This window comes from Brassica napus, chromosome A6, assembly GCF_020379485.1.
Source record: "Brassica napus cultivar Da-Ae chromosome A6, Da-Ae, whole genome shotgun sequence".
NCBI classification, from domain to species: Eukaryota; Viridiplantae; Streptophyta; class Magnoliopsida; order Brassicales; family Brassicaceae; genus Brassica; species Brassica napus.
The window spans coordinates 5,421,024-5,542,040 of NC_063439.1; the positions used below are offsets into that span (position 1 = coordinate 5,421,024).

The following is a 121,017-nucleotide window of genomic DNA, read 5'->3' on the forward strand; positions in this document are numbered from 1 at the left end:
TAATTAACATGATCCCTAAATACTATCTAGTGGTTTATAACTAGAATACACACGATTAATCTACATGTAAATTTGAACAGTTCTTATAACAAAAACTGGTGCAGTTTACGTGGATACCAAATATATCACACAAGTTAATATATATGAAATTCAAGAAGCAGATTCCAACCAAATACTTGAACGTGTGTAGACCTTAGCAAACATTGCCAACTGGAAACGCCATAGTCTATAGTATTATTTAAATTTTAATATACCTATAAATCTAGGGGTGGATGTACAATGAATATTTGTTTGGTATTCAATTTCATTTTCAGATACCAAATACCTGGATGTATATCAATTGAAAAAACAAAAGTCTCTTACATGATCACTAATTAATCACACAAAAATACCTAACTGCTTTCGTCCACAAGTCATGTATCTAGTAGCTACGTATTTAGATATTTATGTCACGAATATAATGTATCACCACCATGATTGGTAACATAGCATACTATATTTTATTAAATGGTTGTTCAAATCTTTTTTGACACTGATTAAACATGAAAGAGACATGTCCTTCGGGTGCAAGAGTACCTAATTAGACAAAGCAAGAAGTCATAATATCTTATGATTATAAATGTGGAGCTATAAAAAAGTTCATTGTATATTATTTCCTTACATAGTTTATGTAGGACAACATCATATTAATTAAGATTTAATCACTTTTGGGTTATAAAATTCTTAAAAAAAAGGTATTGTCTCCCACTATCCGGAGGCGCAAAGGCAACCACCTCAACAACATCAAAGAAATAGAACCATTCAACTGTTCTGCGGCATATATATAAAAACTATACTAGTGTTACATTTCTAATATGATTTTACGAAATGGACAAAAGTGGTTAATACAGAAAAACAAAGCAATTTATATAGTTAAGTCCAAAAAGAGCCGTGCATTTAGGTTGAATAATCAAGACCCACCCACATGAATAAAATCGACATTTAACAATTAGCCTGCTATAGGCCCACTTAAATTATAGCCCATTTACATCGGGTCATGGGTCAAATAAATAATCCGTGGCCATAGAGGGGTGTTTGCGTAAAATCACATGTTTTACTTTACTTATTTTCTTCTCTCTTTCCTCGGCCTCTGCTCCCCCGAGATTGTGTTTCTTCCGATCGTGCTTTCCTCAATAACATTTCTGTTTCTCGGCGTCAGAGCCCCGGCGATAGATCTCTGGATCGCTGCAGAAATAGTAAGTAAAATCTACAGATCTCGCTTCTTCTTCGACTCCTATTGTTTGTATCGTTCCCTCGTCGTGCATTGATAGTCCGTGTTGCTCACTAGAATCTAGAATTGAACTCAGGAGATTCCCCTCTTTGATTTGAACTAGATTTCATCTAAGTATCGAACGTAATCTTCGTGTTTTCGATTCGCATTGATGGGGGTTTTTGCTTACACTCCGAGATTTAGCGATAGACTTGCGTTCGAGTTCTCTGGTGTTTGATGAGATTTTGAAAATCTGAAGAACTGATAATATAGTTTTCAGAATCTTGTTTGGATTCATGATACTGTCACTGGTCAGCTGAATTAATTTTAAGTTAATTTCTGGAATTGTATATTGTCATCTGTTTATAACAACATTTTTAGTATAAGTCTTCCCTTTTTTTTCCAGTAATGATTTGAGTTTTCCCTCTTTTTGTGAAGGGTATTTGCGAGGGAGATAGTGAGGAACGAAGTGCATTGGGCTCTGCCAGAAGATTAGATGGGCCGCCTTAAGTTGCATTCTGGAATCAATGCCATTGAGGAAGAGCCTGAGGACTTCGAGAGTAGTGAGTCAAGCAACACAACCACTTTAGCATGCATGATCGATACTGAAGTCGCTGCTGTTTTGGCGGTTATGAGAAGAAATGTAAGATGGGGAGGTCGGTACATGTCTGGTGAGGATCAACTAGAGCACTCCTTGATTCAGTCACTTAAAGCTCTTAGGAAACAGTTGTTCTCATGGAACCAGCCTTGGCATACGATCAGTCCCATGCTCTATCTTCAGCCCTTTCTAGATGTGATACGGTCGGATGAAACTGGAGCACCGATAACCAGCATTGCTTTGTCATCAGTTTACAAGATCCTAAGTCTGAATGTGATTGATCAGAATACTACAAACATTGAAGACGCTATGCACTTGATAGTTGATTCTGTGACAAGCTGCCGTTTTGAGGTGACGGATCCTGCATCAGAAGAGGTTGTGCTAATGAAGATACTTCAGGTTCTTCTGGCATGTATGAAAAATAGAGCGTCAGTTATGCTGAGCAATCAGCATGTATGCACTGTCCTCAACACTTGTTTTCGTGTTGTCCACCAATCAGGAATGAAAGGTGAGTTATTGCAACGTGTAGCTCGCCACACGATGCATGAACTAGTGAGGTGTATCTTCTCCCATCTCCCAGAAGTTGACAGAACGGAAACCACACTTGCCAACAGATCTGAAATCATCAATCAAGAGGTATGATATTGGGTTCTTGTTATTTCCTTTTTGGTTGTTTTCAAGTCAATGTGGGATACACGTTACTTGTACGATGCTAAGAATGACATGACAATAGCTTGGTTTCTTCAGTACGAAATTACAGAGAATAATAGATATACGTCTGCAAGACTGCAACCTACTTTAGGACTTTAAACTGTTTAGAATCTCATCTTCTTTCCGCATAAATTTATATTTTTCCTAGCGCGAGTCAAAAATCACTACTAGGAAAAGAATTTCCCCAACGGATACTGAATTTTAGGCCTTTTTCTCTTGTTTCATATATATATATACGTTAGTGATGTTGTTTTGCATGGTCGCAGAAAGCTGGAGTGGACAATGATTATGCCATTGTGACTAAACCAGTGGAGGATGGAAATGCTAATTCCGAGTATGATACTGAAAATTCTGTGGCAACTTTTGTATCTGGTGCTCAAAGTTTGATGGATGATGGACCGGCTGGGCCTGGAAGCAGAAAGCCGGCTTCTCCATACGATTTGCATATAATGACAGAGCCATACGGAGTTCCTAGTATGGTGGAAATATTTCACTTTTTATGCTCTTTGTTAAATATGGTCGAACATGTTGGGATGGGCGCCCGAGCAAATACCATATCATTTGATGAAGATGTGCCTCTCTTTGCGTTGAACATGATCAACTCAGCCATTGAATTGGGTGGAGCGTCCATCCGCCATCACCCAAGATTGTTAAGCCTAATTCAAGATGAGTTATTTCGTAATCTGATGCAATTCGGCTTGTCAATGAGCCCCCTTATTCTTTCGATGGTTTGCAGCATTGTTCTCAATTTGTATCAACATCTACGTACTGAGCTCAAACTGCAGCTTGAGGCATTCTTTTCCTGTGTAATTCTGAGGCTTGCGCAAGGAAAATACGGGCCCTCGTATCAGCAGCAAGAGGTTGCTATGGAAGCTCTTGTGAACTTCTGTAGGCAGAAGAGTTTTATGGTGGAGATGTATGCCAATCTCGATTGTGATATAACTTGCAGCAACGTGTTTGAGGAGCTATCTAATCTAATATCGAAGAGCACATTTCCTGTGAACAGTCCTTTGTCCGCAATGCACATTCTTGCGCTGGATGGCTTAATTGCTGTTATTCAAGGAATGGCCGAGAGGATCAGTAATGGATTGACTGGTTTAGACTTAGGGCCTGTCCATCTTGATGAGTACACGCCTTTCTGGATGGTTAAGTGTGACAATTACAGTGATCCAAATCACTGGGTTTCATTTGTCCGCAGGAGAAAATATATCAAGAGAAGGTTAATGATTGGAGCAGATCATTTTAACCGGGATCCAAAGAAGGGGTTAGAGTTTCTCCAAGGGACACATCTCTTGCCTGACAAACTTGATCCCCAGAGTGTGGCTTGCTTTTTCAGATATACTGCCGGGCTTGATAAGAACCTTGTGGGTGATTTTCTTGGGAATCACGACGAATTTTGTGTTCAGGTTCTCAATGAGTTTGCTGGGACTTTCGATTTCCAGTACATGAATTTGGATACTGCACTCCGGCTCTTCTTGGAAACTTTCAGGTTGCCCGGAGAATCTCAGAAAATACAGAGGGTTCTTGAAGCGTTCTCTGAGAGATACTATATGCAGTCTCCTGAGATTCTTGCTAACAAGGATGCTGCTCTTGTGTTATCATACTCTATTATCATGCTCAACACTGATCAACACAACGTTCAAGTAAAGAAAAAGATGACAGAAGAGGATTTTATTCGCAACAATAGGCATATCAATGGAGGAAATGATCTCCCTCGAGAATTTTTGTCTGAACTTTACCACTCCATCTGCAACAACGAGATCCGGACTACTCCAGAACAAGGTTCAGGCTTTCCTGAGATGACTCCCAGCCGTTGGATTGATTTGATGCATAAATCCAAGAAAACTGCTCCATATATTTTGGCTGATTCAAGGGCTTATCTTGACCACGATATGTTTGCTATCATGTCTGGTCCAACCATTGCTGCCATATCAGTCGTTTTTGACCATGCAGAACATGAAGACGTTTACCAGACATGCATTGATGGATTCTTGGCTATTGCTAAAATCTCTGCTTGCCATCATCTGGAAGATGTGCTTGATGATCTGGTTGTGTCTCTCTGCAAATTCACAACACTGTTGAATCCATCATCTGCTGATGAACCGGTTCTAGCATTTGGTGATGACCCGAAGGCAAGGATGGCAACCATCACTATATTTACCATTGCAAACAAATATGGAGATTATATTCGTACGGGTTGGAGGAACATATTGGACTGCATCTTACGGCTGCATAAACTTGGACTTCTGCCAGCTCGTGTAGCCACTGATGCAGCTGATGAATCAGAACTTTCATCTGAGCAAGGACAAGGGAAGCCTCTTGCGAATTCCCTATCCTCAGCTCATCTACAAGCAATGGGAACTCCGAGGAGATCTTCCGGGCTGATGGGAAGGTTTAGTCAGCTTCTTTCACTTGATACAGAAGAGCCAAGATCACAGCCTACAGAGCAACAGCTTGCGGCTCATCAGCGAACACTTCAAACAATTCAGAAATGTCACATTGACAGCATATTTACCGAAAGCAAGTTTCTACAAGCTGAGTCTTTGCTGCAGCTTGCGCGTGCTCTCATTTGGGCTGCAGGTAGGCCTCAAAAAGGAAGTAGTTCTCCAGAGGATGAGGATACTGCAGTTTTCTGCCTGGAATTGCTAATTGCAATCACTCTTAACAACAGAGATAGGATCGTTCTCCTATGGCAAGGCGTCTATGAACACATAGCTACCATTGCTCAGTCAACGGTGATGCCCTGTAACTTAGTGCATAAAGCTATATTTGGTCTACTTCGGATCTGCCAGAGACTACTTCCTTATAAAGAAAGCCTAGCTGATGAGCTTTTGAGATCTCTTCAGCTTGTGCTGAAACTGGATGCACGTGTTGCCGATGCCTATTGTGAGGATATTGCTCTTGAAGTCAGCCGCCTTGTGAAAGCCAATGCTAATCACATTAGGTCTCAGGCGGGATGGAGAACAATAACATCGTTACTCTCCATTACAGCGAGGCACCCTGAAGCTTCTGAAGCAGGATTTAATGCCGTATCCTTTGTTATGTCTGAAGGAACTCACCTGTATCCAGCCAACTATGTTCTCTGTGTTGATGCTGCAAGACAGTTTGCTGAATCCCGTGTGGGACAATCCGAACGGTCTATCCGCGCCCTCGATCTCATGGGAGATTCACTAGAACATTTGGCTAAATGGGCTCGCACGGCTAAGGAGAACATGGGAGAAGAAGATTTTGCGAAGACTTTACAAGATTTCGGGGAAATGTGGCTAAGGCTTGTTCAAGGACTAAGAAAAGTGTGTTTAGACCAGAGAGAGGATGTCCGAAACCACGCGTTGCAGTCATTACAAAAGTGTTTGGGCGGAGTAGACGGGATCAATCTAGCTCATAGCATGTGGTCTCAGTGCTTTGACAAAGTAATCTTCACCGTTTTAGATGACTTGCTCGAGATCGCTTCTGGGTCACAGAAAGACTACCGGAACATGGAAGGAACGTTGCTGCTGGCAATCAAACTCCTCTCCAAAGTGTTTCTTCAGCTACTCCAAGAACTATCTCAGTTATCAACCTTCTGCAAGCTATGGCTGGGCGTCCTAACCCGGATGGAGAAATACATGAAAGTGAAAGTACGGAGCAAAAAAAGCGACAAGCTTCAAGAAACGGTACCAGAGCTTCTGAAGAACATATTGCTTGTGATGAAGACGAAAGGAGTGCTTTTGCAAAGAAGTGCACTTGGTGGAGATAGCTTATGGGAGTTAACATGGCTTCACGTTAACAACATTGCTCCGTCTATGCGGCTGGAGCTATTCCCTGATCAAGAATCTGCAGAGCCTTGTGATGATGAAAGCAATGGCTTAGCCTCTGCTGAAGCTGGGGCGACATAACTGGTTAGTGGACGACCTCTATAAATGACGATCATTAGGTGAGTTTCTAAAAGTCTTTTGTTTGGAACAACTGTGAAAGTTGAATTCTATTTTGTATAATGTCGCTTATGTTTTATTTGTAATATATACGTGTTTTCTAATTCAGAGATTTGTATCATTAATCGCCCATTATATTTTTGTTCCTTCTTCGTAAGAGCTACTTCAACAAAGACCCTCTGATTGAAAAAGAAGGTTTTGAACATTTGCTGGACCCCACCAAAGAAAAAAATATCAGCGGAAGCAGCAAAGTTGTTTTATTTTGCTTCCACGAGTTTTTTTTAGGTTCGTCTCTTCACGTTGAGTCGTTTACGTCTCCTCCCACTGATTTTCCCGAGAAAATTGAAGGAAAGAAAGAAAGTTCTGTTCATTCAAATCAATGGAGTCGATAGCATCTATTTCCACTTCCATAATACTACCTCCAACAACAACGATCTCCGTTTCAACTTCACGATCAGTATTGATTCCTCTTCCTCCCCACCGCTGTTCTCCCCTTTCCAGCGCAGGGAGACGGATCTCGATTCCGAGAAGAAGACACTTCTCTAGCTGTAAATCGTCTGCCAGCGGCGGAGGAGGAGGAGGAGGAGGATTAGATAAACAGGGTGGCGAAGAAGAGGAAAGGGAGGAAGTGGAGAAGGCGCTTCACTTGGACGGTACGATCCCTGGGACTTCCGATGAGTTTGTGAGGCAAGTCTCGTCGCGTGCTTACGACATGCGTCGGAAACTAGAGCAGACGTTTGATTCCACCAGCTATGACGGTATACATACTCTCTCTAATCCTTCTTTGAAGTTTGCTCTCTCTGTAGTAGTTTTGTATTAGGAGGAATTGAACATTGTCACTGTATTGATAGATGATTTAGTTAGAGAAGAAGGCTTTTAGCTCAACTATGATGAGCAAAAATTGTTGCTTTTTTTTACATTCTCATCATATGAATCATCTCCAAGATTGAAAGCAAATCATTACTTGTTCATCTGAACATCTAAAATTGATCTTGTTCCGCTCGACAATCTCAGTGTTGGAGTCTAACCCATGGAGAGGAGACTCAAAGCCGGTTTATGTACTAACACAGAGAGAAAACCAGATCTGCACCATGAAAACAAGAACAACCCACAGGTTCCAAATAATCACTCCACTCAAGCTGATTTTATAGTTTAGTTTTTTTTTTTCCTCACGCGTGCATGACATTTGGCAATTATTGAATGACAGTGAAGTAGAGAAAGAGCTTGGTTTGTTGTTCTCTAAAAGGATCAGCAACCAGAAAAAGCAGTCCAGATCCGAGACTAAGTTTGATATGCTCGTAGAAGACGTTCGAGATGGAGTATTGGTAAGCATTCTCAATGAAATCACTTCCAAGACCGTCTGCAAAAAGGTTGATTATGTTTTTTTCTATTTCTCTAAAGGTTTTCGAAGATGTGAATGAGGCTGTTCGATACTGTGATCTTCTACAAGGTGGAGGAAAAGGGTGTGAAGGCGTGGCTGAGATTGAGGCCTCATCTGTAAGCTTCAGACATCAAATAGACATTGTTTCCTTTAGATTTATACATTTGACAACGATCTGCGTTTGTTTTGTCGGAATAGGTTTTTGATCTTTGCCGGAAAACAAGGTCTCTGGCGGTTCTATTCCGCCGTGGAAGAACACCACCTACACCACAGACGCTGGAGCGTAATTTGGGATCCCGTAAGCGTTCTCTCGAGGACTTGAGGGACAATGAATAGCTTGTACATCATCTTAATAGTACTTACAATTATCCGAAAGAAACTTGTATAAACAAGTGTAATTAATCGTGTATATATAATAGATGTATGTTACTTGTGATGCTTTCTTATTCTTCTCTTTAAGTTGCTCAGTAAAGGCTTTTGAAGTTCATAGTAAGAATCCGGTTTATGACAGTTTGGTTTATGGGTTGATGGTTTCTGTACCGGTTTAAGAATATAGAGGGAGTTGGGCAACTATATTGTGTAACTATTTAATGCGGAGATTTGTTTCATGGCTAGTGGCCAACCAATTTCGAGTAATTTATAGTTGGCCAAACATGTAATGTATTGAATTTTTCAACATGTAAAGTAATGACCTTATTTGGTTGAATAAATGATAAAAGCAGATGTGAAAGGCATAAGCATGTGTATTTATAGCAGTCATGTGATAGATAGATGTGATGCCATGTTATCCGGATCGTTGACGTAGTACCCTTCACACACACAAAGACCATAACATCGTATTATATGAATTATTACATAGCTTTTCGATGAGATATAATAACTAAGGGTAAAATCAAAGGTGATTACTTCATCATTTCAGTTTTAAGAGACGGTGACAAAATGAAACAATACTTTTTTTTTGTCAACCACCTTTATTCAATACTAACTAAGTTCATAAGGTAAAGTTCTAATTTGTAGGAAATATTAGCAAAAAAAAAGAAAAAAAGAATCTGGATGCAAGTTAGAATTAATAATTGTTCTTAAGTCAAAACTTTTAAAAATCACAACATGATAATCCCTTGGAATTAGTGAGAGAGAGTAAAAAGTAAACTCACTAAAATAGACGGAGGAAAAAGTCACCAACTTGACGGCTAAGTTAACGGCAGGTGATCTACGTTCACACAAGAGACAGAACCACAAAAGCAGCAAGCTTCATCATCTCCCTCTCTCTGTCCGATCTAATCGATCCCTCAATCACTCAACGAAGTCTCATCTTTCGATCTAATCGACACCCCTTTTCAATAATCTCACCGAGATGAGCTCCGAAGCGTCGGCGGCTGGAGACGGCGGCGAAACGAGCGGCGGGCCAGCACCGGCATACGACAAACAGCAGGAGAAGGCGCGCGTGAGCAGGACGTCTCTGATCCTGTGGCACGCGCACCAGAACGACGCAGCCGCAGTCCGGAAGCTCCTGGAGGAAGATCCGTCTCTGGTTCACGCCAGAGACTACGACAAGCGAACGCCTCTCCACGTGGCGTCGCTTCATGGGTGGATCGACGTCGTCAAATGTCTGATCGAGTTTGGTGCTGATGTCAACGCTCAGGACAGGTGGAAGAACACGGTATGCTCTTTTTTTTTATTAATTTTTTAATTCGGTTCTTTTTATCTCTTCTTTATCATGTTTGATCTAAAACTTTTGTTGTGTGTGTGTGTGTTTTGAAAGCCTCTGGCTGATGCAGAAGGTGCTAGGAAGCAGAAAATGATCGAGCTATTGAAATCTCATGGCGGTTTATCTTATGTGAGTTTTTTTTTGAATATCAAAGTTATAAACTTTTATTCCTTTAAGGTAGAAAAATTGCTATGGAATATTAAAAAGATTATTGCAATAAATTTAGGAACTTTCTCTGTGTGGCTGATTGAATTTGTGTACGCAGGGTCAAAACGGAAGTCACTTTGAACCAAAGCCTGTGCCACCACCAATTCCAAAGAAGTGTGACTGGGAGATTGAACCTGCTGAGCTTGATTTCTCTAATGCCGCCATGATTGGGAAGGTTTGTGTTTTCTTTTTGAAGCCTAAGTTTTGATCTTAGGTGATCCATTGTCTTGAGTTTAGTTGGACTAATTTGGATTTTGGTGACATTCTGTTAGGGTTCATTTGGTGAGATTGTGAAAGCTTATTGGAGAGGAACACCAGTAGCTGTCAAACGTATTCTTCCTTCTCTTTCAGATGATAGACTTGTTATGTAAGTTCCTTATCTCTCTCTTTTGATATTAGCTGATGAGTTTTAGTTTTAGTCTGTCCTAAGATTCTTTTGTTACATAATTGCTGTGATGCAGTCAGGACTTCAGGCATGAGGTTGATTTGCTAGTTAAGCTTCGCCATCCGAATATAGTCCAATTCTTAGGAGCCGTAACCGAAAGAAAGCCACTTATGTTAATCACAGAGTACTTACGCGGGGTAAGTTTCTTTTTCACTATCTGCAATGTTAACTCAAAATGATTTCATCTACTTTTTTTTCACAGGGAGACCTTCACCAGTACCTCAAGGAGAAGGGTGGTCTTACTCCAGCAACTGCTGTTAACTTTGCCTTGGATATCGCTAGGTACTTTGAAAATCTTTAACATTTTGAGATATTTATGTGAAAACTTATACATGGCCTGACTGAGTGAATTTTTTAAAATTTTAATTGGTTGCTAACAGAGGAATGACATATCTTCACAATGAGCCTAATGTTATCATTCACCGAGATCTTAAACCGAGGTAATCAAACTTGCTTCATATATAGCTCGTTGGTTTTACTTTAAATCTGCTATTTGTTAAAACCGGTTGTTATGTGTTCCAGGAACGTTCTTCTGGTGAATTCGAGTGCAGACCACTTAAAAGTTGGAGACTTTGGGCTTAGTAAGCTCATTAAGGTTCAAAACTCTCATGATGTCTACAAAATGACTGGCGAAACCGGAAGCTGTAAGTGTTGTTCTATAGTCTCAAAACCGTGTGTCTTCTTCGTCTTTCTTTTTTTGTTTCTAACTTCTCCTCCCCCTATGTGCAACAAAACCAGACCGGTATATGGCTCCTGAAGTGTTCAAGCATAGAAAATACGACAAGAAAGTCGACGTCTTCTCCTTTGCAATGATACTTTACGAGGTACACTAACAATCTTTAACTAAACAGAACCACAGTTAAAGAAAATCTTAAAACCTTAATTTGATTAACCACATTGTATCCAGATGCTTGAAGGAGAGCCACCGTTTGCGAACTACGAGCCATATGAAGCAGCGAAACATGTATCAGATGGACATAGACCTACTTTCCGTTCCAAAGGATGCACACCTGATTTAAGAGAGTAAGCAAAAAACTCCCAAGTGTCCCCTATGCACTGGTTTTAGTCTACCGGTAATCTAATAATCAAGTTTCATTGTTTCACAGGTTAATAGTGAAATGCTGGGACGCAGACATGAACCAGAGACCATCGTTTCTGGACATCCTCAAGAGACTTGATAAGATCAAGGAAACTCTCCCATCAGATCACCATTGGGGCTTATTCACTTCATAAATACACAAAACAGCCTCCTGAAAACACATTATGTTTGCTTATTATTATTATTCTATGTTTAAAGATTGTTTATTCTCATTTGATTCAAAGTAAAGATTAAAAAAGGGTGTGACAAAAAAAGAAGAAGCTTTTGTTGTTCCATGGATTTGGATTGAGTTTTGCAAGTCACTGAGATGTTAAGATCATATCAGACAAGATACATGTCTGATTCTGAAAAATCGAGTAACAAGAAGATGCTTTGACAAAATGAATTCAGTTGTGTGTTAAACTAAAAGTCTCTGTCCTCAAGATATATATGGTAATGTGTCTCTAGATGAGTCTCTCTTCTTCTCGAAGAAAGTCTTCAACTGCAAATGCAAATTCTAGAGAATGTTTCAAGATTTCGTTTTACTTCTTTTTTACAATGATGTCTAAAACACACACATGTGTGCATGCATGTTAACCAAAGAAGAGTGTGGATTAAAAGAGATTAAATAAACACTTAATAGAATCGTGATTAGTGGAATAAATAGATGAAATTAAAGAAAGTACGGGTTGGTGAATCCATTGACGAGTGACAACTCTATCAAAAAGGCCAAAATGTGTCATCTTCCTTTCCTTATTAGCACATGTGAATATACTTGAAAGTTAGAAATCTTGTAATGAATATATATTTTTATTTCTGTTTTTTTTTTCTCTTCTTTTTATCCGGAAAATAATAAAGAGCTTGTCAGAAAAATTGTTATAATTCTATTGGTCGATTTTTTTGAATTTTATTTTTCATTTATTTTAATCAATCGCTTATGTAGACAAGCCCAAAACTATTGTCGATTTCGTTAAGCCCATATATAGCTAGGGGATAATAATTATCAATTTAGTTTAGCATTGGGCAAGATTTAGAACTAAGACAATTATTAAAAACTTTTCTTATTATTCAAACAGTAAACTTGCGCATGTTGATATCATATTAATTACATTTGGTTAGAAAATATTTTAATGTTTCTAATTAGTAGGGGTGGGCGTTCGGGTATCCATTCGGATTCTGATCGGGTATTTTGGATTTTCGAGTATTTCGGTATAGAGGTGTAGAACCCGTTCGGGTATTTCTGTACTTCGGGTCGGGTTCGGGTATTTTTAGTTCGGATTCGGTTATTTCAGATCGAGTTCAGATATTTAGATTTTGAAAAAAAAAATTAAAATTTTCATTTCTCAAGTTTCTTATATTTAAAAATATAACTTTCAGTTAACTAATTTTTTATTTTTAATAGATTGAATGGTTAATAGATTTGGACATAAAAATTTAAAACTAAAAAGGCATTAATTTAGTTATTTTTAAAAAAAAATTTGGATGTAACTTTTTGTTAATTTTTTAAATAAAAAACTTGACATGCATTTTCGGATCGGGTTCGGGTGCCCACCCCTACTAATTAGGTTGTTTGTTTTTAGTAACTTACCTTTCTAATATGGATTACTTGCGCAAGTTGAAATCATTAAATATGCAAATAACTTATTGAGAAAATTTGTTTTTAATAACTTACCTTTCTAATATGGATTACTTGCGCAAGTTGAAATCATTAAATATGAAAATCACTTATTCACAATATGGATTACTTGCGCAAGTTGAAATCATTAAATATTATCGATTTAGTTTACCCTTGGGCAAGATTTAGAATTAAGACAAATATTAAAAACTTTCCTTATTATTCTAACGGTAAACTTGCGCATGTTGATATCATATTTATTACATTGCTTACAAAATATTTTAATGTTTCTAATTAGGTTGTTTGTTTTTAATAACTTACCTTTCTAATATGGATTACTTGCGCAAGTTAAAATCATATCATATGCAAATCATTTTTTGACAATACATATTTAATATCTTTCTTTAAACGATTTCATTATTTATTGTGCAAAATATTGTGCGTCATTAATATGAGAAATAAATCGACTGTATATATATGTGAGACACCCAAGGTCTTAAAATACAAACATTCTCTTTTCATTCTTTAAAGTATTATTCACAAATCTCTTCTCTTATACTATTAAGGTATTACGACGATGCTGTTTGTGTGCTAAGAAAAATGTGTTTAGACGCAAAGGCTCTTCATCTTTCATCGACTCTGCCACCCACTTTGCCTTGGAAGTATTATATGCTACTTGATGAATCGACTCTGCCACCCATTTTCATCGACTCTGCCACCCACTTTACCTTGGAAGTATTATAGAAAGATTAATAATATTTTATTTATTACTTTTAGTATTTATAAACTATAAATTACAATGAACGAAATTTTATATAAGATAATTATAATAGTTTTATACTCTACTTGATGAATTATGTTCGAATATAATTATATAATAACTATTTTAAATATTACAAAATCCAAAAATGTTTATTAATATTATTTTAAAATTATCGTTGTTTAAAGAATAAATTTATCATAATTTTAAAATAATTTATAAAATGCTTACAAAATGCAAGGCAAAGTTTCACTTTCAAGAGTTAAGTCGAGATCTGGATTAAAAATCCTAATAACAGGTAAAGAAGGAAAGCCGCAGACAAAAATATTGAATGTTGTCTACAAACAAGTTTTTCAGAATATTTTGTAGTCACGGTACATAATTTTAATCTACTTTTTTTTTCAAATACAAATTTTAAAATGAATAAACTGTTGCAATTATTTATTTTTTGTATTTGCTAGATGGGTTGTGATGAGTTAGGAGACCGATGATGGTATGTCAATTTAATATTATTTCATGTTCAATAAAATTTAGAAATTTATAAATCTATCAAATAATGTTAACCCGTCAAATTGCTTACACAATTTATTTAATTTTTTGCAAGTTTCTAATTGAATTTATTTTTTTATCGAGAAATGTACTTCATAATTTATATTATTTGTAGATAATATTTTGATTTTTATTATATATTTTTAATATGTCTACATAAATGTTTGTTTATTGTTTATGGAAAAATAATATTATTCACCTAAAATAAAGAATTACGAAACATATACAATACAATTCTAATTAATGATAATATAAAATCTGTTACTTCTAAAACTATACACTATTTATTCCATTTTTTGAATGAAAGTATATTTGTAAACACACAAAATATTTTATGACGTTGCAATTATACATACACACAATATCTGCCTCTTCATACTAACGTTACTGTGTTCCCTCTCGTGAAATACGGACCGAGAGAGAACACAGAGTGCGGACCGATCATGTTTTTATGGTCCGCACAGGGTGCGGACCAGTCACCTAGTTTATTTATTAATCTCACCGTCACCACCTCCTCTGAGTCAGTTAATTAGAGAGTTATATTTGTTTCCTTCTTTAATTAGAGTGTTTTGTTTTAAAAATTGATTTTTTTTTTTTTTGTGTTTGCAGGAAATTATACAAGCAATGGTGTTCTATTTGTATCGTGTAACGGTGGACTGAATCAAATGCGATCCGCGGTTTGTTTACTTGCTCTTTTGCTCTCTCTTTAATTTTCGGATTTTGATGTTTTTTTTTTCTGAATGTTGTTTTAGATTTGTGACATGGTGGCTGTCGCTAGGCTATTGAACCTCACTCTCGTTGTTCCTGAGCTTGACAAGACATCTTTTTGGGCTGATCCTAGGTACTTTGAATAGGAGAGGATCTCTCATGTAGCTCTATAGTAATCTTAATCCATCCCTTTGTTTCGTTTGTAGCAGTGGTTTTGAGGATATTTTTGATGTGAGACACTTTATTGATTCATTAAGAGATGAAGTTCGGATCTTTAGGAGGCTTCCTAAACGGTTTAGCACCAAGTATGGTTACCAAATGTTCCAAATGTTCCAAATGCCTCCTGTTAGCTGGTCTGACGATAACTATTACTTCAAACAATGGTCTTACTCTCTCACTCCAGAGGCTCAGGTGTCGTGTGAACTTCCAGGGACTTAAGTTCACTCTACAGTGATGTTAGGAGTTTTCAAGGCTCCTAAGACAAATGTTGTAGTATAAAAGATTGTCGAACCAGTTCTGAGGGATATCAAAGCACTGAGAATGCAAGTACTCACTTAATCTAAGTGCAACCAATGATTTAGATGGGTTTTAAACTATGACTAAAACTAGAAAGCAATAACAGAATGATACTTTCTTGACTAAAGGAAAAGAGAACTCATGGGCATAGGGATTAGACCTTGGGTGATCAAGTATCGAACTAAGGATGGCAAATGATCAATCAAACTATCAACCTTAAGCCTAGACACAATTCTAAGCAAGCTCTATGTCTAGATGAATGCTCATTTGCTAACATATCTCAAACATCAAATGTCTTTGGTTGAATAATATGAAAGCAATCATTACTAACAAGTCTATTAGCTATCTTAGTACCTTTAACAACAAATGTCTTTGGCAAAGTATACTAAAAGCCTAGGAGAGTTGTCTCGGGCATTTCATCGAACACCTTTCGGGTGAGAAATGCCTAAGGATCAACAACTGAGTGGCCAACTCAGAAGATGCATTATGATTACTCTACTAGCAAGGAAATATGAATGATCTACACTAAAACATCCTAGCTCTAACCTAATCACCCTTAATCTCCCTAACCCATGAATTCAAAAGGTGATTACTCACTAATCTCCATGATTCCTCTTAAACCCATATTGGATTTCAGATTAATCATGTAGAGAAATAGATAAGAAATCAACAAGAACACAAGAACATAACAAATCAAAATCCAAGAGATGAACTTCTCAAGAGAGTTCTTGTGTATTTCTCAATAGATCCAAAAGATAAAAGATAAACTGCCACTGGTGGCTACAAAAGATGTTTAAAACATAGGTTTTTCCAAGTGCAAAACGTCCAAAATAAATTGCAAAAAGGTCCTTAAGAAATCGTGATTTTCGGCAGCAAAATAACGCGGAGCGACTTGCAGGTGTCGCTCCGGAAAGTCGCTCCAGAGCCGATTTTTGGTGTCTCCGGGCGAGAGGTCGCGAGCGACTTTGGTGTGTCGCTCCAACGGGTCGCTCTGGATCGGGAGCGACCTTGGTTGGTCGCTCTGAGAGGTCGCTCCAGGGTCATCTAAGACTGTTCGGAGTAATGAGAACGCGAGCGACTTCATGGCGTCGCTTTAGGAAGGTCGCTCTGAGAAGTGGGACACAGCGACTTCGTGATGTCGCTCCGGGAGGTCGCTCCCATGCTCGGTTCGTCCAATGGTCACCTTTTCACCTCTTTTGAGCTCCAAATAACCTCATGTGGTACTCCAGTACCTAATAGAGACTCATGTATGCAAAATGCAACCTAAACATGTCTAAATCCTAATCTATATGATGAAAATGCTCATGGATGAATGGATAAAACAGTGTAAATATGCAAGATATCAACTCCCCCAAACTTGTTCTTTTACTTGTCCACAAGTGAACTTTCTAGAACTCATAGGGAGAGAGGTTGAAGGAGGGAGCACATAGCCAAAAGAAACACAACTAGCACACTCTCTTATTACACTCTAGCTTCTCTAGGCCTATCTTAACTCTTTTTGTTCTTACACTCATCATCAAGCATCCACACATTCAAATCAACCAACTCTCACATTCATTAAGCACAAAACATCAGGTGAATTCTTGCAAATGGTCAGTTGGTCCAAGTCATTTGGTTGGGTAAGGGAAGACTTTTATTCAAGTGATTCAAGAGGTTCAAAACATATGATCTTTAAGGTGGTTTACTCTCAAAACAAGTAGCCTTGACATTGCACATAATATATCTAAGAAAGGGACCAACTCATGCATACAATGCTCAATCTCCATTGTTCTACCCTTTTCCCAAACATACAAATCACACAATCATTTCCCAATGTCAAATCCAACTCACATCACTCACCAAAAGATCCTAAGAACATCAACTCTTTCTCTATGAAATCTACAAGGGATTTTTCGCAACCTCAAAACATTTCTTAGCTCTTAACAACTTTGCTAGCCCCCTTTTTTTTTTTTTTTTTTTTTTTTCTTTTCTCTTTTTTTTCGTTTTTCTTTCTCCTTTTTTTTTTTTTTTTTTTTTTTAGGCTGGGGGCCAAGACTTTTCAAAACTTGGGCTAGAGGCTTCTCTACTTATCCCAATAAAACAATTCACTTAAGCACAAAGAGTCTATTCTTTTCTTTTTTCATTTCTCCCAAATCATAATCACAACTCACCCCCACCTATAACTAGACAATAGAGTGTCCAATCTAGCAAGAATGAAGATCAAGCATTGTCGTTCCCGATACTCTCAACATTATGCACATGTAAGACTTTCCGAAAAAGGCCTCACTCATCAAACAATGAAAGCTTAAAAGGAGGAAAAGGTTTTGGGAGTGGTCTACCGCTAGAGTTTGTCAAAAAAGATTGGTATAAAAGATGTGACAACTCAAGTGTGTATAGCCATGACTCAGTACACAAGGGACCATGAGCAAGAAGCATTAAGTTCGTTCAGTTCAAATAAGGTTGTAGTTGGCTTCAAAGACTGAGTTTCAGCAATCAACAAGTTTCAGGAAGAGTTTTCAAGGCTCGAAACATACAAGTCTTTTTGAGAGGTGCAAAAGCTAGTCAAGTGCAACGTAGTGTTCTTTACAAGGCATTCAAAATCATTGCTCCCAATGCAAGTGAATGCAACCTATATGCTCTAGACTCTCCTAAAAATGCAAATGATGCAAACTAAATGATTGATTTTTTTTTTTTATCTATGCAAATAGGTATGCCATGCATGACTCAATGAAACAACATCAAAGCAAACATGATCAAATACTTGGTACCTCCCCCAAACTTGAGTTACACAGTCTCTGTGTCGTCAAGTAAAGAGAGAGATACCGAAAAGAAGACTAATATGCAAAAATAAAATGGTATATACAGGGGAGTGTGGTGGGTTACCTTCTATAGGGAATGAGTAGAGGGAGATGCTCCCTCCTCGTCGTCCTCAGGTGGTAACTCTTCAAGGTGCTCATCAGCAGGAGTGTTCATCTCTTTAATGTAGAAGGCTTGCCCGAACACAGTTGGTTTCCTCATTTTCCTCTTGATGTCAAAGTGGAGGATGTTCTCTTTACCCAAATGGAGATCAATCGTGCCTTCCTTCACATTAACAATAGCTCCTGCTGTAGCTAAGAATGGTCTTCCTAGAATCAATGGGTCTTGAGCCTCCTCACCCATCTCAAGCACCACAAAATCTGTAGGTATCTCATACCTTCCAATCTTCACAGGGAGGTCCTCTAAGATGCCCACAGGGTACTTCACTGAACGATCAGCTAACACCAGAGAGAGTCTACACTTCTTGTACTGAGTGAATCCAAGCTTCTTTGCAACAGACAAAGGCATCAAGCTGACACTAGCTCCCAAATCGCAGAGACTTTTCTCAAATACCATAGGTCCAAGAGCACAAGGTAGTGTGAAGCTTCCTGGATCCTCTAATTTCTCTGGAACATCAAGCCTCTGGATGATGGCATTGCACTCATGGGTAAGAATCATCATGCCTTCCATCTCCTTCTTCTTTGCAGCTACAACATCTTTCAGGAAATTGTTGTATTGAGGAATCAACATGAAAGCATCGATGATGGGCATTGCAACCTGAGCTTCACTCATTTGCTTCTCAAACAGAGCTTTGTACTTCTCTAGCAGCTGCTTCTTGAATCTATCAGGGAATGGAAGTTTGGGTTCATAGGAAGGAGGAACAAAAGAACTTTCACTTGCTGGAGTAACAACTTCACCATCCTTTATTGTCTTCTTCTTCTCTCCAACCTTTCATTTACCTTTGGCTTCCACTATCTTCTCCAAGATCTCGTCATTGATCTTCTCATCAACAATCACCACTTCATCATCTATGTTGATGGCAACCCTCTCACCTAGTTTCTCAGCATCCTTGGTGAGGGTTCTAGGAGGTAACTGCTTACCACTCCTAAGGGTGATAGCTTTGGCCTCCTTGGGATTTTGGTCAGACTTTCCAGGTAGAGATCCTTGCTGGCGATTCTGGTGAGTGTTTATGGAAGCAAATTGATTCTCTAAATTCCTGACTGTAGAAGCAAGGTGTGAGAATTTGTTGTTGAGCTCATTGTAGCTCCCATCAATCTTGGAATGAAGGTTCTTCAACTCATAACCAACTTGCTTCTCACTTCTAGTCTGAGACTCCAAGATTTGCTTCAGTAAGGTATCAGTGCTGCTCTCTTGAGGAGCAGAGGAACCAGACGAGGGGTTTTGCTGAGGCTGATAGCTGCCTTGCTGGTTGTTTCTTGGCGGATAGCCACTCTGTTGGTTGTTTGGATAGGATTTCTGTTGGTAGTTGTTGTACTGAAAGTTGGGCTCCTTTTTGTACCAGCTACCATTGTTGTTGATGAAACACAACTCCTCTTGACCTTCCAAACCCTCAACCTCATTGACAGCAAGTGGATCTTCCTGCTTGGAGTTACCAACAAACTTCAGCTGCTCTTGGGTTGCTTTTTCAGCAATGAGTAGGTCGATCTTGTCTTCCAAAGCTTTGATCTCTTTCCTCGTCTGCTTATCATCTGTTCTACTGCCTCTGTCGTGGTCTCCACTGTAGACTGCATCACTATTTACCATGTTGTCAACCAGCTCTTCTGCATCCTCCTCAGTTCTCCCCAAGAAGAACCCATTGCTAGCTGTATCCAGTCTGGCTCTGTACTTAGGAAGAGCACCACGGTAGAATGTGCTCAGCAAGCTCTCCTTAGAAAAGTCATGGTGTGGGCATTGAGCTTGGTAGCCCTTGACTCTCTCCCAGGCTTCACTGAAGCTTTCCAAGTTCTTCTGTTGAAAGCTGGAAATCTCGTTTCTCAGCTTAGTAGTTCTTGAAGTAGAGAAGAACTTCTCCAAGAATGCTTTCTTGCAATCATCCCAAGTGGTGATGGAGTCACTGGGTAGAGACTTCTCCCACTGACGTGCCTTATCCCTCAAAGAGAAAGGGAATAGCTTGAGTTTTAAGGCATCTTCAGACACACCATTGGTTTTTGATAACCCACAGTAGCTGTCGAACCTGTCCAAGTGATCAAATGGATCCTCTAGAGCCAAGCCATGATACTTGTTGTTCTCGATCACATTGAGGAGTCCTGATTTGATCTCAAAGTTGTTGGCTGCTACAGCTGGTGCTCGGATTCCCAATCTATGACCATGAATGTTGGGGCGGTCGTAAGTGCCAATGGGTCGAGCTGCTCGCTGTTGGTTTGGTGGAACGTTGTTAGCTCCATTGGCGGCAGCATCATCCTGAGGTATGTCTCCCATATCAGTATCCAATCTCTGCAAGTGAGCCTGTTGCTCTTCTTCTCTTCTCTTTCTAGCACACTCTCTCTCTAAAGCTCTAATGTCTGCAGCTCTTGGAACTAGGTTTGATGGACCCCTGCTCCTCAAGTTCATACACCTGTAGAGTAAAGGGAGGTGAAGAAAGAGAATCAGTAACAAAAGAAAATACAAATGACTTATTCTCAAGCAAGTGACTAAATCTCAATGTTTAAATCTACTCAGAATTTGGCAACGGCGCCAATTTGATGTTAGGAGTTTTCAAGGCTCCTAAGACAAATGTTGTAGTATAAAAGATTGTCGAACCAGTTCTGAGGGATATCAAAGCACTGAGAATGCAAGTACTCACTTAATCTAAGTGCAACCAATGATTTAGATGGGTTTTAAACTATGACTAAAACTAGAAAGCCATAACAGAATGATACTTTCTTGACTAAAGGAAAAGAGAACTCATGGGCATAGGGATTAGACCTTGGGTGATCAAGTATCGAACTAAGGATGGCAAATGATCAATCAAACTATCAACCTTAAGCCTAGACACAATTCTAAGCAAGCTCTATGTCTAGATGAATGCTCATTTGCTAACATATCTCAAACATCAAATGTCTTTGGTTGAATAATATGAAAGCAATCATTACTAACAAGTCTATTAGCTATCTTAGTACCTTTAACAACAAATGTCTTTGGCAAAGTATACTAAAAGCCTAGGAGAGTTGTCTCGGGCATTTCATCGAACACCTTTCGGGTGAGAAATGCCTAAGGATCAACAACTGAGTGGCCAACTCAGAAGATGCATTATGATTACTCTACTAGCAAGGAAATATGAATGATCTACACTAAAACATCCTAGCTCTAACCTAATCACCCTTAATCTCCCTAACCCATGAATTCAAAAGGTGATTACTCACTAATCTCCATGATTCCTCTTAAACCCATATTGGATTTCAGATTAATCATGTAGAGAAATAGATAAGAAATCAACAAGAACACAAGAACATAACAAATCAAAATCCAAGAGATGAACTTCTCAAGAGAGTTCTTGTGTATTTCTCAATAGATCCAAAGATAAAAGATAAACTGCCACTGGTGGCTACAAAAGATGTTTAAAACATAGGTTTTTCCAAGTGCAAAACGTCCAAAATAAATTGCAAAAAGGTCCTTAAGAAATCGTGATTTTCGGCAGCAAAATAACGCGGAGCGACTTGCAGGTGTCGCTCCGGGAAGTCGCTCCAGGGCCGATTTTTGGTGTCTCCGGGCGAGAGGTCGCGAGCGACTTTGGTGTGTCGCTCCAACGGGTCGCTCTGGATCGGGAGCGACCTTGGTTGGTCGCTCTGAGAGGTCGCTCCAGGGTCATCTAAGACTGTTCGGAGTAATGAGAACGCGAGCGACTTCATGGCGTCGCTTTAGGAAGGTCGCTCTGAGAAGTGGGACACAGCGACTTCGTGATGTCGCTCCGGGAGGTCGCTCCCATGCTCGGTTCGTCCAATGGTCACCTTTTCACCTCTTTTGAGCTCCAAATAACCTCATGTGGTACTCCAGTACCTAATAGAGACTCATGTATGCAAAATGCAACCTAAACATGTCTAAATCCTAATCTATATGATGAAAATGCTCATGGATGAATGGATAAAACAGTGTAAATATGCAAGATATCACACAGCTTGAGGCCTTGGGGTCTAAGCTAGTCCGCATGCTACAGCAAAGAGGACCCTTTGTCGCTTTGCATCTGAGATATGAGATGGACATGTTAGCTTTCTCTGGCTGCACTCATGGTTGCGGTGAGGAAGAAGCGGAAGAGCTAAAAAAGATGAGGTTTGCTTTTGTGACCTGAACTGGTGTTTTGATTATGTCCTTTTTTTCCGTTTTGTTGTTAACGCATGTGTTCCGTTATGTGTTCTCTAGGTACACATATCCCTGGTGGAGAGAGAAGGAGATAGTCTCAGAGGAGAGGAGGTGGCGTTGGTTCTAAAAGCATTCGGATTCGATAAAAATACACAGATTGCAGCTGGTGAGATTTATGGAAGCGAGCATAGACTGTCCGTTCTAAGAGAAGCATTCCCGAGAATTGTGAGTCTATCCGTCCTGGTTTCCCTAACGAGTGGTCAATCGTTCTTAACAGTTATGCTCTCACATGTGGTTTATATTAAGGATAAATGTCCCACATTGGATATTGGAAGGGATCCTAATCAATATATAAGATAGATGGGTCACTCCACTTAGCACCAATTGGTTTTAGGTTGGAAGCCCATCTAGCTTAACATGGTATCAGAGCCCGATCCACACAGTCCAATCCGATCCATTATCGATCCAGCCCAAAGTCGGCCCATCGATCCTTGCCCGAGCATTTCGAGATTGACGCTCAAAGAACCATCATCTCGAGGGGGCGTATTAAGGATAAATGTCCCACATCGGATATAATTATGGAAATAAGAAGGGTAAAATGATTGAACCTTTTTAAGCTCAGCAAGCTCCTCTTCTGACCTGTACTGGAGACATTTCATGAAGAAGACATTTCATCAACTAAGTTTTGATAATTATAACGAAAGCTATATATTGATGATGGATGATGATCAGACAAGGACAAAACCCACCAGAAGATGGTAGAGTCAGTTGACTCAGGAAGAATATCGATATAAATTCTCCATGCAGAATCTTCATCATACTTCTTTTTGATCAAGAACAGAGCTAATGAACCCATGTTATACATTGTACTATATACTCTTATTTTGTAGACAAATGCTTTCCATTATTTTGATAATTGATTATGGCGTTCAGATAAAATTGAGTCAGTGAATTCACTGTAAATTATAAATTAGTTTTAAAAATATAAATTGGTTTCTGTCAAACTTTCCAGTCAAATGAGTTGCCAATACAGACCCGCAACAGAACACGATGAAGAACTTGTCGAATGATTGACACAAGAAGCCAAAATGTGATTGTGAAAAGCACTCAAATGTTTTACAATTGGTTGATTCATGTAATCTATATCCAACATGGATAACATTTTAATTACTAGACATTGACCCCGAGAGAGCTATAATCAACAGTTAGGACATTTTATTAAGAAGGGATCGTATGTCTCTCGTTCTTATTTTTATCTTTACTTAATGAGATAACTGTTTCCAAAACAAGCTCACACTTACAAACCTCTGACCATTTTCAGACTATTATTTTTTGTCATCTCACATCTGAAGTTTTATGTTTTCATCTTGTTTTCTTCTAAAAACATTCCCTATAAATTAAAGTATTCGACGGCGGTTCTTTCGGGTTGTTCAGCTTTACACCATTTTACTATTTTCTTTGATTTTCTGGCATCTAACACTGTTTGTGGGTTATCTTTGATTATTACTGATTTGAATGTCAAGGAAATATTGGATGAATACTTTTCTATGTTTTGAAACTTGTACTTGTCTATTCGCTTTGCAAGAAATTTTGTTTTTAAACTCCCAAAACAATACTCAGTACGTTTTATTTTATTTACCGTTTTAGTTTTATGCACATAAATTAAAAAAATAATTAATTTGCATATTTTCAAAACAAAATAAAACATTACCGGTACAACTAACCATTTCAACCAATAAAAAAAGATTATTATTCATAAATTTTGCATTAAAATTATAAAGCGACACTATTTTAAAACGGAAAGTTTACTCTACACTGACAATTAAACTGAAACTGGAATATATATTAACAACAACACAAATGAGACCAAATCTACTTTTTCTACGTTTAACATATGTCAAAGGTATAAAGGCAATGTGATTGTTACAGGCTTACAGCTATTGATTAGTTTCTAAGAAAGATATAATTGACTTAGAAATTTAGAAAAACAAGAACATAAATCTTAGCAACAAAAAGAAAAAGACAAGAACAAAAACTCGCAACACATGGTAACTCAGCAATGAGCCAATGAACTAATGCTCTCAAAACAATATCTTTTCCAGCCAACTTTATATAAATAATTGACTTAGACTAATTAAAAGTCAAGAACGAAAATCTAAAAAATATAGCTTGGTGTGCCCGACACTCGCGTGGTAAAAGCCGGGGTAAAAGTGACGACTGAATAATCCGCTCATCCAAATGAAGACTGAGGAGGAAAAAAAACACGAAAACCACAAATCCAGCCAATATTATGGGTGATGTGTGGTCGATCGGATCTAGGCAGCTCAGAGATTGGTCAACAGATAGTTGTTGATTAAATAAAGAAACTAATTGTTGATTAGTAAGAACAATTCTGGTATTATGTAACTGGATGCTGAAAAATCTTCATAGTGAAATTAACATAAGCGAAACCCCTTTGTTAAGTGTTTCGTGATGGTCAAAGTGGATGGCTAATAATATAAACTATACATGAAAGCGATTTTTTTTTAAATTATTTCCACATGAAAGCAGATTTGCGAGCATTAACTAAAGAAACTATTTTTTTTTTTTTGATGATTTTGGGATTTCAAAACTTTTTAGGTTCAAAGACAACTTCCATGAAGCTTTGCATACGGTTACCCAACTAATCTATCAATATAGCACGGTTAGATGGTTAAAGTGAATCGAACCCGTGGCAGAAGTTGTAGCTGGAGTGCATTTACCACTAGGCCAAATTAATTTGGTCAAAGAAGAAACTAATTATTGCCTCTAGCTAGTATTCTTCTTCATGTTTTTGTTTAGCTAGTATGATTAAACACAACTATGCTTGTTGTAGGGTCACTACTTACTACTCGTTTAATACTCTGCAAAATCATGAAAGGATTTAATGGTCAATGAAACTCGAATTTGTAACCTTCAAATTCTATGCTAATAGTCTTCATATCCTCGTTAGACCATTCATCTTAAAATGATACTGTTAAACATATCCCACTAATGCTTTTATTTGTAGATTACTTGTAGATTACTTGTCTATGCTTCTGATCATTCCAAATTTTTAATAACAAATAACTATCCGCCTCACTATTATTCAGCAAAACTAACATTGCAAATTTATGATAGTTATCCAAATATACATATAATGAAACCAAGGGTATATATATGTATCAATATAATTGAAACTGAATCATATAATATATAATTTACAGTCATGTATATCTCCAATAATGTGAAACATTGTGGATAAATTTCACAGCTGTCGATGGGACTTTAAAAACTTGTGGGGATACTGATACTATTAGTGTTGATTTTACAGATAACCATTTCTGTCACATTTATCATGACTCCGAATCAGTCTCAAATATCTCGCAGCATCTCTAATGTTTTACTTCATATTTTACTCTAGAATAATGCAATACTAAAATATAGTAAGTTTTATTCTAATATATTACTTTATTTTTTTACTCTAAAAATAAATATTCCAAAAAAATTCTATCTTTATTTAATTAATAATTGTTACTAACATCTTCTACTTACAAAAACTTACCAATCAATCCCAAATATCTTATGTTTATAAAAAATCTTTAAAATATAATTTACTTAAATTAAACATTTCTTATTAAAAGTACAATAAATCATAAAAATATATATAATATAAAATATTTTGGTTCAATAATGAGTACTATAATATATTTTTCTCACAGATGTTCAACTTATGCATCTCATAATGAATAATGAGTTTTTTGTTATCCATGATTTTTTTAAATTTGGCAAGAAAAATTTTAAAATCAAACATATTCATCGTTTGGGCAACACTTCACCGATCATGGTAATTTCATAAATGATTTACCGGATTATTAAATCACTTATTTTATGTTATATTTATTTTATATTTTTATGTTTAGTTTGGTATTTTTATTAGTTTATGCAAATTTATGTAAAATTATTAAATAATCTCTTATAAAATATTATAATTATTTTGTATTATTTTTAAATATCATTTAAGTACAAAATAAAAACATTCAAAATTTAAAGGATCATTCTATAAATAAAAAAAATGCAACTCTAAATAGAATAATCGTAACCATAATTCCATTTTAAAATTGAAAATAGAGTGGAATTGGAGCATATTTTACTCCAAAATGATGTTTATGGCAAGATTGAAGACATTCTTAGAGGTTCCTCATTGTACTATAAGTCTATAAATGATATTTCCTCCCGGGCCCCGGTTGTATCATATTTAGTTGGTTGAGAAATTAATAATCACACCTTTTCTTATAATTATTTCTGGCTGTTGTCAAGAAAAACAAGCTATTTGACGACCTGATAAGAAGTTTTTTTTATAAACCCTAACTTCTCAATCTTTTCTTTGGTGAGAAAATAGTTAAATTCAAGTTTATTAAAGACACATATCTAATCTTCAGATAGAAGATGTAGTCTACGATAGACTCTCTTTCAGATATTTATACGGACTTATCCATAGCCGTGATAAACAAAACAATGTTACTTAATTTCTAGAGCAAGAAAATCGATCCCAGAATATATTTCTATCCAAAACCGTCTACTACCACTGGACCACAAGGCTTGCTCAAACTTGTCAATCTTGTATTTCCTTTTTCTTAAGTTTTGTTTCATTTTAGTTTCAAAAAAGAAAGTTTTCTTTCATTTTTTTCGCGTACGTACGTGGTTTACGTTGTATAGATCCATGCAACGTTGATTACGATATATACAACAAAGGGATTATATATATATATATAGTTCTACGATTAATTATTTGCATGAAATCATTTTTTTGACTGAATCATGTAATCATTTCCATCAACTACTTACTCAATTTGGTTCTCTGAAATGACAATAATACCATCGACCTTGAGCCGCCATATAAAGGGGTGTTGATAAAAGAAACAATTACACCACAAGGCAGTTTTAAGTTTTTATTAACACAATAGGACAGTTTATGCTCCTCACACACTTTTTCTTTTCCCAATACACATTTTACACTTTCCAACTCACGAAACAATTAGAATCTAACACTTAACTAAATAAAAATATAATATTTATTTTTAATCTTTTAATATGACAGTTCATGCTTCTCTCTCTTTATCTCTCTCTCTTTCTTTTCCACCATCAAATTCAGATCTGTTATCATGTCTCTGAGAATAATAGAGTCATCGATTTATCTAACTCAAAAACAATTCTATAATTATTATCCTCAGTCTTGTTCTCGATGGACGATCTCAGTGAGATAAACGAATGAGTCGATTTAAAACGTATGTGAGAGCTTGCGATGAAGAAAGGTTTGAGGTTGTGAAGTATGTGAGTTAACGGTGGAGACGAACTGCAAGGAGAGAAATGGAAGATTCACCGAGCAGCTAACCACAAAGTAGGGAGAAGAGAAGTGTAGTAGATGTGGATAAACATGTTGACGATCTGAAGTTCAAGACCACCGAGTTGAGACTCGGTTTACCCGGATCCGAGTCACCCAAGTGAGCATCCAAATGATTATGATCCTTCTTGTTGATCTTGAATTGTTTTTGTTTCATCCTCTTCGTTTTTAAAAGATTCTTTTAAGTATGCAACTATGACACATCTCATTTGTAGCAACAAAAGTTTTGATTTTTAGGCTATACGGGTCCATTTATTACTTGTGGATTACTAAGTGACAACAAAAAGTTGATTTTTATGCTTGTGGCTTGATTTTTATGCTTGTGGCTTGTTGTACACATGTACACTTTTTTGTATATGTAAAGTGATGTACACATATATAGCATTAAAAACATTGTACATGTAGAAATTTAAAACAAAATGAGAATACACGATTCTACGATACATTGCCTTAGCAATATACAATGTACACATGTAAACATTGTACACACACATAGGTGGATTGGTGGTTGCTTAGTAAATACAATGTATATATCAAAAATGAACCAATATATGTGAAGAGGTTGTACATATGTGAAGAGGTTTGTACACATGTACACCCTTTTGTACATTTGGATATGTAAAGCGATGTACACATATATAGTATTAAAATATTGTACATGTGGAAATTTTAAATAAAATGAAAATACATGATTCTACGATACATTTCCTTAGTAATATACAATGTACACATATAGGTTATATACAACGTGGATTGGTGGTTGCTTAGTAATATACAATGTGTACATCGAAAATGAACCAATATATGTGAAGAGGTTGTACACATGTACACCGTTTTGTACATGTAAATATGTCAAACGATGTACACATATAACATTAAAACATTGTACATGTAAAAATTTTAAACAAAGTGAGAATACATGATTCTACAATACGTTGCCTTAGTAATATACAATGTACACATGTAAGCATTGTACACATAAAGGCTATTTTTGTGTACACTTTTTGACGAGTACACGTCTACATCGAAAATGAACCAATATATGTGAAGAGGTTCTACACATATGGGTGGATTGTTGGTTGCTTAGTAGTTTATAATGTACATATGTTGTCTTTGTACACATGTACATATATTACATGTTGTATATTTAATGAGTGGCATTTTAGTAAATATATCTTCGTGTTTCCCAGATTTTTTAGGGTTTCCTGTAACAAACATTGCGGCCGCCATTGATTTCTTTCATGTATTTTTCATTTTTTTTTGTTTATGTGTAGATTACACTTCAAGATTGTTTATTTATCACTTCTAAAGTGATTTCTAACTTTAGATTTTGAAATTTAGTGAAATTTGGTCATTGTTGTTCGAGCTTCATCGTGCAACTGAAGCGATGACCACTGCAGCCGATCCCGAGCATCACGACCACCACGAGCTACTGTCCGAGTGTAATGGAGATTAGAAAAAAAAAAAAAATCTGGTTTGGTCTAAAATCGGATCCAACAAAACTTTTGAATTTTTTTTTTTTTTTTGAAACAAAACTTTTGAAATTTAAAATTCAAAACCTTAACTAGAAAGTCTACCTAACTGTGAGAAAAGAAACCAGATTCAAAAAGAAAACGAACCAAGTCACATCCCACCAACCCCTAGTTAGCAGAAACTGTCTCAGTAGCAGAAACTGACTTATCTTGTAATAAAAACTTGTAAACTGCCCTGCAATGTAAAACACTCTTGATAAAATGCGACTAGGGTCGTGCACTCGAATATATAAAAACATATTAAAATCGAATATGTCAGACCTTTTGAGCTACTCTTCTACAACATATAGATCAACGTGGCTCTTATATACATTTAAGTTTTCGGAAAGATATACTAAACATTTTTGGTTTACTATATATCTTGCTACAACTTAGCCTACCGTGCAATTAATTAGGGTCGGCCACAACTTTTTTTTTTAAAAAGCGGGCCGTCCACTACGAATATAAAAAAACTCTCGCGCCAGGCGATAATGACTAATGGATTAGGTCAAATCGATGTAGAACATTTTCAGCTAATTTTGTAGCACTTACAGCTTTTTAGATCATTGTGGTTTCTAAACCAAAGTACAATGATATAAATTTGTGGTAAGAATTGAACTAGTAAAACAAGATGTTCGATTTGGCTTCATGAAAACTTAAATGTATAAATCATAGTCATGGTAAAAAAATAAAATAAGAACACTATATTTGTTAAATGTTATCCTATATATATTGACTGATTACATATTATTAAAATGGGTTCGAAATTCTATATATGAACATATGAGTCCACACCACGCGGTCTAGTTGCCCTCATTGAATAACCGTTTAAAAGAATTCAAAGATAATCGAAAAGCTATAAAGTTGAACCATTCTTATTAGAATAAACCTCCTAAATAGTAAACCTTATACAAATGTAAAAAAGAAAGTCATAACAAATATCTCTCTCTCTCCAGTGTTAGGTGTGTATATATACACGATTCCTCTGCTCCTCAATACTCAAGAAACATAAAATATAGATTCAATAAAAAAAACTAAGTTGGATTCAAAACAAAAATCGAAATGAAGTTCGGGAAGGAGTTTTCGTCTCAGATGGTACCGGAGTGGCAACAAGCTTACATGGACTACGATTATCTCAAAACCCTTCTCAAAGAAATCATCCGCTTCAAACTCAGAACCAACAATGCACCTACTCGTGGTGGCGCCAAGAATCATCAAGGCGGAGGATTAAACCGGAAGATGACTCTTTACCGAGCGTTTAGCGGTTTAGTCTCAACTCCGGGAAGACATAGACGCGGTAACCCTCACGACGTAGAGGAAGGGATACAGCTGACAGGGACGACGACGACGTCAGGGCCTATTCTTGTTAACAACACCGCGGACCGCGGCTACGAGACCACGTTCCTTATGGCGGCGGAGGAAGGAGGAGAGTACGAGCTGGTGTTTTTCCGGAGACTAGACGACGAGTTCAATAAAGTAAATAAGTTTTACAAAGAGAAAGTGGACGAAGTGTTGAAAGAAGCTGTGGTGCTTAACAAACAGATGGACGCTTTGATCGCGTTTCGTGTTAAAGTTGAGAATCCAGCAGGGTGGGGATGGGATGAACGAGCGGTGGAGATCACTCGCTTGGCTTCCGACATCGCTACTTCCGCGGCGGCTATCTCCGCTTCTACTCCCGCCGGAGCTAAATCCAGTAAGCAATCATTGACACTTATCTACCTTTCCACCTAACTCACTGACTTTCTGACAGCAATCAACAGGAGTTTAAAAGTTGGTCCCGTCTTTATGTCCGGTTTAAATCAACTCTGAAAGTTCCAAAACCGGACTTTTAGTTTCGTTCAATTTATTCCCGGCAAGATAACCGGATTATAATTAATTACACGACCCCGGTTTAAACAAGGATTTTTTTTATAAAATACTCCAACTAAATTTCATTAAACATTTTAATATTCAAATTTTTTCCGCTATCTAGTTTAATACCCCAACTAATTATTTTGTTCATTTTAATACACAAACTTTTAAAATTGTTCCTTCTTTAATACCCAAAATTTGTTTATTTTAACTGAAAATATTTATAAGTTTCAAATGAAATTTAAAAAAATTTCAAAATCTAAAAAAAATATTAAAATTTTCTAATTTGATTTTGAGATTTAGGAAATAAGATAAATAAATTAGGGATAAAATTTTAAAGTTTAATACTGAAGAAAAATAAATAAATTTGTTTTTTATTTCAGAAAACAAACTATATTCAATATTTAAAACTTAAAATTTTTCTTGCAAAGTTTAAGATTATACACAATTTAGTTACTTTTATTTCTGAAACACAAAATAAAATTAGAATTTTTTGAGATTTTCTTGTAAATTTTAGAGTTTGTTTTGTAAATTTAGAGATTTTTAAAATTTCGTTTGAAATTTATTAGTATTTTTTATTAAAATAAAAAAGTTTAGATATTAAAATGGGTATATAGTTTAAAATTTTTATTTATTAAAATGAGAAAAATAATTAGTTGGATATTAAACTTTGGTAACTAAAAAGTTTGGGTATTAAAAAGCTTAGTTAAATTTAGTTGGGCTATTTTTATGAAAATTTTCCATTAAACAATAAAAAAATTTGATTTTTTTTTTGAACGTCTGAATTGATATTAATCAAGAGTGTAGTCTCAAAAATAGAGACGAAGCTTTATGAAACAAGCATAGGCATTAAAAAGAAAAGCAACAACACTCTAAATAAGAGTAAGAGTCAAAAAAAATTTTGATTTGGAGATTTTTTTTGATATTTTGAATTTTGTTAGTTTAATAATCTCTGTTACTTCTCAAGTCTTAATTACTTTCACCAATTTTCATAAATATTTTAAAAGTTTGGTTCGTGCCGGTCCACGTTGCAATCAAATCATTACGCACTGTACTACTGTACCAAACTGGAAAAAACTGGTTTGAATAAAAATTTCGGTTTTTGTGCCGCAACTTACCTACCAAACCGACATTTCAAATTTTATAGTGAAAGTTCGGAGTCAAGCTCACATGGAGGCAATACAGGAAGGAGGGTCGAGCAAAGCTGGGCAATTAGAAGATGATGAAGAGGAAGAAGCGCAAGCAGAAATTGTAGCTTCCGTGTCTACCGGAGCTAGTGACGTGAGCACGACCAGGATGAGAGCAGTGAGACCAGCTCCGTTGGATATTCTTGATCGAGTGACGATCAATAACACCAAAGAGACGCCTCGTTCCACCATCAAAAGAGTTCTACAGGTATCCAAGAACACTGATTTAAAGTTCAGCAGAGAAAATCTGATGAAGGTCGAGGAGAAACTCAGGCACGCTTTCATCGTGTTTTATCAGAAGCTTAGGCTTCTCAAGAGCTACAGGTGCGTATGAGTTTAATATGATAAAGGAGTTTTTCGATTATTATCATTTATTTCTTTTTATCGATGGGTCTTGAATCATGTATATGCAGCTTTTTGAATGTACTGGCGTTCTCTAAGCTATTGAAGAAGTATGACAAGGTAAGATTTTTTTATTTGGAGGTTTTTTTTTGTTAAGGAGTTATATATGTTTTTTTTTATCAAAAAGAGTTTATGTTATGACTGAAATGTGTGTGTTATAGATTACTTCGAGGGATGCAACCAAGCCTTACATGAAAGTGGTTGATAGTTCATACCTCGGAAGCTCTGATGAAGTAAGAGTTTAATGAGATTTAGAACCAATTTGTAAAGTATCTTTCGCAAATTCTCTGTTTTGACTTTTATCTTTTCTGGATCCTTGGTTATGACAGGTTGTGCGACTCATGGAGCGTGTTGAAGCTACGTTCATAAAGCATTTTGCAAATGCTAACCGAACCAAAGGAATGAACATTTTACGGCCTCAGGCAAAACGAGAGAGACATAGACTTACTTTCTCCACAGGTAGAATCAGAAACTTGCATCAATTTTTTTTCTTTTTTGAAGTTGAAACTTTGTGGTTCTTATGAGAATATTGGTTACAGGTTTCACGGCTGGATGCGTTTTCTCTCTTATAGTGGCTCTTGCCGCTATCATCCGCACGCGAAATCTCTTGCAGGAGGAAGGCCAGAAGCAATACATGAATACTATGTTTCCTCTTTATAGGTAAGAAGCTTAGTAAACTTGGCCAAGTATTTGTATTCAAGTTTTGGAATGATGTTGCTTATATGTTGTTTTCTCTGCTGTTTCTTGCAGCTTCTTCGGTTTTATCGTGCTGCACATAATAATGTATGCTGCTAATATATACTACTGGAGGCGATACAAAGTAAACTATTCCTTCATATTTGGGTTCAAGCAAGGAACTGAACTTGGTTATAGACAAGTCCTGCTTGTGGGTTTCAGCATTGGAGTCTTTGCGTTGCTTTGTGTTCTTGCTAATCTTGACATGGAGGCAAATCCCAAAACCAAAGACTATAAAACATTCACCGAACTTCTTCCTCTTTTCCTACTTCTTGTAAGTTAATAAAAATCAGCCATTAAAACAATTGTATCATAATAACTCTATTGTGATGGTTTTTTCCCCACTTTTTGCAGGCCATGTTTGTGGTTCTAATCTTGCCATTCAACTTCTTCTACCGGTCGAGTCGCTTTTTCTTCCTCACTTGTCTGTTTCATTGCCTCGCAGCTCCTCTTTACAAGGTAACACTGCCTGATTTCTTCTTGGGAGATCAATTAACTAGCCAGGTTCAAGCTCTTCGAAGCATCGAGTTCTACATCTGTTACTATGGTTGGGGAGACTTCAGACACAGACAGAACACTTGTAACAAATCTAGTGTGTACAACACTTTCTTATTCATTGTTGCTGTCATCCCTTACGCCTCTCGCCTCCTTCAGGTACATTAGCTTCTATTCTCCAAAAGCAAAAAAACCCAAAATCTCTACCATTCATTTAATATCTAAACATGTACTCAAATGCAGTGCCTGAGACGTTTGTTCGAAGAGAAAAACCCGGAGCAAGGGTGGAATGGACTCAAGTACTTCTTGACTATAGTGGCGGTTTGCTTGAGAACTGCTTATAGTATCCAGAAAGGTCAAATCGCTTGGAGGGTTTTAGCAGCTATCTCCTCAGCTGCAGCTGCAGTATTCAGTACTTACTGGGACTTTATCCATGATTGGGGTCTTCTAAACCGGACATCAAAAAACCGCTGGCTTCGTGATAAACTCCTCATTCCCCAAAAGAAAGTATACTTCATCGCCATGGTGAGTCTCAAAACCAACAAATATTTTTTATAACAGAACATGTTTCACAGCAACTGATGTTTGGCACATGTATCTCAACAGATTTTGAATGTCCTGCTGAGATTTGCATGGATCCAAACGATTCTGGATTTCAACTTCTCCTTCATGCACAGACAGACAATGGTTACTGTTGTTGCTAGTCTTGAGATCATTCGTCGTGGTATATGGAATTTCTTCAGGTGAAAAACTCCTTCAAAACTCATATCAATGATTCCAAAATATGTTTTGTTCCTTTAATATTCAGTTAGTAACTCTCTGTATTTTTTTTTTGTTCTTGGTTTGGTTTACAGGTTAGAGAACGAGCATTTGAACAATGTCGGAAAATACCGAGCTTTCAAGTCGGTTCCACTACCGTTCAACTACGATGAAGATGAAGATAAAGATGATTAGTAGTTTCAGAAGTTGGTGAATATACTCTTTAGCTACCAAACTGTTTACGCCGTCTTATCTTTTTTGTTCTTCATTTTTATGTATCAAATGCATATAAACATAAGGCTCGATCTCTAGTGGTATATCATGTAAAGAAAATAAAGTATTCTTGGTACCTAATTTGAATCGACAATATCTTTTACCGAGCCTTCAAGTCGGTTCCACTACCCAAATATTAGTCAACCAACCCTCAGCCAGGCCGGCCTGAAATTTTGGAGGTTTGTAGCTGTGTCTATGTAAATTCTCTTTTATAAAAATTTGAGGGTCTAAATTTTTTTTGAAAGCCTATTTGTATGTAATTTTTTTCAAAAACTTTAGGAACCTGTTGCGAATGTTTCACCTAGCATGAGCCAGGGCCGGCCCTAGTCTCAGCTACTTCCTCTTCTTTAGAGATCATCATCTTCTCGGCTTCCTCAGAGCAATCCATATAAGCCATGGATAATTCTTTGCAACCACTTCTTTTTATGAACTCCCCCATACCGCACATTGAATTAATTCGTATTCCCCTTCCTTCGACTTCAAAGTTTAATTAATTTAAACAAATCTCTTAACGGTATCCCCTATATATTAAAAGAGAAGCATTACAACATATTTTTGTAGCCACATGTCATCACCACAATCATTCTTAGAATCCTTAGAAAAATATGTTAGTCCATATAAATATATAATAAGCTTTTTATTAAACTAACCATAAATTAATCATAAATGTTCTTCATTGTTTCCTTAAATAAAAATCACGGAATTACCTAATGTGGCTAAAGTATATATGACAATTAATGATTTTGAATAAGAAAGATTTGATAAAAATTAGTCTATTCTCTATCATTTTTTAAAATTTTAACTTATTAAAATAAATTAAACAACCACATTAACTATATAATAAAAATTTAGATTTTTTCCTATATGTTATATTTTAAATTTTTAAAAACGAATATAAAATTTGACTAAAGTTGTTAAGAATCTCACATTGAAATTTTTTTTGATCCATGGTTTAAAATTTATGTTATAACAAGATACAAATAATTACGAAATTACATAAGTAGAAAATCTCATTTAATAAATATTATATATTAAAATTGAAATTTGACTTAGAAATTTAGAAAGTCAAGAGCATAAATTTTAGCGATAAAAGATATGAGCAATTTTCTTTATAAAACATGATAACTCAGTGATGCACTCATTCTTTCAAAATAAAATGCAAATAGAACTCTTACATATTTTGCAGCTCACTTTTAACAAACAGTTGGCTTATATTAGTCGTAAGTCAAGAACAAAAATCCTAAAAACATCTTTCGTGCTCAACAGTGATATGATAATTACACGATAACTTAAGGAATCCGCCCATCCAATGAAAAACTGAGAAAAAAAAAATCATAAGTCCACCCAAAAAAAAAAATCATAAAATCTAGCCAATACTATGGATGACGTCATGGGCACACGTAAGTGCATGTGCATCACCAATTCGTAAAACCATTTTCATATAAAAATTACACTACTAAATTTTTTTATTTTTCCAACTACAACACCAAAATTATATTTCATATTTATATTATTAAACTACATTTTTATTATTCAATATATATAATAACTAATTTTTTATATAATTATATTGCACAAAAATTTATCACACTAAAATATTTGTTTTGAAAATACATATTTACTATTTTATTAATAATAATGATAAAATAATTAATTTAAAAAACATTTTTATATATGTAATATATTAATTATATATATTTAGTTCTATTTTATATGTATTTATTTTGTTACTGAAGTTTATTTAACTAATATTTTGTTAATAAAATTTGTGAATAGAGTTTAGTGTTGTGAGTAATACTCAAATTTAAGCTTAAATTGCATGAAGGAAACATGGGGCAGTAATTTATTAAACTAAATTGTGTTCGAATATAATTATATAATAACTATTTTAAATATTACAAAATCCAAAAATATTTATTAATATTATTTTCAAATTATTTATCATTGTTTAAAGAATAAATTTATCATAATTTTAAAATAATTTATAAAATGCTTACAAATGCAAGGTAAAGTTGCACTTTCAAGAGTTAAGTCGAGATCTGGATTAAAAATTCTAATAACTGATAAAGATGGGAAGCCGCAGATAAAAACATTGAATGTTGTCTACATACAAGTTTTTCAGAATATTCTGTAGTCACGGTACGTAATTTTAATCTACTTTTTTTTTCAAATACAAATTTTAAAATATATAAACTGTTACAATTGTTTATTTTTTGTATTTGTTAGATGGGTTGTGATGAGTTAGGAGACCGATGACGGTATGTCAATTTAATACTATTTCATGTTCAATAAAATTTAGAAATTTATAAATCTATCAAATAATGTTAACCCGTCAAATTGCTTACAAAATTTATTTAATTTTTTGCAAGTTTCTAATTGAATTTGCTTTCTTTATCGAGAAATGTACATCATAATTTATATTATTTATAGATAATATTTTGATTTTTATTATATTTTCTTTTAATATGTCTACATAAATATTTGTTTATTATTTATGAAAAAATAATATTATTCACCTAAAATAAAGAATTACGACACATATACAATACAATTCTAATTAATGATAATATAAAATCTGTTACTTCTAAAACTATACACTCTTTATTCCATTTTTTGAATGAAAGTATTTTCGTAAACACACAAAATATTTTGTGACGTTGCAATTATACATACACACAATATCTGCCTCTTCATACTGACGTTACTGTGTTCCCTCTCGTGAGGTGCAGACCGAGAGGGAACACAGGGTGCATGCCGGTCATGTTCTTATGCCTGCACAGAGTACGGACCGATCACCTAGTGATAATTACACAATAACTTAAGGAATCCGCTCATCCAATGAAAGACTGAGAAAAAAAAATCATAAAATCTAGCCAATACTATGGATGACGTCATGGGCACACGTAAGTGCATGTGCATCACCAATTCGTAAAACCATTTTCATATAAAAATTACACTACTAAATTTTTTTATTTTTCCATCTACAACACCAAAATTATATTTCATATTTATATTATTAAACTACATTTTTATTATTCAATATATATAATAACTAATTTTTTATATAATTATATTGCACAAAAATTATCACACTAAAATATTTGTTTTGAAAATAAATATTTACTATTTTATTAATAATAATGATAAAATAACTAATTTAAAAAATATTTTTATATATGTAATATATTAATTATATATATTTAGTTCTATTTTATATGTATTTATTTTGTTACTGAAGTTTATTTAACTAATATTTTGTTAATAAAATTTGTGAATAGAGTTTAGTGTTGTGAGTAATACTCAAATTTAAGCTTAAATTGCATGAAGGAAACATGGGGCAGTAATTTATTAAACTAAATTGTGTTCGAATATAATTATATAATAACTATTTTAAATATTACAAAATCCAAAAATATTTATTAATATTATTTTCAAATTATTTATCATTGTTTAAAGAATAAATTTATCATAATTTTAAAATAATTTATAAAATGCTTACAAAATGCAAGGCAAAGTTGCACTTTCAAGAGTTAAGTCGAGATCTGGATTAAAAATCTTAATAACTGGTAAAGAGAGGAAGCCGCAGACAAAAACATTGAATGTTGTCTACATACAAGTTTTTCAGAATATTCTGTAGTCACGGTACGTAATTTTAATCTACTTTTTTTTTCAAATACAAATTTTAAAATATATAAACTGTTACAATTGTTTATTTTTTGTATTTGTTAGATGGGTTGTGATGAGTTAGGAGACCGATGACGGTATGTCAATTTAATACTATTTCATGTTCAATAAAATTTAGAAATTTATAAATCTATCAAATAATGTTAACCCGTCAAATTGCTTACAAAATTTATTTAATTTTTTGCAAGTTTCTAATTGAATTTGCTTTCTTTACCGAGAAATGTACATCATAATTTATATTATTTATAGGTAATATTTTGATTTTTATTATATTTTTTAAATATGTCTACATAAATGTTTGTTTATTATTTATGGAAAAAAATATTATTCACCTAAAATAAAGAATTACGACACATGTACAATACAATTCTAATTAATGATAATTTAAAATCTGTTACTTCTAAAACTATACACTCTTTATTCCATATTTGAATGAAAGTATTTTCGTAAACACACAAAATATTTTGTGACGTTGCAATTATACATACACACAATATCTGCCTCTTCATACTGACGTTACTGTGTTCCCTCTCGTGAGATGCAAGCCGAGAGGGAACACGTGGTGCAGGCCGGTCATGTACTTATACCTGCACAGAATGCGGACGTGTCACCTAGTGATAATTACACGATAACTTAAGGAATCCGCTCATCCAATGAAAAACTGAGAAAAAAAAAATCATAAAATCTAGCCAATACTATGGATGACGTCATGGGCACACGTAAGTGCATGTGCATCACCAATTCGTAAAACCATTTTCATATAAAAATTACACTACTAAATTTTTTTATTTTTCCAACTACAACACCAAAATTATATTTCATATTTATATTATTAAACTACATTTTTATTATTCAATATATATAATAACTATTTTTTTATATAATTATATTGCACAAAACTTATCACACTAAAATATTTGTTTTTAAAATAAATATTTACTATTTTATTAATAATAATGATAAAATAATTAATTTAAAAAATATTTTTATATATGTAATATATTAATTATATATATTTAGTTCTATTTTATATGTATTTATTTTGTTATTGAAGTTTATTTAACTAATATTTTGTTAATAAAATTTGTGAATAGAGTTTAGTGTTGTGAGTAATACTCAAATTTAAGCTTAAATTGCATGAAGGAAACATGGGGCAGTAATTTATTAAACTAAATTGTGTTCGAGTATAATTATATAATAACTATTTTAAATATTACAAAATCCAAAAATATTTATTAATATTATTTTCAAATTATTTATCATTGTTTAAAGAATAAATTTATCATAATTTTAAATTAATTTATAAAATTCTTACAAAATGCAAGGCAAAGTTGCACTTTCAAGAGTTAAGTTGAGATCTGGATTAAAAATCCTAATAACTAGTAAAGATGGGAAGCCGCAGACAAAAACATTGAATGTTGTCTACATACAAGTTTTTCAGAATATTTCGTAGTCACGGTACGTAATTTTAATCTACTTTTTTTCAAATACAAATTTTAAAATATATAAACTGTTACAATTGTTTATTTTTTGTATTTGTTAGATGGGTTGTGATGAGTTAGGAGACCGATGACGGTATGTCAATTTAATATTATTTCATGTTCAATAAAATTTAGAAATTTATAAATCTATCAAATAATGTTAACCCGTCAAATTGCTTACAAAATTTATTTAATTTTTTGCAGGGTTCTAATTGAATTTGCTTTCTTTATCGAGAAATGTACATCATAATTTATATTATTTATGGATAATATTTTGATTTTTATTATATTTTCTTTTAATATGTCTACATAAATGTTTGTTTATTATTTATGGAAAAATAATATTATTCACCTAAAATAAAGAATTACGACACATATACAATACAATTCTAATTAATGATAATATAAAATCTGTTACTTCTAAAACTATACACTCTTTATTCCATTTTTTGAATGAAAGTATTTTCGTAAACACACAAAATATTTTGTGACGTTGCAATTATACATACACACAATATCTGCCTCTTTATACTGACGTTACTGTGTTCCCTCTCGTGAGGTGCAGACCGAGAGGGAACACATGGTGCGGGCCGGTCATGTTCTTATGCCTGCACAGAGTGCGGATCGGTTACCTAGTGATAATTACACGATAACTTAAGGAATCCGCTCATCCAATGAAAGACTGAGAAAAAAATCATAAAATCTAGCCAATACTATGGATGACGTCATGGGCACACGTAAGTGCATGTGCATCACCAATTCGTAAAACCATTTTCATATAAAAATTACACTACTACATTTTTTTTATTTTTCCAAGTACAACACCAAAATTATATTTCATATTTATATTATTAAACTACATTTTTATTATTCAATATATATAATAACTATTTTTTTATATAATTATATTGCACAAAACTTATCACACTAAAATATTTGTTTTTAAAATAAATATTTACTATTTTATTAATAATAATGATAAAATAATTAATTAAAAAATATTTTTATATATGTAATATATTAATTATATATATATTTAGTTCTATTTTATATGTATTTATTTTGTTACTGAAGTTTATTTAACTAATATTTTGTTAATAAAATTTGTGAATATAGTTTAGTGTTGTGAGTAATACTCAAATTTAAGCTTAATGCGTGTAATTTTATACTAAAATCGTGTAGGTTTTAGAGTTAGGTTGTTGAAGATATCTTAGTGCAAAAGTTACACTAAAACAAGTTATGAAAAAAAAGTTACACTAAAATGATGTTTTACTGTTGGAAATAACCTAAAACACCTATTTGTTATTGTGTTTTTTTTTATTAAAATAAGAAGAAGAAAAAACAAATTGTCCCCAATCAAATTTGTTTTTATTATTTTTAATATTATAGCTCTAGCTGAAATTTTGTTTGGACCCCCCTTTGGACGACGTGGTGGTCGGATCTACAGAGCTGAAGGATTGGTCAACAAAATGTTGAATATTCACTTGCTTGTTTTCTTGCTTTTCTTCTTGTCAATATTCTCAGGGGGCCATTGGTTTCAGTATATATATATATGGATAATAATAATTATAATTGTGACATTGTGAATATAGTAGGTCCTACAACAAAATTTTGAATATTTAAGGTATATATATAGAGAGATATATTTAATGATGTGGGACATTGTGAATATACTTTAAACTTCACAGCTGTCGATGAATATAACTCGAGGTCCTACTATCAGTGTTGATTTTAGACAACCATTTTGTGGCATTTGTTTTTTTTTTTTTTTTTTTTTTGACATCAAAAGGTTATTTTATTACTCAAGTTAGAGGTGCTCTGAGAATCTAGACCGGAATTGAACAACCAACAAGAACTAAATTTCTATGAAAACCTCGAGCGGTCTTTGCTAATGCGTCTGCTGTCTTGTTCCGCGTCCTTGGTACATGAAATATCTTGAAGTTTGGAAATCGTCCTTGATTAGCTGCTACCTCTGATAACTCCGTGGAGAAACTTGGTCATGCTCTTGGGTCCTTGATCATCGAGATTATGTCCTTACAGTCTGTTCCGAAGTTCTGGCATGATGTATGTTGGCTCATATTCTCCATTGTCCATATTAGTGCATTTTGTGGCATTTGTTATTCGCTTCACTACTATGAATGATATTTGTTCGCCTGGCTGTATCATTAATTGCTTAGTTAACTTTTTTGTATGAACACACCCATGCTTAGATAACTAATATTTAATAGGAAATTTTATCGTATGACTACCAAAAAAATTATAATTCATCTTCTAATCAATTACTTTAAATTTCATCGATATATGATGTATTATATGTATAATGTAGTTTTACCCTTCCACTCGACCGATGCAACCTGCAAAAGAGAATAAATATAAGTTAGTTAGTATTTACTGAACAAAGTAAATGTGGCTCTTCTTTTGCCACAAACAATTAATCCAAGTAAATTTGTGTATGATAAAATTAAGAAAACTTAATAGTTTCTTTCTCACTTTTGAGTTTTGTGCGACATTGAAAACACATCGACGATTAGAGGAGCAGACTGGTTGTGACGTCTCTGTCAGAAAAAGATTCACCAATTCAAAAATCGACAATCGCAACGACGGCATAGTGGCTCAGTGAATAAATCTTCCTGATTCCATATTTTCCAGTGAGTGAAGACGGTATGTGAAATCATGTAAGTCTCGATTTGGAATTCAGTAGTTTTACTACCCCATCGAAATCGAATCAGAAATAACAAATCTCACATGTAACGGAAAATAACTTCACTTTAAGATATCTTAAATCTTTTAGTCTGGGTTATTCGAAACACAAACAACTTGAAAATATAAGAGACTGCTTTAGATTAAATCTGCACCATATGTCATTGCAAAAGTAAACTAACCACAAGTTTGTGGCTTTTTGTTTGTATGAAAGGTTTGTTTCTATTCCAGTGTTTAAGGCAGTCTATATGAATGAGCATCAACATGTAATAGATTTGTAAATGTGCATCAACGTAATTGTAAATGTGCATCAACGTAAATGTGTGTGGATATATTTGTAAATGGAATATACTATATATATAGTAACATAAATAGTACAGATTTATGTCTGCATAGTATAGACACTGTTTTTTTTATTTTTTTTATTTCATGGAATATGTCGTGTGTTGTATAGATTCATCTTTCAAATGGTATTTCTTCCACCGATCAGCCTTTGTAAGCGAATTCAAGTTAATGTTCGTCGGTGACAGAAAGGGGAAATTTCTGGAATTCCGGATAGTATTTGATCATATGTAAAATAGACTTAACTCATGTAAACATAACAGATTTTTGGAGTCTTGTATAGGAAAGATCACACATGTGATGGTGCAATGTGTATATTCTCATACAAGTGTAAACTTTATTAGCATTTAGTTAACTCAATTTTTGTATTTAGTTAACCACATTCATACAAATGTAAATTTCACACAAATTTATATTATTATTACCACATTCTGAATATACGTCCTAGCCTCACCAATTCTCCTGATTCCACTGTATGGACACAAACAAAAAATGGCATCTACTCAGCAAGGTCTGGATATCATACTACACAGCTCTCTAAGATTCAATCGACCAATACACTCTTGGATAGAGAGTCATGGAATTGGCAGAAGAACATTTGGTCCCCGCCGCTACTTCCAAAACTTAAGATATTTCTTTGGAAATGTGCAAGAAATTGCTTACCAACAGGTGACAATCTTCTTCGCAGGAACATCAATAGAAATACAGGCTGCTCGCGGTGTGGAGATCTAGAAACCCTTGTCCACTTGCTATTCCTCTGTCCATTTGCAGTCAGTGTTTGGAACTGTACGCCTTGGATGTCAAACTTCGATTCCTCGCAGAGTGTCTCTTTCAGAGATGAGCTTCAATCCTCCTCACGCCGAATCAATCTACCACCAGTAGGTATCACTTCTAACATATTTCCCTGGATTTGCTGGGGTCTCTGGCTGAGTAGAAACCAACTGGTCTTCGAATCCAAAAACCTGACACAACAGCAAGTAATCAACAGAGCGATAGTGTCATGTAAGGAGTGGGAAAGTGCTCAATTGACCTTACCTAAGCCAATAATCACGAAACCACCACCCCGCATGCCTCCAGCTCTGACATCTGATACGGTCATGTGTCACACGGATGCAGCTTGGAATAAAGATCACGAAGTCGCGGGACTCGCCTGGATTTGCTCCTCCTCTGATTCAATCGAGATGTCCCGAGGCTCCTCCATTCAACGCGCGGTCTCTTCTCCTATCGTGGCGGAGGCGCTGGCGATAAGAGAAGCACTCCTACATGCATCAGCTCTCTCCTACAAACGAATCTGGCTCTGATCAGACTCACAAGGGCTTATCACAGCCATCAATTCGCATCTTCGACCGATAGGGCTCTACGGTATTCTATCGGAAGTCGATTCGATCGTTTCTTCCAATTTCACTTATGTTTCCTTTTCCTTTGTTTCAAGAACCCTCAATGGGCCTGCAGACTCTCTGGCCAAGGCCTGTCTTTGTATGAACCCCTCCGGATTGGGCCTTTAAACCCATTCCGGGCTTTTAAGTGAATCGAATTTATGTTGCTCAAAAAAAAAAATTACAATGAATGCTCTATATTGTATAGTTTAATATTACATAATATAGTTTAATATTACATAATATTATGTACTATTTTCAAATATTGATATTTGAGTTTAAGGTTTATATTTGGATTTAGGATCTAGTGATTAGAGTTTAAGGTTTAGCATTTGGAAGGTGGGAGTTGACGTTGAGTCAGCATTAACTTCTTTCATGCAATTATAGATATTTCATAATTTCACTAATATGTACTATGCTACTTGTTTTGTTCAATTATATTTGGGTTTATGTTTTATATTTGGATTTAGGGTTTCTGTTTGGATTTAGGGTTTATTGATTACAGTTTAGGGTTTTGTAATTAGGGTGTAGTATTTAAGGGTTGAGGGTGGGGGTTAGGATATGGTTTATTATTTAGATGTTGGGAATGTGCTGGCGTCCTATTCTATTTTTGTAATATGGAATAGAATACTTCGTAATGGGTGGGATTAGTATCCTATACTACTTCTCCGATATGAAATACTATCTTTATTAAAAATCTGTTTTGATTCACTCATTTTACATTATTTAATTATTTTTTGCATTCACTGTTTTTACTAGATGATTGTTATGGAAATGGACTTACATTGTGTAATAAATGAAATACTCCATTTATTAAAACAATGTTATATTTTCATCTACTTGTTTTACAACACATACATATGTGGTAACTAAATGTGTGACGTAGATGAGTTTACGTGCTTTCATTGTCACTAATGCTCGTTAACTCTTGTCTATTTCTCTCTTCACTGATGTCAAAATTTTTCTTCTCATTCATCGGGTATCTGCAAATGAAGAGGGTATAACCGATTCAATAGTGGGATAAATGTTAGTTTGATAATTATGTCAAAATTAATGATATTTTCTTAATTTTCATTCACAATATGGTTATTCAGAAAATTAAACCTATTTAATAATGTGCTTTTTTGTGTAATATCCATATATATGAAGTATAAATTAGGTAAGTAGCATTAATTTTGACATAATATAATGTCAGGGATTTACGTCATTTCCCAGCCGGTTTTACCGTTTTTTTAATAAGTTTTCAGTCAACGTGTATAATAGGAAAGAAGGAAGAGTCATCCACATCACATGTTTATTGACCACATACATACGCACTGAGTGTTATATTCCATAAATAAAAAACCTTAAATCTCGATCACTAGACCCAAACTCAAATATAAACTATTTATATATATATAATATTTTTACAACAAAAAAAAATCTGAAAATAGGATATAATATTTTTTAATATTATACTATACTATATAAATAGATAGGAAAGAAGGAGAAGCCATACACGTCACACGTTTTATTGACCACACACCTATGTATTAAGTGATTTATTTCATATGGCCAAATTAGCATAAGATTATAATCCACCCACAATCCCTAATACTACTGAACCCTAAATCCCAATCACTAAACTCAGACCCAAATATAAACAATAATATATATATTTATAATATTTACACAACTGGAAAAAAATATTAAAAGAGATAAATGAATGATGAGAATAAAACAAAATAATAAACTTACGTAAATATTAATTGCATAGATAAGAATAAAGAAGAAAGGATAAGAGGTTAACCGATTGTGTTCAAGAATAGTTTGATATATATTTTATAAAATAAGTTGAATATCTTAGTAAAACTTTTTTTAGTTAGTTACCTAATGATAAATTTTTTTTGGTGGTCATACAGCCAATTTCCCTTTAATAATCACACCTTTTGTTTTGCTGTTGTTTTAGAAACCAGGCTATTTGACCTACTTGACCAAATGATACTATCGTTTTAAAATAACAAAATTCTCTTCGTAGTAAATAATTTCTACTCTTGTATTTCTTGTTCTTAACTTGAAAAAAAAAATTCACGTACTTTACGCTTAACAAACCCATGCAAGCGTAATTACGATATACTATAAAATAATGAAATATAATTCCACAATTAATTATTTGCATGTAACCATTTTCATCAACTACTTATCGAAATGAATAATACACCCGTATGCTCGAATTAGTCTGGATATTTTCACAAACCAGGAATACCCAAAAAAAATATACATCAACCAAATCAATTTGGCCTAGTGGTAAAGAAATTTCATCTTGAGCTTCTGTCATGGGTTTGAATATATTCACTACCTACCCGTGTCCTTAACAATGGAGTTTTGTATGTCCGGATGCAATGCCTATTGAGATTGATCTATAAGACCTTAGGGATCTTACGGTTATAAATATAATAATAATATTAATACATCCAACATGTCAACTCGAGTATAATAACATACGACACTGATTAACGGATTTATTAAATCGAACATGTCAAAATATTTTCAGCTACTCTTTTACAACATATAGATCAACGTGGTTTGTATACATTTCATTTTTCAGAAGAGGAGATACCGAACATTTTGTTTTACTATACTCTCCCGCGAGATGATAATGAGCAATGGATTAGTTAAAAATAAAAATGTCTTGACTTTTAGTTATTTTTTCCAATTACGACATTTTGATCAATGTGGCTTATAACCAAACTACGATGATAGAATCTATTGTAAGAACTACTAAAACAAAATGTTCGTTTGGCTTCCTATAAACTTAATTGTATTAAATCATAGTGAGTAGTGAAAATAAATGTCGCAAACTGTGGCATCTTGAAAAATATATACTTTGACCGTTATCGTTTATGCTTGAGTGTGATGAAGTGTAAATGAGAGAAAAAAATTTCTCATCAATAGTTGGATAAATAGTGAAGTAATATACTAAAAGTATAGTCGATACTTTGATTTCTAATTAGTTTTAAGTCAACTGCAAGTCCATGATTAACATAAATTTAGAAAAATTTAGGTGTATATATACATCCTTACTCTTCTCATCAGTTCTCATCAGAGAAACATAGAATAACAAAAAAAAAATCTAAGAGAGAATCGAAAAAAGAGTCGAAATGAAGTTCGGGAAGGAGTTTTCGTCTCAGATGGTGTCAGAGTGGCAACAAGCTTACATGGACTACGATTATCTGAAAAAATGTCTTAAACACAAGGATCACCACGGCGGAGGATTAAACCGGAAAAAGACTCTGGACAGCCTATTTAGCTGTTTACAACTCTTTACTCCGCGAAGACAAAGACTCGGTAATTCTCAAGACGTCGAGGGAGGGGTGCAATTGAAGACGAAAACTACGACGACGACTGGGCCGATTCAGGTGGAGACCACCGCGGATGGCCAGGTCCAGACGAAGTTTCTGATGGAGGAGGAAGTAGGAGAGTACGAGAGAGAGTTTTTCGGACGACTAGATAAGGAATTCAATAAAGTCATAAAGTTTTACGAAGAGAAAGTTGAGAAAGTGTTGAAAGAAGAAGAAGGGCTTAAAGGAGAGCTGGAAGCTTTGATCACGGCCGGTTCTAAGCATAACGATATAAAATATTCGCGTTGGAAAAGAGTAGCTAATATGTATGATCTCTATAATGATTATATAAACTATATATTGATAATTTATTAGTAATTGTTTTAAACTCTATATATTTCAGAGCTTCTCGTGCTAAAGTTGAGAATCCAGAAAGGTGCGGACGGGAAGAAAGGGATGAAGAGATCAGTCCACTGGTGGCGGCTATCTCTCCTTCTAGTCCCGTCGGAGCTAAATCCGGTAAGCAACAATAGACATGGTGCACAAAAAAAAAAGCAACAATAGACACATAGCTACTTTTCCACCACTCACTGACTTTCGACAAGTAAACAACAAGAATTTAAAATTGTTCCCCCATTTTTATGTTCCGTTTTGACATTTCCAAATTCGGATGTTTAGTTTCGTGGTTTCCGGCTACGAAACCAGTTTAAAAAACTGGTTCAAAATCCCCCCCCCCCACGGGTTAAAAAAACTCTCCTATAAAAATTAGTTCAATTGTCTCTGTGATTTTCATAAATATAACCTATTCTGTAAGTTTGTATTAATGAATTTGTTTTTGTTCGGGATGTTATATTTATGTACTAGATCTGTCTTCAACGTTTGCGAATGGTAGCAATTTTTAGCTTTTTACAACAATTATAAAAACACCAAAAATAGCATTATACCGCTCCAAACTTTCAAAACTCAGTTTCAGTTTTGCGGTTGCAACGGAATGTTAAAAATATATATATTTTTAAAAAAACTATATAAATATAAAAATTAAAGTTTTTAACTAAACTTTTAAATTGAGATAAAAATTTATATTATAAGAATATTTACTACAAATCGTATTGTGACGTAACTAAACAAAATCAACATTCAAATTTGTAGTGATAGAGGAAGGAGAGTCGAGCAGAGTTGGTCAATCAGAAGATGGAGCCATAGAATCGGCCGATGCAATGGATACGAGCATGATGAGCATCAACACCAGAGGAAATATTAAGGAATCGAAGAAGAGCGAGTTAAGTTTAAACAAAACAAAACTGAGGGAAAAGGAGAAGAAACTGGAACACGCTTACGTCACGTTATATCGGAAGCTTCTGGATATCCAAAACTACAGGTGCGCATAAGTTTCGTAGTAGGATTGCGACTTTTTGAATCTTATTATTTGTCTGTGATTGATGTTTCTTAAATTATGCATATACAGCTTTTCGAATGCAAAGGCGTTCTCGAAGATATTGAAGAAGTATGAGAAGGTAAGGTTTGATACTTTGAGTCGGAGTTATACACAGTCCTGGTTATATATTTATTATATGAGTCATATGATTGAAACTGTGTTCGACTAAATGTATGTTTTATAGATAACTTTGAGGGATGCAAGGAAGCCTTACATGGAAGTGGTTGATAGTTCATACCTCGGAAGCTCTGATGAAGTAAGAGTTTTTATGAGTTTTTGAACCAATTGGCAAAAGTATCATCGTCGAGTCCTCTGTTTTTTTTTTTTTCTTTTTTTGATCTTCTCTGGATCCTCTGTTATGACGACAGGTCGTGCGACTCACAAAGCGTGTTGAAGAGGACTTCATAAAACATTTTGCAGAAGATAATCGAACCAAAGGAATGAACATTCTACGGCCTAAAATGACACGAGAGAGGCACAGACTTACATTCTCCACAGGTAAAAATCAGAAACTTGCATCAATTGGTTTTTGAAGTTCAAACTTATTATTGTGAGGAGGATATTGGTTTCAGGTTTCTCGGCTGGATGCGTTTTCTCTCTTATAGTGGCTCTTGTCTCGATCATCCGCACCCGAAATATATTGCAGAACGATGGCCAGGATGTATACATGAATACTATGTTCCCACTTTATAGGTAAGAAGCTTAGTGAACTTGTCATTTCTTCTTTAAATATTTATATATCGATTTTGCTTATAGTTGTTGATATCTTCTCTGCTGTTTTCTTGCAGCTGGTTCGGTTTTGTAATGCTGCATATCATCGTGTATGCTGCGAATATATACTACTGGAGGCGATACAGAATAAACTATTCCAAAATATTGGATTTCAAGCAAGGAACTGAACTTGGACACAGACAAGTCCTGCTTGTGGCTTTCAGCATTGGCGTCTTTGCATTGCTTTGTGTTCTTGCAAATCTTGACATGGAGGTAGATCCTGAAACGAAAGACTATCAAGCATTCACCGAACTTCTTCCTCTTTTCCTACTTATTGTGAGTTCCAAAATCCGGGAGTTGTTTTGTAATAAGAAAATCAGCCATTAAAACACTGGCAGCATAACAAACTCCGTTTTGTTTTGTTTTCCACTTTTGCAGGGTATATTTGGGGTTCTATTTCTGCCATTCAAATTCTTTTATCACTCGAAACGCCAATTCTACCTTACATGTTTGTTTCATTGCATCGCCGCTCCTTTTTATAAGGTAAACCAGAGATCGAATAAGCTTGTTGACCAGAGAGAATTAATCTTGTAAAATTATAGTAGGTCTTGAACCGTCCATTTTGTTTTTTTTGTTTTTAATTTCTCATGCAGGTATCATTTGCTGATAGCTTCTTGGGCGATCAATTCACTAGCCAGGTTCAAGCTCTTCGAAGCTTCGAGTTCTACATATGTTACTATGGTTGGGGTGACTTCAAACACAGAGAGAACAGTTGTACCAAGTCTCATGCGTACAACAGTTTCTTCTTCATAGTTGCTGTCATCCCTTTCGTCTCTCGCCTCCTTCAGGTACATAGCTTATTTTCTCCAAACGAAAAACTTTACTTCTCTAGCCTTCATTTAATAACTAAATTTGTATTCAATGCAGTGCCTGCGACGGTTGTTTGATGATAAAGACCCGGATCACAGGTGGAACGGACTCAAGTACTTCTTGACAATAGTGGCGGTTTGCTTCAGAACTGCTTACAGTATCCAGCCAGCTCAAATCGCTTGGAGAGTTTTAGCTATTATCTTCTCAGTCGTAGCTGCAATATTCGGTACTTACTGGGACTTTGTCCATGACTGGGGTCTTCTAAACCAGAAATCCGAAAACCGCTGGCTTCGGGATAACCTCCTCATTCCTCAAAAGGAAGTATACTTTATTGCTATGGTGAGTCTCAAAACAACAACAACAAAACAACAACTCCATAAAAACATGTTTTACAACAACTGATGTTTAGAGCATGTAACAGATTTTGAATGTCCTGCTGAGATTTGCATGGATCCAAACGGTTCTGGATTTCAATCTCCCCTTCAGGCATAGCACACAGACAATGGTTGCTGTTGTAGCTAGTCTTGAGATAATTCGTCGTGGTATATGGAATTTCTTCAGGTGAAAAAACACCTTCAAAACTCATATCAATGATTCCACAATCTGTTTTGTTCCGTTAATATTCAGTTAACAACTCTCTTTTTTTTTTCTGTTCTTGGTCTGGTTCGTGGAAAACAGATTAGAAAAGGAGCATTTGAAGAATGTCAAACAAGAATCGAGCCACGGTGGAGATAAAGGCACTTAGTAGTTTAAGAAGACTGTGAATGTATTCTTTGGATACCAAAGTTCAATCAAACAGTTTACACATTCTTATCTTTTCTATTCCCGTATGTTTTGAGAGCTATAATAAAATTTCATTTTAAACACTTATATTTGATCAATGTGGTTTATATACAAAGATACGATGGTAAATGGAATATTGTTTAAATTACTATTTGGAAAATGTTTTGATGCATTCGTTTTATCATGCTTGCAAGGGTAATCTTTCATTTATTACCGGAATCAATCCAATATTTCTCTATATAAATTGAATCAATTTGAAATCTTATTGAGATATTTGCATTGCATAGCAAAATATCAAGCTGTTAACAATGTGAATTACCTACGGTAGAATTATTTTAGGTAATGTATATGGAACTGTACATTAGGTTAACTTAAATAGTTATTCTTTGTGTGTAAATCACGTAAAAGACAAATTTTTGGGAACATATGCACATTAGGAAAATAGTGTAAACAATAATCAAGATTCATTTCAAATTTTTGTAATTGAAACATGGGTTACACACCAAAATTTCCTCTATACCAACCATAAGCCGCCCACAATTTCGCCTTCCCTAAAATAACTACTAATCATTACAGTTTTCTTTTTGGTGTAAAGTGTAAAATAATCATGAAAATTAATATTCTAAATTTTGTATTTGAAATGTGTGTGTTACAATTTAGTATTTTCCCACATAATTTCATATGATTATATTTGAAATCTTATCAATAAACTTTCAAAATATATTGCCATTTTTGAACAATGTTTAAGAACAACTTAAATGATGAAAAAGTAACATCATATAAATTAAGATTCATTTAGAATCGTGTATTGAGCTGTCTTTATGAATTGAAATTGTGATTTTAGCGTGTTAGTGTTCTTGCGCTAAGCAGAAAACAATCTTATGAATATGATTGTAAAACACATCGACATTCTTAGAACAACTAATGAAGAAAAAGTGATAGCATACAATTCAATTTATTCTAAAAGTGATAGCACAATTCAATTTATTGTAGAATTGTGTATTGAGAGTTTGAGATGTCCTTATGAATTGAATTAGTATAATTTGTTTGTGTTCTTAAGTGTCTATGCATACGAACTAACAACAATTTTCAGCAAGCACGACAAACCAATTTTTCTGTGCATAGGACTCATTCCCGGGGAAGGGGAACGATGTGGGACTTCGTACGAACACAATACAGTACAATTAATTACAACCAGATAATAATCCTCGTCCTGCGTGGACTGAATTTTTTTAAAAATATATTGCATTTAAATATTATAAACAATACACATTTTGTTATCAATAACTTTTTTATACATTTCATTAAGGATGAACATTCAGGTACCGTTTGGTTCGGTTTACTTTGGTTCGGATCTTTGTGAGTTTCGGTTCGGATATTTGCGGGTTCGTTTTGGGTTTGAATTCGAATAACGCAGTTATTAATAATAGTGATAATTTGAAAATACCTTATTCGTGATTTGAATTTTGAAAATTGCACCCTTATTTTTTATTTTTGAAAATTACACTTTCTTATATATGAAAAGGCAGTTTAATCCTAATTTAATATAAAATAAAAAACTAAATAAGTTTAATCAAAATTATTTATGTTTGAAATAATTATATATTTGAGAAAAATACATGTCAATGATTTAAGTGTTTTTAAATTACCAAATAAATAAATTTCTGAAATAACTTAAATAAAAACTTACACAATTATGTTGCAAGCAACAATTCTATTCATCATGCTACATACAAACTTTTTAGCATTATATATTTGGTCAATATTTTATAACTATATTTTTGCTATACCTATATTTAGTTTGTAAAACAAAAACTCACGACTAAGAAACTGATGTTTACGAAGTTAATAAAACAAAAAACTCACGATTCCAAAGAAGTTACTAAGATTTTTATATAACTATAATCATCTTTAATTACAATTTGTCACGATGTTCTTGTGGCATTCATGAAGACCGTCTGTGTTTTATTTCTTCTTCTGAAGTACAATACCAACTGTTAGTGGGTGTTATTTTTAATAGGTATTAGTTTATTGGATGTTTTCCAACATATTTACGTAGATCATACTGTAAACACATGAACAAATTGATATCATATTTGTATACTTGGATGTTGTGGTGTATGACAGATCATTCGTATGAAGAATGTTTGCGTACTTCCAAATATTGTAAGAACAATGTTATGCTCCATGTTCATGCCGTTTTTCAGTGGCAGTTTCTGATTTTTGATGATTATTCCTATTTTTTTGAGTTTGCGTTTTCTATGCTTGCATCTGCGATTACTTCAGGATATCACTCCTAAAATTAAAACTTCAGCTTTTACGGATGATTCAGAGGACAAATCGAGATTTAAACGCCGATCCAACGGTTACGACGAGGGGAACGATTACGGCGGCAGTGAGGACGAGATCACGGCAGAGGAAGGCGGTGGAGACGAAGAAGAAAACGAAATATAGTCAATAGGGATAGGATGCTCATTTGAATAAGTCAAATTGTGGGGTGATAAAAAAAAGTGTATAAACCTAAATATGATATAATGTTAATGTAGTGAGTGCAAATACTCTACAAAGAAAAAAATAGAAGATATGTTTTACATAAATGGAGACTACAAGAAATAGGAAGAATATACGAGGAAAAAGACGCTTATTTTGTTTATTTCAAAAAACACTAGATCTAGTAGTATTGTTTCAAAATAAAAATCACATTCTTGTGAAATTGTTAGTTTACATATTTAAATAAAATTATGAAAAAAATAATTATATTACAATACTTTTAAATATCCAGATTGGGCAATTTAGTCAATTTACACATATAAAAGTGTAGTTTCCAAAAATAAATAAATAATGGTGTAAATTTCAAATTAAAATCTCATACAAATGTATTTTTCCAAAATATCCCTTAATAATAATGCTCTAAAAAAATAAAATGCAAATAAGACTCTTATATATTTGCCGCTTATTTAAAATATACAGTAGACTTAGAGATTAGTCGTAAGTCAAGAACAAAATTCCTAAATATATCTGTCGTGCCCGACGGTCACGTAGGAACATGGTAATGACGACAGAGAAAAATGCTTTTCTCACGAAATCCTGTCAGTGTTATGGGTGACGACGTTAAGGGGAAGACATTAGAGTATCCTTTTCTTTTCCCTTAAATTATTGTAAGTTAATTTTATTAATTTTTTTTAAAAAAATTTGAATTTGTTTTAAATTTTCTTGATAAAAAAAATACGTGGTCCCAGTTTAAATAACCAAAAATTGGATTCCATGACGTGGTGGTAAGATGCCGTGCCACAGTGTGGAAAAAGGGAACCTTCGCCTATGGCAGCAAAATATTTTTAAAAATTGAGGGCATCGTCTATTAATATGAAAGGCATGATTTTATAAAAATTTGAGTTAACGATCAAAGTACTATAACAATTAGGACTTTGAAAACATGGTTATAAATATATGGGTTTCCTACGCATGTAGACAATTGTTAATTGTTAAATATTAAGAGTAATATGATATAGGATTAAAATTTTGAATGCCTTTTTTGAAATATTGGAAAATAAAGTTGATAACAGTTACAAAAAAAGTTGATGCATCTTTTTTATATTTATTCAATTATTCTATTATAGCATATCCTATCTTAAAAAATAGTTCTAAATTTTAATAATACATACTTTTTTAATATTTTTTTAAAAAAAAATTGAAACACTTTTTTGAAACACAAAAGAATATTGTTGTATAATTGATATTTTGTTTGTTAGTTTAGTTATCTATATTTTCTTCCCTATTATAATGTATATGTATTATTATTTTTATTCTAGATTTTTTACGATTCGCTTCTGGCAACCAAAAATGTTTGCACGGCTTTCGACTAGAAACTACACTGCTTGAGGATTTGAACAACCAAATTCTAAATTTTCAATTGGTTATTTTATTACTTTTCCTTAGCTAGCCTAGTTTAGTTGTATAAGATTCGAGTTCAAGTCAAAATATATATTTTTATCGGGAAAAACCCTTAGCTTTCCGTCATTCTGCCGGATATTTATTGATTAATAAATATTTTCTGTGTTTTAAAATAATACATATAAAAAGTTAAGGGATAATTTGAAAAATACTCTATTAATAGTATCAAATTTGAAAATTATACTTTATTTTTAATTTTTTGAAAACTACACTTTATTAAATGTGAAAAGACATTTTTAACCAGATTAGAATTTCAGTAATTACAATATAAATCTGAAATTAATAACGATAAATAATATTATAATTCTATATGTTTAAGATAATATGTGTGAGATTAATTCAATTAGACATATATATATATATATATATATATATATATATATATATATATATATATATATATATCAATATGTTTTATTTTTAATTTCTCGTGCAAAGTTTTAAAATCTAAAGAAAGCGTATGTGTTATTATGGACTAATATTTCAGAATAATTTGAAACCTGAAACATAAGTTATCATCCTTCACTTGTTCAAGAAAAGAGAGCACAACGCCTACCACATTAACTCGTAGTGAGTTATCATCACTGAAGTACGGAGGACTAAAAGTGGAAATCCAAGATATCTTTGGAACTGAATCTACGATTCTTTTTATATATTCACCGAGCACGAGCTAAAGCAACCAACCAAAAGACTACGATCAAGAACTTTTATCTCTTAATTGCTAGAATTATATTCCAAAACCATTGTTTCACGTTAACTCTTTGTCTCATTCCCGAATTAATGTTTGTCATGAAACATTAGGTGTATGCATCGATTGAATCTGATATTTGAATCAAGTTTTGACAGTGTCTCTAAGTGGATACACTAGGAGAATTTGGAAAGGCGAGCAGATCTTTCAGCATAAGAACATGGATAAACAAATTGTTAAAGAGACCAAAAGAAGTCAGGATCTCCTAAGAGAAGTTACTAGCCTAAAATAGGAAAGGGTTTCACCAAAGTCCTCTAAAAATTAAACAAAAACAATATCATTTATTAGGTCTCTAATGGAGAACGTAAACATATATGTTTCTTCAAAAAAAGAAGAATGTAAACATATGTTGGGTGAAATCACGAAGAAGAAAAACCAAATCACCTTTTACGAAATCGAATTACACTTAAAAGGATTGGTGAAAAATTAACAAACCTCTGAATGAGAAGGAGAATTAAGTTGAAACTAGAAAAAGAAAAATGTTTGTAACACAAAAAGAAAAGAGAAAAAATGTTTTTGAAAAATGGAGAACAAAGTATCAAAAAGAAGAAAAGGAGCTCGACGAGGTTCACTTGTTATTTTTTTCAAAATAAAATAAAATATTTAAATATAGCAAAATATATATTGTGTAAATATTGTAGATATTTTTTTTCTTAAAAAACTTATTCTTATTGAAACTGTTAATCTTAATATTAAATAAATTATAATGACATAATATTGATAATAATATTGAATATTCAGAATGGATAATTTAGTAAATTCATATATACGAAAGTGTATTTTTCAAAAAACTTATATGATGGTGTAATTTTCAAAATAAAATCTCGAATAATAGTATTTCTCCAAATTTTCCCAAAAGTTAAACTTATTAATAAAAAAATAGAGTTTGATTCAAGCATCTACGCGAAAATTTGTTTTACTTTTTATAAATAATTATTTATTCGTCTAAGTAATAATGTATATTTTAAAGAGAAATTCTCTATTACAAAAATTTACCGCATTAAATAAATGTCTAATATGACATTTATAAACAGAATAATTTTATAATTTATATTAATTAATCTTTTTTTTTCTTATAATCTGAATCACCCACATTTTTAGAATGTAATTCGTACATCCTCACAAATTTAATTTAATTTTTATTTTTATTTGTTGATCAAAATTTATGATAATGTTAAATAAAATTTAATTGTTATTTTTATTAATTATCTATTACTAATATAACATTAATATATCTAAATTAATTTTTGTCATGGTTTTAAGGTTGTTTCCGCAATCAATATATCATTATTTGTTTTTCATGTTTAGTAATTAGTTATTTTAAATTTATGCTCTAACATTAATTAATTTAATAATAAATTTAAGTATGTATGTTATGTGCTTGTTTATTTTGACAAAAATAAAATAAAAATACTAAAACTCATGATTAGGTAATTTCTCAGTGACATTAAACTGTATTTAAATAAGTTTTAGTTTAGGATCAATTTAAGAAATTAATTATTAAATAATGAAAGGATAAAAAAATATTTAAATGGTTAAATTATTGATATTTTATTTTTACTTTTATTTTAATATGATAGGTATTAAACTTATTTATAAATACTACGTTTTATCATTTTATATTTCTTATACTTCTAAAACAATAAGACTTCAAGAAATATAATTAAGGTTTTTGAAATTTATAATTTTTTATTATTAGTTGACAAAAAAATATATTAGAAATACAAAATATATATTTTTTAAATAAATTTTTTAGAACGTGTATCTTTTTAGAAAAAAGGAGTACATTAAATCATAACACTGTGTTCATGCTTATCGAAGGAGTAAACGATGTAACTACTTACCATTAAATTAATACTCTCACCAAAATCTTTGAACTTTTTTTTATTATTCAAAAACTTTTTTGATAAACGTATACATTTTAAATATTCAATGAAATTCTAATTTATAAGGTTCCAATCATATGCTAATAATCTACATTTTTTAAAACTAAAGTCATCTTTGCGCACGAATCATACTAATCTTCTCTTTTTTTTTTTGTAGTGTTCTAATTTTATCGAATGTCCTTGAAAAGCCGCTAGTCTACGGTTCTTCGTTAGATCATCTTCTTACCATTTCCAATGGTTTATTCCATTTTTTACTCTAAACTAGAATAACTCTATAATAGAGTTTGAGTTTATTCCAATAATACTCTATTTTAAAGTAGAAAATAGAGTGATGAACAAAAAAAAACAAGTTACTCTATTTTGTTTTTTTGACAACAAACATTCAGAGACTCATGTAGACTCTGTAAACCAAGGCGGCAACTCTGCATCTATGTGTATTACGAAAGACGGCTAAATCTGAGGACTGCGTACCAAGCGATCCGCCTTTATGTTTTCCGTCCTAGGTACATGAACGATATCTGAGATGGTGAAGCTTCTTCTCAAAAGCATAATGTCTTCCAGGTAGCTTTCAATGCTGCCCAATCCTCTGATTCTGAAACGATCTTCACCACTTGAGAATAATCTGTTGCAAACGTCACCCAAAACTGTCTTAAATTCTTCATACATTTCATTGCCCAAATTAATGCCTCTATCTCCGCATGATGAGGAGAGAAACATGCCCTTACATTCCTTGCCCCCTAACAACCCGTTGAACCCTGGTAGTGTATTGTACCATCCTTGTCCTGAAAATAAGTTCTTATCTTTCTAGGAACCATCTGTAAAACGCCATCTTCCTGTAGTTCCAGAAGTAGATCTGATCTGTATATTTTGTCCCAACCTCGGATTATTAATAATATGTGTCTCAGCCCAAAGTTTTGATTCCAATTCTGCTAAGTTGAGTGTTTCCTTCGGATCGATATCAAGATTACTGAACAACTTATTATTCCGGCCCTTCCAGATGTACCATAATATCCATGTAAACTGATGGTCTTCCATTTTTGGATTAACCCTCCAAAAAAGATGGTCCATGTTAGCAAAAAGAGAACCCATAGGGAAGAGATTTGGATTCGATGGGATCTTAGATAGTACCCACACTTGACGTGCCATGAGACATTCAAAGAACACATGATCAATTGATTCCTATGAATCTCCACACCTTGTACAACAAGAATCTCCTTGTATTCCTCTCGCCTTTAGATTTTTTGTTACCGCTATACAACCTGTCAAAAGTTGCCATAAGAAATGTTTTAACTTTGGAGGACATTTCACTTTCCAGCAAAATACCTTCGGTGTATCCACATTTGTTCCATAAAATTTTGGTAGTTTTTCCTTATCATGATATATCCTTTCTACCTGATACCCTGATTGTACCGTATATTTTCCATTATTAGTAAACTGTCATCCATTCCTATCTTCTATCTGATTCTTACTCAAAAGAATACTTTCAATCATTTTTGCATCTTGGGGTTCCACCAATGTCCTCATAGCCTGTAAATTCCATGTTCAGGATTCCTGATTAATGAGAGAATCTACTGTGAGATCCGAGTAATTATTATGAAAGTTTTTGTTAGCTGGTCTTGGGTGAGTGAATGGGATCCAAGGATCATTCCATACTGAAATAGATGACCATGTTCCAACCCTTTTGATTAGTCCTTTGCAAACTAGAGATTTAGCAGAGATAATACTCCTCCAGCCGTATGACAAGGAATATGAGCGAATCGGTTCCAGAGGTGAAGCATTCCTGAAGTACCGTCCTTTAAAAACTTTAGAAAAAAAGTATTGAACAAGTTACTCTATATTTAAAGTAACCATGTTTTTTACTCTTTTATAGAGTGAAAAATAAGGTATTATTAGAATATTTTTATTCTAAATTCTATTTTAGAGTGAAAAATAGAGTAGAGTAGAAGATGTCCTAAAAACCCTAGTTTTGAATATCACTTTCTTATTGGGGATGATTGGTTGGGGCTGTAGATGCTCTGGACAGCCAAAATTTAGTCTACAGCTATATATTTCAACCAATCGAGCTTTGCTTTCGTTAAAAAACTCACAGCAAAAAAATCTCTGCAAAATCAAAATATGGCTGTAGAGAGCTTTATTTCCAAAGCAAAAAATTAGTGCTTTAGAAATCTACATCAATGAAAGCTACAGCAAATAAATCTACAGATTAAATTCTACATCAAAAAATATAAAGCTACAGCACTTACCAATCATCCCCATTATCTAAGAATATCTACTTAAGATTTCTTTTCACTATCGCTTTATTATTATTATTATTATTGATATTAATATTAAGAAGTAGATATTGTTAGAAATTTTGGATCCTTTAACATCTCAGTTTTATCATATTATCCATATGTATATATATATACTGGAATCAGTGGTATATATTATCAGTATAAATGAATAAATTAAGATGATGTGAAAGGCTTTTTGATTCAGTCAATAGTCTAAAAGATTTGCATAATTTTTGAATTGCACTCACTGTTGTTTTATTATTTTTTGTGGAAAACAAAAAAATTTGGTAAAAACGGATCAGACTAAGCGGATAATATGGTACGGTATATTCAAGTGTGGTTTTATAGGATACACAAGTTGTTATTAAAGTTTGAATGATAACAAAGTGATATGCCCTGTGGAACAAATATTTGAATGATAAAAGTTATAAATAATATGGATTATAATAGAATTAATTAAAAATACAACAAAAGTATAATAATTATTTAGCTGTATAATTATAAATAGTTATTAAGATAAATTTGTTGTAAACATAGTTATATTCTCAAATAAAATTAATACTTCTATAGTTTCAAAATTTTCTAAATTAAACTTATATATATATATATATATATATATATATATATGTATATGAGTATATCATGTATATACTATACAAAATCAAAAATATCTTCTAACCACACCATTATTAAGGTATGTACGTTTAAGATATAAATAACAAACAGCTTATTTGTTTTATCTGTTTAGGTGTGGTTCTAATGATTTGACAGTCCCGCATATTTGTTTTATCTGTTTAAATGGATACATTTGTACTTTTTTCATTATGCACTTGAGGCGCTATAAACACTCATATCCTAAAACTTATGTATGAATGGAGATCAAAATGTATCCGCTGTATTGCGACATTGCGTATACATAGTCCACTTAAGACATCGATTATATTAAAACAGAACTCACAACTTCTCTTCATGTGTAATTTTTTTAAAATGGATCTTCTCTAGAAAATTATATTTCATTTAATTCTAATTAACATAATGACATCATTAAGATATCACATCTTAAATAATTGACATATATAACAACTCACCTATAAAATTGTCTTATTTTTTAATTATAAAAATATATTGAGAAAAAAATCTACAAAATCATATTAGATATTTTAAATATTATTATAAAATGAATCATTTATTAATTTCGTGATTAGTACTCTAATATTATTATAAATTAATGTTAGTTAAGATTTTATTATAATAAAAATTGTATAATATTTTCTTCAAATTTCTAATTATAGTCTATATTATCTATTAAAATAGAAGTAATGAATTCTTACATGTATTGTTTTATAATTTGGACCATCCTTTAATTTTTAATTAAATATATTTTATTAAAACTAATAATATATAGAATCTTTTAACTACCTTAATCACAATATCTTTTGATATTTTTTTATTTTAAATATAAATATATATTTTAAAAGTTCTAACAAGTCTATTTAAAAGATTTTAACAAGATCTTAATTTTTAAAAATTATATGTAAATATTTTCATTAATTTCGAAATTAGTTATGAAATAATATCATACATTTATATATGTTATAATAATAAAATATAGATTCTATCATTTTATCAATTATATAATCATAATCAATCATTTAAAGAGAAATTATTAATTATTATATTGTGCTAAATATGATTAAATTATATTAAATTATTAATTTTATATATTTTATTTTTTGTAAGTATTTATATTCGAAATGTAATATGTAGGTAACACATGTTAATATTAGAAAACTATATAATAGACGTATATAAATTAACATGTATTTCGACAAAGTTAATAATACAAATCATTTATGCATGATATCTTTTTATTTTAAATATAAATATAAATAAATATATACATATATATATATAATTGTTTTAACAAATCATTTGAAATATTATAACATTATGTTAATTTTCAAAAATTTTATGTGAATATTTCAACTAATTTCGTAATTAGCAATGAACTATTATTATGCATTTTTATATATATATACATATATATATATATATTTAGTTATCATTTATAAAATAAAAAATTACCTTTTTATCATTTTATAATAATAATAGTTCATATTAAATGAGATTATTATATTGAACTAAATATGATAACATTATATTAAATTGATAAATTTGTAAAAACTGTTTTATAAATATAAAATATTTATGCTAAAAATATAATACGATGGTATAACGACTTAACATACAAAAACTATATAATACATGTATAAAAATCGACATATCTTAGACTTTTGTATATATAATAATATATTATCTGAAAGAAATAAATGTAAAAATATTGCTAATAGAAAATTTAGTTTTGAAGGTCGGTGGGTCAAAACTGAATAAAAATTTAATACAAAAATAATATTTAATATTTTCTTAATGCATATATTAATTTGTTAAATAAATATATATACCATAAATGATGTAAAAAATATTTATGTATATAAAATAAAAATAAACACCGCACGGTTGTGCGGGTCGAAATCTAGTTCATAGGTTATAGTGTGAAACAGTTACATTTAACATAGTGTGATGCTATAACTACGAAATACCTTTTTGAATTAATTTAGTTAGTATTTTTTTTTAACGCTGATTTATTATGAAATTACAATTATGAGAAATATTACATAGACGATCCGACAACCGACATACTACTTGCCTTATAAAAATCTACGTCTAACTGCATCATCTGAGCCGTCCTACGAAAATCACGACTGACCAGGTTTACTTACACCATGTTGAAGATCTCTTGTAAGTATTTCCTCCGTAACCTGCATAATTATTTAATAAATCGTTTTCTCTGGGAATTGAAACCTGAACCTGCTGGTGTAGAAGCATTAATGAACCTTTCATCAAACCATTGGACTAACGGGGCTTCCACAAAAATAAATATATGTTAGTGTTTAAGTAGTTTAATTAAATATATTTGTTTTCACAAAAATAAAAACAAATTGTATTTTGTGTAATTATGTTATTAAATTTATTTATCTTAAAATTTTATATGTTTTCTAAATTTAGTTTTTTGAACAATTAAAACTGATTTAAAATACAACAAATTACGGAAATAAACACTAAAAACAGAAACAGAAACATTGATACAAAAAATATAATTTTGAAGGCATAAGATAAACTTAAACAAAAATCTAATAGCCTGAGAAATAATTTTTACCTCTGTCCAACTAATTATAATACGAAATTCAATCTTCTTGATCATTGGTGATATTTGATTTTTATCTTGAATTTGTTTACTTATAGATGATGTTCCTTCAGTTTGATCTATTTGGTATTAAGATGTTCGATATTGTGATCCATGATATTAATATTGGATACTTATTATGTGTTCTTAAAATTGGTTTGTTTGTACTCGTTTTCTCAAAATTTATATATTTTGTATACCAAAAAACAAATTTATATATTTTTTTCTTTTTACCTTCGATATATACTCACGAAACACTAGATGAGTTATAAAGTTTAGTTGTAGAATTTAAATCTGTGAATTACAATTAATGTATATGTTATAAGGATAATGAGTATTTATCGGAACATTAAATAACTAAAAGGATTTTTGATTTAATACTATAGTAAAAATTTATTGTGATAGTTGGTATTATAGTTCGAGAAGTTCTTTTAATACTAAACTTGTATTCAAATGTATATTTTTGATACTCACTCCACTTCAATATAGTTGATATTGTAGGTGATTATTGTTGTTTCATAATAGATTATGTTTTTACATATCTAGATAACTTTAACTTTATCAAAAACTGTGTAGCCAATTTTGTTTTTACTATGTTTATTTATAATTAAAAAAATTAGTTTAAAATTATTTTTTCAATATTTTTTAAATTATATTAAAAAAATATTTTTTTAATATGTATGTAAAAAATCAAAACTTCATCTATTATAAACGAAATCTATTAATAAAACGAAGGGAGTATTAAAATAGGGCTATGGTGGGAAATGATTTACAATACCATTTTCTAGCATTTATTATGACTTCCATAAAATCTTACTGGATACCTTAATGATGTCCCCCTCTATTTCTTTCTGCCCCGCTGTTTCACAACCTTTTGGCTGTTGTTTAAGAAACTATATGCTGACATAATTTTGTTTTTTTGCTAAATTGTAAATGTCATTAATTAAAATAAGCATTTTATCTCTACAAAGGAAAATACTTTTATATACATTCTTTCTTGGCAAAAATTAAATAAAAACAAGAAAGGATATAGTTGCTAGCTAGACTATTGGTGAGAATTAGAAATCTTATCCAAAAGGCCATGAGGTTGGTGAATGAGCGCTTGTTGCGCCTTGTAGTGATGGTGTTCCTCACATCTCTGTCCAGTAATCTGAAAGTTTCGGTTTGCGAGAGGTGATTGTTATGGAGAGCATTGTTCCTTTGACTCCAACTATTTGACGTACTTTTTTTTTTTGGTAGAAAACTATTTGACGTACTTGAACAACTACTGTGGTAGTAATCAATAATTTGTTAGTCTTGTGTTTTTTAGAGCATGTTTACTAGAAAGTTTTTAGGTTGTGATTCTTAGTGGAATATAAAAAGTCGTCTCTAAAATTTTAACTAAAAAAGTTAAGAACCGACTCTTAAATAAGATATTTAACTAATGAAATATTTAAAAACCGGTTCTTAATTTTTTTAGTTAAAAGTTAAGAGATAATTTCTTATATTCCGCTAATAACCCCACCTAGGAATCCCCAATAAACATACTCTTATTCTTCTTTTTTTTTCATTCATTCTTCACGTACGTACGTGGTTTACGTTGAATAAATCCATGCAACGTTAGTTACCATATATTACTTGCATAGTTCCCAGATGAAATGACAACAATACTATCGACCTCTGCCATATGATATGTGTCTTCACAAAATGCGACTAGGGTCGTCCACTCGAATATAATAAATAGACGACGCTGGGTAATGGAGTATAAACCAACGTGGTTAATAGACATTTTGTCAATAAATAATTTTTTTTCTAAATCATGAAAAGTGTTATATCATTTTATATGTATTAAAAGTATGTATGCTACTATAAATACGGAAACGTCTAAAAAGCCCTTTCTCAAAGAAAAAATACGGAAACGTCTAATTATTTGTTTCAGATTCTGAAATGATCACCATATATAGTGGTAGTAACTGTATAATCATAGTTGTTGTAAAATTAAGTATTGTAAATTGTTGTATCTTGAAAAACAAATATTTTGGACTGGTTAAAAGTTATAAAATATTGTTCATGTTTGAGTATAAGAGACTATAAATACATAAAAGTTTCACATCTAGTTGAATAAATATTGAAGTTATAATATACTAGATGTAAAAGTCAATTAGTTCATTACCATTTAGTTTTAAATTACAAAATATACGAGTGTTTCAAAAAACAAAAAAAAAATTACAAAATATAAGATAATCCTAAATTTGACACTCTCTGCCCACGAATAGGTGTATATATATAGACCATTACTCTGCTCCTCAGTCCTCATCAGAAAGAAAAAAATATAGACTTAAACAAAAAAAAACTAAGACAGAGTCAAAATGAAGTTTGGTAAGGAGTTTTCATCTCAGATGGTGCCAGAGTGGCAACAAGCTTACATGGATTACGGTTCTCTCAAAAAATCTCTCAAAGAAATCATCGGGTTCAAACTCGGACAACCGGCCGATGCATTGCCTACTCGTGGTGGCGCCAATAATCACCACGGCGGAGGATTACACCGAAGAATGACTTTGTACAAGACGTTTAGCGGTTTACTCTCGATTCAGGGAAGACAAAGACGCGGCCATTCTCACGACGTGGAGGAAGGGTTACAGATGATGGCGACCACTGGGCCGATTCTGGTGGAGACCAACGCTGACGGCAGCTATGAAACTACGTTCCTGATGGTGAATGAGAAAGGAGGAGAGTACGAGTTGGTGTTTTTCCGGAGACTGGATGAGGAGTTCAATAAAGTGAGTAAGTTTTACAAAGAGGAAGTTGATAAAGTGTCGAAAGAGGAGAAGGAGCTTAACAAACAGATGGAAGCTTTGATAGCATTTCGTGCTAAAGTTGAGAATCAAGAAGGCAGTGGATGGCGATTGCAGGAACGTGGGGTTGAGTTCACTCGATTGACTTCCAACATCGCTACTTCCGCAGCGGCTATCTATGCTTCTTCTCCCGCGGGTGCTAAGTCCAGTAAGCTTTAATACACACACCTGTCTACTTTGGCATCACTTTTTCTGACAGCAAACAACGAGAGGTCCCATTTTTCTGTACGGTTTAATTAACTTTGCCCCCCCCGGTTTAAATGATAAACAAAGTAGTTTGTGATATTTGAAAGTTGTTAGTTAGGTCATGATCTCTGTAGAACTCAACTGCCATTTTCAACAGAATTAAAATTCCACCGTTTGTCAATTTAAATCAACACCTTAAATCAAACTTTTAATATTCCTGTAAGTTTTGAAATGGATTTGTTTCTTCACGATTTTATATTTATGAACTAGATCTGCTTTGTTATACTCATATAATTTTTTTAATAAATTAATGATATCATGATTTTTAATTAATTTATATAATTAGAAATTTTATTATTTTTAATAAAAAAAATATTTTAAAATAAAAAGAATGATTGTCTTAACGTTTTATCAGGCACCACAGTTTTATTTTTTTATTATTTGATATTTTGTGTATCCAGAATATATGGTATATAATACTTTTAGTTGTTATACTTAGACCATCTGTACTTTTAGTTGTGTATTATTTTTTTATTATTTGATATTTTGTATATCCAGAATATACTTTTTGACATGAGTCTGTAAATTTTTTGCTGTCAAAAAAAAAAAAAAAACTTAGACCATCTTAAACCCATACTTATTTAAGATATCTTTGTTATAAAGAAAATTTGTAGACAAAATTTATACTCTGATGTTTTCATCTATAATAAAAAAATGTTATATTTATTTCTTTTATGAGGAACAAATTAGAGTAAAAACCCTATTTCTATTTATACAATATTACCTCCACCATAGAAATCTTTAAAATAAAAATGGACCGAAGATGTCCTTAGAAACCCTAAAAGTTATAGAGAAAAATAGCACTATTCTATATATATATATATTGGAATAGAAACCATATTTCTATTTTTAACTTTATAATAAAGATATACAAAACATAGGTGGCTGAAGATGCTCTTAATGACCTTAAAAGAACTTATATATTCTTTAGGAGGTTTAAGGCAAATACCTCTTTGATTACACTATAAGTATGGCTCTGATCGCAAACAATGTTTTGAGCAAAAAACTTGTTTAACACTTCTAGAGATTTGATTAGTTATATGTTATCGCAAACAATGTGTTTGCTTGTGGTAGTGTGTGGTAGTGATTGATAGCGTACAGTAACAATCACGATAAATGATTTTTACTGTTACATACCATTTTAAAATCAAAAGTTAATTCCTTCAGTTTTTGCGATTATAGATGTAAAATGAAAAGAAATAAATAATATTTTTTTAAACAACAAAAGTTATATAAATGATTAAAAATCATAATCACAAAAAAATATAAATAATGTATGTAGTATTAGAGTTCAATTGGTGACCACATTTTAGAGAAAAAAAATGATGATAAATTTGTTGTTTCTCAAAACTGATAGTCTGATACCAATTAAATTGATTTTTTGTCAAATTAAGAACATATAGACTTCACCACATTCCTCTACGTTCCTAATATATCTAATATATTAATTTAGGATCCTAAAAAAATAGTTAATATAACATATTTGATTATTTACATTAATAATAAACATCCAGTAAATTTAAAAATTTTAATTATAAAAAATCTGTTGAAAAATAATCTAACAAAATCTTACCTAAAAATTTAAATATTTTTTACAAAATAACATATTAATTAATTTAATAATTATTAATATAATATTGTTATAAATCTATATTAACTAAAATTTTATTATAAAACAAGAAAATAAAAATTATATATTATTTTTTTATAAATTCTATAACTATATTCTGTATTATATAAAAACAGAAGTACTATATGAATTAAATATGAGAAAATTAAATTTAATTAATTAATTAACAAATTTTATTTTTTTTAAAAAATTTCATTTAAATAAATTATCACTTATCACTAAAATGTGTTAAAATTCATAAACTATATAATATGTTTATACAAAAATAAATTTATTAACATGAGCTAAACTTTTATATCTACAACTATATATTATCCTTTTATTTATTTTGAAACTCTGAATAATAAATTTTTTAAAATGTTTATATATAAAAATATAACAGATACAATAACCTTTCGTTCATATACTATTTAAAAAATATGTTATTAAAAAACTATGAAATTTTAATAATTCATTTAAAATATTAATAACAAATCAAATTTTAATTATATTTTTTAATTATAACAAAATCTGTTAAAATAATTTTAGAAAATATTGCAAAAAAAAAATAAAATATTTTTTATAAATTAAAACAATCTAATATTTAGAAATCTTAATTAATAATAAAAAGAAAACTTAATATCATAACATCCAAAAATATCATATATCAATAAAACTTACTAAAATAGTATGATAAATGCTACTATATATAAAATTTACTATAATATAGGGCTATATTATTTAAACAAAACAGTGATTTTACTTAAATCCCGTAAAATACTAAAATAATACATATTAAAGATATTTTTAAACACAACATGTAAATATAAATTATCTTAAACATATTTATTTTCTATAATATAAATAAATAAATTTTAAAAATGTCTTATAGTGAAATGTACAAATTAAAAAAAAAACATGTTTTGAAAGAGGTTATCTATTTGATTATTTCATATTGTTATTTTATTGTACCTAACTCAAAAATATATTAGTAAGTAATAAAAATTAATAACAAAGTAAAATGTATTAAATAAGCCACGATATATTAATAATGCCGAATAAGAAATATAAACACTAGTATTATAGGGTTACACAATATATAATATTAAAATAAAAATTATATATTTAAAATATTTTTAATAATATCAAATACATTTTATAAAATGAAAAAATATCCGCACGAACGTGCAGGTTAAAATCTAGTTGATGAATTAATGAAGAGTATTTTTCTCTTACAAAGTTGATAAGGAACGTTTGTTCCTCCATATTTAATTTTTTTTTTTCAATTCAGTTCCTTAAATCAAATTTTGTTAGATTTTTTTTATATTCATTTCATTCATTTTTATGGTTACCAAACCAAAATTTAAATTTGTAGAGGAAGTTGGAAGTCAAGCTCATATGGAGACAATAGAGGAAGGAGAGTCGAGCAGAGCTGGGAAACTAAAAGATGATGAAGAAGCAGAAGATAATGGAGCTAGAGAAGAGCCCGATGAAGTGAATAAGAGCAGGACGAGAGCAGCGAGACCAGCTGTAACGGCCCGATCCCCCGGAGTCCAACCGGGGTTATCGAAGGGGCGTTATGGACACGTGTCTACTCATCTAGACAACCCTACGTGTCCCGTTACTGGTCCCGAGAGACGAGCGCATAACCTTCTTTGAAATACCGTCATACCCACATCCATATACTTCTACTTACAGTCCTGCGCACAGGAAAAATGGAAATGGAGGGGTGAGCAACAAGTTACTCAGTGAAGTGGTTCTAGACCAGCCTGCCCGCATGACACTCTATACTACTCCATGCGGGAACTAGGACTGACTAGCCACTACAATCAGTTAATGCATTTTCATCATTTCCTAATGTTATCTACAATTTCCACAATCACTTCCATTCATTTCTAACAACCTAGCGATCAATCAATACAATGATCTCACTCATTGCCACACACGTCAAACCCTAGACTTAACCGACTCCTCTTGTCCGTCCGACCCGACCCTATGACACCTTTAACTCCCCGTTACCCGACCATGAGCTAAAACCCTACAATGCACATCCTTTTCAACTTTTCATCTTTTCCTCTTTTCCTCTTTTCCTCTTTTCCTCAGTGGGTAGCCCCCCACTAGGCTTCTACCCCATATTCATGTGGATTCGCCACATCTCCTATGGGTGCTTCCATATTCATGTGGATTCGCCACATCTCCTATGGATACCTAGCGTGGACTACTTACCCCACCTACAAACCTTAGACTCTCTATATGCTTTCCCACCCATGCTTAACCTTAACATCCTTCTTTCATACTTTTACTTATCATTTCACTTCCTTATCGTTTTCACTTAATCCTCCCCATTCCCAATTACTTTCCCTTTTCATTCATACTTGAACTTGGACTAAATCACTAGACGCCACCCGTTATCGGTGTCACACACAATACACATCGCATTCAAGTTCTACTTCAATAACGTTTATAATCATTGCTCATCTATCATCCTAGCATTTGTTCCTCTCTAGCATCCTAACTTCAATCACAACAACACATGGGACAACACAACCAAACATACAAGTATCAACTACCAATCAATCATTACCACGACAATTCAATTCAGTTCATCAAGTCCCATTTATCAGTATGAGGGTTCTTATGCATCATGATTCATTCATCTATCATCCTAGCAATACCATGTCCTATCAACCTAACTCCCAATCAGGGTCTAATCAAGCCTAACTCCAACATAAAGGAGTATACAGAACCATGAAAGAAGGTTGGGTTCGAAACACTCCACCTTAGTCTTAGATCTGGATCTGGATCTGGAAACGAGGATTTGAGAAGGTTGAGATCTGGTCAGCACCACCACTTCACGGCGCCGGCGAGAGGGAGAGAGAGAGAGCGTGCGACGGCGAGGAGAGAGAGAGAGAGCGACGCGCGGGAGAGAGAGAGAGCGACGCGCGGGAGAGAGAGAGGAGAGAGAGAGAGACGGCGCAGGAGAGAAGGAGAGAGAGCTCGACGGCTAGGGTTTTCGACCTCCGGGAATTCTCTGCAGAGCTTCGCTTCAGATTTGTGATGAGGCAAAAAGGGAGACTGCATCTCTTTTTATAGTAAAGGGAAGGGGAAGCCCTAGGGTTTTGCTAAATGGGCCGTAGAGAAGCCCATATTCTTTGGGAAATTTTTATGGGCCAGGAACCGGGCCGTTACAATCCTCCCCCGTTAATCGGAATTCGTCCCCGAATTCCAAAGCCCACATCTTTCAGACCAATCGTTCGTTACCAAAATGGATTCACACATTCACACAACAATCAAGGGAGGCATACATGACACGATAACTCTACTGGGATCTTTAAAACCAACGAAGGAATGTCATAAATAATAAAAGGAGTAGGACTACAATAGTTTGTAAAAGAAAACCCAGCACATCTGCACAATACAGAATGCCGTAAATAAGGGAAGGAACACCAACTCCAATAACCAATAAATGAAATAAAACCAATAGCGAAACACGTGTCCTACTCCTACGAATCGTCTCTAGGATCTCGTCTAGCCACATTGACATGGCGAGGGGCAGCGGGACTCGGATCCCAGGTCTTCATCGCCCTCTGCGACGCGGTCCTCCTCGGCCTCCGCCTCCTTTCCCGCCAACCACTCCTCCGCATGCAGTGCTTGGTTAGCCATCCTTCTCACCAGTGCAAATTCCAGAGGCTCCAGGACTCCCACGAGTTCTTCACGAATATCCCCACGTAGCCCGGCCCTAAACAGATGACACCACTCCTCAGCTGGCTTCGGTTGACACATCTTGGCCGTATCCAAGAACTCCTCCAGGTAATCTCTCACCTTGCGTGGCTTCTGAACCATCTGGACCAGTACGTCACAATCACATGTTACTGCAGGTGGTTTTCGCGGACGCCCCCGCTTTCCCTTAGCGGGTGTCCCTACCGGCACCTCATGGCCATCGACGTCCCCACCCGGGTTTCCTCCTTCCATGCTCGAGAGAGCGGCCTCATCGGCTGCAATCTTCTCTTCTGCCTCCATGGCGAAACCTGCCATCCGCCTCACTAACGCGAACTCCAAGGGCTCCAAAACACCCCTCAGCTGCGCCTGGAGCTCCTGGCGTAGCCCGTTCTTATACCATATGCACCACGTCTCTGCATTCTTCGGTTTGCACAGCTTGGCTTGGTTGATGAAGTCCTCCGTGTATCCAGCGACTGATCGGTCCTCCTGAGCATTCTTGCTCAGCACTCCACACTGGCACTTCCCGGTGAACGCCCTTGGGGTTCCCCCTGCTGCACTTGGCGTCTTGCAGGGACGGCCACGCTTCCTCGGGGGTCCCTCTTCGGTTGCAAGCTGGAACCTCGCATTGCCCTGCAGTAGGCGTGTCTCCATAGCCATCCTCTGGAAATGAGGCATCAACACCTTATGCCTCACAGTCTGCTCGTGCGGGTACCTGAATGGGAACTCCCTGTACTGTTCTTCAGGATCCGGAAACATGGGTAGCACCAAGTTACCCTCCCTGTCATAGTGACGCCTTTGGGCATACTCCCTGGTGTTCCTCCGTCCGTAGTGCATACGCGGCATCCTCCACTCGTAATGGTCAAGCGAAAACATCCTGCAATAAAATTTCAATCAGAACCATAATAGAAGTATGGATATAGTGGGATTTTCAATTAATCTTTCACAATCCGAAAATACTTAGTAATATTGCAATTTTTTTTTTTTTTTTTTGAAAACGAAATATATTGAAATATATATATATTAATTTTTTTTTTTTTTTTTTTTTTTTTAAAACGTCGGAAATGCCGATCCCTTAGGACAGAACTAAGGGATCTTAACCCGCTCTGATACCAATTGTAACGGCCCGATCCCCCGGAGTCCAACCGGGGTTATCGAAGGGGCGTTATGGACACGTGTCTACTCATCTAGACAACCCTACGTGTCCCGTTACTGGTCCCGAGAGACGAGCGCATAACCTTCTTTGAAATACCGTCATACCCACATCCATATACTTCTACTTACAGTCCTGCGCACAGGAAAAATGGAAATGGAGGGGTGAGCAACAAGTTACTCAGTGAAGTGGTTCTAGACCAGCCTGCCCGCATGACACTCTATACTACTCCATGCGGGAACTAGGACTGACTAGCCACTACAATCAGTTAATGCATTTTCATCATTTCCTAATGTTATCTACAATTTCCACAATCACTTCCATTCATTTCTAACAACCTAGCGATCAATCAATACAATGATCTCACTCATTGCCACACACGTCAAACCCTAGACTTAACCGACTCCTCTTGTCCGTCCGACCCGACCCTATGACACCTTTAACTCCCCGTTACCCGACCATGAGCTAAAACCCTACAATGCACATCCTTTTCAACTTTTCATCTTTTCCTCTTTTCCTCTTTTCCTCTTTTCCTCAGTGGGTAGCCCCCCACTAGGCTTCTACCCCATATTCATGTGGATTCGCCACATCTCCTATGGGTGCTTCCATATTCATGTGGATTCGCCACATCTCCTATGGATACCTAGCGTGGACTACTTACCCCACCTACAAACCTTAGACTCTCTATATGCTTTCCCACCCATGCTTAACCTTAACATCCTTCTTTCATACTTTTACTTATCATTTCACTTCCTTATCGTTTTCACTTAATCCTCCCCATTCCCAATTACTTTCCCTTTTCATTCATACTTGAACTTGGACTAAATCACTAGACGCCACCCGTTATCGGTGTCACACACAATACACATCGCATTCAAGTTCTACTTCAATAACGTTTATAATCATTGCTCATCTATCATCCTAGCATTTGTTCCTCTCTAGCATCCTAACTTCAATCACAACAACACATGGGACAACACAACCAAACATACAAGTATCAACTACCAATCAATCATTACCACGACAATTCAATTCAGTTCATCAAGTCCCATTTATCAGTATGAGGGTTCTTATGCATCATGATTCATTCATCTATCATCCTAGCAATACCATGTCCTATCAACCTAACTCCCAATCAGGGTCTAATCAAGCCTAACTCCAACATAAAGGAGTATACAGAACCATGAAAGAAGGTTGGGTTCGAAACACTCCACCTTAGTCTTAGATCTGGATCTGGATCTGGAAACGAGGATTTGAGAAGGTTGAGATCTGGTCAGCACCACCACTTCACGGCGCCGGCGAGAGGGAGAGAGAGAGAGCGTGCGACGGCGAGGAGAGAGAGAGAGAGCGACGCGCGGGAGAGAGAGAGAGCGACGCGCGGGAGAGAGAGAGGAGAGAGAGAGAGACGGCGCAGGAGAGAAGGAGAGAGAGCTCGACGGCTAGGGTTTTCGACCTCCGGGAATTCTCTGCAGAGCTTCGCTTCAGATTTGTGATGAGGCAAAAAGGGAGACTGCATCTCTTTTTATAGTAAAGGGAAGGGGAAGCCCTAGGGTTTTGCTAAATGGGCCGTAGAGAAGCCCATATTCTTTGGGAAATTTTTATGGGCCAGGAACCGGGCCGTTACACCAGCGCCGTTAGATATTCTGGATGGAGTGAGGATCAACAACACCATAGAGACACCTCGTTCCACGTTTAGAGGAATTCTCAAAGTACCAAAGCCGACCGAGTTAATATATAGCAGAGAAAATCTGAAGAAAGCCGAGCAGATGCTCATAGAAGCTTTCAGCGTGTTTTATCAAAAGCTTCGGCTTCTCAAAAGCTACAGGTGCGTACGGGACTGGTGACTTCTATAATCTGTTTGTTAAACTATAATCTAATCTCTCCTTGATACATTTACATAAGTTAGTTATTTATGTTATTACACAAAGAGTTGTAACTCTTCAAGTTGTGTCCTTTAGTATAAAGAGTTGTGTCTCTTATACTTGTATTGATTCGATCTCTATATAAAGATCAATCATCTGTTGTAAACACATAACCGAATCTCAATAATACAAAAGTATTTTCAGAAAAGTTTATAAGCCTGAAACGTCTATCTTATTCTTTCTCTCGAACTCGTGTGTAACACACTGTGATCGTTGTGTAACACAAGCGGTTGGTAAAAGATTAACATGGTATCAGAGCTTTACGTTTGAGAGGACAAAGGAAAAAGCACTAGTAAGAGAAACACTTGGCGTGGAGAAAAGGAGGCTAGAGGATTTTGTCATACGATTTCGGAATCACTCGAAACGATGAAGAATCAAGTAATCCCCATATTTGATGGAGAGAAGTACGACTTCTGGAGCATCAAGATGACAACCATTCTCAAGACCAGGAAGTTATGGTCTGTGGTTGAAGAAGGCGTAGCAGCCCCACCAGCACAAGTGGATGAAACCCCTGAAACAGCAAGGGCAAGATCGCTTAGAGAAGAAGCGATGATGAACGATACATTGGCTTTGCAAATCTTGCAAACTGCTGTATCGGATCATATATTCTCACGGATTGCAGCAGCATCAACATCCAAAGAGGCGTGGGATGCATTGAAGGAGGAGTATGAAGGCTCTCCTCAAGTTCGTTTGATTAAACTTCAAACATTGCGAAGGGAGTATGAGAATCTGAAGATGTATGAGAATGAAGACATTAAGGTCTTCACAGATAAGATAGTTGAATTGGCAAATCAATTAACTTATCATGGTGAACAGAAGTCAGATGTTCAACTCATACAGAAGATACTCATCTCTCTCCCAGCCAAGTTCGATAGCATAGTCAGTGTGTTGGAGCAAACAAGCGATTTGACTTCAACAAAGATGACAGAGTTGATCGGGATCTTGAAGGCTCATGAAGCAAGGCTGGCTGCAAGAGAAGAAAGCACCAGTGAAGGAGCATTCGATGCTCGTGTTAAACACAAAAATTCTGGTGTTACACAAGACAACTCAAAGCGCCAGGGAGGCAAGAAGTGGTGCGGTTTCTGCAAGAGAAACAACCACAATGAGAGCGAGTGTTGGAGGAAACAGAAGAAGGAAGATCCAAAGAAGGATCACAGAAGTAACAAGGAGTGTTACAATTGTGGCAAGTTAGGCCACTTTGCAAATCAGTGCTACTCAAAGAAGAAAGAGAAGGCACATGTGAGTCTCGAAGAAGATTCAAATGAAGATCACATGTTGTTCAGTGCGAGCGAAGCAGCAACAACAGTGATGGAAGATGTCTGGTTAGTAGACAGTGGAGCAACTAATCATATGACAAAGGAGGAGAGTTACTTCTCAAAGCTTGATAGGAGTATCAAGGTTCCAATAAAGATTGGAAATGGAAGCACAGTCATGACAGCCGGTAAAGGAGACATTACCGTCATGACCAAAGGTGGCAAGAAGACCATCAGAAATGTATTCTTGGTTCCGGGTTTGGCAAAAAATTTGTTGAGTGTTCCACAAATTGTTTCAAGCGGATACCGGGTGAGTTTCCAAGAGAAGAGATGCATCATAGATGATGCAAAAGGAAGGAGGATAATGGATATCCCAATGACTCACAAAAGCTATCGAATCAGGATGAGTTCGGCTCAGGTAGAAGAGGCCTTGAGCGCTAGTGAGCAAGGAAAGATGGAGACATGGCACAAGAGACTTGGTCATGTAGGCGACAAAAGGTTGCAACAAATGCAAGACAAAGACTTGGTAAAGGGATTACCAAAGTTTAAAGTCAAGAAGGAAGCATGTGAGGCGTGTAGACTTGGAAAGCAATCACGCAAAAGCTTCCCAAAGGAATCTCAAACTAAGACAAGAGAGAAGCTTGAGATTGTACATACGGATGTATGTGGGCCGATGCAGCACCAGTCTGTTGATGGAAGCCGATACTTTTTGCTATTCTTGGATGATCATACTCACATGTGTTGGGTATACTTCATGAAGCAAAAGTCAGAGACATTCTCACTGTTCAAGAAGTTCAAAGCAATGGTGGAGAAGCAATCGGATTGTACCATCAAGACACTGAGATCAGATGGAGGTGGTGAGTTCACTTCACGAGAATTCAACCGGTTCTGTGAAGAAGAAGGAATCAATAAGCAAGTCACCTTGCCTTATTCACCACAACAAAATGGTGCAGCGGAGCGCATGAATAGGACCTTGGTGGAGATGGCTAGATCGATGTTGGCAGAGCAAGACTTACCGCTCAAGTTATGGGCAGAAGCGGTATACACTGCCTCATATCTTCAAAACCGTCTGCCATCAAAGGCAATAGAAGAAGATGTCACTCCTATAGAGAAGTGGTGTGGACACAAGCCAGATGTGTCACACATGAGAATGTTTGGTAGCATATGCTACATACATATCCCAAATCAAAAGAGGAGGAAGCTAGACGTCAAGGCAAAGCGTGGAGTCTTTGTTGGATATAGCAACCAATCCAAAGGCTATAGAGTTCTCATTTTGGAGAATGAGAAGATTGAAGTATCAAGAGATGTCGAGTTTGAAGAAGGAAAGAAGTGGGATTGGAAAAGGCAAGAAGAAGTGAGGAAGACATTGGAGTTGTCTATGGAAGACTCTCACTCGCCTGAGGATCAAACCGAAGGTGCATCCAGTCCTGAGGAACAAACCGAAGGTGCATCCAGTCCTGAGGAACAATTTGGAGGTACTTTCAGTCCTGTTCTTTTTCAAAATGATGATCATGATACTAGTAGTGGAGATGAAGAAACTTCTGAGGCACCAAGGAAGTTCAAGTCCATGGTTGATATCATGGAAAGGGCACCGAGAGTAGAGCTTGATGAAGCGGCTCAAGCTATAGAAGCTTGTCTTCATGCAAATGAAGAACCATACACTTATGATGAAGCGTGTGGTACCAAGGAATGGAGAGAAGCAATGAATGAGGAGATAGCCATGATTGAGAAGAACAAGACGTGGGAACTAGTGGACAAGCCAAAGAAGAAGAATGTGATAAGTGTGAAGTGGATCTACAAGATCAAGACCGATGCAAACGGCAATCACATCAAGCACAAGGCGCGGCTAGTTGCAAGAGGGTTCTCTCAAGAGTATGGTGTTGACTACCTTGAGACGTTTGCTCCTGTCTCAAGACATGATACAATACGAGCCATACTTGCCTATGCGGCTCAGATGAAGTGGCAATTGTATCAGATGGATGTGAAGTCAGCCTTTCTCAATGGCGACCTCAAGGAAGAAGTGTATGTCACACAACCGCCTGGGTATGTGACACACGGGAAGGAACACAAGGTGTTAAGGCTACACAAAGCTTTATATGGTTTAAAGCAAGCCCCAAGGGCATGGTATGGAAGGATAGATTCATACTTTCTTCAAAACGGTTTTGAGAGGAGTATGAATGATGCGGCTTTATACATCATGAAGCAAGGAGGAGATGTGTTGATCGTGAGTCTATATGTGGATGATATAATCATCACAGGAAGCAACATTCAGAGCATCAACACATTCAAGGAGAACATGAAGAAAGAATTCGAGATGGTGGATCTTGGATTGTTGAACTACTTTCTTGGAATGGAAGTAATTCAAGACAATGGAGGCATATTTCTTTCACAAGAAAAGTATGCAAACAAACTTGTAGACAAGTTTGGGATGCGAGACAGCAAGAGTGTAAGCAACCCACTTACACCACAAGGAAAAGGAGTTGAGGATGACAAGGAGTATGGAGATCCGACTAAGTATAGAAGCATCATTGGAGGGCTTTTGTACTTGTGTGCATCAAGACCTGATGTGATGTATGCAAGCGCCTATCTCTCAAGATACATGTCATCACCTCGCATGAAGCACTACCAAGAAGCCAAGAGGGTGTTAAGATATGTCAAAGGAACATCAAACTTTGGAGTGTACTTCACAAGCGTGAAAGAACCAAGACTTCTAGGCTACACGGACAGCGATTGGGGTGGTTCTAAGGAAGACAAGAAAAGCACTTCAGGTTATGTGTTTACTCTTGGATCAGCCATGTTTTGTTGGCAGTCAAGCAAGCAACAAACAGTGGCGCAATCAACGGCTGAGGCAGAGTACATAGCCGTGTGTGCAGCAGCAAATCAAGCAGTGTGGTTACAAAGACTATTTGAAGACTTTGGTCAGAAGTTTGAAGGAGGCATTCCGATCTTATGTGACAACAAATCAGCAATAGCAATTGGGAAGAATCCGGTGCAACACAGAAGGACGAAGCACATAGAGATCAAGTACCATTTCGTGAGGGAAGCTGAGCAAAAGAGAATCATTGAACTGAAGTATTGCAAAGGGGATGATCAACTCGCAGACATTCTCACAAAGGCATTGGGTGGTTCAAGATTTGAAGATCTAAGGAAGCAGCTTGGAGTCAAGTCGAGATATGATTAAGGAGGAGTGTTAAACTATAATCTAATCTCTCCTTGATACATTTACATAAGTTAGTTATTTATGTTATTACACAAAGAGTTGTAACTCTTCAAGTTGTGTCCTTTAGTATAAAGAGTTGTGTCTCTTATACTTGTATTGATTCGATCTCTATATAAAGATCAATCATCTGTTGTAAACACATAACCGAATCTCAATAATACAAAAGTATTTTCAGAAAAGTTTATAAGCCTGAAACGTCTATCTTATTCTTTCTCTCGAACTCGTGTGTAACACACTGTGATCGTTGTGTAACACAAGCGGTTGGTAAAAGATTAACATTTGTTTGTCTATGACTGATGGGTTTTAAATCATGTATATGAAGCTTTTTGAATGTAAAAGCGGTCTCGAAGATATTGAAGAAGTACGATAAGGTAATATTTGAGACTTTTGACTTGGGGTTATATATATAATATGACTGAAACTGTGTGTTTATAGATAACTTCGAGGGATGCAACAAAGCCTTACATGAAAATGGTTGATAGTTCATACCTGGGAAGCTCTGATGAAGTAAGATGTTTATGAGATTCTTAACCAACAGGAAAAGTATCCTTGTTGAGTCCTCTGTTTTTATTTTATCTTCTCTGGATCATTTGTTATAACAGGTTGTACGACTCATGGAGCATGTTGAAGCTACATTCATAAAACATTTTGCAAATGCTAATCGAACCAAAGGAATGAACATTTTACGGCCTAAAGCAAAACGAGAGAGACACAGACTTACATTCTCCACAGGTAAACTCAGAAACTTGCATCAACTGGTTTTTTAAAGTTCAAACTTTGTGGTTCTTATTATGAAGAGGATATTGGTTTCAGGTTTCTCGGCTGGATGCATATTCTCTCTTATAGTGGCTCTTGCGGCGATCATTCGCACGCGAAATCTCTTGCAGGAAGAAGGCCAGGCGCAATACATGGATACTATGTTCCCACTTTATAGGTAAGAAGATAGCAATCTTGTCATTTTTTTTCTTTCATTTAAATGCTAATGCCGTATCTGCTGTTTCTTGCAGCTTGTTCGGTTTTATTGTGTTGCACATCATCATGTTTGCGGGGAATATATACTATTGGAGGCGATACAAAGTAAACTATTCCTTCATATTTGGGTTCAAGGAAGGAACTGAACTGGGTTACAGACAAGTCCTCCTTGTGGCGTTCAGCACTGGCGTCCTTGCATTGCTTTGCGTTCTTGCAAATCTTGACATGGAGGTAGATCCTGTAACAAAAGACTATCAAGCATTCACCGAACTTCTTCCTCTGATCCTACTTCTTGTAAGTTTGGAGTTTTTATGTTTCCTAAAACAAACCAGCCATAAACACACAGGCAACTGTAATAACTATTTTCTATTTTGTTTTCCACATGTGCAGGGTATATTTGCGGTTTTAGTCATGCCATTCAACTTCTTTTACCGGTCCAATCGCATATTCTTCCTCACTTGTCTGTTTCATTGCATGGCAGCTCCTCTTTACAAAGTAAACCAAATAAGATCATTGACCAAAGAGAAATAAATCTTGTAAATTCCAAATTATAATATTAGTAAGTCTTTTTAACCGTCCATTTTTCCCCAATTATGCTTCCTGCAGGTAACATTGCCTGATTTCTTCCTGGGAGATCAATTAACTAGCCAGGTTCAAGCTTTACGAAGCATCGAGTTCTACATCTGTTACTATGGTTGGGGCGACTTCAGACACCGAAACAACACTTGTAACAAGTCTGGTGCGTACAAAGGTTTCTTCTTCATTGTTGCTGTCATCCCTTATGTTTCTCGCCTCCTTCAGGTACATAGCTTCTTTTCTCTAAAATAAAAATCTGACAACTCTAGCATTCATTCGTTTGATAACTAAACATGTACGCAACACAGTGCCTGAGGCGTCTGTTTGAAGAGGACAACCCGGAGCAAGGATGGAATGGGCTCAAGTACTTCTTGACTATAGTGGCAATTTGCTTGAGAACTGCTTACAGTATCCAGCAAGGTCAAATCGCTTGGAGAGTTTTAGCAGCTATCTCTTCAGCTGCAGCTGCCATATTCTGCACTTACTGGGACTTTATCCATGATTGGGGTCTTCTAAAGCGGACATCCAAAAACCGCTGGCTTCGAGATAAACTCCTCATTCCTCAAAAGAAAGTATACTTCATCGCCATGGTGAGTCTCCAAACAAAAAATACATATATATTGATTCCATCGTGACATGTTTCATTGCAACTGATGTTTAGAACATGTATCAGATTTTGAATGTCCTGCTGAGATTTGCATGGATTCAAACGGTTATGGACTTCAACTTCTCATTCATGCATAAACAGACGATGGTTGCTGTTGTTGCTAGTCTTGAGATCATTCGTCGTGGTATATGGAATTTCTTCAGGTGAAAAGAACCCTCAAAACTTATATCAATCATTCCACAATCTGTTTTGTACCGTTAATAACTCTTTGTTTTTTTTTGTTTTGTTCTTGGTCTGGTGAAAAACAGGTTAGAGAACGAGCATTTGAACAATGTCGGGAAATACCGAGCCTTCAAGTCCGTTCCATTACCATTCAACTACGATAAAGATGAAGATAAAGACGATTAGTAGTTTCAGAAGAGGTCAATATACTCTTTTATTACCAAAACTGTTTACACTGTCTTATCTTTTCTGTTCTTCACTTTTTATTTTGTCACATGAAAAATGTAAGAGAGGATTATAAACATAAGGTTCGATCTCTAGTGTTAAATTGTGTAGAGAAAATACAGTATTTTCAAACTCTTCACTTCAGTTTTATATGATTATGTCTATTCAATATCTTTCAACATAAAAACACCAAACTTTAATCCATTTCTCATTTTTTAATGTCTTCTCACTAATTTATTTTTAGATGCAAAATTCATCTTTAGATTTTACAAGCACACATAACTTCTTAATAGAAGTTACTCACTCGTTTTTGATCATGAATCATGAACTTGAATAAGTCTAATAAGCTTATAGTTTTGAAATAAAAAAAGATTTTTGGATGAAATAAGAGAAAGTGTAAGTGAAATCGTTTATGTGTGTAAAAATGAGAATATGAAGATGTACATGTTGATTTTAGATGCATTTAGAGCTTGAAATTAGTTGTTTACTAATGTCAATGTCAATATTGTAATTAAGGATGAAAGAATAAAACACTCATTTTCGGAAAAAAAAAATTAATGATATTTTCGTAAATAATTCAAACTTCTAAAATAGACTTTCTGAGATTATGATCATATCTGAAGGGACTCTGATCCTAGTTTGCAACCAAAAAAAAATGATGAGAATAGTTGCAGATTTGTGTTGAATTAGACTCTCAATCACATCGATCCACAATACACTAATTAAGATCAACCAGAGACAATACTGGCCTCTGAATTCTCACTTAAATCACAGAAACTCCAGATCAAACCAAATAAGTGATCAAAAACTGGAAAGAAAAATTCAGTCCTTCTCGGCGGCTAGCAGCCAACTCATATACACATCGTTGTCCATCTCTTTACTAATGATACGAAGAATCATTCTACGGAGGCTTTTAAAAGCTACGGAGTTGTCTAAATTGGCCTTAGCAAACCACAAAAGAAGAGTGACCCATTTAAGTGATAAAGTGAAAAGAATTGATCTCGGTCAATCTGAGACACACAATGTGCAGTCTTTAATTAAGGAACCAATTAAACTCGACAATCAATGGCTCTTACAAGTTTTTGAATAATTTTCTCTGTTGCTTGTGAAAATTGTACATAATTAATCAACCCTCAGCCTGCTTATTCCCCACTTACTTTTCCTCTTCGGCTGCAAGATCCTTCTTCAGCAGCTCTCTCCGGCGGGAGAATCGGCTGGTAATAATAGGAATGGACAATCATGCATTTCTTCAGTGTTGCAGTGACTTCCATACATTTGGAGACGACTTCCATTAAAAAAATGTAGCGTTACATATACTGTATTTGAACCTTTTTTATGGGGGTGCAAAATAAACTCTTTGGATTAATATAAGAGATATAAAACTTGATTTCACACTAAACAAAAATATACTAGGTGTTTTGCCCGCACATGCAGGCATAATCATCTTATGAATATTTATTACTAGGTGTTTTGCCCGCACATGCGGGCATAATTATTTTACGGCTACTTATTATTTTACATCTTATATTAAATTAAAAACTCAGCATAATAAATTATTATTATATGTTCTAATAAAATTAAATTTAAACATCAAATTATTTGTATACGGCAATTTCTTTGTCTATCAATATACATGTATTATTTTATTTAAATTTTAAATCATTCACATACTATTAGAAAATATATTTATACAAGTTTTTTTGCTTGATTTGTCTTTCGTTATAAAATATTGTAGATCTTAATTTTTAAAACTTAATAATAGAAAATATTAGTTCCAGATAATAACACCAATATATATATATATATATATATAAGAATTATCTTACTTTTTAAAATATGTGTTTGGCCATTTAATATCTAATTATAATCAATTATCTAATATAACAGATAAATGTAATATATAAACGGAAAATTCGTTTAAAATTATATTATGTATAAAAATTCATTAAAGGTAAAAAATATATTAACTAATGTAATTTCTACATGAGAGTTTTGTTGGATTGATAACATTAAAATAAAAACAAGAAAATTTGTTTTGAACTCAGTCACAAGTTAAGTTATTATTTATGATTTTAATAGTTAAATCAAAAATCAAATTATTTATATATGTCAAAAAAAAATTCATCAAACTATGTACTTATTATTGTGTTAAAAGTTTTAAAACACTCATATATTAAAAAATAGTTTAGAAAATATTTTATATATATATTTTTGTTTGACTAATATTTAATTAAAAATTGTTTTCTATCTTAATATTTTAACTTTATAATAAAAAATATTGTTTCCAGATAGCAACACAATATATATAAGAATCATTTTAATTTTTAAATATATTTTCACAATTTTATTATATTAGTTTATAATTAAATATTTAATATAACATATAAATTTAATATTATTAAAATAAATTCGTGTTTTATTATATATAATATTCATTACGGATTTTGTGAAAATTAATAAATATTCAGTTAAAAACTAATAATAAATCAATGACCTATATAAAAGCTTAAAACCTAATAAAATATGACAAATAAGAAAATAAGAATTTTAATATAACATATAGATTTAAATATTATTAAATCAAAATTCGTTTTTAGTTATATATAAAATTCATTACGGATATTTTTTAAATTAATAAATTAGTGATTCAGCTAAAAATTATTAATAAATCAATGAATAAGCTAAAACTTAATAAAAATATGACAAATAAGCAAAATTAGCTAAAATCATGGAAACATGACAAATAAGCAAAATGAAAATAATTATATATCTAATTACATATTTTATAGTTATATTATTTAAATTAATAAATTATGAACTAAACTAAAAACTATTAATAAATTAATGACTAAGCTTAAAACTAATAAAACATGACAAGTAAGCAAAATTACCTAAAATCATGAAAATCATGACAAATAAGCTAAATCACTTCATAAATAATAGTATAGATTCTAGAATATTGAAATGTTTTTAGTTGTTAATTGATTTATAAATACTCAATTTTAGGCCTAAGTTTATTTGGTGCTATGTTCATACAACAAGTCTCACAAAGATCTACAAGTTTCTCGTTGTTTCCTCAATTTTATTGGATGGTAGTTGCAATTTTTTTCTAGAATTATGTTGTCCCTTTGTTTTCTCATTTTGACGGTTTGGGAGTCGCTTGGTTAAGTAAACTAACTTAGTTAGCAGGAGGTTAACCAAAATACCAGGTTTTCTTAAACTTGTATCACTATTTATGTCTAAATAAAGTACAAATCATTGACCTTATATACTATTGTGACTATTTGGTATGAGTCATATGACAAACATCTCAACACCCGGAATTTAATAACAACCTGAAACTTTTTTTTGGGCAAAACAACATGAAACTTAACCTTGGAAAAAACACACTAAAACTGAATGTGATTTGTCCACAAGACAATTAAGAAAAAAAACTGAATGACAAATAATCAATATATTGTTGAGATCTTGACATCGCAATATTTTGTTGATTAAACAAACCTTTCTTATTTGTCAATTCTTCGTTAATTTAATAATTTGATTGTTCCATACACACGGAATATCGTCACCTACATCAATTTGTTTTCTTGTCATAAATATATGAAATAAATCAATAATCATTAGAAAAATATTGGAGTCGCTTTCAGAGTTTGTCCAATTTCACAGCATAACAAATTTATAATATTTATAAACATACAAGTTTTACATTGACTTGGTCACAATAAGAGTTCTAAACTCTTTATAACTCCTAACAATAATTGATACATGTCAGTGTATATCATCAACTATTTCAAGTCTCCAATTAAGTTTTTGTGGGATTTGAGTATGAAGAGGAAGCTTTTGTTAACAGTCGGCACTTGCTTAGTACTTTGGTCGGTGATGTTAGTATCTTTCTCAAACGTCTTCAAACACCACATTCTTGGCGCTATAGTCAACGGTATGATCAGTTCTCTTTTGGATTTTCATATTCAGAATTAATCATCCTTTGGACTTAGTGTTTTATTTTTGTTATAGGTTCAAATGATTCCGACAAACCTAGGGATAAACTGTTAGAAGGTCTTTTAACTGCTGATTTCGATGAAGATTCTTGCTTGAGTAGGTATCAGTCTTCCTTGTATCGCAAGTCATCTGCTTACAAGCCTTCTGAATATCTTGTCTCTAAGCTTAGAAGCTATGAGAAGCTTCACCAGCGTTGCGGTCCAGACACAGAAGCTTACAAGCAAGCAACAAAGAATCTTGGTCATGATGATGAGAATCATGCAAACAAGTCCGTTGGTGAATGCAAATACATTGTGTGGGTCGCGGTTTACGGTCTTGGAAACAGAATACTAACTCTTGCCTCAGTCTTCCTCTACGCGCTCTTGACAGAGAGAGTTGTCCTTGTTGATCAAAGCAAAGACATAAGTGATCTCTTCTGCGAGCCGTTTCCAGGTACGTCATGGTTACTCCCTAGTGACTTTCCATTAATGAAGCAGATTGATGGCTACGACAAAGGATACTCTCGCTGTTACGGAACAATGTTGAAGAATCAAACCATTAACTCGACTTCAATCCCGCCTCATCTCTATCTTCACATCCTACATGATTCAAGAGATGAAGACAAGATGTTCTTCTGCCAAAAGGATCAAACCATGATCAACAAAGTCCCTTGGTTGATTGTCAAAGCCAATGTCTACTTTGTTCCATCTCTATGGTTTAATCCAACTTTTCAGACCGAACTAATCAAGCTATTCCCGCAGAAAGAAACCGTCTTCTACCACCTGGCTCGATATCTTTTCCACCCGACGAATCAAGTTTGGGGTATGGTCACAAGATCCTACGATGCTTACTTATCAAGAGCAGACGAAACACTTGGGATACAAGTAAGGGTTTTCAGCAGACGTGCTGGTTATTTGCAGCACGTCATGAACCAGATTGTAGCATGTACACAAAGGGAGAAACTGTTGCCTGGACTAGCTACACATGAATCACAAGTCACCAATACATCAAGGAGCAAGAAACTTAAAGCTGTTCTTGTCACATCTCTCTATCCAGAGTACTCCGATAACCTAAAGAATATGTATTGGGAACGACCAACTTCGACAGGAGACATAATAGAAGTCTATCAGCCAAGTGGAGAAAGGTTTCAGCAAACAGACAAGAAGCTTCACGACCAAAAGGCGCTCGCTGAGATTTATCTTTTGAGTTTAACTGATAACATTGTCACAAGCGCAAGGTCTACGTTTGGATATGTTGCTCATAGTCTTGGAGGGTTAAAGCCATGGTTACTCTATCAACCAACGAGAGGTAAAACTCCTGATCCACCATGTGTTCGTGCTGTATCCATGGAGCCTTGTTTCCTTACCCCTCCCACTCATGGATGTGGAGCTAAAAAGAGAGTTAACTCCGCCAAAGTCGTTCCTTGTGTTAGACATTGTGAGGATCTTAGGCATGACGGGCTTAAACTATTTGATGATCCTCAATATGAGTTATAGATGTTATTCCACTGAAAACAGAGAAGCTTAAATGAAATTATATTGTACGTAAGGGCAACTGAATTTTTGTATATATAGTACAATGCCTTAAAAAGTGCTCTGTCTGTTAAAAAACAGATGTAGTTCTAGATTTTTCACTTTAATTAAGAAAAATGTTAAATGTTGATTTTTGTTCTTATTTAACTATTAGAGCTAGATTTTGAGCCGCGCTTGAAAGCGCAGTTTTATTCTTTAAAAATCTGTATAATATTATTTGAAAAATGAGAATTCGGCCAAAAAAAACCTCAACTTTACACGAATTGCCAAAACAAACATGAACTTTGGGGCTGGCAAAAAAAAACACCAAACTTTCATTGACTTTAGAATTAATTAACAATGTTTTCGCTGACTTGCCAATTTAGCACGCCGTCAACAAATTTAACAGAAATATTTGACGTCGTTTATTGTTGACGTTAAGTGAAACGACGTCGTTTTCAAATGAGATGAAACGACGTCGTTTTACACGATTTGAAATTAAAAATATGTAAACCCCTAGATTCGAACCCAGGTTGGTTGGTTAAATGGGAAGGTATTTTACCACTGGGCTACTGGCACTTTCAATGTACTTACTAACATGTTTATTTTTATTTGGTACATATTAAATATAAAAAATTCTCTAAAAACTTAATAAGATCTTTAAAATTCCAAAAAATTAAAAAATAAAGAAGATTTTTATAAATTTAATTTAGAAATTAAAATTAAAAATAAGATTTTATTTTTCTTTTTAAAAAATAAAAACTCTTCCAAAATTTTCTAAAAACTTAAAAAGATCTTTAAAATTCCAAAAAATTGAAAAAATAAAGAAATTTTTTATAAAATTAATTTTGAAATTAAAATAGAAAATAAAATTTTATTTTTTATTTTCAAAAAAATAAAAAATATTCCAAAATTTTCAATTTTTTTAATACATTTGCTAAAAGTTGAAATTAATTATACACACATAAAAAGTTGATAATTCTAACTTTAATTTTTTGCATTTTATTATAATTTTTAAAAATTTGGATTTTTTTTAAAAAAATGAAAATTTTGGAATTTTTTTGATTTTTTGAAGAAAAACAAATATTTAATTTTAATTCAAAATTAATTTTATGAAATTTTTGGAAGATTTTTTTATTTTTTTTAAAAGGAAAATAATTTTTTATTTTTTTTAAAGAAAAATAAAATTTTATTTTCAATTTTAATTTCAAAATTTATGTTATAAAAAATTTCTTTAATTTTTCAATTTTTTGGAATTTAAAGTTCGTTTTAATTTTTTAGAAAGAAAAATAAAATCTTATTTTTAATTTTAATTTCTAAATTAATTTTATAAAAATCTTCTTTATTTTTTAATTTTTTGAAATTTTAAAGATCTTATTAAGTTTTTAGAGAATGTTTTATATTTAATATGTACCAAATAAAAGTAAACATGTTAGTAAGTACATTGAAAGTGCCAGTAGCCCAATGGTAAAATACCTCCTCATTTGACCAACCAACCTGGGTTCGAATCCAGGGGTTTACATATTTTTAATTTCAAATCGTGTAAAACGACGTCGTTTCATCTCATTTGAAAACGACGTCGTTTTACTTAACGTCAACAATAAACGACGTCAAATATTTCTGTTAAATTTGTTGACGGCGTGCTAAATTGGCAAGTCAGCGAAAACATTGTTAATTAATTCTAAAGTCAATGAAAGTTTGGTGTTTTTTTGCCCAACCCCAAAGTTCATGTTTGTTTTGGCAATTCGTGTAAAGTTGGGGTTTTTTTTGGCCGAATTCTCTTTGAAAAATCAGTTTTCTATATGTCGCACTCACGTTAATTCTCATCATGGTTGATTACACTGATACTATTAATGAATCTAAAATATTACATTTTATAATATGATTTCATTAAAAAGAAAAGTTCACAAAATAGTAATATTCTATTTAAAAAATATTTTTAAATAACATAATACTTTTCAAGTAATAAAATACTTTCTTTATATCTATATTTTCATATATGAAAAATATACATTTGTATATAATGTGATTTCATAAAAAAAAATCAACCAGATAATCTTGATATTTGAAAAAGAAATCTTATTTCTTCTAAAACATAATTTTAAGTAACATAAACTGATATATGTTTAATTGACTAAAAATATTTTATAATTAAAATTATTGATATTTTTATTTATTTTTCATATATTTAACTTGACTATAATATCTTTCAGTTAAAGCAAAAAAATATCTATAAATTATATTTTACTTATATAATATGAATCTCAAATACAATCATAATTTTTCTGCTGCTTATTTTTAAGAGATATTGAAAAAGATTTTTTTTTAACAATAAACATCTTTTGATCAAATCATTACAATATAATTTAACGAGGTAGATATATTATATTCTTTCATTATTAAAATTATATGCTTTCTTAATATTAATTTTTTTTTAAGTTTTATGTTTTTATATTTGTGGAAATTAATATAACCAGAATCAAAATACCAAAAGAAAATCTAAATTCTCATTTTTAATATTATTTAAAATAAATTTCAGTTTACAATTAAATAAATTTAAGGCATAAATTATTTAGAATTTATAAAATAGGTTAATTATTCTAAATATTGATATGTGTTTATGAGCTTGCAAAAATATATCAGTTACTTATAAATGTAACTTTCTATTGATCATCGCTTTATTTTCTAATATTTTTATTTAAAAAAATCAACATGTTGATAAATATTATGAAATTTCATGCACACTTAAATGATAAATAATATTAATTTTATTTGATTTAATTATAATAAAAATAATTATACTTCAGTTTAAATTTGAAAGAATATATGAAATTCAATATACTCATGACATGAGTGGCTCGACTAATCCAACTTATATCTAAATCATCGATTTAACTACAATAAGAATATAATTTTAAAATAATAAGAATTTATTTTATAAAATATAAATTATAGAATGACTCAAAACATATTAACAAATTCAATAAAATATTAACCAACTGTTACAAATTAGTAATTTTGTAAAAAAATTATATATGCATGAGACTTCATAGATTATCGTTATATCAATTTATGTAATTTGGAATCAAACACTTTAGTTTATTTTTTATTTCACTCTAAGCACAATATATCTTAAGTTATACATAATTTTTCTAAAATATATTTACATATCTAAGACATCAACCAACCTAAATGCAAATAAGAAAATTAATCATTTTTTTATATTTAGAATAAAAAAAATTATAGTTGATTTCAGAGAAATAGATGTAATTCAATATACTCAAATGATAACTAAATCAACTGTAATAACAAAAAAAAAATCGAGTAGATATAACACATCTAAAATAATATGTCTAATTAAAGTAATATAATATATTCATATAAATTATGAATACTAATTATAAATTAATTTAAAATTTAAAATAAATAGCAATCAATTATTATAATATATTTATACATGTGCATGAGCACGAGAAAATCACCTAGTATAATTAAAAATATATAAATACATGTTAGTTTTTCATAGGTTTGAGGTTTTTACTCTCACAAAACCTAAATCAGAACAGAAAAAAAAAACTACAGGTTCGATTCAGCCAAGTCTAGGCTAAAATACCTATTAGGTAAAAAAAAACTTGACCTATGGATCCTGTTTCGGGTCTATGTCCTACCCGAGATCCCATCAGATATTTGAAATACCCGAAATTTCTTGTATATATTAGTTATATTTGAGTATTATAGTATATTTTTGTATTACAAATATTTTTTATGTTTTGGGTTAGAGTTTGTTGTTATGGTTTCGAGTTTAGGGTAAAATTTCATTTTTTAGAAATATAATTTGGGCAATTTTTTGGTAGTTTCGAGTCCTTAGATCAGATTCTAGATAAAATTTTAGATAATTGAATATTTTTAGGTATTTTCGAGCTTTCGGATCTAGTTTGGGTCTTTTCTGAATCTTAATTTTTGAAAATACCAAAACATATACTCGAATATCCGAATTAAAGCTTGTATGTTATTATTATATACTTTCGAAGCTTTTTGATTTTAAGAGGCAAAGTTCGATAAAATGAACAATATAGTTTTGATATATTAAGATACATCATGAGAAAGGTTTATAGATGATGATATTTTAGTATATTGGATTTATACATATGTATAATTCTTTGGGCCACTTAGTATACGTCCAAAAACATGATTTATAAACTTGGTCCACCGAAGTTACTCGAGTACTAATTAAAAGTGGTTAGGATTAATTAAACACATTGAATGTTATATAGTTAGAAAAATATAAAGCAGGACAAAAAATAATCCCCTATATATTAAAAGAGAAGTATTACAACATATTTTGTAGCCACATGTCATCATTACAATCATTCTTAGAATCCTTAAAAAAATATGTTGGTCCATATAAATATGTAATAAGTTTTTTATTAAACTAACTATAAATTAATCATAAATATTATTCATTGTTCCTTAAATAAAAATCACATAATTACCTAATGTGGCTAAAGTATATATGACAATTAATGATTTTGAATAATAAAGATTTGATAAAAATATGTCTATTCTCTATCATTTTTAATTCATTTTAAAATAAATTAAACAACCACATTAACTATATAATTAAAATTTAGATTTTTTCGTATATGTTATATTTTGAATTTTAAAAAAGAATATAAATGACTAAAGTTGTTAAAAATCTCACACTGAAATTTTTGTGATCCATGGTTTAAAATTTATGTTATAACAAGATACAAATGATTAAAAAAATTACATAAGTAGGAAGTCTCATTTAATAAATATTATATATATGCATATTAATATTTTTTAAAAATAAATTATATACCATGTAAAATACATAAGTTATTTAATTTAGAATTTGATTTGAAATTTTTTGATAAACATTTTGAAAAATTATTGACAACTTAATATTTAGATTTTAAATTTTGCATTGAATGTTTTTAAAATTATAAATTACTAAAACTATTAAACATCCCATAAATTTTTTATTTTTATCATTGATTTAAAATTTTTGTTATAAAGAAATACAAATGATCAAAAATAATATGAGTATAAAATATTTTTTAACAGATGTCAATATTAAAAATGTACTATATATCTATGTTAATATCATTTAAACTTAATTTTATAATATATAAAATAGAAAAAAGTGTTTGTCTGGATAAATAAAATTTATTTAAGTATTTGTACCAATTTAATTATATACGTAATAGTTACTAAATTTTTAATTATTCATTATTTCATAATATGTAAAAATATATAATATATAATTTTCATTCCGTACAAGGCGCGGATCTTAACCTAATTAGTTAATAAAAATGTGTAACAATCTTTTATAAGTAGATTTTTGGGAATGATTCCCTTTTAATAGTATAGATTCTATTTTTTAACTTATGTAAAGGTAAACAAATGTTTACGACATAAGTTACATTAAAATCATACAAACGACACTTATTTTATACAAAAAAATATTCTACAACTACAGTTAATTGATTAAATGAAACAGTTTCTTTAGTAAATAGTCAAGAATGGAAACTCGAGATCATTTATTCTTTGAATGCTCTTATACCTTTCAAATTTGGGAAAAACTTGCTGGGAATGCTGCAGAGACGCTACACCCAGAGCTGACCGACGTAGGTCTTGATCATATCTGATGGATCAACCGAGAAAAACCTGCAGTTCTGCACTCGATACACGTTTCAAACTGCTGTACACACCATCTGGAGGGAAAGGAATCAGTGCCAGCATGGGGAGTCTCTGACTCCTTATACCACTTTCGACAAAAGCATAGACAAGAGCGTTAGGAATCGGTTGTTTCTGCTCCAGCAATCCGATCCAAAGCGCTTTAGAAACATTCTGTCTTTTTTGGCTTGGGAGTAGATAAAAATTTTGTATAGTTTTCACATTCAAACACTGCTGCACTTGATGTACCAACTGTTTTTTAATTAATTTAACATTTTTTCATAATAAAGGGTCAAATGTGGAATGGCACTGTTGATATTACCTTCTTTTTTTGTTTTCTCTTGCCAGGAATCAAATATAACTTACCTATAAAAGTGTCAATAAATATCACTAAATTAAATTAAAATATATCTTAAACTTTGAATGTAATCCGTTAAGCTTTCTTTCTATGAATACTTATTAGTATTTAATCCGTTACAAATCTGGAAACAATTTGTCAGACTTTTCGTTAAAAAAAGTCAATATTACCTTTACCTGTTTTCCTTATTTAGTAATTAGCAGATTGATATCTAATTAATATAAATTCAATGCGTGTATTTACTGATTTTATATAGATACGAACGTTTAATACCAAGAAGCTCTCTTTCTTGAAAAATAAATCTCTGTTTTTGGTTTATGGTCTTCATGAAATTTCTTAAATTCTATTTGTTTTAAGCAATTAAAAAAAAACACTTGCTTTTTGTTTGTTTCCTGATGAACACTATGGATACCAAGCAACCACTTGATTCAGACGATGAAGAACAAACATATTATGAAAGATCAATTCAACCAAAAGCAGATCAATGGAAAAAGGTATGTACGTTATGATTTATACAGTATTTATTACTTTTTATTCGTTTTCTGTTCATATTTAAGCTTACATCTCATTATATGTATATCCAAAACATGAATAAACAAATCAGTTGATCCAAAATGATAGATCAAGACTATATCAATATTTTTTTGGGTCTAAATGTTGATTATATCATCGATGCTTCAAAAAATTCCAACGTGACTTGGAATATTTGATGTAGAATTAGTCGAATAAAGTTTTTTCTATAAATCTATCGAAGTCGTCATATTGATATACAAGTTGTCATATGCTAAAAGCATTCAAGAAAAAACTACTGTATTTTAGTTGATTTTAGAGGCTCGAGTTTGGCCGTTCTAGGAAGCTCGTGTTCGGCCTGTAAACTATAGATATAGTACATGACATTTGATGCTATTGTATAGAGTCCAAGTTTTCAACATAAAATCGTTTGTTGATAATTCAAAACAAGTCTCTCACTTGCCATTTCTTACGTTAATTAAAATCTAAAATACAGCTTGATAATCGATAAATCGAAAAATTAAGACTTTTTATACGTTAACAAATGTAGAGTCACGTAGGGAGCTCGTTTATAGACACAAACCTAACACTGACACATTAGAATATTCAAAATCTTTATTTATAAATATCAAGTTCCATCCACTAATTGGATCACAATAAAAAAAGTATAACCGTGCAGTAAACTAAAGTAATCATGTACCACATGTTTCAGATTTCCGGAGATGTTATCAGGGCTTTGGGTTTAAAGATGAAGATTCTGATGACAGTCATCTTTGGTGGCTTACTCATTGGGTCTGTAATCTTACTATCATTCTCACACAACTTCAATGACCAACTTCTTGATGCAACAAGCAACGACCAACTTCTTGCTGCAACAATCAACGGTAAATTAACAACAAAACACAATAAAATCATTAATCTTTTAGGTATATTTTTTACTTCAATAGTTTCATTTTCTTGTGATTACTAGGTTCACGTAAATCCGAAACACCCCATGATAAATTAATAGGAGGGCTTTTAACAGCTGACTTCGATGAACCTTCTTGTGTGAGTAGGTATTATCAGTCTTCCTTGTACAGCAAGCCATCTCCTTACAAGCCTTCTGAATACCTTGTCTCTAAGCTAAGAAGCTATGAGAAGCTTCATAAGCGCTGCGGTCCAGGCACAGAAGCTTACAAGGAAGCAACAAAGAATCTTGGTCATGATGATGATAATTATGCAAACAAGTCTGTCGGTGAATGCAAATACGCTGTGTGGGTTGCAGTCTACGGTCTTGGAAACAGAATACTAACTCTTGCCTCTGTCTTCCTCTACGCGCTCTTGACAGAGAGAGTCGTTCTTGTTGATCAAAGCAAAGACATTAGCGATCTCTTCTGCGAGCCGTTTCCAGGTACTTCATGGTTACTCCCTAATGACTTCCCATTAGTGAAGCAATTTGATGGCTACGGCAGAGGAGACTCTCATTGTTACGGAACAATGTTGAATAATCATGCCATCAGCGCAAACTCAACCCCTCGGCATATTTATCTTGATATATTACATGATTCAAGGGATGAAGATAAGATGTTCTTCTGCCCAAAGGACCAAACTATGATCGATAAAGTCCCTTGGTTGGTTTTCAAAACCAACGTCTACTTCGTTCCATCTCTGTGGTTTAGTCCAACGTTCCGACCAGAACTGATGAAGCTGTTCCCGCAGAAAGAAGCAGTGTTTCATAACTTGGCTAGGTATCTTTTTCACCCGACGAATCAAGTTTGGGGTATGGTCACTAGGTACTACAAAGCTCACTTAGCCAGAGCAGACGAGAGACTAGGGATACAAATACGTGTTTTCGCCGATGACGCAGGCTATTTCCAGCACGTCATGGATCAAATCTTGTCATGCACGCAAAGAGAGAAACTGTTACCTCAAGTCGTTGCACAAGAAGAGTCAAAAGTCAACGCATCGACAAACCAGAAACTTAAAGCTGTTCTTGTCACTTCTCTGTATCCAGAGTACGCTGACCGCTTAAAAAGCATGTTTTGGGAGCGACCTAGCTCGACAGGAGAGATCATCGAAGTTTATCAGCCAAGTGGGGAAAGAGTTCAACAAACGGATAAGAAGATTCACGACCAAAAGGCCCTCGCGGAGATGTATCTTCTGAGTTTAACGGATAACATTGTCACGAGCGCAAGGTCCACGTTCGGATATGTTGCTCATAGTCTTGGAGGGTTAAAGCCATGGTTACTTTATCAGCCAAAGGATCTCACAGTTCCTGATCCTCCGTGTATTCGGTCCACGTCTGTTGACCCTTGTCACCTTACTCCTCCTTCTCATGGATGTGATGCTGATTGGGGAACTTACTCGGGGAATGTTGTTCCTTTTGTAAGGGAGTGTGAGGATCGTGAGCATGATGGGATTAAGCTATTTGATGAGTTGTAATAGTTCTTGTTTTATTTTAGTTGATTTCATCGGACTATTGGGTTAATGAACACAGGATCAAGTTTATTTTTCTTTTGATGTCTTCCTCTATAATAATGTTTCACTGGATTCTGACCCGCGTTAGAACGCGGGATTGATTTTTATAAAATGGTCTTAGAAGTGTTCTTAGAATTTCATTAAATTTAAATTTGATTCAATATATAATGTGTGACTTATAGTTTGGTTACTTGTTTGTTTTCTTAATAAATCTTATTTTTTAAATGTATAAATAGGGCCCATATAAATATTAGGATGAATGTTTCCTGTGTATTAATAATATGTTAAGGCATATAAATAATTTACTTGTCACAAATGTTTTTTGTTTGTTTGTTCATTTGAGATTTGGTTCCTACGTTCGTTTTACCAAAAAATTCATAATATTGATGAGGATTCATCCTGCCTAATAGGTAAGTTTAAGGTTTGGTATAATCAAAATCTACAATGCTTACTTAATTATCAATGGGAGATAAGAGACTTGTGGTTCAAGTTTAGATGAGGAAGTGGCAGGAGGTCCCTTCAATCATTAAAAAGGCATGGGAAGGATAGAGACTGTACCAACAAAAAAAAAGACAAGAAACGTCACCATCACCTTCAACCACACATTTATCATCACATTTATAAAAGAAGTACAAGAACCTTCTACCATAATCAGAAGTAGTGTTTTTAAGTCACACTTGAACCCTTTGATAGCTCTTAATAATAACTGCAAACTACTACTTAAGAATCTCTACGAAAATTTTCTGAGCTCTGGGTTTGAAGATGAAGCTAAGGACATTGTTTTTCACTTGCTTACTACTGTTGTCACTCATGTTACTATCATTATTCATCATCTTCAACCACCAGCTTCTTGATGCTATGACCATCAACGGTAAAATCATTCATCTTTTGGTTTGTTAACCAGTAATGCTCCTTTGACCTCTATTTTCTTGTACAGTTCCAAAGGATTCCCAAAAACCAAGGGAGGATAAACTGTTAAGAGGACTGCTTAGTGAAGAGTTTAATGAAGGTTCGTGTTTGAGTAGGTGCCAGTCTTCATTGTACCGCAAGCCATCACGGTACGAGCCTTCTCAATATCTTGTCTCCAAGCTAAGAAGCTATGAGATGCTTCACAAGCGTTGCGGTCCAGGCACAGAAGCCTACAAGAGAGCAACAGAGCAGCTTGGTCATGACAGTAGATCTGTTGGTGAATGCAGATACATTGTGTGGATTGCTGTTTCCGGGCTTGGAAACAGAATAATATCTCTAGTTTCTGCATTCCTCTATGCTCTCTTGACAGAGAGAGTCCTTCTCGTTGACCAACGCAGCACAGACATGAGACATCTCTTCTGTGAGCCTTTTCCGGGTACTTCCTGGTCACTCCCTCTTGATTTTCCTTTGATGGGTCAGTTAGATAGTTCACGTTGTTACAGAGCCATTAACTGGACTAGAAACATCCCGTCCCACCTCTCTCTATATTTTATGCACGATTATGAGGATCATGATAAGATGTTCTTCTGTGAAAGAGATCAAAATCTCATCAGACAAGTCCCTTGGGTTGTCTTCAACTCAAACAAATACTTTGCTCCATCTCTCTGGTTGATCCCTAGCTTCCAAACCGAACTCATCAAGCTGTTCCCACAGAAAGACACCGTCTTCCACCATTTAGGTCGCTATCTTGTCCACCCGACAAACCAAGTTTGGGGTTTGATCACTAGGTTCTACAATGCCTATTTATCAAGAGCAGACGAGACACTCGGTGTTCAAGTACGAGTTTATAGCAACCCCGACGGATACTTGGAGCATGTCATGAACCAGATCCTATCATGCACACAAAGAGAGAAACTATTACCTCAAGTGGCTGCAACAGAATCACAAGTCACTAATACATCAACAAGCCCGAAGCTCAAAGCTGTTCTTGTCACGTCACTTTACCCGGAGTACTCGGAGAAGCTAAGGGCAATGTACTGGGAAAGCCCGAGTTCGACAGGAGACATGGTACAAGTTTACCAACCTAGCCAAGAAATGTATCAGCAGACAGACGAGAAGCTTCACGACCAAAAGACACTCGCTGAGATGTACCTGTTAAGCCTAACTGATAAACTTGTCACAAGCGGCCTGTCTACGTTCGGATACGTTGCTCAAGGTCTCGGAGGATTAAAAGCATGGATGCTCTACAGTCCAACGAACCACTCAACTCCCGACCCACCATGCTTTAAAGCCGTGTCGATGGAGCCATGTTTCCATAGACCTCCGCTCTATGGTTGTCAAGCTAAGGCAGTGAATAGCACCCGCTTTGTTAGGCGTTGTGAGGAGTGGACCACGGGGATTAAGATAGTTGATTCCGCACATGTGTTTTGATTGTTAGCTCTCATTTTGTTACACGTTCATCATTGTTGCCTAAAATATGAAAATAATCACCAAAGATTGTTAACCTTCATTGTGAGGTTTGTCTTGTTACAAGAAGTTGAAATTTTCGGTTAGTAAAAATATTTAATCGATTTTGATATACATTATTAAGTTAAAATGTTGTATCTATATTATTCAAACTGAAGTATTTTTCGATTAGTAACAATGATTACAATTAATTATAACTAACATTTAAGTATGAATATTAGTTGAATAAATATCAAATATAGAAATATAGAAATAAGTGAATATCTGATTAGAAATTAGTGAATATTTCATTTAAAATTTTATTCACTAAAACAGTAAAATTTTGTTTTATTATATATAATTAAAATTATGTTTGATTAGTTAAAACTAAAAATAATTATTTATATTAGAAAATTTACCATATATGAAATTTTTAACAACCAATCAAATTATTAATTAATTTTAAAAGGAATATTTATTGACTTGTGTGCGGCGGAATTTTCAAAATCCGCTGGTTAAATGGTAGCAACTGCGGTTCAAGGTAAAAGGTGTGGTTTTGTTCAAAATACAGAACAAAAAAAAAAATTAACTGTAGACAAGTGCGTTATTGCACTTAAAACGGCACCGCTAATTATCTTTTTGTCTGATTGGTAATTCACATATAATTCTGCACACACGAACATGAAAAACGCCCAACATTTTGGTTAACATTCACAATCTAAACAGAATACGTAACGCCAGACCACACCAATGTAACTTACACAAAACTTATTAACTATATATAAGTTTATTTAAAAATAAAGAATAAACTCAAAATTAATTTCTGAAATCCGCAATTAAATCCCGATTTGCGCAACCCGAGCGTACAGATAGAGCCTAAAGTTTTTTCGAAAAAGGATACGGAAGCAGGCTCATCAAACAGCGCTTTCTGTCTTCCTCTACGCGCTCTTGACAGAGAGAGTCGTTCTTGTTGATCAAAGTAAAGACATTAGCGATCTCTTCTGGGAGCCGTTTCCAGGTACTTCATGGTTACTCCCTAATGACTTCCCATTAGTGAAGCAATTTGATGGCTACGGAAGAGGATACTCTCATTGTTACGGAACAATGTTGAATAAACATACCATCAGCGCAAACTCAACCCCTCGGCATATATAACTTGATATATTACATGATTCAAGGGATGAAGATAAGATGTTCTTCTGCCCAAAGGACCAAACCATGATCGATAAAGTCCCTTGGTTGGTTTTCAAAAGCAACGTCTACTTTGTTCCATCTCTGTGGTTTAGTCCAACGTTCCGACCGGAACTGAGGAAGCTGTTCCCGCAGAAAGAAGCAGTGTTTCATCACTTGGCTAGGTATCTTTTCCACCCGACGACTCAAGTTTGGGGTATGGTCACTAGGTACTACAAAGCTCACTTAGCCAGAGCAGACGAGAGGCTCGGGATTCAAATACGCGTTTTCGCCGATGACGCAGGCTATTTCCAACACGTCATGGATCAAATCTTGTCATGCACGAGTGTTGTGAACAGACTCGAATTAAACAAGAAGACAATAGAGAACAAAAGGTATTGAGGCAAATACCCATTTGGGATTTCTTATTATTGTGTGAATGAATAATTTTACAAACTCTTAGACCATATTTATAGCAGCCTAAAAACCTGATCCCTGCACCCCCAAGATGTCAACTTTGATAGGGCACTCCCCAGATGTCAACCTTGATAGCGAGTTTATCTTTGTCCGATCCTCGAGTGCTGGGCTTTTACTGGTGAACAGAGATTTAAGACACACAGATGCAACCGAGAGAAATTGGTACCTCAAGTCGTTGCACAAGAAGAGTCTAAAGCCAACGTATCGACAAACCAGAAACTCAAGGCTGTTCTTGTCACATCTCTGTATCCAGAGTACGCTGATCGGTTAAAGACCATGTTTTGGGAGCGCTCGACAGGAGAGATCATAGAAGTTTATCAGCCAAGTGGGGAAAGAGTTCAACAAACGGACAAGAAGATTCACGACCAAAACGCCCTCGCGGAGATGTATCTTCTGAGTTTAACGGATAACATTGCCACAACCGCAAGGTCCACGTTCGGATATGTTGCTCATAGTCTTGGAGGGTTAAAGCTGTGGTTACTCTATCAACCAAAGGATTTTAAAGCTCCTGATCCGCCGTGTATTCGATCCACGTCTATTGACCCTTGTCACCTTACTCCTCCTTCTCATGGGTGTGATGCTGATTGGGGAACTTACTCGGGGAAGGTTGTTCCTTTTGTAAGGGAGTGTGAGGATCGTGAGCATGATGGGATTAAGCTATTTGATGAGTTGTAATAATTCTTGTTTTATTTTAGTTGATTTCATCGGACTATTGGGTTAATGAAACACATGATTTTTCTTTTGAAAAAAAAAAAGATTTTCCTTTTGATCTTCCTCTATAATAATGTTTCATGTGCTTAAGAGTCTTACACTTTAGAGTTTATAAGTGTTTCCTCTGTATTAATAATATGTTAAGGCATATAAATAATTTAGTTGTCACAAATGTTTTTTTATTTATTTTTTTCATTTGAGATTTGGTTACTCCATTCGTTTTACTAAAAAAAATCGTAATATTGATGAGGATTCCTCCTGCCTAATAAGTAAGTTTAAGGTTTGGTATAATCAAAATCTACAATGCTTACTTAATTATCAACTAGGTGACCGGTCCTCACCCTGTGCGGACATAAGAACATGATTGGTCCGCATCCTGTGTTCTCTCTCGGCCCGTACCTCACGAGAGGGAACACAGTAACGTCAGTATGAAGAAGCAGATATTGTGTGTATGTATAATTGCAACGTCACAAAATATTTTGTGTGTTTACGAAGATACTTTCATTCAAAAAATGGAATAAATAGTGTATAGTTTTAGAAGTAACAGATTTTATATTATCATTAATTAGAATTGTATTGTATATGTTTCGTAATTCTTTATTTTAAGTGAATAATATTATTTTTTCATAAATAATAAACAAACATTTATGTAGACATGTTAAAAGAAAATATAATAAAAATCAAAATATTATTCATAAATAATATAAATTATGAAGTACATTTCTCGATAAAGAAAACAAATTCAATTAGAAACGTGCAAAAAATAAATAAATTTTGTAAGCAATTTGACGGGTTAACATTATTTGATAAATTTCTATATTTCTAAATTTTATTGAACATGAAATAATATTAAATTGACATACCGTCATCGGTCTCCTAACTCATCACAACACATCTGACAAATACAAAAAATAAATAATTGTAACAGTTTATATATTTTAAAATTTGTATTTGAAAAAAAATAGATTAAAATTACGTACCGTGACTACGGAATATTCTGAAATTTTTTTTTGTAGACAACATTCAATGTTTTTGTCTTCGGCTTCCCTTCTTTACCAGTTATTAGGATTTTTAATCCAGATCTCGACTTAACTCTTGAAAGTGCAACTTTGCCTTGCATTTTGTAAGCATTTTATAAATTATTTTAAAATTATGATAAATTTATTCTTTAAACAACGATAAATAATTTAAAAATAATATTAATAAACATTTTTGGATTTTGTAATATTTAAAATAGTTATTATATAATTATATTCGAACACATTTCATCAAGTAGAGGATAAAACTATTATAATTATCTTATATAAAATTTTGTTCATTTTATTTTATAGGTTATAAATATTAAAAGTAATAAATAAAACATTATTAGTCTTTCAATAATTTCGAGAATAGTTTCCATAAATTGTTATTTGTAATATTCGTTAGATTATATGGCAAGTGATGTTAAACGTCAATAAGTTAAACAATTCTTCCATATTTGAAAAACATATATATATATATATATATATATATATATATATATAACAATGACAAATTAAATGGTAGAGTATGTAAACACCTGTTTTCTACCAGCGTGAGTTAGAACACCACTGTATTTAAGAATCATAAGGGCCTCTACAGGTCTTTATTCTTCGCCTTCATCATCCCACTTCAGCGTTTTCAGTTGAACCTTCATGTATATCCCTGAAAAATTTTCTCCCTGCGCCATTCCAAAAGATTCTCTGCTATGAGAAAATGACCTCATGAATTAAATAAAAAATGCATAATGCTAGCTTACTTATAAAATAGTATATTCAACAAAAAAAATGATATAAGATAGTATTACTAAATGATACTATGTAATACTTTCCCGGACAATATTCAACAAAGAAAGAGAAAGTACTAAAGAACCTCTTCAAGAACTCCTTTAACTTGGCGAAGCTTCTCAGTATGTTCAATCAAAATTTTCTGGATCACTATCACTCTCACGACCTTGTCTACATATAAAAAAAGGAAGACCATATTGTCGTTACCAGTATTCAACACATGAAAAAGATAGACCAGACATGCTTTTTGGAGACGAGACACAAAGAGTTGAGTTCAGGGTTCTAAAGATGAGGAGCCTTTGCGTCTAAACACATTTTTCTTAGCACACAAGCAGCATTGTCGTAATACCTTAATAGTATGAGAGGAGAGATTTGTGAATAATACTTTAAAGAATGAAAAGATAATGTTTGTATTTTAAGACCTTGGGTGTCTCCTATATATATACAGTCGATTTATTCTCATATTAATGATTTTAATATTTTGCACAATAAATAATAAAATCATTTAAATAAATATATTAAATGTGTATTGTCAAAAAATGATTTGCATATGATATGATTTTAACTTGCGCAAGTAATCCATATTAGAAAGGTAAGTTATTAAAAACAAACAACCTAATTAGAAACATTAAAATATTTTGTAAGCAATATAATAAATATGATATCAACATGCGCAAGTTTAATAAGGAAAGTTTTTAATATTTGTCTTAATTCTAAATCTTGCCCAAGGGTAAACTAAATCGATAAAATTTAATGATTTCAATTTGCGCAAGTAATCCATATTGTGAATAAGTGATTTGCATATTTAATGATTTCAACTTGCGCAAGTAATCTATATTAGAAAGGTAAGTTATAAAAAATAAATTTTGTCAATAAGTTATTTGCATATTTAATGATTTCAACTTAATCGATATTAAATGTATATTGTCAAAAAATGATTTGCATATGATATGATATTAATTTGCGCAAGTAATCCATATTAGAAAGGTAAGTTATTAAAAACAAACAACCTAATTAGAAACATTAAAATATTTTGTAAGCAATATAATAAATATGATATCAACATGCGCAAGTTTACCGTTTGAATAATAAGGAAAGTTTTTAATATTTGTCTTAATTCTAAATCTTGCCCAAGGGTAAACTAAATCGATAAAATTTAATGATTTCAATTTGCGCAAGTAATCCATATTGTGAATAAGTGATTTGCATATTTAATGATTTCAACTTGCGCAAGTAATCTATATTAGAAAGGTAAGTTATTAAAAACAAATTTTGTCAATAAGTTATTTGCATATTTAATGATTTCAACTTAATTCATATTAAATGTGTATTGTCAAAAAATGATTTGCATATGATATGATTTTAACTTGCGCAAGTAATTCATATTAGAAAATTAAGTTATTAAAAATATTAAAATATTTTGTAAGCAATATAATAAATATGATATCAACATGCGCAAGTTTACCGTTTGAATAATAAGGAAAGTTTTTAATATTTGTCATAATTCTAAATCTTGCCCAATGGTAAACTAAATCGATAAAATTTAATGATTTCAACTTGTGCAAGTAATCCATATTGTGAATAAGTGATTTGCATATTTAATGATTTCAACTTGCGCAAGTAATCTATATTAGAAAGGTAAGTTATTAAAAACAAATTTTGTCAATAAGTTATTTGCATATTTAATGATTTCAACTTAATCGATATTAAATGTATATTGTCAAAAAATGATTTGCATATGATATGATATTAATTTGCGCAAGTAATCCATATTAGAAAGGTAAGTTATTAAAAACAAACAACCTAATTAGAAACATTAAAATATTTTGTAAGCAATATAATAAATATGATATCAACATGCGCAAGTTTACCGTTTGAATAATAAGGAAAGTTTTTAATATTTGTCTTAATTTTAAATCTTGCCCAAGGGTAAACTAAATCGATAAAATTTAATAATTTTAATTTGCGCAAGTAATCCATATTGTGAATAAGTGATTTGCATATTTAATGATTTCAACTTGCACAAGTAATCTATATTAGAAAGGTAAGTTATTAAAAACAAATTTTGTCAATAAGTTATTTGCATATTTAATGATTTCAACTTAATCGATATTAAATGTGTATTGTCAAAAAATGATTTGCATATGATATGATTTTAACTTGCGCAAGTAATTCATATTAGAAAAGTAAGTTATTAAAAACATTAAAGTATTTTGTAAGCAATATAATAAATATGATATCAACATGCGCAAGTTTACCGTTTGAATAATAAGGAAAGTTTTTAATATTTGTCTTAATTCTAAATCTTGCCCAATGGTAAACTAAATCGATAAAATTTAATGATTTCAACTTGTGCAAGTAATCCATATTGTGAATAAGTGATTTGCATATTTAATGATTTCAACTTGCGCAAGTAATCTATATTAGAAAGGTAAGTTATTAAAAACAAATTTTGTCAATAAGTTATTTGCATGTTTAATGATTTCAACTTAATCGATATTAAATGTGTATTGTCAAAAAATGATTTGCATATGATATGATTTTAACTTGCGCAAGTAATCCATATTAGAAAGGTAAGTTATTAAAAACAAACAACCTAATTAGAAAGCAATATAATAAATATGATATCAACATGCGCAAGTTTACCGTTTGAATAATAAGGAAAGTTTTTAATATTTGTCTTAATTCTAAATCTTGCCCAATGGTAAACTAAATCAATAAAATTTAATGATTTCAACTTGTGCAAGTAATCCATATTGTGAATAAGTGATTTGCATATTTAATGATTTCAACTTGCGCAAGTAATCTATATTAGAAAGGTAAGTTATTAAAAATAAATTTTGTCAATAAGTTATTTGCATATTTAATGATTTCAACTTGCGCAAGTAATCCATATTAGAAAGGTAAGTTATTAAAAACAAACAACCTAATTAGTAGGGGTGGACACTTTACCCGATATCCGAAGTGGCACCCGAACCCGATCCGAAAAACCCAAACTGAAATCCGAACCGAAATCCGAACCGAAGTAGCAAAATACCCGAACGGGTATTGAATAAGGAGAGATTGGATATCCGAACCCGAACGGATAATACCCGAACCCGAATGGATATCCGAAGATAACCAAACATATGTATAATTAACCTTATATTTTTAGTTTACATCTCTCATTTTATATAAAATATTTATATTGATACTACACATACTTTAAGTTCATATGATATACATACAATTACGAAAAAATGATTTGCTACTCACTTAAAATGCATGTCAAGTTTTTTATTTAAAAAATTAACAAAAAGTTACATCCAAAATTTAAAAAAAAATAACTAAATTAATATCTTTTTAGTTTTAAAATGTTATGTCCAAATCTATTAACTATTCAATCTATTAAAAATAAAAAATTAGTTAACTGAAAGTTATATTTTTAAATATAAGAAACTTGAGAAATGAAAATTTTAATTTTTTTTAAAAAATCTAAATATCCGAACCAGATCCAAAATAACCGAATCCGAACTAAAAATACCCGAACCCGTCCCGAAGTACAGAAATACCCGAACGGGTTCTACACCTCTATACCGAAATACCCGAAAATTCGAAATACCCGACCCGAACCCGAACGGGTACCCAAGGCTAAACTAAATTGATAATTATTATTCCCTAGCTATATATGGGCTTAACGAAATCGACAATAGTTTTGGGCTTGTCTACATAAGCGATTGATTAAAATAAATGAAAAAGAAAAATTTAAAAAAAACAGCCAATAGAATTATAACGTTTTTCCTGAGAAACTCTATATGAGTGTCACCTCAGCAGAAATCACTAAAGTGACTTCTCTTTTAATGTATAGGGGGATGGGAAGAGACTTGTGGTTCAAATTTAGATGAGGAAGTGGCAGGACCAACATTAAAAAGGCATGGGAAGGATAGAGACTGTACCAACAAAAAAGACAAGAAGCGTCACCATCACCTTCAACCACACGTTTATCATCACATTTATAAAAGAGGTACAAGAACCTTCTACCATAACCAGAACTAGTGTTTTTAAGTCACACTTGAACCCTTTGATAGCGCTTAATAATAACTGCAAGCACTACTTAAAATCTCTAGGAAAATTTTCTGAGCTCTGTGTTTTCAAGATGAAACTAAGGACATTATTTGTCACTTGCTTGCTACTTTGGTCACTCATGTTGCTATCATTATTCATCATCTTCAACCACCGGCTTCTTGATGCTATGACCGTCAACAGTAAAATCATTCATATTTTGGTTTTGTTAACCAGTAATGCTCCATTGAGTTTCTGTTCTATTTTCTTGTATAGGTCCAAGTTATTCAGGGAAACCAAGGGAGGATAAACTGTTAGGAGGACTGCTTAGTGAAGAGTTTGATGAAGGTTCTTGCTTGAGTAGGTACCAGTCTTCATTGTACCGCAAGCCATCACCTTACGAGCCTTCTGAATATCTTGTCTCCAAGCTTAAAAGCTACGAGATGCTTCACAAGCGTTGCGGCCCAGGCACAGAAGCCTTCAAGAGAGCAACAGAACAACTTGGTCATGACACTAGATCTTGTGGTGAATGCAGATACATTGTGTGGGTTGCTGTTCACGGGCTTGGAAACAGAATAGTATCTCTAGTTTCTGCATTCCTCTTTGCTCTCTTGACAGAGAGAGTCCTTCTCCTTGACCAAGGCACAGACATGAGACATCTCTTCTGTGAGCCTTTTCCGGGTACTTCCTGGTTACTCCCTCATGATTTTCCTTTGATGGATCAGTTAGATAGTTCCCGTTGTTACGGAACAATGCTGAAGACTGATGCCATTAACTCGGCTACAACAGGAACCATCCCCTCCTACCTCTATCTATATCTTATTCACGATTATGAGGATCATGATAAGATGTTCTTCTGTGAAAGAGATCAAAATCTCATCAGACAAGTCCCTTGGTTGGTCTCCAACTCAAACCAATACTTTGTTCCATCTCTCTGGTTGATCCCTAGTTTCCAAACCGAACTCATCAAGCTGTTCCCACAGAAAGACACCGTCTTCCACCATTTAGGTCGCTATCTTCTCCACCCTACAAACCAAGTTTGGGGTTTGATCACTAGGTTCTACAATGCCTACTTATCAAGAGCAGACGAGACACTCGGTGTTCAAGTACGAGTTTTTAGCAACCCCGACGGATACTTGGAGCATGTCATGAACCAGATCCTATCATGCACACAAAGAGAGAAACTATTACCTGAGCTGACTACACTTGAATCACAAGTCACTAATAAATCAACAAGCCCGAAGCTCAAAGCTGTTCTTGTCACGTCACTTTACCCGGAGTACTCGGAGAAGCTAAGGGCAATGTACTGGGAAAGCCCGAGTTCGACAGGAGACATGGTACAAGTTTACCAACCTAGCCAAGAGATGTTTCAGCAGACAGACGAGAAGCTTCACGACCAAAAGGCACTCGCTGAGATGTACCTGTTAAGCCTAACTGATAAACTTGTCACAAGCGGCCTGTCTACGTTCGGCTACGTTGCTCAAGGTCTCGGAGGATTGAAAGCATGGATACTCTACAGGCCAACGAACCACACAACTCCAGACCCACCTTGCGTTAGAGCCGTGTCGATGGAGCCATGTTTCCATAGACCTCCTCCAATCAATGGTTGTCAAGCTAAGACGGTGAATAGCACTCGTTTTGTTAGGCGTTGTGAGGAGTGGACCACGGGGATTAAGCTAGTTGATTCCACAGATGTGTTTTGATTGGTAAGCTCTCATGCATATTCTTACAAAGTTCATCATTATTGCCTAAAATTTAAAAATAATCACCAAAGATTGTTAACCTTACATTATGAGAGAAAATATTACGTCATGTAGTCTCACAAGAAGTATCCAAAGTCAATATATCAGAAAGTCAGAAACTTAAAGGCTGTTCTTGTCACATCTCTGTATCTAGAGTACTCTGATCACTAAAATTTGTGAACCCTCGCTCTAAATGACGCTCATTCTATTCTGATTTATCCACAAACCGCTAGAGATGTCACATTTCACACTTTGGATTATTTAGTTTATGAGGAAACTACGTGGGACCAAAGTGATTCCAAATCTAAGGGTTATAAAACCCCATGCGTTTTGTACTTCTGAAAAAGATATAAGTTATTATTATTAGAGGTTTTCTAAGGTTGAGATTTCAGTATCGTAGTGCTTCTAAAAGTATTAGTTTGCTAGTTTAAACATGGAAAGAAGATAAAACCAAAACAATACTTTTTCAAGATGTTTTGACTTCACCTTTTGATGGCCCTCTTTCTCCAAACTCGTCACTACAAAGACAGAACTTTATTGTAAACCCATAACTAATTTTATTATCTACTTTAAAATACAGCAAAAAAAAAACTAGTTTCAGATCAGAGCGTGAGTCCATGTCCTTTGCTTTCAAACTGAAACCATAATATATATACACATGCATACAGACAAAAAGAAAAAAACAGAGAAAACATCACCTCTTTACAAGAATGAAGTCCACCAGAACATTCATCACTTGCTTTGTAGTCTGCTCCATGCTTCTACTTGCATTTTCTAACATCTTCAGTCGCCATCCCTCGGATCTTGATCCACCTAATGTTACTACCACCGGTACGATCGATCACTCATCCATCTCTGGGTCTGCTCATTTGCTTCTTGACCTCTGTCCTTCATTTTCTTGTAATAGGTAATCATGAAAATCCAAGGGATACACTCCAAGGAGGGCTTCTTGCTAAATCATTTGATCAAAAATCTTGTCTAAGTAGGTACCAGTCTTCGTTATATCGCAAACCTTCACCATACAAGCCTTCTATAGCCCTCATCTCCAAGCTTAGAAGCTACGAGAAGCTTCACAAGCGTTGCGCTCCAGGCACAGAATCTTACAAGAGGGCAACAGAGAACCTCCACAAACTTTCACACGGCTCCGGTGAGCAATGCCAATACATTGTGTGGGTTCCATTGTCTGGACTCGGAAACAGAATACTCTCTCTGGTCTCCGTCTTTCTCTATGCTCTCTTGACGGAGAGAGTCATCCTCGTCGACCAACGGAACGATATAAACGATCTCTTCTGCGAGCCGTTTCCGGATGCTTCCTGGTTACTCCCTCTCGAGTTTCCATTGACAAATCAGATAGACAGGTTTAACTGGCGGTCACCACGTTCTTTCGGTAACATGTTGAAGCATCATCGTTTGATTAATAACTCCGCAATAAAAAGCTTCCAAACATCATATCTTTACCTCCACCTTGTTCACAACTACGGGGAGTACGACCAGATGTTTTTCTGCCATGGAGATCAATCGCTGATCCGGAAAGTCCCTTGGCTGATCGTTAAATCAGACAACTACTTCGTCCCGTCTCTATGGTCTCTCCCTAGCTTCCAGTCTGAGCTAACCAAGCTCTTCCCAAAGAAAGACACCGTCTTCCACCATTTAGGACGGTACCTTATCCACCCGACCAACCAAGTTTGGGGTTTGGTCACCAGATTCTACAACGCTTACTTGTCAAGAGCAGACGAGAGGCTGGGGATTCAAATACGTGTTTTCCATCACGCAGGGTTTCTCGAGCTCGTACTCGACCAGGTCGTATCATGCACACAAAGAGAGAAACTATTACCCGAAGCACAAGAAGAAGAAGTCAATATATCGAAAAAAACCACCCCGAAACTTAGAGCAGTGCTAGTCACGTCTCTGAATCCAGAGTATTCTAACAACCTGAAGAGAGTGTACTGGGAGCGCGTGAGTTCCACAGGAGACGTGATCGTCGGAGTTTATCAGGCAAGCCAAGAAATGCACCAGCAAAGAAACAAGAAGCTTCACAACCAAAAGGCCCTCGCGGAGATGTATCTACTTAGCTTGGCTGATAACATTGTCACGAGCGCGTGGTCTACGTTTGGATACGTTGCTCAGGGTCTAGGAGGAATGAAGCCGTGGATACTGTACAAGCCAGAGAACTACACGGTTCCTGATCCACCATGCGGTCGTGCCACGTCGATGGAGCCTTGTTTCCATTCTCCTCCGTTGTATGGTTGTGAAGCCGACACAGGAGGAACTGATGATTCCCTTAAAATAGCTTCGCCTTTCGTTAGGCGTTGTGAAGATCGCGTTTCTGGGATTAAGCTATTTGATCACCCACAAGAGTTATAGACTTAAATGAGTTTTTTTTTTTAATATATATTTATATAGTTTCCTTTCTTCCATTAACTAAAGTGTAAAAGCGAAAACATTACTCTTTAACCTTTTGAAATCTATCTGAGCTCGGAGAATTCTCCGGTAAATATCGCCGGTGCGGTTACGATCGATTGTCACTAGTCGATGCTCGTCAGAGAGACGAATTAGCTGATGGTACCGATGAGTCAACTCGCGAGTCGTAATTAGGAAACTCGGTAATCTGGAGAAGATGAGCACGTGACTAGCACGTGGAAAATTTAATACTTTATCTTTATATTTAAGCACTTCAACTATTGATTAGATTTGATTATGTTCCCCATCATACAATTATAGTATTCTGTATTCAACTACTACAGGATGATTAATTGCCAAGTTTTTAGAATATAAAGTAGGGTACAATTGAAAAATAACTTTGTACTTTATAACATGAGCCAATATGGAAACCATAAAACAATCATGTAATTTTGAAAAGCATATCCCAATTTTTATAGCTCGAAAAAATTAGTATAAATAATTGTAACTAAAATCTTATATTTTGAGATTTGTCCATGTTTATGCATGACACGTGACAACGTTCTGAAATTTCACAGACTCACATTTAAAAGAAAAGATGCAGACTCAGAATAACCAGCGGTGGTAATCCAGTGGTGTTTGAAAAAAATAAATCCAATACGGCAAACCATGGTTAGAATCCCGCTGGCCACACGGATATGGATTATTGCTTTGCTTTCGGCTCATTTAAATGCCTAAAAAAAGGTCTATCCGTTGGCTGTACCTCCATCCGGGAGTTAGCTCTGTGTCTTTAATAAACTCGGGTTTAATCCTTTATTTAAAAAAAAAAATGCAGACTCAGAATATTGCTTCCAATTTTTTAAAAAGATATCTCATACAATCATTATATTATACAATAATAATCATAAGAGATTCATCGATCTTTATTTGTAACTCTTATTAGGGGAATACAATTTGGCAAACAAAAAACACTCTGATAAAAAAAACTCTTATTAGGGGAAAACAAAACATCTTCGTGATTTGGATTTGTATGACACATTTTCTTGTAGCCACCACCCATATAGATTTTGATTTGAATGACAACCGCCTTACTGTATAAAGGTCTTATAACTATTTGAGGGTTATAAACTGGAAAGATTCGCCGTCATGCATGTTGTTGCTTAGCCTAATCTTTCTTAGTTCTCCATCGCTGATAGGCTTGTATAGACGTGGATGTTCAGCATCCACAAATTCACTTGGAGGCTCAACAACTTCATCCATTGGTGTTAATAGGAAGGTGGAGGTGGTAATCCTCATTTTTGCTTCTTTGCATTGCACTCTATGCTTCACATTGCACATCCTCCCATTGCTCCATATCTATTAACAAAGTTTCAAAAACCAACAGCTAAAACCGAGTTTTTGTGGTTTAAAGTCAAAAACATTATTGAACTATTAGTGATGATTTTTTTCTCTTACCTTAGCCATGTCACCAAGGTTGACAGTAAGTGTGTTTGGTGACGTGTTTATGGGGTAATAGGTTCCTGAAGAATGGTCCATGGCCTCAAGTCCACCAACATTGTCATCACCGTGAACAATTGTTAAAAATCCAGGATCCGTGTGTGTTATCAAACCATTTTTACCAACTTTTTCAGGATTGAAATGATATTTGCTAATCCGAAACTGGCTCGGCCATTCTTTGCATATATCGGGATCCGCTAACTCATAACTCCTTGCTAACATCCTTGTTAAATCTTTTGCAAGACCATCCATAGCTTTGCCATACTTCACCATGATCTCTCTACAACCAAAAAAAAAAAAAAATCCCATCCTAAACCGGATATTTATTTAACAAAAACATTGAACCGAAAAGCGGATTAGGTACACACATAACAAGAATCCTTGGAGGCAAAAAGAATAAAAACAAACAGGAAAATCGCATAAAAAACCTTCAAGGTGGCAGCCACTTGCACTTTAAACTTTGAAAGTATTTCACAAGCACTTTAAATCTTCAAAGTGACACTTTTATCAAAAGAAACTTCCAATCTGGCTTACTTGTACATCAAGTCAAAATGGTAACCGGTACTGTTCAAAAACGATGATGTGTCGGTTTTATTTTTTATCTTTTTTTAAAAAAATTATTTCATTAATAAAATAAATATTAAAATAAAGAAAATATAAAAATTCATAAAAAAATTCAAAACAAATCATAAAAATCACTAAAAATTCACAAAAAAATCAAAATATTCACCAAAAAAAATTTAAATTCTGTTATTCATAAAATTAATATAAAAATACAAAAGTATACAAAAATTCATAAAAAAATTGAAAATAAATCATAAAAAGTCAATAAAATTCACAAAACTTCATAAAATTCACAAAAAATATTTTAAATTAAATATAAAAATAATCATAAACTTTTACAAAAATAAAAGATTCACAACAATATTTATATTATTTTATTAATAAAGTAAGTATAAAATACAGAAAATATAAAAAATCATTAAAAATTTGAAACAAATCACAAAAATTCACAAAAATCAAGAATAAAATTATATGTGGTTTTATAAAAGCGACTAAGGAATAACGTGCATTGAGTGCTATAAACTGGCTACCCTCAAGCTATCATTAGTATACATTCTTCCCTTTAACAATCCTGAACTTTTTCAAATCCAACCAACACACACATAGAACATAACAGATTAAAAAACCAAAATAGCAGTCAGTCTCCGGGTTATGATTACTCTAATTCAGATTAGAAAAACTCATTATTTTATATTTATTTTATTAATCATAACCCAGAGACTGACTGAATTTTTCTAATCTAAATCAGAGTAATCATAACCCATACTACTATTTTGGATATTTTTTAATATGTTATGTTCTATGTGTGTTGGTTGGATTTGGAAAAGTTCAGGATTGTTAAAGGGAAAAATGTATACTAATGATAGCTTGAGGGTAGCCAGTTTATAGCACTCAATGCACGTTATTCCTTAGTCACTTTTATAAAACCACATATAATTTTATTCTTGATTTTTGTGAATTTTTGTGATTTGTCCCAATTTTTTAATGATTATTTATATTTTGTGTATTTTATACTTATTTTATTAATAAAATAATATAAATATTGTTGTGAATCTTATATTTTTGTAAAATTTTATGATTATTATTAAATTATTTTATTAAATTTTTTTGTGAATTTTATGAATTTTTGTGAATTTTATTGACTTTTTATGATTTGTTTTGAATTTTTTATGAATTTTTTATATTATTGTATTTTTTATATTTATTTTATTAATAAAATAATTTAAAAAAATTTTGGTGAATAATTTGATTTTTTGTGAATTTTTAGTGATTTTTATGATTTTTTTGAATTTTTATGATTTTTATATTTTCTTTTTTTTAATATTTATTTTATTAATAAAATAATTTTTTTAAAAAAATAAAAAAAATAAAACCGACACGTCATCGTTTTTGAACAGTACCGGTTACCGTTTCGACTTGATGTTTAAGTAAGTCAGGTTGGAGATTTCTTTTGATAAAAGTGTCACTTTGAATGTTTAAAGTGCTTGTGAAATACTATCAGGGTTTAAAGTGTAAGTGACTGCCACCTTGAAGGTTTTTTATGCGATTTTCCCCAAACATATAGGAACAGAGAAATACTATTTGCTATTTAAATATAGAGAAAATAGAGATTACTATTTTTGTAAAAAAAAAATGCTTTGAAGTAGAGTTATTATATAGTTAAATATAGAGATGCACTAGAATGTTATAAACGACAGTCATATAAGAGTGAAAAGCAAACGAACCTTTGTTCAGCAGATGCCTCAAGTTTGTCACAAAAAGTGTTAATCGCTTGTGGAGAGGCGACGTCAAAAAGACCGAACGATTCATAAAGAGGATTTAACTCACTTCTAGGCTTGTAACCACTTGATAGTATCACATCAGTGTTTCGTATTTTCACCTCGTGTGGACGTTCATGGAGATCTGTAACAGTCTTCTTCATCTCAGACAACAAAGACGAAGAAACTCCATGGTTGATCACCTTGAAACATCCCCATCTCTCACTCGCCTCACGTATCCGCTGGTTCAGCTTCTCATCCGGAACCCCTTTCAAGTCTATTGTCGGAATGACTTCATTGAGATCAGCCATTATGTTTTCTCTCAGTAAGTATATATATGATAGGTATTGTTTTCTTTGTCTTCAGGACAAGCCATTGCACAAACTTAAATAGAAGACCATCCTCCGCGAGAAGGACGTAATTAATGATGTACAGGATTTGCCTTCTGCACCAAAAAGATTTATTTGTCTGATCTCTTTCCTAATCTAATCAGTGAGGTAGTTGGATTCGTGATGGGACTTTCAGCAAATCAGAGGAAAAATGTTTATAAATCTGTATGATCGTAACTAAATGATGAATAAGTGTCCAAAAAAGGGAAGAACGTGAAACACGTTACAGATAATAATATCCCACTAGATAATAACCGTGCTTTGTGCAGACTGTGATTATTAGTTTTTTTATTTTTAATAAAAAAATATTAAATCTATTTAATTTGGATATTGGTTCGGTTTAAAAATTTTTTTTTTTGGTTTTCAATTTTTAAAATATAACTATTATTTTTAATTAATATTCATTTTAGTTTATTCGGTTAAAATGTTTGATTTTTTGGTATTTTCTAATAAAAACCAAAAATTAATATTATTTTTTATTTTCATGTTATGAATTTTAGATAGTCATCATGTCGAACCAATAGTTTCATATTATAGTTTTTAAACAGATACTAATTTAATTAAAAAAAAAACTATTAAGACAAATCATTTCACTACAATTTGGTCGATAGTGAAAGAAGCATTAAAAAAAATATTTCAACTTTCGAAAAACTAGATACTTCAGTTGTGGTGAATACTTAGTTACAAGATGCTCACATCAAAAAGTACATGTATGTGTATGTAAAAAGTATATAAAAATAGTTGACAAATATATAAATATATTGTTAATTAATATTAAATGATATTTTTGTTCAAAATAATACATGAAAGATAAAATTAAAATTAATTTAAAATAAAAAAGGCCTTGACATTTGTCATTTTTCATATAAAGAAAATAAAATTGTATTCGTAAATAGGGGTGAGCACATATCGAATATCTGGGTATTTGAAAACATTCGTGTTGATTCGATCTTTAGCCACCTAGATATTCGGTGACTCGAATATACGAAATGTTTTAGAATTTTAAGGAATATCCGATTTGATCCGCAAATAAAACAAAATTTTAAAATAATTGAAAATTTTAATAATAACAATTTCTTACAAAATAAAGCATTATTTAATTTTTTTAATTCTAGTACCTAATATAATATATTTAATTCATACAAATATTGTAAATTTGATAAAAAGTATAATATATATAACATATATATATATATATATAATTCTTTACATATATGTATATATATGCATATATCAGATCGAATTAAATATATGTTCTTAAAAATATTGGTATTTGTGATTTGCTTCTTTTTTGGTTATTATATTTTAGTATTTATTTGTTTCGTAGATTTACGGATATCCAGATTTTTTTTGTTCAAAGCAAAACGGATAACGAATCGAATCAAAATTTATGAATATTCTGCTCAACTTTATTCGTAAACAAATAAAAATAATATATATATAATTTGGCTTTTGATTCATTATCTATTTTTATTCGAACCGAAACATCCAGAGTTCTATTAGAACCATGTATGTGAGTTTTATACTATAAAAGTGCAAAATACATAGTGTGAACATATTTATGAATATAGTGTGTAAGCGTTAGCATACTTATTATCAAATCATTGTGAAGTATCACATGTTTATTATAGTGTGAATGCATTTATTACAATGCTTTTCTTTTAATATATACTAGGTAATAATTCACGCCTTGCACAGAATGTGATTATTAGTTTCGTTATTTTTAATAAAAAAACATTAAATCTGTTTAATCTGGATATTGGTTCGGTTTTAATTTTTTTTCTCGTTTTTAATCTTCTAAAATATAACTATTATTTTAAATTACTATTTATTTTAGTTTATTCTATTAAAATGTTTAATTTTTTGGTTTTTTCGGGTAAAAACTAAAAACTAATATTATTTATTTATTTTCATGTTATGAATTTTAGATAGTCGTCATGTGGAACCAATAGTTTCATATTATAGTTTCTAAACAGATACTAATTTAATTAAAAAAAAAATTATTAAGACAAATCATGTCACTACAATTTGGTCGATAGTGAAAGAAGCATTAAGAAAAAATATTTCAACTTTCAAAAAACTAGATACTTCAGTTGTGGTGAATACTTAGTTACAAGATGCTCACATCAAGGTGCACATGCATGTGTATGTAAAAAGTTTATAAAAATAGTTGACAAATATATAAAGATATTGTTAATTAATATTATATACCATTTTTGTTCAAAATAATACATGAAAGATAAAATTAAAATTAATTTAAAATAAAAAGGCCTTGACATTAGTCATTTTTCATATAAAGAAAATAAAATTGTATTCATAAATAGGGATGGGCACAGATCGAATATATGGGTATTTGGAAGCATTCAGGTCGATTCGATCCTTAGCCACCTAGATATTCGGTGAGTCGGATATCCGAAATGTTTTAGAATATCGATTTGATCCATAAATAAAATAAAATTTTAAAAATAATTGAAAAATTTAATAATAACATTTTATTACAAAAATAAAACATTATTTAATTTTCTAAATTCTAGTACTAATATAATAAATTTAATTCACAAAAATATTGTAAAACTGATATAAAGAATAATATATATAACGTATATATATATATATAATTCCTTACATATATATATATATGCATTTAACAGATCGAATTAGATATGTGTTCCTAAAAATATTGGTATTTGTGTTTTGCTTATTTTTTTGGATATTGTATTTTAGTATTTGATTTGTTTCGTACAAATATCTATATTTTTTTGTTCAAATCAAAACGAATAATGAATCGAATCAAAATTTATGAATATTTTGTTCAACTTTATCTGTAAACAATAAAAATAAATGACGTTGCTATATTTATTTTTCACAATAAATATTGAAATAGATTAAAGAAAGTTATCCCCCTATTAACTATTTCACAGGGAATTTTATATTGTAATAAGGTAAGTCATTACAAACGAATTAAGAATTTAGAAACATTAAGGTAAATTGGCATTTAAAATTTTAATAAATGTGATAATAACTTGGGCATGAAATGTTTAAAATAAATAAAGTAACTTACATTTAAACTATTCATAAGTTACTTTGCAACTTGCGCAAGAAAAAAAAATTATTCATAAGTTACTTTGCAAAATAAATAAGGTAACTTACCTTTTAACTATTCATAAGTTATTTTAAAATTCTGATAAATTTATTCTTTAAACAACGATAAATAATTTAAAAATAATATTAATAAACATGTTTGGATTTTATTATATTTAAAATAGTTATTATATAATTATATTTGAATACAATTTATCAAGTAGAGTATAAAACTATTATAATTATCTTATATAAAATTTCGTTCATTATATTTTATAGTTTATAAATATTGAAAGTGATAAATAAAACATTATTAATCTTTATATAATTTCGAGAATTAGTTTCCATAAATTGTTATTTGTAATATTCTTTATATTATATGGCAAGTGATGTTAAATGATTTTAGACTTACCTTAAATTTTTAAATCTAAATTAAATAAATAAAAATTAAGAACAATCGACCAATCAAATTATAACAATTAAATTGAAACTTTACCTATGAGCGACACATCACCATAAATTACTAAAGTGACTTCTCTTTTAATATATATGGGATGATTTATATAGTTCCCTTTCTTCCATTAACTAAAGTGTAAAAGCGAAAACTTTACTCTTTAACCTTTTGAAATCTATCTGAGCTCGGAGAATTCTCCGGTAAATATCGTCGGTGCGGTTACGATCGATTGTCACTAGTCGATGCTCGTCAGAGAGACGAATTAGCTGATGGTACCGATGAGTCAACTCGCGAGTCGTAATTAGGAAACTCGGTAATCTAGAGAAGATGAGCACGTGACTAGCACGTGGAAAATTTAATACTTTATCTTTATAATTAAGCCCTTCAACTATTGATTAGATTTGATTATGTTCCCCCATGATACAATTATAGTATTCAACTACCACACGGGATGATTAATTGCCAAGTTTTTAGAATATAAAGTAGGGTACAATTGAAAAATAACTTTGTACTTTATAACATGAGCCAATATGGAAACCATAAAACAATCATGTAATTTTGAAAAGCATATCCATATTTTTGTAGCTCGAAAAATTAGTATAAATAATCTACTCTATTAATTTAAAGTCCTACTTTTTATCTACTTAAAAATATTGTCATTTAAATTTGGACTTATTCACATTTCATTAGCAATAGATATAACATCCCTTATAATTTAGTTATACAATATATATTTCATTTATGCATTATCTAATATATATATATAGAAACTTATTTGGGATCAAACTGTTATATAAGTCTCAAGAAAAAAAATTAAGTGTTTTTTTTGTCGACAACATTACAGACTCATATTGACCCTGTAAACCAAGCTGGGAGATGTTGATCTATGTGAACGACGAAAGATGGCTGAATCCTGACACTGCGTGCTAGGCTATCCGCCTTCGTATTTTGCGTTCTTGGGACATGAATAATCTCTGAGCATATGAAATTCTCTTGCAAATTCTTGATATCCTCCAAATAACTTGCAAAAGCTGGTCATTCCTCTGGTTTCATTTTTCAACTTCTAATATCTCACATCAAACAAAAAAATCAGTTTTATTAACAACGTCTAGTCTAACCATTTTTCATGATGGGACTAAACCTATACTAACGAAAATCCTTTTATTAATCCTTTTAAACATGGTTTTAATTGTTTAGATTACTTGTGGACATTCTCATGATCAAAACAAAAACAACCATTATGTATAAACTACAGTTGCAAGTTAGCTTTTATGAGAAATAAACTATCTTATATACTTGTAATCAAAATAAATATGACCAATGCTCATATGCAAACAATCATGGGCTTTGTTTATAATGTAAAAAAATGATATTTTTATTAAATATTTCATATGTTCTAGATCTTTGTTTATGATGTGAAATGTCATCTATTAATTAATATATATTTATACTAATTTTATCCAGATAAATATATATCCATCAATCCAAATCATTTTTAAAATAGGATGCCAATAATATATTTAGTAACAAGAAATTATTTTTACTAAATCTTAACAATGTATTCAAAAAAAAAAAAATT

The 121,017-nt window shown here is 33.1% G+C and overlaps 14 protein-coding genes, 1 long non-coding RNA gene, 1 other non-coding gene and 2 pseudogenes across 17 annotated transcripts; 15 read left to right on the plus strand and 3 right to left on the minus strand.

The window, feature by feature from the left end:
* Positions 1 to 1,072: 1,072 nt before the first annotated feature.
* On the plus strand, positions 1,073 to 6,589 carry LOC106346538 (ARF guanine-nucleotide exchange factor GNOM). The gene is made up of 3 exons (XM_013785902.3): positions 1,073 to 1,235; positions 1,688 to 2,483; positions 2,825 to 6,589. Exons 2-3 carry the CDS (start codon positions 1,746 to 1,748, stop codon positions 6,431 to 6,433), a joined length of 4,347 nt encoding a protein of 1,448 aa, XP_013641356.1. The 5' UTR covers positions 1,073 to 1,235; positions 1,688 to 1,745; the 3' UTR covers positions 6,434 to 6,589.
* Positions 6,590 to 6,640: 51 nt separating this feature from the next.
* LOC106346539 lies at positions 6,641 to 8,292 on the plus strand. The gene is made up of 5 exons (XM_013785903.3): positions 6,641 to 7,227; positions 7,484 to 7,583; positions 7,677 to 7,794; positions 7,871 to 7,966; positions 8,049 to 8,292. The coding sequence occupies exons 1-5, from the start codon at positions 6,849 to 6,851 to the stop codon at positions 8,184 to 8,186; spliced, it is 831 nt and encodes a 276-aa protein (XP_013641357.2). The 5' UTR covers positions 6,641 to 6,848; the 3' UTR covers positions 8,187 to 8,292.
* Positions 8,293 to 8,453: 161 nt separating this feature from the next.
* Positions 8,454 to 9,210, minus strand: LOC125610199. The gene is made up of 2 exons (XR_007340228.1): positions 9,005 to 9,210; positions 8,454 to 8,659 (listed from the first exon to the last, which is right to left on the minus strand). It is a non-coding gene; the product is annotated as an uncharacterized LOC125610199 (long non-coding RNA).
* Positions 8,925 to 11,588, plus strand: LOC106346536 (integrin-linked protein kinase 1). The gene is made up of 11 exons (XM_013785901.3): positions 8,925 to 9,510; positions 9,613 to 9,687; positions 9,824 to 9,940; positions 10,038 to 10,132; positions 10,227 to 10,347; positions 10,413 to 10,492; positions 10,591 to 10,650; positions 10,733 to 10,854; positions 10,949 to 11,034; positions 11,118 to 11,233; positions 11,317 to 11,588. Exons 1-11 carry the CDS (start codon positions 9,205 to 9,207, stop codon positions 11,441 to 11,443), a joined length of 1,305 nt encoding a protein of 434 aa, XP_013641355.2. The 5' UTR covers positions 8,925 to 9,204; the 3' UTR covers positions 11,444 to 11,588.
* Positions 11,589 to 14,655: 3,067 nt separating this feature from the next.
* Positions 14,656 to 23,511, plus strand: LOC106346537 (annotated as a pseudogene).
* LOC125576048 lies at positions 20,106 to 20,212 on the plus strand. Its single transcript, XR_007314582.1, has one exon. It is a non-coding gene; the product is annotated as a small nucleolar RNA R71 (small nucleolar RNA).
* Positions 23,512 to 30,318: 6,807 nt separating the features above from the next.
* On the plus strand, positions 30,319 to 35,193 carry LOC106346534 (phosphate transporter PHO1 homolog 3). Its single transcript, XM_013785899.3, has 11 exons — positions 30,319 to 31,112; positions 32,418 to 32,781; positions 32,871 to 32,919; positions 33,021 to 33,092; positions 33,189 to 33,318; positions 33,399 to 33,519; positions 33,610 to 33,868; positions 33,949 to 34,248; positions 34,333 to 34,614; positions 34,696 to 34,832; positions 34,944 to 35,193. The coding sequence occupies exons 1-11, from the start codon at positions 30,482 to 30,484 to the stop codon at positions 35,041 to 35,043; spliced, it is 2,445 nt and encodes an 814-aa protein (XP_013641353.2). The 5' UTR covers positions 30,319 to 30,481; the 3' UTR covers positions 35,044 to 35,193.
* Positions 35,194 to 43,820: 8,627 nt separating this feature from the next.
* LOC125575840 lies at positions 43,821 to 44,629 on the plus strand. Its single transcript, XM_048734966.1, has 2 exons — positions 43,821 to 43,839; positions 43,998 to 44,629. Exons 1-2 carry the CDS (start codon positions 43,821 to 43,823, stop codon positions 44,627 to 44,629), a joined length of 651 nt encoding a protein of 216 aa, XP_048590923.1.
* Positions 44,630 to 47,764: 3,135 nt separating this feature from the next.
* On the plus strand, positions 47,765 to 51,906 carry LOC106346535 (phosphate transporter PHO1 homolog 3-like). Its single transcript, XM_013785900.3, has 13 exons — positions 47,765 to 48,350; positions 48,428 to 48,543; positions 49,174 to 49,402; positions 49,490 to 49,538; positions 49,644 to 49,715; positions 49,828 to 49,957; positions 50,032 to 50,152; positions 50,248 to 50,506; positions 50,609 to 50,713; positions 50,824 to 51,018; positions 51,098 to 51,379; positions 51,462 to 51,601; positions 51,719 to 51,906. Exons 1-13 carry the CDS (start codon positions 47,845 to 47,847, stop codon positions 51,783 to 51,785), a joined length of 2,271 nt encoding a protein of 756 aa, XP_013641354.2. The 5' UTR covers positions 47,765 to 47,844; the 3' UTR covers positions 51,786 to 51,906.
* Positions 51,907 to 66,202: 14,296 nt separating this feature from the next.
* LOC106401424 (phosphate transporter PHO1 homolog 3-like) lies at positions 66,203 to 82,615 on the plus strand. Of its 2 annotated transcripts, none has more exons than XM_048782262.1 (13): positions 66,203 to 66,907; positions 69,990 to 70,137; positions 75,109 to 75,309; positions 80,202 to 80,250; positions 80,315 to 80,386; positions 80,482 to 80,611; positions 80,693 to 80,813; positions 80,887 to 81,145; positions 81,242 to 81,346; positions 81,458 to 81,652; positions 81,736 to 82,017; positions 82,089 to 82,237; positions 82,343 to 82,615. In XM_048782262.1, the coding sequence occupies exons 1-13, from the start codon at positions 66,274 to 66,276 to the stop codon at positions 82,440 to 82,442; spliced, it is 2,445 nt and encodes an 814-aa protein (XP_048638219.1). In that variant the 5' UTR covers positions 66,203 to 66,273; the 3' UTR covers positions 82,443 to 82,615. The 2 variants fall into 2 exon arrangements, with proteins under 2 accessions (XP_048638219.1, XP_048638220.1); XM_048782263.1 differs by having other exon boundaries at positions 82,101 to 82,237.
* LOC125610200 lies at positions 70,146 to 75,102 on the minus strand. The gene is made up of 2 exons (XM_048782265.1): positions 74,699 to 75,102; positions 70,146 to 73,208 (listed from the first exon to the last, which is right to left on the minus strand). The coding sequence occupies exon 2, from the start codon at positions 73,205 to 73,207 to the stop codon at positions 72,143 to 72,145; it is 1,065 nt and encodes a 354-aa protein (XP_048638222.1). The 5' UTR covers position 73,208; positions 74,699 to 75,102; the 3' UTR covers positions 70,146 to 72,142.
* Positions 82,616 to 85,423: 2,808 nt separating the features above from the next.
* On the plus strand, positions 85,424 to 88,172 carry LOC106401425 (probable fucosyltransferase 7). Its single transcript, XM_013841936.3, has 2 exons — positions 85,424 to 86,418; positions 86,496 to 88,172. Exons 1-2 carry the CDS (start codon positions 86,247 to 86,249, stop codon positions 87,953 to 87,955), a joined length of 1,632 nt encoding a protein of 543 aa, XP_013697390.2. The 5' UTR covers positions 85,424 to 86,246; the 3' UTR covers positions 87,956 to 88,172.
* Positions 88,173 to 93,251: 5,079 nt separating this feature from the next.
* On the plus strand, positions 93,252 to 97,474 carry LOC106400227 (fucosyltransferase 6-like). Its single transcript, XM_013840607.3, has 3 exons — positions 93,252 to 94,522; positions 95,251 to 95,422; positions 95,509 to 97,474. The coding sequence occupies exons 1-3, from the start codon at positions 94,424 to 94,426 to the stop codon at positions 96,957 to 96,959; spliced, it is 1,722 nt and encodes a 573-aa protein (XP_013696061.3). The 5' UTR covers positions 93,252 to 94,423; the 3' UTR covers positions 96,960 to 97,474.
* A 124-nt stretch (positions 97,475 to 97,598) lies between these two features.
* Positions 97,599 to 99,485, plus strand: LOC106400425 (probable fucosyltransferase 8). Its single transcript, XM_013840786.3, has 2 exons — positions 97,599 to 97,866; positions 97,933 to 99,485. The coding sequence occupies exons 1-2, from the start codon at positions 97,758 to 97,760 to the stop codon at positions 99,333 to 99,335; spliced, it is 1,512 nt and encodes a 503-aa protein (XP_013696240.2). The 5' UTR covers positions 97,599 to 97,757; the 3' UTR covers positions 99,336 to 99,485.
* Positions 99,486 to 99,869: 384 nt separating this feature from the next.
* LOC106398424 lies at positions 99,870 to 102,300 on the plus strand (annotated as a pseudogene).
* Positions 102,301 to 107,347: 5,047 nt separating this feature from the next.
* On the plus strand, positions 107,348 to 109,435 carry LOC106399941 (probable fucosyltransferase 8). The gene is made up of 2 exons (XM_013840382.3): positions 107,348 to 107,757; positions 107,831 to 109,435. Exons 1-2 carry the CDS (start codon positions 107,427 to 107,429, stop codon positions 109,255 to 109,257), a joined length of 1,758 nt encoding a protein of 585 aa, XP_013695836.2. The 5' UTR covers positions 107,348 to 107,426; the 3' UTR covers positions 109,258 to 109,435.
* Positions 109,436 to 109,606: 171 nt separating this feature from the next.
* On the plus strand, positions 109,607 to 111,751 carry LOC111198831 (probable fucosyltransferase 8). The gene is made up of 2 exons (XM_022688155.2): positions 109,607 to 110,127; positions 110,204 to 111,751. Exons 1-2 carry the CDS (start codon positions 110,007 to 110,009, stop codon positions 111,658 to 111,660), a joined length of 1,578 nt encoding a protein of 525 aa, XP_022543876.2. The 5' UTR covers positions 109,607 to 110,006; the 3' UTR covers positions 111,661 to 111,751.
* A 775-nt stretch (positions 111,752 to 112,526) lies between these two features.
* On the minus strand, positions 112,527 to 115,978 carry LOC125610201 (2-oxoglutarate-dependent dioxygenase DAO-like). Its single transcript, XM_048782268.1, has 3 exons — positions 115,482 to 115,978; positions 113,152 to 113,473; positions 112,527 to 113,052 (listed from the first exon to the last, which is right to left on the minus strand). Exons 1-3 carry the CDS (start codon positions 115,823 to 115,825, stop codon positions 112,807 to 112,809), a joined length of 912 nt encoding a protein of 303 aa, XP_048638225.1. The 5' UTR covers positions 115,826 to 115,978; the 3' UTR covers positions 112,527 to 112,806.
* Positions 115,979 to 121,017: the final 5,039 nt, after the last annotated feature.

What these genes read in the sequence shown, in the direction of transcription:
- LOC125610201 (XM_048782268.1), bottom strand. Translation starts at nt 115,825, where the DNA reads ATGGCTGATCTCAATGAAGTCATTCCGACAATAGACTTGAAAGGGGTT. An exon ending in GAGGCATCTGCTGAACAAAG is followed by an intron (nt 113,474 to 115,481) that starts GTTCGTTTGCTT and finishes TTTTGGTTGTAG; the next exon opens with AGAGATCATGGTGAAGTATG. An exon ending in ACCTTGGTGACATGGCTAAG is followed by an intron (nt 113,053 to 113,151) that starts GTAAGAGAAAAA and finishes CTTTGTTAATAG; the next exon opens with ATATGGAGCAATGGGAGGAT.
- LOC106346539 (XM_013785903.3), top strand. Translation starts at nt 6,849, where the DNA reads ATGGAGTCGATAGCATCTATTTCCACTTCCATAATACTACCTCCAACA. An exon ending in AAAACAAGAACAACCCACAG is followed by an intron (nt 7,584 to 7,676) that starts GTTCCAAATAAT and finishes ATTGAATGACAG; the next exon opens with TGAAGTAGAGAAAGAGCTTG. An exon ending in CTGAGATTGAGGCCTCATCT is followed by an intron (nt 7,967 to 8,048) that starts GTAAGCTTCAGA and finishes TTGTCGGAATAG; the next exon opens with GTTTTTGATCTTTGCCGGAA.
- LOC106401424 (XM_048782262.1), top strand. Translation starts at nt 66,274, where the DNA reads ATGAAGTTTGGTAAGGAGTTTTCATCTCAGATGGTGCCAGAGTGGCAA. An exon ending in TATTGAAGAAGTACGATAAG is followed by an intron (nt 80,251 to 80,314) that starts GTAATATTTGAG and finishes GTGTGTTTATAG; the next exon opens with ATAACTTCGAGGGATGCAAC. An exon ending in ACCTGGGAAGCTCTGATGAA is followed by an intron (nt 80,387 to 80,481) that starts GTAAGATGTTTA and finishes TTGTTATAACAG; the next exon opens with GTTGTACGACTCATGGAGCA.
- LOC106346534 (XM_013785899.3), top strand. Translation starts at nt 30,482, where the DNA reads ATGAAGTTCGGGAAGGAGTTTTCGTCTCAGATGGTACCGGAGTGGCAA. An exon ending in AGGCTTCTCAAGAGCTACAG is followed by an intron (nt 32,782 to 32,870) that starts GTGCGTATGAGT and finishes ATGTATATGCAG; the next exon opens with CTTTTTGAATGTACTGGCGT. An exon ending in TTCCTCTTTTCCTACTTCTT is followed by an intron (nt 33,869 to 33,948) that starts GTAAGTTAATAA and finishes CACTTTTTGCAG; the next exon opens with GCCATGTTTGTGGTTCTAAT.
- LOC106400227 (XM_013840607.3), top strand. Translation starts at nt 94,424, where the DNA reads ATGAACACTATGGATACCAAGCAACCACTTGATTCAGACGATGAAGAA. An exon ending in AAGCAGATCAATGGAAAAAG is followed by an intron (nt 94,523 to 95,250) that starts GTATGTACGTTA and finishes CACATGTTTCAG; the next exon opens with ATTTCCGGAGATGTTATCAG. An exon ending in TCTTGCTGCAACAATCAACG is followed by an intron (nt 95,423 to 95,508) that starts GTAAATTAACAA and finishes TGTGATTACTAG; the next exon opens with GTTCACGTAAATCCGAAACA.
- LOC106401425 (XM_013841936.3), top strand. Translation starts at nt 86,247, where the DNA reads ATGTCAGTGTATATCATCAACTATTTCAAGTCTCCAATTAAGTTTTTG. An exon ending in TCTTGGCGCTATAGTCAACG is followed by an intron (nt 86,419 to 86,495) that starts GTATGATCAGTT and finishes TTTTTGTTATAG; the next exon opens with GTTCAAATGATTCCGACAAA.
- LOC111198831 (XM_022688155.2), top strand. Translation starts at nt 110,007, where the DNA reads ATGAAGTCCACCAGAACATTCATCACTTGCTTTGTAGTCTGCTCCATG. An exon ending in ACCTAATGTTACTACCACCG is followed by an intron (nt 110,128 to 110,203) that starts GTACGATCGATC and finishes TTCTTGTAATAG; the next exon opens with GTAATCATGAAAATCCAAGG.
- LOC125610200 (XM_048782265.1), bottom strand. Translation starts at nt 73,207, where the DNA reads ATGTTTTCGCTTGACCATTACGAGTGGAGGATGCCGCGTATGCACTAC.
- LOC106346535 (XM_013785900.3), top strand. Translation starts at nt 47,845, where the DNA reads ATGAAGTTCGGGAAGGAGTTTTCGTCTCAGATGGTGTCAGAGTGGCAA. An exon ending in TATTGAAGAAGTATGAGAAG is followed by an intron (nt 49,539 to 49,643) that starts GTAAGGTTTGAT and finishes TATGTTTTATAG; the next exon opens with ATAACTTTGAGGGATGCAAG. An exon ending in TTCCTCTTTTCCTACTTATT is followed by an intron (nt 50,507 to 50,608) that starts GTGAGTTCCAAA and finishes CCACTTTTGCAG; the next exon opens with GGTATATTTGGGGTTCTATT.
- LOC106346538 (XM_013785902.3), top strand. Translation starts at nt 1,746, where the DNA reads ATGGGCCGCCTTAAGTTGCATTCTGGAATCAATGCCATTGAGGAAGAG. An exon ending in CTGAAATCATCAATCAAGAG is followed by an intron (nt 2,484 to 2,824) that starts GTATGATATTGG and finishes GCATGGTCGCAG; the next exon opens with AAAGCTGGAGTGGACAATGA.
- LOC106399941 (XM_013840382.3), top strand. Translation starts at nt 107,427, where the DNA reads ATGGGAAGGATAGAGACTGTACCAACAAAAAAGACAAGAAGCGTCACC. An exon ending in TGATGCTATGACCGTCAACA is followed by an intron (nt 107,758 to 107,830) that starts GTAAAATCATTC and finishes TTTCTTGTATAG; the next exon opens with GTCCAAGTTATTCAGGGAAA.
- LOC106346536 (XM_013785901.3), top strand. Translation starts at nt 9,205, where the DNA reads ATGAGCTCCGAAGCGTCGGCGGCTGGAGACGGCGGCGAAACGAGCGGC. An exon ending in TCACAGAGTACTTACGCGGG is followed by an intron (nt 10,348 to 10,412) that starts GTAAGTTTCTTT and finishes TTTTTTTCACAG; the next exon opens with GGAGACCTTCACCAGTACCT. An exon ending in GACTGGCGAAACCGGAAGCT is followed by an intron (nt 10,855 to 10,948) that starts GTAAGTGTTGTT and finishes CAACAAAACCAG; the next exon opens with ACCGGTATATGGCTCCTGAA.
- LOC106400425 (XM_013840786.3), top strand. Translation starts at nt 97,758, where the DNA reads ATGAAGCTAAGGACATTGTTTTTCACTTGCTTACTACTGTTGTCACTC. An exon ending in TGATGCTATGACCATCAACG is followed by an intron (nt 97,867 to 97,932) that starts GTAAAATCATTC and finishes TTTCTTGTACAG; the next exon opens with TTCCAAAGGATTCCCAAAAA.